The following is a 141,734-nucleotide window of genomic DNA, read 5'->3' on the forward strand; positions in this document are numbered from 1 at the left end:
CAACTTTTTTTTTTCTTTTTTTTTTTTTTAATTTTGAAGATTTTTTTTTAAATATTGTCAAACATTTTGAAATAACTTATAAATGCTTAAACATCATATAATCTCTTTTTAACAGCTTATAATCTTAGTCAACACACTCTAAGGTCGTATTTGCAAAAGTTTTTTAAAAGTGATTATGAGCTTTTTTTTGTCCATAATTTGTTTTCCGGTATTTGCAAAATCAACTTTTGCTTTTGTTTCTCTTAAAATAATCTGCTTTAAGCTATTTTTTTAAAAGCACTCTGATACGACATATTATTTATTATATTATTTAGTTAATTGTTTAGTTAATATTTTATTATTAATTTATTAGATTAGTATATTTATGATAATATATGGCCGTGAGTTTTGTATTTAGGAGATTATTTAGTATTTTATTAGTTTAGGTAATTATGTTTTCTAGTTAGATTAGGATTCTAGGGTTTTATTATCTTTAAATAGTCGTTTTGTGCTAGAGTTTTATTATGCGGAGAGAAATAATAAAGAATAGATCTTACGTTTCGTAGGAAATATTTATGATACACAAGAGATCGCATCATTGGTATCAGAGCGAAGTTGCGATAACACCAACGCTTCGTTAGCAAAGCAGCGATTATATCAAAGCTAAGCTGGAGCAAAGTAGAGATCACATCAAAACTTTGTGAAAATCATGATGTCAGAAACAAGACGGTTGGAGCGATTGCAAAAATCCGTAGAGAAATTACGGATTAATTTTCAGAAATTACTCGAACAATGTCAAGGACGACGTCAACACCATCACAAAAGCCGAAGGGACCGCCGCCCATCACCGCCAGTGCCACCGCCACCACTGCCGCTGCCGAGCCTATCGCCGGAGGAAGAGGAAGAGGACGACGATGAATTTTTCAAAGAGCCACCGCTGCCGAGCCTATCGCCGGAGGAAGAGGAGGAGGATGACGATGACTTTTTCGAAGAACCCCAAATTTTTGTGAGTTCGCCGGAAGAAGAAGCATCAGATTCAACTGAGATGAAGTGGGACGAAGAGCCGAAAGAAGAAGAATCGGAGTCAACTGAGATAAAGTGGGATGAAGACGAGAAATTAATCGGTGATGAAAACGAAGAATTGCATGGAATTTTGAAAGAATTTCATAGCTTTAAGGAAGATCCGATTTTAAGTGTGGAGATTGTGGTACCCGAGAAATCCGACAATATTTCTGTAATTAGTATGAAAAGAGATGAAGGTGAAGATAATGTTGCAATTATCCACGGTATGGGGAATCGTGACATTACAAATGATCTAAATTCAATTGTGTCCCACAGAGGTTGTGAAGTTTTTCCAAAGATCCTTATTGTTAATGGAATTCTGCAAAGTAGTAGTAATTTGCTTGCAAACTTGAAGGTGGAAGAGATGAAAGAGATACTCATTTATAATGTAGTGGTCGAAAAATTATTTTACACTTGTCTTGTCAGCAGTGTTCATATCAAATCAATTCGGAAGAAATTCGATGGCGTCAAGCATAGATGGAAACACAGAAAAAAAGAGACGATTATTGGGCAGAACCTTGAGGACAAGGTTCATTTCAAGAGGGGTGGTTTGATACGACATATTATTTATTATATTATTTAGTTAATTGTTTAGTTAATATTTTATTATTAATTTATTAGATTAGTATATTTATGATAATATATGGCCGTGAGTTTTGTATTTAGGAGATTATTTAGTATTTTATTGGTTTAGGTAATTATGTTTTCTAGTTAGATTAGGATTCTAGGGTTTTATTATCTTTAAATAGTCGTTTTGTGCTAGAGTTTTATTATGCAGAGAGAAATAATAAAGAATAGATCTTACGTTTCGTAGGAAATATTTATGATACACAAGAGATCGCATCACACTCATACCCATGTCTTTTCTATTTAAGTTCATTTTCCGAAATATTTGCTAACACCCTCAACTTTAAAAAATAAGCATTTAAAACTGACTTAACTCACAATCACTAACTTCTACTTTTAAATAATTATTTGCAAACACCACGTAAGAGTGATTAGGATCCCTAATTTTATTTTTTATTTTTTTATTTTTTGTTAATTAACCAAACAAACGCACGGATAAAGTTTGATAAATGGGCCAATGCAATCTACTTTTTTTATGGTATTAGATCTTGTGAATTATTTCACCACATAATTGATATATACTTATATATAGACCCCCCTTTATCAACAAAAAAAAATATATATATAGACCCCCCAAAGCTGATTGCTTTAATCATACCTACATCTACCGCTTTTGAGATCCTACACCGGGTGAAATACACCGGGTAGATCTTTACCATTAATATACACACAAACACACACACACACACCCACATTGGTGTGTGTAGATCAACGGTGAAAAATCACCCGGTGTAACCTTCACCGGGTGTAGGATAGATAAAACCCCTACCTCTATATAGAGTTAACTCACATCAGCCTTTTTATTTATTTATATATTTATTTAAATCAATCCATGAATCTAAATCTCCCTTATAATTTATAAAACAAACACATAAATATACTAATTATTAAAAAAAAAAAAAACTCATATAGAATATTGACCAAATTCGAATAAAAATTGACCCGTAATATTTGTTCCGCTGGATTATCCAATGTACCATGTATACAAAACTTCAAAAAAGTAAGTAATAATTACGAGAGTATAAATTTATACAGTACACTTATGTGGTTAGGTGCACGTTCCTTCGTAATCATGCGTATTTGACAAATCCACGTGATTAAAATAATTGTGTATATTGTATGCAAGATTTATAAATGAATCCAAAGCCATGATAATCAAGAATATTTGAAGTGGTCAACATTAAATTTAATTTGTGCAGAAGAAACAAAAGTTGGTGGTGCATGGTAAGATAGCATGGTCAACAACAACAAGATTGAACCCCTTTTTTTGGGCAGCATTGATAAGCCAATAATGGGGCAAGAGATAAATTAAAGACGATGATTTCTTTCTAGTAAAGAAGTAAGCTTTCAACCGTGGACACCACTTTCTTTATATTTTTGTTTTCTTTTGTTTGAATTGCAATTATTTATTTATTTATTTTAAAAGTTTGAATTGTTTGAACATGGGGTGTTTTTTTGTGTTGAAGAATTCACTTTTCTGTGGGTCTATATTATGTATACATACATGTATTTCAGTATTTGTGTGAAGTTTGTTATCATTTTTTTTTTTAATTTTTAAAGCATTACATTTAATTTATGACAAAATGCACTTCACCCCCTATAAATTTTTCTATTTTGGCACTTTCCCTCCTACAAATACAAAAAAGAGACAATCCTCCTCGAAATATTGTTTTGGTTGCACTTTGCCACAAAAAAATAATTTTCGGTGGGCACCGTGCAACAAAAAATAACATTGTAAAGGGACAGTGTGTAGAAAATAATATTTTTAAGGGACAATGTGCAACAAGTATAACATTTTGAAAAAAACATTCACTTTCTTAAATTTTGAGGGGGTAAAATAAGAAATACAAAATTTATAGAGGGTGACATACAATTTATTCTTTAATTTATCATATCATCATTTACATAAATAATAATATAGCAAAAATATATAGTCGTTTTCATTAAAGTTGGTCGGTTTCAATTGAATAGATTCTGATTGGTTGATTAAACCGCTAATTCATAATAAGATCGATTTGCTCGTTGACCATGATGTGAAAATATTGGTTGCTTAAAAGACCAATTTCAACAAATAGTTACACTTTCAAGTTTTAAACATTTATCATTTTAAAAAAGGGGCCCCTTCAAAATTGATTCAATTAAAGGGGTTAAATTGGAATTAAGTATTAGGTCCTTTTCATGAAAACTCCATATAGCACGAACACATAAACGACGATACATGACCACACGGGGAAATAGACAATGGAAACGGCATTTCCCAAAAGCATGGATACGAGAATTTGGGAACAAAAATTCGTTATTCGAACATATTTCTAACTTTTCAAAAATTACAAAATGACCCGTAAAGTGTCCGACGGGTGTCCTCGAATATCGAGCACGTTACGTTAAGAAAATAAAGTTTTCGTAATACGGAGATGGAGTAACTTTTTTTCTCATTAATCGAATTTGCTGTGGAAATACATTGTAAATTTAATGCAATATCATACCTAAATCTAAAGGTCTACACAAAATTGAAGATTGCTTGATTGCAAGATCTCTAGATTAGATAAATCTTATCTCTCATTAATTACAAAGTGAATTACATTAATTTCTAGCAAATCCACTCCTAACGAGTACTTGTTGCTTTATGCTTATTCAGATAGTGTGGTTTTTAATTGTTGACGCGAATAAATAACAATTCACTAAACATGCATATATAAGAGTTTATGTGTGAATATGTGCAGATCGACGGTTAATAACCACGCAGTGTGTTTTATCGTGTGTAGTATCAAATAAATCGGGTTTTCTTGTAATAAATGCAAGTCATACACTTTTCTTTGACCAATTTTCTAGGTGAAACAAATTCAAATTACATTTTGTCTCCCATAATGAGATTTTCGGACCTACCAAAATAATGACTATTTTATTTCCTTACCTTCAGTATTTTTTCCTTTAAAAGAATATTAAATACCCAATTTTTTTTTTGTAGATATAATAATACTATACACATGAACCGAAACCGAAAATCAAAAATCGAAAATTGAAAACTGAAATCAAACCGTGTACACATACTTTATATTTTGCAAGTAAAGTTAAAGTCTTTATCAAACAAAACAAAATTGAACGTGTTACAAATTTTCATTAGCAAAATTGAATTAAATGAGACATACTTTCCAGTCAAGAATTTAAATTTATTCCCGTTTTCAGCATATTTTGAAATAAAATGTTTTGGTTTTGAATTTTTTTTCACTGCCTGAGTAAATATCCAGCAACAGTGTAAATACCATTTTTGCCCCTGGTTTTATTTTCCTTTTCCTTTTTGTCGCCTCTCAATCAATTACAGAAAATAAAAAAATATTTAAAATAAAATAATCGCCGCAAACAGAATAACACAACTTTCATAGCATATTGAGACGTAGCTTTCCACTGGATCTGGTCTATCTACACCAACACGCTCAATATTCTTTTTAGGGTAAATTACACACACCCCCTGAGGTATGCTTAAATAACTGTAAGGTCCCTGTGGTATCGATAATTACACTCAGCCCCCTGAAACGTAGTCATAAACTCTAATGGGATAATGAATTGGATACGTTATTCCGATAGGGTTCTAAAGGACTATTGGTTTCAGAAAGTGGTGGAGACAACAAAGAGCTATGGGTGATTTAAGAAATGTTCGGGAATGTTCGGGGAGCCATGTCACCCCATAACTCTTTGTTGTCTTAACCACTTTTTGAAACCAATAGTCCGTTAGAACCCTATCGGAATAACGTATCCAATTCATTATCCCATTAGAGTTTCTGACTATGTTTCAGGGGGCTAAGTGTAATTATCGATACCACAGGGACCTTACAGTTATTTAAGCTTACCTCAGGGGGGTGCGTGTAATTTACCCTTCTTTTTAAATAAAAACCGTAAATTCCATAATAAACTTGGGTAAATTACAAACCCCCCCTAAACTTAGATTAAATTACAAAACCACCTCCACCTATTCGTAATTTCCAAAACCCTCGAAAGTTGTTTCCATCTTACACCAACCTCTTACAATATGACTTTTCATTGATTTTTTTGATTATAGGGAATAAACTTTACACAATTTAAGATATTTTCTTTTATTTATCACCTATTTAACATAAGGTATCATAGACTGTACACACTTTCTGTTAAAAAACTCGATCAACAGTTAATAGAGAGAATTTTGGTTACTACAGATAGGTGTGTGTATTTTTCATTATTTAATATAAATTCAAGGGATTTTCATAATTTACCCAATAACATTCATACAAATGTAATTATGAATTTACTTTTTGAAGTATGATTTGATAAATAAAAAAAGAGAAAATTCTCCTATCCACTATTTGTACTTTAGCTTGGTATCACTTTACGTTCTTCTACTCTCGATTGCATCGATTTCCCCCCATGCACTTGAAAAATTATCTCAATGTGGCCCTTGTTGTTAGTTGTCAGACATTTGACATTAACACCGTTTGGTTTAAACTCTAAAATTACAAAAATATGTCACCTCTCCCAATTTAAATAATTATTAAAAAATAAAATAAAAATTAAAAAACAAGATAATGAAAAAGCATAGTCCACGACGGCAACCATAATATATTTTTATTTTTTATAATTTTTTAATAATGGAAGGAGTGGTTTTTTTGTAATTTTCAGACCTTAGACCAAAACGATGTTAATGTCAAATGTCTGAAAACTAACAGAGATTGCCACATTGATACAGTTTTTCAAGTGCATGAGGCAAATCGATGCAATTGAAAGTAGAAAGGGGTAAAGTGATATTGACCCAAATTAAATGGGGTAAAGTGAAATTTACTTAAAAAAATATAAATAAAAAGAGTTGAATATACAAGAGTAAAACCCAATTGGTGAGGAACAGCTAGACCTGCTACACCAGATCAAATCAGTAGCCAGGAGGTGGGTCCCACTCTCCTCCCCATAATAAAACATTTTCATTAAAATAATAATTTTCTCTCACATCACATCACTCCTTTCTCTCTCCTCTTTCTCTCTCTCTATCTCTCTCTCTCTTCTTCTTCGTGTTGTCTGACTGTTGCAGAATTTTTTTTTCTCTGTTCATAAAAAAAAAAAGCATCACCGAACAACAAGGCGGAAAACAAATTAAATAAAAAATAAAAAAAATACAAAAAACAAATAAACAAAAAACCCTAGCTTCCATGGAGTCTCTATCCAGACCTCCGCACAGAAGAAAGCACTCCGCCACCACAGCCGCCTTCTCTTCAACCTTCTCATTTAAGAACCCGTACGACGGCGTTTTGCTGCCCAGCGGAGGCGAGCGGAAGTCGTTGGAGGCTCACGAATACAGTGAGATTTTCTCCGGCTCTTCCGCCATTCCGGTGCTTGATCTTTCGGGTCTGGATGACCGGGTCGGGTCGGGCGATCCTCGGAGCTCCAAAATCGATTACTCCAACATTTTTGGTGGCCTCAGGAATGATGACGTGGCGGTGCCCTATCAGGAGCTGTTTAATGGCTCTTCAAAGAAAAGTAAACCACGGTTAGTTTTTCTTCCTGATTTTTCGCTACTTGGTTCTGGTTGGATTTATTGATTGTTGTTTAGCATATTTTTATTTTTTCAATTGTTTTAATTAATTAATTAATTAATAAGCTTCTTTAAATTTATCTTGTCATTATTTCAATTTTCAACCTTCTTTGAAATTTTTATATTTTTGTAAAGAATTTATGGTTGATTGCATTTCATCTGTGGAAAAAATCAGACTACAATCTGCTAATTATTTTTATTTTTTATTTGGCTTTACCAGTAATGAACTTGATTATAAATGGATTTATGAGTTGACTATAAAAATTTAATCTTGATTGGTTTTTTTTTTTTTGGCTATACACTTAGTTGTTCATTGTTAAACGAGGCCGTTGAAAAATCGCGCGAATCGGTGTATTTAAATTTTTATCGAAGCTCCCTTATTGGCTAGGTTCAAATGTAGTTAATAGCTTTTCAAATATTCTGCTATAATTTGTTCTCTGCTTTTTTCAGTAGTTCCCGGCTGTTTAATCTTCGTTTTCGGTTCAATTTTGAGTTTTAGACGTGCTTGTAATTTGTAATTTGTTCCACATGTAATTTAAATAATATGAACTAGAACAGGAAAGTGTTTTAGTATCTTGATGCCTCTTATCGGAAATGCAAGAATTGGTTAAGCGCATTTTGCCACGTGGCCCAATATTTGAATTCTTGCAGTTGTTTCATGACATGATTTTTTTTTTTTAATCCGTTCTTGTAATTAAACTCATTTAACAATCAAATTATAATAGTTGTACATAATTTGCTCTGTTAGTATTATTTGCATTTGATTTTCTAGCTCGTGTTTCGCTTGTATGTGTCATATGCATTTTCTTCATTCATTAGGGATTTTTGGAGATTGATAATTCTTTTGTGATTCTTGTAATCTCTTGCATCGAAGTTTTGCACATTGTATCGCCCTGTATTAATACCACGTGTATATCTCGAAACAAATACTATCTAGTCATTTAATTTAATGTATATTACTTTCCAGTGTTTGAATATAGATAGTTGGGAGTTGTCAATAAATTCTTTATATATCCGTTACAGGATTCCAGCAGATACGCTGCCACCTTTGCAAGAATCAAGTTCTCGACATTCTTCAGGAAAGACGAAAACGCCCTCCGCTGAGGCGGCATCTGATCAATACGTCGATGGTGGTAAGCAGCAGTTCAACATGTCCTTCAACAGAACTAGCCAAAGAAACATCGATGCACCGAACGGGAAAACACACATCGCAGAGCTCCATGCAGTTCCAGGATTTACTTACTTCGTTAATGGCGGAACTCCTCAGACGCCGAAGACGGAAAATGACAGGCTTGCCCCTCCACTAAAACGTGAAGTTAGTCGAACATGGAGTTTCGCCGCTGAAGTTGAAGCTGTTAAAGGTAAAGGCGGATCAAGTCCCGAGAAATCACGTACACCTGATAAGTCAAAGTCACACAATGCGAATGAAGTTAACTTCAAATCACAAGTAAGTGACAGCAAAAATCCCAGGAAATCGAACGCGTCAATTTTTTCTTCCGAAGAAGACGCTTCTGAAAAAGTCGCCGGTGAATCTTCGCCGCCTTTCTTTGGTGAGGAATTTGACGAGAATTCAGTTGCCGCCGTGTCTGCCGCTGCCTTGAAGAAAGCCATAGACCAGGCTCAGGAAAGTATAAGAGTCGCGAAAATGATAATGGAAAAGAAAAAGGAAGGTTTTCGAGATGGTCTTAAGCAAAGACCAAAGAGCCACGCGAAAGTTATTAAGAAGGAAAAACACGAAGAACTTAACCCCGTATTCACTGGGAACGACGGGAAATCCAATCCATCCCTTCATCGCAACGAAAAAGTTGTTAATGCTGCTGCGAATGTTGATATGGAGAGGGTATGGGAGAATGTCGAAACAGCTAAAGAAAACGGGGAGACACATGCGAGGGGGGGTAAGCTTTTTGCGTCCGATTGCAGTCGGGGTAAGACGCTTTATCTTGATGAAAAGGTTTCGGTGGAAAATGTTTGTGCAGCTGAAATGCATAGAGATGTAAGCGATAGCAGGAGCAATGAAACATTGGAAGATGTAGAAATAACTGTGGATAATATGAAACGATCCGAAGCTGCCGCCGAACAGGTGGAAACGACTCCGATTACTCCTCAAAGGGAGGAGGCTGAACGGTCTGACAGTACATTTGATCGTGCGGAAGGATCTGAAAATAGGGTGGAAAGGGTTCTAGATGCTTCTCATGGAACTCGAGAGCAGGAGGAGGATGTGGATGAAGCTGGTGAAAAGTCGAGGATATGCCTGGAGGATGAAGCGAGCGAGCAGAGAGTCGATAATGATATGGATGATAAGGCGAAGTGTGAGAAGAAATTTGAAGACAATGTGGAAGACTTGACGGTGCTGAGGGCGGAGTTTGATAATTTTATGGATGAATCACGGAATCGGTTCGTGAATCTGGAGCAAGACGATACTGAGAAGAATTCCGTAGAAAGTGTCTTTAAGTCTAAAGAAGATGGGATAATTTACGATGAAGAAGAAAAAGTGACGATGCTGGAAACGGCTCGTGCATGGGTAAAAGAGGCAGCGTTGGATGAAGAAATTAATGAAACGGAGCCACACGACTTTGCAGGAGTAGGAAACGAGGCTTACGAGCAAGAATTTGATAACAAGAAACAGAATCATGTTCATGATGGAGATATGAATACATCTGAATATGAAGCAGCTGAGACAATAGTGATGGAGGCAAACGATTGTGCTGAAATCGAGAAAAGTACTCGTTTCGATTCCGAGGAACTAATGAATAATCTTAGATCTCAGTTTCAGGAGAATGCTTATAAGGTGGATATTGATGAAGCCGTTGATGTGAATACTAGTGACGATGCTCGTACTAGTAATGAAGCCTGCTATTTTGGCTTGAACGACAAAGCAGAACAATACGAGAAAGCTGTTGAAAATTGTGAAGAGAAGGACAACGAGTCAGAAAAATCGTCGTCCCAAATGGAGGATAACGAGATATCTGGAAAGGATGCATTGAATAGAATTGCCTCTGGAGAGATATTTGTTGAAAGTGTGCACGGTGCCTTTGAGGGCCTTTCTGCCGAAGAGAAACTGCCGGAAGGTGATAATGCGTTCGAAACAAGAAGTGAAAGTCACGATGCTGCTCGAGAATGTGATGTTAAAATCAATAGACAGAACTTAGCCGAGGTCCATGCATCTGATACTGGAAAATCAGAATTCGATCTCGAAGATGTTACGAAGGTGCCGGAACAAACTTCAGAGACTAGTGAAGAATCTGTACCAGTTTCCGGTCTTGAAAGTGTAGATGGATCGTCTTCTCATGAATCTGAAGAATGTGCAGAAAATGCAGACGACGAGACCTCGAACAAGGAAGAACTAGAAGATGGAGTTCAAACGGCTTCTAATGAAAGAAGCTCCGACGAGGAAAAAACTGAAGTGTCATACTCTCGCGTACGTACTGAACCCAATGAAACTGAGAAACCCACTGGTCTAAACATGGAAAAGAGTAAGGAGAATCTTGTTGCTAAAGAAAGTTTGCAGAACGATGAGAAAAACGAACACCAGCAAAGAATAGAAGCCATCAAGAAGGGAAGAGAGCGCGAAAAGGACAGGATAGTTGTGGAAAGAGCAATACGGGAAGCTCGTGAGAGAGCTTTTGTGGAAGCTCGGGAAAGGGCGGAGAGAGCCGCTGTGGAGAAAGCAGCTGCCGAAGTTCGACAGAGAGTTCTATCGGAAGCTCGTGAAAAACTCGAGAAATCCTCTGCGAAACAAATGACCGATAAGGATAAGGCCTCCACCGAAGCCAAGCGTAGGGCAGAAAGAGCTGCAGTGGAAAGAGCCACAGCAGAGGCACGCGAACGAGCTTTGGAGAAAGCCATGTCTCATAAAAGTTACACGGAGGCAAGAACGCCTAGCTCTTCGGGCCTGAAGCACAGCTTTTCTTCCTCGGTAAGTATCGATTTTCTGTTTTATTGCCTTGGATAGCAATAATTGAAATTTTTGCTTTTGCGTGCTAGAAAATGACGGTGGAAAACTTTCTTGTAGGATTTGGAGAATGGATCGAATACCGAGTCAGCACAGAGACGTAAAGCAAGATTAGAGAGGCATCAGCGAATAATGGAACGAGCCGTAAGCATTTCTCTGCTGTATGTTTGTAATTATAGCTAGAACTATAAAACTTTTCGTAACTGTTTTTTCTTTTCAGGCGAAAGCACTCGAAGAGAAGAATATGCGCGATCGTCTTGTCCAGAAAGAGCAAGCCGAGAGAGATGTATACTATATACCTCTTACGAGATTTTTTTACAATTATTTCCAAAAATAACCCCAAATTGTTTGTCTTGTTAAAAATCGAATCTTTTTTATTGCAGAGACTGTCTGAATCTCTGAATGCTGATATTAAGAGATGGGCTGCAGGAAAGGAGGGAAACTTACGGGCACTTCTCTCAACTTTGCAATACGTACGTACTTCGAATAAATTGCTAATACGAAATAAGATCTCTACTAAATCAATATTCGGCAACCAAATAATTGGTCATAAATCGTTTTTCAAAAATGCAGATTCTTGGTCCAGACAGTAGTTGGCAGCCGATTTCCCTGACAGAGATCATTACAACTGCTGCTGTGAAGAAAGCGTACAGAAAGGCGACTCTTTACGTACACCCCGATAAATTGCAACAAAGAGGAGCTACGATTCAGCAGAAATACATATGCGAAAAGGTTTTCGATCTTCTCAAGGTAATTTTCTCAGTTTAATCAGCTTTTGTGATTGTTCGATAGTTCTTGCGTTTCTTGATTGATTGGCAAAAATAGATTCTTACGTATTGTTCTCTTGCTCTATCCTCGTCAGGCGGCATGGAACAGGTTCAACTCCGACGAGAGGTGAATAAACGATGTGCGCGTTGCATTGCGCTATGAAGCTCTGTATCTATTTAATTCAATTTATTTATTTTTCTTTGGGAGAGATCTATATATATTTTCCATTTTATCACCAGGTAGATCAAGTTGGAAGAACTGAAACTATGCTATTAATGGATTATTTTATTTTTTAAAACCTAATTGTTTATTCATTATTCCAAATATATATATATATATATATATATATATATATATATATATATATATATATATATATATATATATATATTATTTGACAAACAACTTGCAATTTAATCGGCCAAAGAGTCTTTTTCAAAAATAATAAAAACTTAATTAAACTAGAAAAATACAGAATTTGCAAAAAATGGAAAAACGAGTTAAACCCTAATTATAATAGATCTCGTAATTTTTGGAACACACCCAATTTATGGAATCCTTAATCTTATTTTTCTATGAGGCTCTAGTAAAATTGGTGTCTGGAACAAATCTACGACGAAATTAATCCTATAGAACAAAAAATCGTACGGAATCAACCGATATGAAGAGAAAAAAAATCTAGTCCAAAAGGCTGATATTCATGCATTAGTTTTGTTAAAACTACTTATTTACAAATGAAATAGGGTTCTAATTTTATTTATAGGAGTTAGAAGAACAAAAACAAAAAAAAACAGAATTAACTTTCTTGAGTTCAATCTCAGCATGAAAAATGCAGAGCTTATTAAATGATCGTTCCATCTTTAATGGTCGAATTCTTCAGTATGACTGTGATTCCCGATCTTATGTAGAAGCCTTCATCGGCCCTTTCGGCTTCTTGCACACCCTGAAATATTCAATTAATCGAGAAAAAAAATATTATCAGTAAACAAAGTATGTTTTTTAATTTCGTATTAATAAAAACAGATTCGTACGTTGATCGATGGGAATAAGAAGGAAAAGCTTACGTCTTTATTTGCGATAATCACATCCTTTCCGATCTTTGCATTCTTGTCGATTATGCAATTACTTCAACGCACAAAAAAAAAAAAAAAAAAAGAAAAAAAAAATGTCAAGAAACGAATAATGCATACGAGTGATCTTTACACTTATTCGAAATATTTCAATTTGCATTTCGATTTTACCTGATTTTGGAATTATGTCCGACACCAATAGGAACCTTCCCTTGTGCCAGCAGAGACGCAATTTCGGATTCTGTTTGATAATAGTCGGCTCCCATCATCATAGTATCCTGAAGAAAATGAAACATTTTTTCGTATTATTTTTATTGGAAGAGCCAAATAAAATAAAATAAATAATAAATTAGTTTTAGAGATGAAAATAGGTAATTTACCTTTAGCTCAACGCCATAGTCCAAACGTGATCTTACGCCAACGATAGAGTGCTCGACGCTGCATTCCCGCAAGAAGCAGCCGTGGGAAATTATTGCATCCACTATCTGAAATAATCACATTCATGAGGTCGATACACAAAGAATAAAAATTAAAAAAAATTAAAAAAATAGAAAACAATATATTATTATTATTACTATAAAAGATTTAAGATCATACCCTGCATTGTTCGACTTTTGTAGGAGGCAAGAATCTTGGAGATGTGTAGAAAGGTGTCTTTGGATCGTTAAAATCAAACTTGGAAGGCTGAAATAATATAACATAATCCACATTTAGCTCGCGATTATAAATTAAACAGCAAATTAATTTTGCGTTTTTGTCTCGCATTCTACGAATTAAAAAACAGAAAAATGCGTGGAAGAGAGAGAAAGACCTGCTTGGTGAGGGCCAAATTGGCATCGAAGAACGACTTTATTGTTCCGATGTCTTCCCAATAGTCACTAAATAAGTATGCCTGATAACACAATCAAATCAAGAAAATCGGTATAAAGCACCAAAAAAAAAAAAAAAAAAAAAAAAAAAAAAAAAAAACACTAATCGAGGCTCACCTGAACATTGTGATCCTTCACAGCAGAAGGAATAATTTCGGAGCCAAAGTCGTTGCACGAAGGATAAGAAAATCGCAAAAGCTTTAGCAAAACATCGGTTCTAAACACGTAAACTCCCATCGATGCGATATAAGGAAAGCTCGCAGCTTCTTCGGGAGAAAGTCCCAAAATCGAAGTGTCGACTTGCTAAAATGCATTATTAAAGAACGAGCGAAATAATTAATTTGAAAAAAAAATTATAGCAAAAAAAAATCAAGAAAACTGGACTAGTAAAATGAGAATTATTTTACCATTGATTGTAGAGCAGAGCCCTTTGGTTTCTCGGCGAATTGAACGATTCGACCCTTTTCATCAATTTTCATCAACCCGTAATCCGAGGCTCGGCTAAAAGAATCAGAAAACAAATACACTAATTCATCGTGAAAGCATTTAACGAGTTCTTGATGCATACGGAAGAACTCTATATCTATGAAAATCATTTATAAATCTCTGAAATCGAAACGAATCAGAAAATCGGATATCGGATAAAAACAAATACCTATTATCCATGGGTACACACGAAACGGTAATATCTGCATTTGTATCTATATGCTTCTGCAAGAACATTATATATATAGTTAGATCAAAGTATTATATTAAGATCATATAATAATGAATCACAAAATGTAAAAATTGACGGTCGGTAAGTTGAAAGAGTACCTGAACAAAGTCCATGTAATCCATTCGGTAAAGATGGTCACCCGACAAAATTAAAATGTGCTCAACGTTTTTAGTCTTGGCAGCCTACACACACACAAATATATATATATATATATATATATATATATATATATATATATATATATCCACCAAAATTAGTAATATTCCTAAAAGAAAAAATAATAAAGAAAAAAAAAAAAAAAACTGGACAATAACCTCGAAAACCCATATAAATTGTCGAACAGCATCCGCAGTTCCTTGAAACCATTTCTTCCCTGCTTCACCCGGCGTCTGTGTGGCAGCTAAAACCTATGTCCATTGTAATTAAAACAAAATTAAAAATAAACTGTGGTTTCTTAAAAGAAATCGAAAAACAAGAACTTCTTAATATCAAGTTACAGTAAAAAAAAAAAAAATGGCACCTCGACAAAGCCATCACCAAAATTGACACCATTTCCGAAATTATACGTCCGAGCAAGGTGACGATTCAGAGAGAAAGAATTGAATTGAGTCATAATGAAAATCTTTCTAATCCCACTATTGATACAATTGCTCATCGGTACATCGATAAGCCTGTAACAACCTCCAATCGGGACCTAAGCAAAATACAATAATACAAGTCCGTCACATGAATACGACGCTTTATGAATGTGACATACATCTAAGAATTGCAAAAAAAAGCCATTGTTCTTTTTTCAAGAATCAAGAAACAATAAATAAAAAAACAATCTTTCTCTTACAGCTGGTTTAGCTCTTCTGTTTGTAAGAGGAAAGAGACGAGTGCCGGCGCCGCCACCCAAGATTATCGAAGCAACCGTTCCCGGATCTGCCTTCGGGTTCTCGTCGATAAACGACGAAGATTCAAATGCCTATTAAAAAAAAATCATTAATCTAATAAAAAATTCACACATGATACTACATTTACAGCACATGTAAATAAAAAATTAAAATAAATTAATCATGAATTAATTATGGGAGATAAATAAATAAATTACCGCCATTTCCTTGTTTATATCGCGGGTTAGAACAGAGAAGGCAACTCCAGGGTTGCAATTTCTGCTTCTTTTTCTGTTCAGAATTACGCAAGTTCTTGCTCCAAAGGCATTGCTTTTCAAGCTACCTCTCACTCTCTCTCCTAAAAGTACTTTCTCTCTCCTCATCGAACCGCCATTGATTTCTACAGGATGCACCTTCGCTTTAATGGCGGCACAACACGAATCCATCGCTCGCTACAAGAAATGATTCACCAAAAAAAAATCAAAAAAAAAAAAAGCAAAAGCACTTTCTGCTAAAAGATCACCAGATTCTCAAGAACTCAAAGCAAAAAAAAGGTAGAATCTTGGAGAAAAAAGCTCTCACCTTTACCAACTCAACTTCGAAAAAAGCAAAAGCCCAGATCAGAAAAGTGCTTTTTCTTTCTTCTTTACTCTTCTCCTCCCTTGAAAATAACGAAGATCACAAAATCTTGCAAACCCAAAACCCTCTTGTAGGAAACCAAGAACTGTAAATCTGTAGCACAGTTCTTTCTTTTATTCAGTGCATGTGAAAAAATCTAGAGAGAGAAAGAGGAGAGAGAGAAGGAAAGAATGAGAAAGCAGGGCGTGATGAATGGGACGGTTTAACAAGTGAAGTAAAGACTAGGTTTTTTTTTTTAAGTTCGATTTTGGTGAATCTAAGATCCTAATTTGATGTGATTAAATTGACTAATTCATGCATCAATTTATTATTTTATTAATTAATTTCTATATATTATATATAGTATATGATGAATGTGATCAGTAGGTGCAGACTTTCTATATATTATAATTGATTGCTTGGGAATTAACAGTACTGAAATATCTAGCGGTCACACAATTTTTTATTATATTTTTATTATTGTTTATTATTCACAAGATTTTGTTACTACATTTAGTAACAAGAAGTTTGATTAAATATGAAGTCACGTGTTCAAATTCATAAACTTAGTTTAGAGGACAAAATTTCACACAAAAGCTAAATAAAATATCTTTAATATTTATGGGCCGATAGCTAATTTTACTTGGGCCTTATACTTATTTACGAGCCCAATTCGGTCTATTCACCCAAGTCTATTCGGTTCTCAAAATTATACTGGGTTAACTTATTCAGTGTTAGATCTAAGGTTTCGTTGACGTAATTTTTTTTAAATAAGGTTATTAATTATACTTACAACTAACAGAAACCTATTTTGTATGTGTATTAGAATAACAAACGTGAAAAATTATTTTACGAAGAGAAAATGTAAAGGTTGTTTCTCGTTTTCCAAAACAAAATTGAATTATAACGAATTTTCGGAAATGTCAAAAGATGTTTTTAAGTATTGAAACCGTATAGAAATATATATTATAAATCTTGTTAGTTTAGAATAGATCCGATGCCTTAAGCAGTTGCATGTATTGATTGTCTTCAAAACCGACAAAACCGACTAATGCTATATGTAATGAGTTTGACTTAAACACGAGTTTGTCAGCTGATCTAATCCATGAGAAGAATCGAACCCTCACCCTACAAGTTACCAACACGGGTGACACAACATCGTCAAGTCGTTTTCGTTTACCGTTGAGTAGTAGCCCAGTGAAAAAGGAATTTAAAAAAAAAAGGTAAATTACGAAAACTCCATTGAAATTAGGCTAAACAACTAAAAACACTCCCATCTATTCGTAATTACCAAAAACCCCCATGATGTTTGTTTCCGTCTTACATCAACCCCTTACATTGTGACTTTCACGGATTATTTATTCCATGGAATAGACTTTACACAATTTCAGATATTTTGTTTTATTTCTCACCTATTTAGCAGAAGGTATAATAGATTGTACACATTTTCTGTTAAAAAACTCGATCAACAGTTAATTAGATGGGGATTTTGGTTATTACGTATAGTTGGGGGAGTTTTTCGTTATTTACCCTAAGTTTTAGGGGGGGGGGGGGGGGGGGGGGGGGTTGTTTCGTAATTTATCCAAATAAATTAAAATAAAATAAAGGGTAAATTCCACTTCCCCCTTATACTTTGGCTCGATATCAATTTACCCCCTTCTACTCTCAATTTTATCGATTTGCCCCCTTGTACTTTGGCTCGATATCACTTTACCCAATTCTACTCTCAATTGCATCGATTTGCCCCCTTGTACTTTGGCTCGATATCACTTTACCCCATTCTACTCTCAATTGCATCGATTTGCCCCCTTGTACTTCAAAATTTGTCTCAATGTGGCTCTCGCCGTTAGTTTTCATACATTTGACCTTAACACCGTTTGATCTAAGTTTGAAAATTACTAAAAAGTCACCCGTCATAGTTTAAATAATTATTAAAAAAAAATTAAAAAAAGTTAAGAAAAATCGTAACTGGCATCGTGGACTATGTTTTCTCGTTGTCTTGAATTTTTTATTATTTTTAACTTACAGTTGTTAATTAGATCTAATTACAAGTTGTCATCTGCTTGAGAAAATGAATTACCCATCTTGAAGGTGAATCTAACAAAAATGTAGATAAGACATACAATGGAAGAATTAATCATGAATTAAATTCGATTCATTCACCCCAAACTCATCTTGTTCTCAAAATTATAGCAGGCTAACTATATTTCAACTTCAGATCTAAAATTTCGGAGGCCAAAACATATTTAGTAAGATGACCCTCGGTTACAGACTTTCTATATATTTTGATATATCGGACCTATGAGTTTTACTATATCTACAAATTTGTTTGGATGGTTTACTAATTAAATTATACTACAATATATAGTATTCGACTTTCCTAATTAATAGTTTAACTGATTTAATCCTACGGCTGAAAGTGGTTATATCGAATATTTCCTATTCTAGAAACATTTTAGAATGAAGTATACAAGAGGTTTATAAAGACCTCTTAGAAATCTTTACAATTGTGTAACAAGTTCTTACTTGTAAATGATCTACCTAGGATTTTTATTTTTTATTTTTTTGGCTCATTTACTTATTACTGTGAGAATCTCTTTAGCCAATTAATACCGAAAATGTTTGTGCAAAAGCGATAACATCCGTCGCTTACCTTTAGAACCGGCTATGTTACATGTAATGAGTACGACTTAAAAAGTACTACTAACCAGTTCAAATTATTTACTCCCTCCTTTTTCAAATTCATTATCACTTAGAAATATATATATATATATATATATATATATATATATATATATATATATATATATATATATATATATATATATATCTTCAATTAATTTTTAATTCCAATCATCCCCATTAAATTACTCATTTCTCAGTTTTGCTAAGATCACTTATAAATTATTTCAACTATACTTTCACAATTAAAATAAGTGATTAATGAGAGAATAAACAATACTTAATTCCAAACCGACGGAATATTATTAAATATTAATGATAAAGTTAAGGGATGTGATAAATGTCGTTCGAGCTTTAATAATACCGTTTCGACTTCAAATCTGATTTTAATCATTTTTAATTCTAAATTTTGCAAAACCCAAAAAGTAGAATTTGTAGTATTCTGAGTTAGTTTTCTAATCCGATTTGAATCACCAAAATTGGATGTGGGACGGGAAAGATATACATGAATCAATGGATACTGCCCACAACTTTGATGTATTGTTGAGGCATCTAAAATTCAAAATGTGACTCATTCATGCATAACTTTGTCACACGGCATCCAATCTAGCGGATTTAAGTTGTATTAGAAAGCTAACCCAAATGACTACAATTTTCGTGTTTCGAATTTTGCCAAAATCAAAACAGAAATATGTCAAAATCAAGTTCAAAGTCAAAACAACAATAGTAAAATTAAAACGAGTTTTAACATTTCAGTAAAATTAAAGTATGTATTGTAACCCATTTACCGTTGAGTAATAGGTAGAGAAAAATAAAATAAAATAAAAAAGAAATTAAAAAAAGTAGATAGTGAAGGATAGTTTGGTAATATATCACCACCAATAAAATGCCTATCCACAAATTGTAGCTTAGAAAAACCCAATCTCTCTCATCTTCCACAAAACAAAGAAAGAAGGTAAAATCGAGAAAAAAAAAAAAAAAAAAAAAAAACAATGGCGCTCACTCTATCCAACGTATTCATCCACAAAAATCTCCCCACTCCTTCACTCTCACTCGCCGCCAAGGTACAGCCGTACAATTTCTCTCAACGCTGCTGTTAATTTCATTTTTTGTTTAGTAATTTTTGCTGGGTATTGTTATATATATATATATATGTATGTATAAATTGACGCAGGTGAAGGGAGTGGTGGGGAGCAATCAGATGCGGTGGAGCTGCAGGAAAGGAGACATACACCCCGAATTCCACGAAGATGCTAAGGTGTACTGCAACGGCGAGCTTGTGATGACTACCGGCGGTACGAAGAAGGAGTATGTGGTGGATGTGTGGTCCGGCAACCACCCCTTTTACCTCGGCAGCCGCTCCCAAAACCTAATCGACGCCGATCAGGTTGAGAAATTCCGGAAGAAATACGCTGGCCTCTCCCAAATTATGACGATTCCTGATCTCAAGGGTGAAATCGTCATTCCCCCCAGGAAAAAATCTGGCAAAGGTAAAAAGAAGTAGTTTTTTTTTTTCTTTTAATTAAAGATTGTGTTTTTTTTAAATTGAATTTCTGTTAATCTGACTCAACTGGATAATTTTTTTTTTTTCAATTGGAATTGTTAGAGATGAATTGTTTGATCAATTGCTGTTTTTGGTATTATAATTAGAATTATAATAATTTTAGTAGCGAATTCGAATGGCAATTCCGTGAATTGGATTACTATTAGAATTTATAATTCTGCTAGGATTTTCAAGCTTTTGCAGGAATTTACTACAATTTATCATTGGTTTAAAATAAAAACTGAAATGTTAAATATCGTTTCGAATTTACTAATTCATTTTGGTCTTAAACGTGATTTTGACCATTTTTACGTTAGCTTTATAATCTAACTTAATGTTCATCGATTCATGCATATCCTTCTCACCGAACATCGAATCTTAGCGATTCAAATTGAATTAGAAAGCGAACTCAAAGACCTGAGAATTCCGTTGTTTGAGTTTTGCCGAATTCAGACTCGAAAATGGTCAAAATCTATATAACAAAATTAGGAATCCATGACAGGTAAATTAGAGATATGAACATCCACATTCTGAATTTGAATTCAAAACAGAGACAATTGAAAAGAAAAAAAATTCAAATCTAAATTGACAAAAACAGCAATAAAATATTCTGGTAAAAGAGTCAGAACTCAATCTAATCTAACATAGTCCAAATCAGTTAATTACTCCTTAATATGTTTGGTTTAACTAATCTTGTCGAATTAACGACTCTTCGAACTTAATCCGAATCCTCGAAAAAATCTTCTCCATCATTATCATCGTCGTCTGGCTCGTCAAAGGCTCGAATATCAACCTGGTACCGAAGTATTCCCCCAATTCCACCAAACCCTTTGCAGAACTGCGAACCCTCTTGCGACCGATTAGTCACAAACTCGATCGAGCACCCAAAGTTTCTGTACTCGTTCGCAAACCACTCGACCAACGGCATCTCCTCTTGAACCTCCAATTCCGCATCCTTGTCGTCAAAGTACGTCACCACGATTTTCGTCGGTCGCCCTGTTTTTGAACAAATAACGGTTCACATCCAAATTCTCCCACACAATCAAAACCTCGACCGCTCCCATCTCAAGCGCTTTAATCGTGTCTTCCACTCCGAAAACATACTTGCCGCTATCTTGACTAATCTCGTCGAAGAATTTGCCGATCAACCGCTTTTCTTGCACAAACTTCACGTTCGATAGAATCTCGGCCGACAGTTCGATCGCCTGGTTGAAGCCGGTCTCCCCACCGTACGACACGTCCACCAACTTCACTACCTTTGCACTGAGTCGAGGGTCAAACATATTCGATTGACTCAGCTCGGTCTTGAAATCGGCCGATCCAGCAAGTATTAGCCCCGACACGTTGGCCTGGCTGGTCGCAGGACCGATATACAACTGCGTCGCCAGCTCGGCAACTTTTCTTACGTAGTTGTGCCGCTTCTCCATTCGAAGACGGCCGAACCGAACAGCCGACTGCCCGCCCCTCCCGTGTTTCTTCGGAAGGTCAACCGTAAACTTGTGAAGCACTTGCCCAGAGTTACCGGTCAACGTACCAAACAGAGTCCCATTTCCATCAATGACAATGAACCCGTATTTGTCGTCTGATTCCAACAGCCGAGTCAAGGGCTCGGTGTGGATCGGAACTTATTGTTGCAGAGGTATAGAGACGCGTTTATGGGCCTGAAGGGCGTAAAGTCAAAGTTGACTTTCTTTTCTTTACCGTCGTCGGTCAATATAGTTCCGGTGTAGAGAACTAGCCCATTTGGCGGAACCTTGCTATACAGCTTGAGCCTCGATTGAGCGGAAGTGATTGCTCCCAAGACCGATTGACGATTAACCCTACTTTTAATATTCGAAGCTGTACCGAACTCTTTGGCTAGCATCTTCGTCACTCGGGATATTTGATCGCCCGGTGGAATGATGAGTGATATCATGCTCGTACCGTTTCCTCGAGCAGATTCTAGAGCCTTTATCAGTTTCTACACTTTCCATATCTCGATATTCTTGTCGTTTTCTTCGGGAATTTCCGACGACATAGTGACCTGTATTATTACCGGTTATGCTCGCTCAATAACCTGACAAAGAAATTTCAATCTATTTTTAATTTGTAAGAGTTAAACATGTAAATTAAATGTGACAGACATCATTAATTCTTCTCTAATTTCTTGTACGATTATTATTTTTTTTTTATAACAAACCCTAGTTCCACTTTTACTGCAGGAATTCTCATTCACTTTTTTGTTTTTATTTTATAACAAGTGCTAAATTCATACCATGCATAAAACCACGTAAATACTAACTAGATTTCCATCAGAGTTTAATTTGCATGTTTTCCTTTTAATTTAAATAAAAAATCAAGAAAGCACCATAACGTGCAAATTCGGAACCCACAAAAATAAAAATTATAATAAAAAGAAAAATATTATGCGAATTAAGAAAACACCATAACGCTACACGTAGAAGTTTACCTAGCCTTCTGGCGAAGAACAATACTCTTGAGAAACAACAGAAGATTTTTTTCTGAAAATTAATGGCCGTCTGAGGTTTAATATAAGGGGAGAGAGAGAGAGAGAGAATCAGTGTTCGAATTAAAAAAGGATAGAATCTTATAGAGTTCGTTAATAATAAGGAATCTTAATTAAATTTAGGGGTAAATTACAACCAACCCCCTGAGGTATGGTTAGATTACAAACCCTCCTCTTGTTTGGGTAATTACAACCACCCCTCAACAATAAATCTTCTTACAAGTCCACCCTTGCGGTTTTGAATTTAGTGGAATCTTCGAGATTATATGGAATATTATTACTTTTGTACCCGTTTTATCTCATTCGAACTCCACATTTTGAAGCAAGATGATCATAATATGTGTTTTTTGGCTTGTATATATCAGATTGTGGTGCATCAAAAACTGTATTTTTACACAAAACGAATATAAACTAGAGCACATTCCACAAAATCTAGATGATTATGCTGAATTTGACACCGTAAGGGTGGAGATGTAAGAGAAAATCATAGTTGAGGGGGTAAATGTAATTATCCAAACAAGAAGGGTTTTTTCGTAAATTGACCATACCTCAGGGGTGGTTGTAATTTACCCTTAAATTTAGTAAAGAGTGCTAATTAGTTTCCTTTTCTCCTTTTTATATTTATGTTATTTAAAATAGTACAAAATACATATCTATATAGTAAAAATACAATTAACATGTAGAATTTAATATTTTAAAGTCATTCGAAATATATCTAAGTGTCAACTTTTAAATTCCCGCAAATTGCCCAAAATTAATTATCGTATCGTTTCGCGTTATCACATTGCATCGCGACATCGAAAGATATTTACCGATATTCGAGGACAATCGATACATATGACGAGTCAAATCATTTCAATAAAAAAACGTAGCGTATCGCGATACATATCGTTGTATATCTTGATATTGACTACAAGTTATCCAAAACGCAACGACCTAAATCATCTAATTACGTATGGATCCGACCAAGATCAACCGGATAAATTCGGGTCGAGGCCGAATTACGACCCATCTTTACGGATACAGCCCAATGGGATTAAAAGCATGATAGTTTAAGCAGCATATGTCATAATTTATCAGTTCAATACGAAAGTGACCATCGAATCGAAGAACATCAAAATCGAAGGGCCCGATAGTTGGTACAAAACAGCAAGAAAAAATAGGAAATGTAGCACCATTATTTGAGCTGGAATATTTGAAAAAGCTGTTGCTAAAGAATAATTTTCGACGACTTTTTAGCAAGAAAAAAAAAAAAAAAAAAAAGTGGTCAAAACATTTCCCAATTGAAGGGAAAACGAGTCGCCATTTTTTCAGTTTCTTAGCAGCTACGAAATAAAAAATAAAATATCGTAACCTATGTGCTCGATCGCCTAGTCTCGAATTTAACCTATCAATTCTATATACAATTTATATTACTAAAAATACTAACTTATACAATTACAAAAAAAATAAAAATAATATATTTTTTACGGGTATTTTGCGAACGGGTACAACACATATTTTAATTCGGGTATGCGCAGATGTTAAAGTGTAGTGTAACAAGAGCATGTTCTCAACGAGTGGATTATATGAATTCATTATCATCACTAATTACATCCTAATTACAAAAAGTGTGGTTTTGCTAAATATTTTGGTGATAATTAATTTAAAAGGAAAAAAAAGGGCATCCCCAAGTCAAAAAGGGGGTGTTTAAATATGTATATATATGGTTGCATCAACCAATAAATTGAACTTTAAAATTGATGAGAGGCCAATACTTTATAGCCTTTTCAATTAATATTTTCTGGTTAATGTTTATTAATGTATTCAATATTGTTTGTAAGCATTTGGTTGTTTTGATTGAGAAAGTATCCTATGATATAAATTTCATTTGCATATGCAAAGTCATGTTTATTTATTTATATCTCATTTCACTAAGGGCGAAAATCGAACGGTTTGAATTGAAACCAACACTATTAATAAACTTTTTTTTTCTTGGAAGTGAAAAACTAGTTATTTCGAATTTCGTCCAAAAAGTTTGAAAAAATTGGAATGAAAAATCTTTTTTTTTTCTTAAATCGAAACATTGCGGATCAGAATCACAATTATAATAGAAAATGCATAATAAATCAAGATCAAGTCAAAAATTGAAATCTGATATATTCTATTCCGAATTTTGAAATTTCAGGATTGGAATCGGTAAACATCGAAAATTTCATCCCACTTTAAGCACGGCTATATATATATGTTATTGGGACAATTATTTTATTTGGATTAATCAAAACGAAATCCGTAATTATGTACCAAAATAAATCTCGAATGAAGAGAATTGCACTTTTAGTGGTGCCTAATTTTAATTAGTGAAGTGGTCCATAATCCATATTAGTTAACTTAAGTGGGTAGCAAAATGATTTCAAGAAAGCACGATTATAACTAAACACCCCATTTCCATTTGTTTTTTGTTGAAAAAACGTTAATTCAAATTTTTATTTAATTTTTTTTTTTGGAAAAAGGTAATATATTGTGTATATTGTATGTGGTGGTGGGTTCTCCAAAATAAACCCCAGAGAATAACCACCTGTTTCTTTTTTTACCGAGGGCAATTAAATTTCATCTTCATACATAAAATTTTATTTTACCTTTTTAATTTAGGGTACACTGCGGTCAGTCGGTCACTCCTAAGGTAAAATTAAATTATGAAAAAACTATTCATATTTGGATAATTACAATCACCATCATCAACTATGAATCTTTTTAGACGTACACATTTATGGTTTTAAATTCAACATAATATTCTAGATTCTGCGGAATGTTCTCTAGCTAGTTCGTACTCGTTTTGTTCAAAAAATACAGTTTTTGATGCACTACAATCTGATATTTATAAGTCAAAAGACACATCTTATGATTATCTTGTTTCAAAATGTTGAGCTAAAGTGGGATAAAATGGGTACAAATTGGAGAATATTTCACATAATCTAGATGGTTCCACTAAATTTGACACAGCAAGAGTGAACGTGAAAGAAAATTTATAATTGAGGAAATAATTTTAATTAACGAAACATAAGAAATTTTTTCATAATTTGATTTTTTTTTTAAATTATTAATAGACTTTCTAAAGAAAAAAAGCTTTAACCGTCGCGGAGGAAAAAGCAAAACCCAGCGTGATCCATTTTGAAAAAAAAACTTTTAATTTGTGTAAAACGCGTGTCCAAACGGGTCCCCAAATTCTTTTTTTACAATTTCTCCTAAAAGTAAATAGCGTTTTTAGTGGATAAGTTGGAATAAAATGCCATAAAAAAAAAAAAAAAAAAAAAGGAGAAATTTACTCGTTTTTATTTTTAAACAAACGAACCTGCAACTATATAATTTAAAAAAAAAATTTGAACACGAGAGACACAAATCATGCTAAGCGAGTTCTGAGCCAAAAATTCGATCGAGAAAGCATTAACAAAATTGTCATGTTCAATACAATCCACCAATTATGCTACCCTCGTGCCAAATTTAGCATAATTGATAGTTTTTAACTCAGCATTTATATATATATATATATATATATATATATATATATATATATATTGATATGCCTATTGGGTCAGTTCAATGGACCTACGATTTACTTATTTACTGGACTTTCGGCCCAGTTTAGAAATTATTACTACGAAGGCCCAATCACATTCAAATAATGTTTGGGCCTGGTAAATTGATTTCGACCAAATCAAGAAAGTATAAATAGAACTTAATTCATTTAATCAAGGTACGTTTTATTTACTCAAGCAATCTAATCTACCTATTACAATTCTCTCGACTATTCCACAATCCAAGTATTTGACTTAAGCATCCGAGGCTTCCGCCCAACTTAGTTTACGTTTACTTTTTTACACAGGAATCTCAAAAGTTCATCCAGCACGTGATCAGTGACCCGATTCATTTCTTCGACTACATTTACTGCAAGTGATCAATAAGCATCATCATATTTATATATTTATATATAAACAATTAGTTACATTAAGTAATTAAATATATATTTATGTAGATATAAAAATACTACAAAAATTACAAGCATGGTAACTCAACCAATACAAAATTAGTTACATAGTACCATTTATATGGTCAAGTATTTGTTTTTTGGTACAAAGGAACCACGTGACAGGGAACACCCCCCTTTGACGGAGCAATGTAATAGCTACACGTGACTTGAGCGTGTTCCTTCCAAGTTTTGGCTCAGCCACACGAATTCACGTCTTTTGAATTACCTTTATTTTTCTTTTTCTTTTTCTTTATTTTTAAAAAAGATAATTTTTTTAGGTTAATTCAATTTATCAGCCTTAAAAAAAAAAAAATTCCCTTCCCTTTTCAACAAAAAATCATGACTTTTACATGCAAATAATTGAGGACTCAAGTTCTTGACGTTCACGTCGGGGCAGATTGAAAAGGTCTATGAATTTTAATTTTTGGTAAAAAGCATGCCAATTTCTGCTTTATTATTATTATTATTATTATTATTATTATTATTATTATTATTATTATTATTATTATTATTATTATTATTATTATTATTATGTTTTTCTCTTTGTAATTAGGACCAAGAAAACATAATATCTAAAGATTTGGCATAGCTAAAATAAGAGTTAATTGCATACAACCCCCTGTGAAAAGTCTAATTGCCGAAAAAACCCCTATGTTAAAACAATTAGCATTTACCCCCCTATAATGGATTTTATTTAGCCCACCACCCCCTATTCGAAAAAAAATCGTTGACTATAATGAAATGACTATATTACCCTTATAAAAATATGCTACATTATCCTTTATTTTAGTAATTATTAAAAAAAAAAATATTAAAAAATATTTAAAATAAAAAATATATAAAAAATAACAAAATAATTATTTTTATAAATTTATAAACAAAAGATAATGCAAAATGTATATATACTAAATATAAAATAATAAAAAGAAAAAAAAAATTAAATAAGTCATCTTCTTCAACAGCACCACCGTGCACCCGCCTCCAACAGCAACCACCAACACATCCTGTTCCTCCTCCACAATCCAACATCTTCGTTGCCTCTGACCTATGCTCCGCAACGGTTTGAATCGGTTCCTCTCCGAGCCACATCAATTTCCTCCATTTCTCTCTCCCCGACCAAGAATTGAAGTCTGGAGATGGAAATTAGAGACGATACCTTTGTCGTCGGCGGCTATGGCTTCGTAGATGTCCTCTCGACATCCACCTCAAAACCAATGCTAAAATCAAGCAAAAATCTCCCCAAATCGGCAGCCCATTGTCGGTGTTATGGGCACCATCTCCTCCCCACCCAATCCAACACCTCTTACGGTCGTATAAGGCGGCGGCGGCGGCGCCCCCACCTCGAATGAATGGCCGACGAGAAGAAAACAATCTGACAACCCGGATTCTTGAAACCCGAAGCCCCGATGGGATTCTCCTTCTCAATCTCACGGGCTCGCCGGAAATGGGAAGATAAAGACGACTTGTGGTAACGGATGGTTGATTTGGAGAAGAGGGCTTTTTGAAAATGTCAAGGACTAAATTGAAAGATGGATCTTTTATTGGGTGAATCTGTAATTTAAAAAATAAAACAATGGAAAGGGTATTTTGGTATTTTCCAGTCAAAAAATACGCTCCCAGTTGCATAATCGGCGAGTGTAACACACGATCAGCTCACAGGGGGTTTATTGGCTCTGACTTCTGATCATAGGGGGGTATTTGCTAATTGTTTTAACACGGGGACTTTTCCGGCAATTCGAGATTACACAGGGGTGGTTTTTGCAAAAAACCCCTAAAATAAACTAGCGAAACGGTCGTGAATTAGTAGATTTTAATTAAAATTATATGATTTTATGCGTAGTCATTAGCGAACAATGTAGAAGTTATAATTTTATCCGGTTAAATAAACGTAGCCCTGACTCGAGTATGAACACCGTAATATTCCTCACCTATGCTGCACGGACACTTCTAGAAGTTTAAATGTACCCTATATTTTTATTATTTATAAATATATCCCTATATTTTTTATATTTACGCGTATCCCCGCGTGTCCGTATCCTAGTTTTTTGGAAATGCCGTATCACCGTGTCCGTATCCGCGTATCGCCGTATCCACGTATCCGTGTCCGTGCAGCATAGCTCCTCACTATTTCGCTCGCGTTACAACATAAATCAAGTGCGCAAAATATATATACTATTTGCCCCGATTTTAAAACGAAACATCGAGTAAGAAAAAATAAGTTAATCTAATTAATTAAACAAAATAAGATTCTCTGATTTGATCGCATTTAACTCCATGCATTTGAGCAACTCGAATACGACTTATATCTAAGACAATATTAATTATGTCCCTATCCAATAAGATTCCTTGATTTGATTTTTGATTGCTAATTAAATCCATACTTAGGGGATAAATCATGTGTTTTAGCATCATCAATCATGTCATGATTACTGTTAGGTTCGTTGGATTTTCGAGTCGACCGACAATTCAATCTCGTATCGCTTCTTTTTTCACCGGATGATATTCGGAAATTTTGGGCTCTTTAAAGTTTGCAGTCAATCATAATTTAGCAAATTCAGTTTAAGTACAGTACGGTGTTGTTCGATCTCCGTTATCACCTCCCGATTTTCTGGGTTTTCGTGATGGAATAAAAGGCTAAGGAGGAGTAGAGTTTTGCTTCATTATTCTCAGGAAAAAACACTAATCTCGTGAGTATTAGTTGCAACAATGTTACGTTTATCAGATCAAACAAATCCGACAAATGCTTAGTTGGCATTAATTTTTGGTTACTCAAAGATTGATATTTGAAGTACACAATAAATTACTTACTGATTAAAGAAGTACATAATAAATTTAATTTATTTTTAAACCGGGACAAAATTTAGGACCACATTTAGTTACTATTAATCCGGTTCAAATGTAGATTAGAAGCCTAAAACAAACACATTTATTAAGAAGGGTGTTTGGCTAAACTTATAATCTGTTAAAAATAATTTTATGAAGTGTTTAAGAGGTTATAATGCTATTTCTAAGTATTTGATAAATTTAAAAAAAAAATCTTAAAAATTCAAAAAATAAACTACTGGAAAACAAATGAGATCTTTTTAAAAAAATGCATATACCTCACTTTTTTTTTTTTAAGTTATTATAATAAGTAAAAGTAGTTTATAAGCTCATCATCCAAATATTTTAAAACTAAATTATAAAAATAAGACGAAACAACTTATCAACTCTTACAATAATTTATCAAACGTAAGAACTTGTCAATTGTTTAAAACAAGCTTAAACAAACACAAACGAGTCCTAAGTATCCAAATATCCTCTTCTTCACTCTTTACCTCAATTCAAAATCAAACTATTTATTTACAATCAACATTTTTATTACATTCCTCAAATATAAATTTCAAAAATGTAATTGTCAAAAAAGTCTATTTATAGAGTTTACAAGACTTTAAAATTACCAAGTCATTGTTTGTAGTATTTAAATATATTAAAATTAAAAAAAGAAAAAAGAAAGAAGAAAAATCTTGTTAGGTAATAGTAAAAGCAATGATTCACAGATCCCACCCCCTTGCAATCTATTTAAACGGTACCATTGTACGCACAAACTCCCCCATTCGAAGACCCACTCAACTCTAAATCCGACCAAAATCTCACACTTTCTCTCTCTATCTCACACACACACACACTCTCTCTCACACACATTAAAACGGAAAAAAAAAAAGAAAAAAAAAAAGAGAAAAGAAACCGCCAATTGATCGGTTCAATTTCCCCTTGTTCAGTGTCTATGTATATGATCTGTGCGTATCAAATTCAAAACCCTACATGCCTTTTCATTTCAATTCCCCCCTTTCTTCTTCTCCATTTCTCGCCTGGAATTTCCTCTCCCTCTGATTTTTCCTCCTCCGCCACCGCCGCCGCCTTCGACGCTCTGTTTCATTTCCTACAGCCTCCTCCGCCGTCTGAGCCTTGAGAGAAACAAAATTACGCTTCCTTCAATTGGATCAATTTTGAGAAATTGATGGAATCGGAGATGATCGATGTTGTGAGATTCGAGAAGGAGAACGCTCTCGCCAGTTTCAATCGATTCCGCGGAATCGCGAAATTCCGGCAGATTCTCGAAGTTGTGGTGGTTCTAGGGCTGATTTCCTGGTCCACGCCGCGCGTACCGGCGGCTCTGACGGCGGCGGCCTCCTCCGCCGTCGAGTTCTCCGCCTATCTCCTCAACCACCACGTCGTTTTCCTCATCGGAAACGCCATTATCGTCCTGCTGTTTGCGCTTTGCCGCCAAAACGACGCCGCCGTGAATTCCTCCGGCGACGGCGATTTCTACGATGACTACTTGAAACACAGTGAGGCTGTTCACCACCGGGAACCTAATCCGGCGGAGGCGCCACGCGATGAGGAGAAGCAGATTGTGGTATGCAAAGAGGAGACAGTCGCGGCGGCGCCGCCGCCGCAGTGCGATGACGTGGCGGCGGCGATAGATATGGCCAAGAGGCAGATAAAACGCTTCCAGCGTACACAGTCGGAGAGGCTGAGGAGAGATATCGCGGTGAGGCCGCAGCAGGAGCTCCGACGATCGGAGACACAGAATTACCGGAAAAGCGAGAGCTCCGGCGAGGGGGTGGAGGCGGCGGATATGGAGAGCCTGAGCAGCGAAGAGTTCCGGCAGACGGTTGATGCGTTCATCGATAAACACTGGGTGAGGAAGAAGACGAAACAACATCAGTTTGAAGAACATGAAAAATATCACTTAATGAAAATGGCTTATTAATTACTCCGTAATTACTGCAACTAAAAATGTAAAAAATTCCGTTATGGATTAAATCTATCCTGAGTTTAGTTTAGTTTTTGTGGATAAATTGTTTTTAATCCTCTGTTTCTCTGGAATTAATTCGCCAATTTAATCCATATTTTTTTCTGTTATTAATACCAACTTTATTTTTTTGTTAATGTATATTATGTGTGTTCGTTTATTAATTTAACTCAAAAAATGTAGATGAACATTCAGGTGAAGAATTAAGGTCGCTTTTCCTTTCGGCATTTGAATTAGTGTTGGATTCATTTGTCGTCTATGTAGCATGGACGCGGGAACAACAACACGGGAAAACGGAGAAATAGACACGGAGAAACGGCATGTACAAGAAATAGAGATACGAGAGCTTGTGAGAGACGTGTAAATAGTAAAAGTATAGTATAGGGCTATATTTATAAATAAGTTATATAAACAAATATAGGTTTTTAAATCTTTTCATACAAACAATGTTCAAAATAAATTTTACTATCAATTTTCAGTTTGCATCATTAAACCATGTAAATAATGAGAGAAACAACAAAAATATTTGAAAATTTGCTATTCAAACATGTTTATATCTTTTTGTAGATTACAAATGACTCATAAAGTGTCGGACACGAAACGTATCCGAAACGCGGAAACGTTATGAAGTTAAAGTTTTCGTGCTACAAAGCTTGTGAGTAAAGAAAATTATGAAAACAATAGAATATTAGACTCAAACTTACCTAAAAAAAGAACTATTAAAGTTTAAACACTCTACTAAATTACTTTGTAATTATGCAAATAATAGCATATTAAAGGTTAAACACTTCACTACTTCACTTCGAAATAAATTTCGGATTCTCTCATCAATTAAAAGGAACAAGACAAATCTATAAAATGGATTTATTAATACTTCATTAAAAAAAGTCATAAATTATTTTGACAAACGAATTAATATATATAAAAAAAGTAAAGAATAGTTGATTACAATTTATAACTGAAACCAAAAAAATAAACAAATATTGGATGGGGACCAAAGGGGGAATAAAAACAGTCAGCTTCTACCTATATAAGTATTTTAATTTATTTTTCACAAGAAAGTTTGCGTAAAAAAGAATGGCTAACAAAATTCGGCACAATTGTAACTTTTTATGGACCCATTTGAAATTAAACCATTTTCTTAGTCTACCTTTTTTTAAAGTTTCACTTCTCTCTATTTGGAATGTTGTGTTTAATTTTAATTGGGCATTGTGAATCCAAAAGGAAGGATCCTAGTAAATGTGTAGGAAATAACTTGTTATAATTAGGGTTGAACGTGGCTCGGGTCAAACAATTATCGGTCAATTACTTAACCGATTCGTTTGATTGATTTTGCTGAATATTGATAATTATTATCGCCCTGACTATTATGGGTCGGGTAATGATTGACAACCAAGTCTATCGAGTAGACAATAGGTTAGTTGGTTGTTATTATCACGTCTTCTATTTATTGATTTTTATTTTTACAATAATAAGATGTTTTTTGAAAGTTTTTTTTTAGAAGTTATTCAACATTTTATGACCTTAATTTTAAAAGTAGGAGTTTTTTTTTTTTTTTTTTTTTTTTTTTTTTATTAAACTTCTACCTTAAGTAAATATATAATGAAAAATATGAAATAAGAATTATAAAATAGAAGTAGTAGGTAGAGGTTTATACATTTGTGTTTCGAGTTTTTTGAGTTTTGACTTATTTTATATATATTTTAACGTTAAGAAAGTTGGTTAACCAATATTACTCGGCCAACCGACCTCCTTTCAGTAAGCTGAAAATTACCAGCCCGACTGGCGACTGTATAAGTTGGTTAATTATCAATTATCGGTAAAAAAAAAAAGTGATTGGAAGTGAATAAGTAGGCTGACACAAATCTGACTCATGCCCGACTCTAGTTAATTTGGATGTATATGTGTTTTTATTTGTGAATGAACGATTTTAATGTATACTTCACCCGAATAAAAATAAAATAAACTTTATGATCATTGAACAATATCAAGAATGAACTCCCTATGAAATGAATCATAATCTTGTTATAACTTAGAAGTATAACAAAAAAAAATAATAATAATAATATAGTCTTAATTATCACTTCATAATCCTAAAAGAAAATCTAATCATTAGTCAAATTCCATAATTTTGTACTTATCTTAATGATGTTTTTAACTGCAAACATGACACGATTATGTCGATAATAAAAGGATTGATTGCCCATGGGATAATCCGGGATTAGTGGCTTTCAATACACACATTTTTACCTTTTGCCCCTCTAATTATGAAGCAATAATCCTTGAAAAAAAGCCAACTTTTATTTATTTTATTTATTTTTCATATTGAGTTAATGGGTCACAAAATTCAACTGTTTTGTGTTAACTTTGTCATAATTTTGTCAAAAAAATAAAATATAAAATAATAAATAAATAACTTTGTCATAATTAGCTAGCCTAAAGGGTAGCTTAGTGGGCGTTTGTTAGAATATTCTTTTCCATTTTCTATTTGATAAAAGAGTTTAATATCACTATCAAAAACCAGTTCGTGGGTAATTGAAATGATTGTTCATCCGTTAATTATTTCATTTAATTAACTGGCCCATCGAAATAATTATTACAACTTTGATTAAACATTATTATTATGTTTTTCGTTAGAGAAATTAGGTGAATGTTTTAATTATTTATTTATTGTCAATAAATGTACTTATTTGTTTTTACCCCAATTTGTAGTTTGTTGCGAATTTACATGCATGGGGTTATCCATTGTTGTTCGTTATGATTGCTAAGTATTTCATTTAAGTATTTATTTACTCAAATTCGTTTTTTAATATTTTGCTTGTTTAAAATCGAAAAAAATACAGTTTTCATCCCTTAAGTTTACACTGATTTCATATTCAATCTCTCATATTCACAAAGAACACATTTGGTTCATTATATTTCAAAATTTTCAGTATTTTTAATCATTTCCGTCAATTTTTCTGTTAGTACAAACGGACCCACAACTACCTTAACTGACGGATTAACGAAAAATTGACGGAAATGACAAAAAATATTAAATTATTGAAACACAAGGTCCCAAATGTATTTTTTTATGAATATGTGGGGTCAAATGTGAAATTAGTACAAACTTGTGGGGTGAAAACTGTAATTTCCCTTTAATATCCAAACTCCAAAATAGCAAGTTGAAGGCGAGATTCGATTGCCTATTTTCACAACAGCCATAGAATGTTTTAAATTGTTAATCTTTTTTATTAATTATTATAAAAAAAAATATATAATTGAATCCAATTGTTTTAAGAGAGGAAAAAAGGGCATAATTATTTAAATTTATTTTTCGGCCATAGCACCTAAAAGCCTTTTCATCGTCACTTATCCTCGAAACGAGAGATAAAAGATACTTTGATCAATTTGTTTAAGTTAAATTATCGGTAAAAAAAATGTCAAAGCGATTAATCATATAAAAGAAAAATAATGTCAAAGTGATTAGTGATTAACTATTTCTTAAAATTTTAAAGTGATACATAATGTGAGAAAAAAAAAAAGTTACGACTAAAGAGACATTTAAAAAGAAAAGAAGAGTACGTATAAAATAATGTATAGTTCATAGATATTATATCCAATGATATAGGTTCATCATTTTCTACGAGATGCTACACCTGGTGTACATACCGGGTTGTTTCTGATTGTAAATTTATATAAATAAGTAATAACTACTCACAAAATAAAGAGTATATGTTATTATGTGCATATTAATGTTTTAATTAAATTATTTGTCGTATTTCACTGATCGAGTATAACATCCACAAAATCCTTTTAGCGGATGTAACATAAAAATAAGCTGACTATATTTGGTATTTGTGTGACTTCATCAACCTATTTTGCCCCATAACTTCCAACAATTAGGTAAGCAAGCCGCTGGATTTTTGTTAGCCACTATTAAATATTATTAATTCATGTACTAAAGTGCCCACACCTTCACAACTCTGGAAAATAAAATATAAAAATTATAGTAACATTTTCCAGCTGCTAACAACCATCATATATTTATCAATAATAAAATTAATTAAATTACATGCCATGTGGTCGGAATGGATTTTCATAAGAGTAAGACCTTTCTTGAGTGGCATGGGAAATTATATATTTTAAATTTGATATTTTTTTTTCCTTTTTTATTTATTCACACAATAAAATTGAAGTGCCGAACCCATTAAAAAAAATTAGAGGGTGCCGTTATGGGCTATTGTACATGAATTTTATTTATATTTTTATATATGATTATAGAGATTTGAGAAATATTGAGTAGTCGTAATCCCTCCTGGTCCTATGCTGCCTCCGTCATTAAAGTCTCCAAGCAGTAAATTTCTGCAGTTAAACCGCTAGCTCGCATGCAACAACCTGTTTCATATGATCTAATATCTACCTCAAGTAACTGATATATATATATATATATATAATATAAAATTGAATTAAAAATCGAAGATCTTTTCGAAACCAATCAATGAAAATATATCATTTTCAATGTTTCGTATCACTTTCTCAAACTAGTTCTTTTGGAACCCTAATTTTCCCCCCTATAAATTTAGTAATTTTTAATGAGTGTGATGTGTATTGGCCCTCACATGCTAAATATCTTATAGAGTAGCAAACTGTTTTTATAATATTGCTAATTAAATCCAAGGGAAAATGTAAAAACTATGAACAAAAAAAAAACAACATAACTATTATTGGAACAAGTTGTAGATGTATATATATATATATATATTCATCACCTAATTAAATAAATAGATATTATTTTGTTAGCAAAGTTATGAATGCACCTTAAATCCTGGTGAAGTTTGTTTTGGTACAGTTTCAGCTATATATATATATATATATATATATATATATATATATATATATATATATATATATATATATATATATATATATATAATGATTCTCTAGGCTTCCAACCTGGCAATTGCGGTGAAGCCATTAGGTAAGCTTCAAAATATTAATATTGTTATTAATTATTATTATTATTTTATATATTTATACGAAACAAAAATAATATCAGAACAATCACATTTAATGTATTTTCAAAAATTATTTTTAAAAAAAAATCGTTTAAAATTCTAGTTAAAATACCAAAATCATTACCGTCAATATTGAGTACCTACGATTAACCACTTAATATAAGTTGCATAAACAGAAAATAATTTTTAAAATGTATAGTGCAATTAATTATGTTTTAATAATCAATTAATTGCGATTAGCACGTTCTGCTAAACTTTGTATGGGCTTTCTAGAGATTATGGCCCAAATGAGTGCATGTGGGCACTATTAAAAGCCAAGTCCATATAGTTGGGCCATATCAAAAAAAAAATCTCATAAATTCAACTACTTATAAACTTTGACTTATTAATGTTTTCGCGTTTCAAACAGGTTTTATGTCGGGAGACACTAACACCTTCCGACACTTTATGGGCCATTTTGCAATTTCAAAAAAGTTAGAAACACGTTTTAGTAACATATTAATGTGCTTAGCCACCGTCATGGAGAAGTAATCGTCGATTACTTCTCCATGATTTTATTCAGAATTTTCTCGTGACAGAAACTACCAAATTAATGTGCTTAGCCACAGTCTTGGAGAAGTAATCGTCGACGAGTTCCCCATACCTCTGGAACAACTCATCCATTATATCTTTTCCAAAGTGTGACTCTATCATTGATTCAACCACCGCCCTAATAGTTATAGCCACTCGTTGACCCCTCGATAGTTTTTCATGTTCAAAATCGCATTTGTCGCACACGCTATCACTACACGCACTTGAACCTTCATCCCAATTTACCTCAAATGCCTCTACATGATTGATGGAGAAAGAACCTTCTTCCGCTATTACATTTCTCACTTCTTGAGGAGATGGCGCATAGTAGGGCGCGTTAAACGAGTTGATTCTATCTTCTTCAATGAGACCCTAAATACAGAAAATATATATAATAAATAATGTGAAATTCCAATAAGGGACAACGAAATATCATAATATTCATGATTTTTCAATATCTTTACCTCCGAAGCCAAACTAGTAAGAGTCTGAGCTAGAAGCTCCCACTGATGGGATCCCACTTCAGCGGAAGCTTCCGGTGAGATGCGACCCATGAAAGACAGTAGCATTCGGCCACCGGCCACCATCTCATGGGCCCGCGATCTCAGAAATAGAAAGAAATCTTTCTCGAATTGTGAGACGTATGCTTTCACTACACAAGTTGGGCTTGTCTTTGATATATAAATCTTTCCTTTGTTAATGTCTAGAGAAGGTGGAACCTGCATTAATTGATCATATGATTATTTTAATTTCCACCATTTTCATATGTAAAAAAATCGATAGCAAATGTTGCGGAACATAGTTTTGAGCTCGGACTCGAGTTCACTTTTAATTGTTCAGTTTTTTCTTTTCTTTATTAATTGTCATATACATATATTAATATAAGAGCAACTCCAATAGGTTATCAAACATGGTATTCAAATCATTAACCACTATTTATACACTAAAAAATAGAAATTTTAACTCCAATTGGATTATCAAATTAAGATTCTATTTTGATAATTCTACTTTTGGGATGTAAAAATAGTTGTTGGAAATTGAGTTATCAAAAGTGTAACTATCTAAACATCCAATCAAAAGTGGACATGTGGCAATTACAAATAAAATCACCCATAAGCTTCTAATTGATAATTAATTTGATAACCATGGTTAGAGTAGATGAATTTTAATCAATATTAAAATATTATCTCAAATATCAAATAAATATTTGATAATTCAATTTTGGTATTTAGGATTGGAGTTGCTGGTGTATTATTTTCTCTAATTTAATTTCGTAGTAATAATTTATCAATCTCCCAAAAAAATTATATATATATATATATATATATATATATATATATATATATATATATATAACCTGAGAGAGCCAATGGAGACTGGAAGAAGAGTGAACAAAGTGCATGCTGTTTCGGGCGAACAGCCGCCCGTAGAAAGATCCCGGGACGCCGGAGACGAAGCAACCCTCCGGCCCAATTCCCTTCTCTTTTCGGAGGGTTTCGTAAAACCCCGGTAAAGACATGAAAACCTCGTTAAAATCGTTGCCCGGGAGATCGTTGAGCGAAACCCTAAGCTCCGGCAATGTGGACCCCACTATACCGGAGCTTGTTTTGCAAACTGTATCTATGATTTTGGAGACTGCCATTAGAGTGTTGGGGCCGGAAGAGCAGCCGAGATCTGCTATCCCCATGCTTTGCGGGAGAGTGTTCTGTACTGACTCCGCCACTGCTTCCTCCATTATTGAATTTGCCAGTGTTATTATTTCCCTCTGTAGTTGCTCACACCCACGTACGTACGTACGTCGTATAATTTTTAATATTAATTAAATTCTCAAAACATGCCATAAAAGGAAAAAAAAAAAATAATAATAATAATAATAATAATATATAAATAAATAAATAAATAAAGATGCATGGGATCAGAAGATTTTACAACCTGCACGGTGCAATTCTTGGCGTAGCTGGTTTCACCTTCTCCTTTGTTCATGTGAAGGATTTGCGTCACTTCCATCTCTCTCTCTCTCTCTCTCTCTCTCTCTCTCTCTCTCTCTCTCTCTCTCTCTCTCTCTCTCTCTCTCTCTCTCTCTCTCTCTCTCTCTCTCTAACGAATGTATTGGAACAAATTAAAAGAAAATGGAATTGATATCTAATTAATTTGGGTTGAATTGAAAAATACATTTTAGCCTCTATATATATACATATTTTTAAGTTAACTAAGACCCCGTATGGGATAGGTGCACATCGACACGTTTATAACATGGGATACGGTATTCGAGAAATTTAGAACAATTATTTCGTTTTTAGTACTTTCAAGTATAAAAGTCGTCTGCCTATATTTTTTATATTTTATTAATTTCAGCATTTATTAATTAACATTGAAAACATACTTATACAATGGGTTAGTTCGGAACTACCCCTATATTTTGGTGGCAAAAAAAATAGTAAGAATATTCATCACCCTCGATTTTTCCTTTTTATGGTTATGAAAGAGCCCGCAGTCAACCAGATATGTGCACTGGGTAAACCTACACTCTCATATGATAGCTTCTAAACTATACGAGAGACGTAAACCAATACACTAGATTAACACTACCAAAAAAATGGGCTTTTGTGACGGACAATTTTGACACTGAATTGAGGAAAATTCGTCACAAACATGCTTTTGTGACGGGTTGGTGACAGAATACGTCCGTGAGAAATAGCCTCGTCACTAATTAAAACAGTGACGGTTTTTTTCAATCCGTCACACTTTTGTGACGGACAATTCTGTCACAAATACCTGGTCGAACTCCCCAAAATTAAGTGACGGATTCTGTCATACACAATTATTTTGTGTCATTCATCTGTCACAAGGTTCCGTCATTAATCGGTCATAAATATCGTCACAAAAAATCCGTCACGTGCATCCGTAACAAATGTTCCGTCAAATTTCAGTCACAAGCAATCAGTCACATTGGTTGTCACAAATATCTGTCACGTTTCTCGTCTCAATAGCACCATAATTTTTTTATTTTCTTTATTTTACTACAATAATTATTTTTGACAATAAATCAACATACAATATTTATTTTTGACAAAAAATCACAAAGCATAAATATATTAAAACAAAATCATCTCTTTTCCAATATTTCAGAACATCATGTGGCTAGTAGTATCTAGTGCTAAGAATTTGTTACATATTACAAACCATAAATATCTTATTTACAAAAACCACAATCTCTTATGAGCTCTAAACTCGTTCATATTCCTCCTCTCTTTTGAGTCACTGCCATCACTCGTGTCCTCAATTTTCAGGTCACATTCCTAACACCAACTTTTTCTTTATCGGCCTTCAATATCGGAAAGACATGGCCTTATCATCTATATTTCTCTCCATCATGTCCTCCTCAACCCTGATCAGCAATTTCATCTTGTGTTTGAGAAGCATATGATCCATGCCCAACACTAGTTTCCCCTCCACATAACTCTGCTAATAACTGAAGTTCATCTGACATTCTAACACAAAAAGGAGGAATTATAAATTACAGCAAGACCAACTTATCATGAAATAAATCCGAAAAGGAAATTTGCTTAAAAGGAAAAGTTCAAAACTACAAGTAATTAACTGATCTGTATTGACATAATTTAAACAAACGTACAGAGAAGTTATTAAAGAATCATTTGAGATACCGGATAAGTTCATCATAATTTTCAATGCAGACTTTGGTGGAATTTTGAAATAATGAACTAATGCATGTAAGGATTGGTCATATTGCAGTATTTAGCGAATTACTGTGTACCAGCTTTAGTAAGTGACTATAAATTATAATAGCTTCCGTATTGAATATCATGTCATAAAAAAATGCAAATATCCCCAAACGAAAGCAAAACAAAGATCAGAAACAAATCTACAAATATAGTTAGATTTCTAATTCTAAGATGCATAAAAAATATTTTGATCCACGATGAAAAACCATTCCAAATCGTAAGATAATATTTATAGTCAACAAGAGGACCAACTAGTAGAAAGAACTGCACAACACTAGATAAGGTACACATGTAAAGAGGGAGAAGAATAAAAAGCTGCAGATCTTCTGTGCAGCACCTTAAACATCTTGAACCTCAAGATCCATGTTTTACTTCACATCATCCAACTAGAATTACCAACAAGCATTGTTAGTTGTTTCAAAGAATACAAATACATGCTGATCACACATTTGTTATGCATCAATTCAATAATACACCAATCTCCACATCGACATTCTAATATAAAAACCCACAATTCGATGAAAATTAATTTATTTTTAAATGGTGGGATATTCCTAAAAAGATAGACCCTAGAGGACCACATTCAAACAAAAATTTCAAAAAGAAAATAAATTCACCATCTACCGATAAAGCCCAATCCATCTAATCTCCATGAAAAGGTTGACGATACACGATTTAATTGTGAAACCCTAAAATTTATAGCCTAATTGTATCAATACATCTAGCTAGAAACCACCTAATTCTACTCGATTTTTCACCCATCTATGAATTTGCGATAGAAAATAGAAAAAAAAATCCTAATATGTATTTACAAATCAATTGTGAGATTTACCCGTATGCCCAAGTGGTAGTGTGTCGACCAGAAAAGTTGCCGCCGTCCCTCAATCGCATAAATCATCTGCAGTCCGCCGCCGCCACTATTCAGCTCTTGTCGAACCATAGCAATTTTTTAAGCCCGTGTTCTTCCGTTGTCGCCGATGGGTGATGTTTGGCGATATTGGATTGGAGAAAAACAAAATTAAAGCGAGTGTGGAATTGTATTTCGCAGAGTGCAGATGTGTATTCTTAAATAAAAACCTTACTTTGGGAAGAGTATTCTCGGTAGTGTCGTAGTGGGGGAGTTAATTGCTTTGCTCAACTACTATTATATATATATATATATATATATATATATATATATATATATATATATATATATATATATATATATATATATATATCAACTTTTGGAAAATAAAAGAAATATATAAAAATTAAATAAGGTCGTATTAATATTTGTAAGTTAAGGTTTGCTTCAAAATAATTAATTATATGTTTAAGAACTAACTGTAAATAGAGAATCAAATTAATATTTGAGAACATAAAAAACTTTATTTAACATATAATTGAATTAATCAATTAAGAAGAAAATAAATTTCCTACTAGAAAAAATAGTAAATGTTGAAAAATTAAATCTCCTATTTCGTAGAACTAAAAAAGTAATAAAAACACAAATAAATTGAATTTATATTTTCAATTTATTCATTTTGGTGTATTAAAAAAGTAATAAAAACATAAATAAATTGAATTTATATTTTCAATTTATTCATTTTGGTGTATTAAAATGAATTTACAAAAATTAAAATAACAAGTAACACAACAATTAGCGTAGTCACAGATTAATGACGAAACATAAAATGTGACATATTTGTGTCTGAAATATATGTGACTATTTCTGACCGGACAAACATAGTGACGGATTAATGACGAAACATAAAATGTGACAGATTTGTGACCTAAATGTATGTGACGGATGTGTGACAGGCAGGATATTGTGACGGATTTGTGACCGACATTGATCAAATTGTTTTATTCATATAAAGTTTGTGACTAATTTGTGACTGAATCAGTTTCCGTCAAAAGATTTGTGACCGAAATGTGACTGAGTTTCGATTGTCACAAAATCCGTCCCAAATTCGTCACATATTGGTCATAAAAAAGTTCTGAATTTTAGTAGTACATTCAATCACATATCTGTCACTCATTCGGTCACTAATGGTGACGGGTGTAGGCTGTCACAAAATATCCGTCACAAAAGCCCTATTTTTTGGTAGTGTAAACACTAGTTTCCGAACTAGTGACCGTTGCCAAGGAAAAAAACACTAGTTTCCAAACATTGAGCACCACACATTGAACATGGTCCACACATGAACAACGTTAGACTTATGCTAATTAAGCCATTGGACCACATATAATATAAGGTGAATTGGATTCTTCCAATAATTTTGTCACACTTTATTCTTTGCGATGTCAGGTCAATTGTTCTAATGCATTCTTCTTCGCGTGACAACAAACGTGGTACAACAAATTTTCTTGCATCACTATTATTAATATTAAGGTTAAATTACACCTACACTCCTCAAATATGCTAAAATAACTTTAAGGTCCTTATCATATCGGTAATTACAATCACTCTTATGAAACATCGTTATAAACTGTAACATGATAATGCATTAGGTACATGATTTCGATAGATTTCTAACGAACTAATGTTTCAGGAAGTGGTGGAGACAACGTAGAGCCATGTCACTTCAGGAAGTGGTGGAGACAACATCGAGCTAGGGTAAGAGTGAAAGTCGGATGGATCGGATCGAAATTATCCTTTTAAAAAAAAATTCAATAATTTTTGGAAGTACAAAATCAGTTCCAATTCCAATTCCAAAATTTTCAGAATCTAAAAATTCATTCCAATTCCAAAAGGACCGAAAATTTCGGAATTTCGGAGAAAAAAACGGAAATCAAATAAGTTATAAAATTTTAAACCTTAACGGATTTTTTTTGAAAATTTCATAATTTTTCAAAAATAAGAATATACACGTCGATAAGTCAAACTAATAACTACTAAATTTCAGTTTAAAAAAATAAATAAAAATAAGCCACATCATTATATCCCATAAAACTTTTAACAACAATTCAATATGTCAAAATCCTAAAATAAAACTTAAATCAAATTACTGTTTCAAAAAACTTAAAATAAGTATTATATAGTATAAATTATTTATAGGTTTATTTTTCGGAAATTTTCAGAAATTAAATCAGATTGAAAATCGAAAATTCCATTTTTTTTATATAATTCTAATTCCAATCCAAACAAATCGAAAAAAATTCAATTATCGGAATTTCGGAAGTCGGAATGAAAAAACTTGTTCCAAAATCGGAACTGGCGGAAATCGGAACTTCCATTCCAACTTGCACCCCTAAGCTAGGGGATGACATGGCTCTATGTTGTCTCCGCCACTTTCTGAAATTAATAGTCCGTTAGAACTTTATCGGAATAACGTATCCAATGCATTATCCCCTTAGGGCTTCTAACATTTGTTTAAGGGGATGATTGTAATTATCAATACCGCAAGGACCTTAAAGTTATTTTATCATATCTCGGAGTGTAAGTGTAATTTACCCTAATATTAATGATGGAATATCGGAAATGTTTGGAACCACTAATTAGTCGTCTTTGTGCATGTATTATCATTTTATATATTCCCCCAAACAAATAAATTTGCAATTTTAAAATTCAATTTATTGTTGAGATAATTAGAATGTCCACTTATTTTAGTGTATATGTATAATTAGAGAATATCATATTGAGAATAAAGCTCAATTCAGCACCGCGATTACTCATATCAAACCATAATCGAGTAATACATATCATACACATAACAAATTAAAGCAAATAGAAAACCCTAATTTTGCAAGAATTTCGGCATGAAAAATGAATCTGAAAATAGATTGATTCAGACTTAATTCAACACACAATCAATGGAGGATAAACGGGCTCTTTATTCACTAATAAATAAGAATAAAAGATTTTCAAAATACAATCAATCAGAAAATCAAACAAGTGATATCTTCTTAATTCACACTAGGGTTGTAAATGAGTCGAGCCGGCTCACGAGCTTTCGGAGCTTGCTCGAAAAAAAGCTTGTACTTGAGCTCAAAAAATCGAGTTCGAGCTCTAGCTCACGAGCCCAAACTTTTCGACGAACTCGAGCTTCATTTCAGTTGTTTGACAGCTCGCGAGCTTTACCGTTGTTCTATATTTTTTAATACATATTAATAATATATAATAATGGATATTATTAATAATAATCAAAAGGAATAATATTACTTTTCTAATTGAAAGAAAATTTGGTTATGCCGAGCCCGTTTGGTGTACGAGCTCGAGCTCCTTAGAAACACAACGAGCTCGAGCTCGAGCTGAAAATTATAGGCTCGCTCGAGCTCGAACCTTATATAGTTGTAGCGAGCTCGAGCTCACAAAATAAGGCGAGCTCGGCTCGTTCACCCCCCCCCCCCCCCCCCCCCCCCCCGAACTGAATGCATCTACTTCTCCTTTTACAATCCTCTCAGAAGTTAGCTTCCTCCCCTAAACTTCAGCTCATGTTCGTGTTGATCCCCTCAACCAATCCGCAAGCTCCACCCCAACAAGATTATTAGTTGTTATTCTTCTGTGATCAATTATCCATGACACATACAATTAGTTGCTCGTTTGACACTCATCGTATTTCTTTAACACCAACAATCACTAATCTTGATGATTTAATGATGAATTTCAACATAGAATAAACTTATTTTGAAAGCATTATGATAATTCACAATCATTTCAACTTATAGTTTCTAAATAATCATTTCAACTTGAAGGTGCTTTGTGTTTTGAACGTTACAATTATGAGATCTTAATACACAAAGTAGGGTGACCATACAAGGAAAAAAAAAACTATTTTATCTTTAAAGCTACATTTTAACTTTGTTAAGCAAGAAAATTATAGACGAAACACATATAATACTAAAATTAACAGACTCAGGACTCGTTCGGTTACTACTATTAGACCATATTGACTAGATAGTAGCTAACTAGCTACTAATAACACCTCTGGTTGAAAAAAAATATATGTATTCAAACCCGATTTAAAAGTTAAAGCATGCAATTAAATGATATTATTTCATTAAAATAAAATCACAATTTCTCTCTCAAATTAATTTTGTAAGAGGGTGACTAAACAACAAAAATACTATTTTATCGGTAATCTTAAAACTACATGTTAAATTTGTTAAAGAAAAGATTTTATAAACAAATCACATATAAAATCAGAATGTAGCATATCTAAAAAATCAAACATCTTATTAATTAAATAATTAAATATATCAATAGAAAATTAATATAATCTCATCTAATTGTAAATTGCAAATTTCGTTTTGAATGCTTACTTTGGAAGTTTTCATTGAGTTGGTGTAAATATAATTTTACATTATTTAAACACCCAAACCCTAAAAAAAAAATAAAAAAAAATAAAACCTACCCTAACAAGGTAATGTGATAAATATTATTTTAAGAGTGTTTTTATTTGGAATTAAAAACTAAAAAACTCCTAATCAATTGTCAAATTAAATATTTACTTTTATATTTAAATAAGGCCCCAAACTTTCTATTTTTGCCGAGAGGATTCCCATGTGGGCTTGGGCCGGGCCCTGGTTCTTCTCTCTGGCCCACCCAAAAAATTCTCTCGTCGTCATCATCATTACCTGTTGAAAAAAATAATAAATTATTCTTTTATTCGAAAACTGTGGAGCATTGTATAGAATGTTTTTATGTGGCAGAAAAATATATATATTTTTAATTAATATTTTAATGCAGGGAAATTACATCTGTCGGTTAACACACATGCATACCACCACATGTGAGCTTGAGTATGAACTTTGAAGTATCCATCATACTCTCTCTCTCTCTAAATCCTCAATCTCTCTCTCTCTCTCTAAACCCTAATTCTCCATGTTAAATTCGTTCAGTGCAAACTCACTAGAACCCATTGAATTTCGCGGGGGTTCTTCTCCACATTCGGAACGGATCGCCGGTTCAAACCGTTGCATCCGTCTACACACTGACCGGTGGAGGTCGCCGACGGTGCGGCGGCCGATCAGACTCTGACGGAGGCGCTTTCTCGAATCTCCGTTGAGTAACTTTCCTCTTTTTTTTCTTCAGCATTTCACTGGTTATTTTAGCGTATTCCGTGGGGGATTAATTTATTAGCTGAAGCCTGAATTTAATCTGTTGTGTGAAATTCTGAATTTCTGATCATAGCGAAAATTCCCCAGCCACCACATGTGATAATCATGCTGCGATTTCAGTAAAGGAAGGGTATTTGAAGCGACTAGATGTGAATTATTGCTTATTAGTTCTAATTTTTTTTTTTCCGATTCAAAATTCTTATTCCTCGGAAAACTGTTCATATAATTGGTCCCTTATAAATTACCCCTGCCATAAATCTTTCAGGTCTTTATGTTTTTGGAAATTTTGTAGTGTTTTATATGTTTTTCTTTTTTGATATGGTGAATGATCTAGTTGTATTTGATGAACTTTTTGTATTACAGTATGGTGAATGTCTCTTGGAAATTTATTTAGCCCTAGTGACCTAACCGATGTAGGTCGGTTGTGTAGTATTAGTTCTATAGGTGATTGTTGAACATGTGTTTTGTTTTTGTGAGTTGGGTGCATGTGTGAATTTGTGGAATCGAGGCTATGGCTGGACAGTTTGGTCTGGACAATCAATTTGGTTGTAACACACCAGACGGCAATATGATGAATTTTTTGAGTGGAACGGCCCAAAGGTGCACCAAGGTGTTAAGGTGCCCTGAAGCTACAAAACTACATATATGTTCTGTATATTTAAGTGTTCTTTTGTTCGTGTGCAGTGAATGGCGGAGGTTTTACAGGAAAAAGACGCGGATGAATGGGCTTATAGAGGAGAAGGAGCCGTGAACTTGGTTCTTGCCTATTGTGGAAGCTCTCCTAGTTTTGTAAATTCTCTTTCTGTTTCTTTAATGATTTGTCCTAGACTTTGAAATTATTTTAAGATTGTTTCTTTGAGATAAGATTTCTTTTTGGCTGCAAAGCAGAAATATTCATAACCGACACAACTACACAAAAACAATTATTTTTTGTTTTTCCTTGCTTAGATTTACACAGCTAAGTTTAAGGGTCATTTTGCTGAGATTTTTTTTTTTTACATCACTGTTAGGGATATGGTGATTGAGACTGAAAAATGAATTTTGATAGTATTGTAAATTGGCCATCCATTTGGTTTTTATTGCTTCATTTATTTAGTTAGAAAGAAAATTGACAAAGTCGCTATAAATAATTTTTTGCCATTTTGCATTTCTTCAGAAAATTGGTTCTGAACCTAGGTTGGCATGTGGTTTTATTGGATTTGCCTCTTTGTAGATGACCATCGTGCATCGTTCAATATTTTTTGTGAGAAAAAATAAAGTGAAGATAGTTGATACATGTTTCAAGTGATCAATGTATTAATTTCGAAAGTTGATTGATGAACCAAGTGCGTGAAAAACGGACAACTAAGATTTTTTGGAACTACTTAATCTGTCCAAGAGTGACTATTTTTCAGTGTTGAAAATAGTAAATTTGGTATTTGAAGATTGAAGAGTGCCTTGAATTCGTCCACTAATTGTACAACTAGATAAATATATTTAACGAATTTCTTAAATTTCTCTATTGCATCTAGGTTGGGAAGGTGTTACGGATACAAAAAGTATCAAATAAAGTATCTAAATTTGAGAATCATCATTCAGCTCTAACCAAGGATGAACGACTCTTATGGGGAAAATTTGAAGGCATTGTTGCTGCCCGCACAAGGGAAATTGCAGAGCAAATGTATGTGCAAAAAGTAATGTGCCCATTGTTGGGTTCTGAACATGTTGATGCAGGGGTAAGCTATTATTGCCTATTTATTTATTTATTTATTATTTTTTTTTTTTTTATATTTGAAGTTCTATTGATTCCTTTTGTGTAACCAACCATTTTTTTTGTCTATTTGTAACGTGTGAGCCTCGTGATCATTGATTTTCCTCACTAAAAAAACACTCAAATGATACTGCACCGTTTTGTTCTTGGCTACTACTGTTTCTGTTTGCCAACTTTTTTCTTTGTCTTCTAATCACAAACTGTAACTAGTTTTGTTGATACACTCTTTCATCCTTTAATCGTACCTCCTATGTGGTGTTCTGTTTGTAAAATTATCATCAGTCTCCAGAGCAATTGAGCTATTGGATCTTGTCTAATGACTTTTTACAGATCCGCATTCTTGTTTCAAGAGAGTTTTTAAAGGCAGTTGAACACAAAGTTCTTCTTCAGCGTCCTGCGTGGCGCGTTGATGCTGCCAAAGTCAATCCCCTGTGTGATTCAGTTCTTGTCATTGCTGATCATTCAATATTTCCTTCTGGTATGAGTTACTTACTTACATTGATTTAATCTTGCTTGTGCACTTGTTACTTACCTAATCTATGTTTTAAAATAATTTTAGATGCTTCAGGGTGTTTCCACTTTTCCCTCATTATCTATTTTTTACTAAGAGGGTGCAAGAGTTCTGGTTGTTGAGCTATTTGTTGCCAATGGCAGTGTTACACCCATTCACGCCACCTAATATACGGACACGATTATTGACAACTGTTTCCAAATTGGAGATATTAGTTGTCTGCTTGTGGAGTGACTTAAATATGTCTTGATTGTTCGGTTATTGAATCGTAGATGATTCATCTAGTTCCGGAGATGATCACTCGATTCATTAATTGGACTTCAAGACCTATTTTATTCAGTCCACAAGCAGACAACTAATATCTCCAATTTGAAAACGGTTGTTCAAAAATCATGTCTGTATATTTGGTACGGTGAATGGGTATAACTTTGCCACTGGCAACAACCAGAACTCTTGCACCCCTTTAGTACAAAAGAGAACTGCCATAATGAGGGAAAAGTGGAAACATCTTGAAGCATCTAAAATAATGACAAAACATAAATTTGGTACGTAAGGAGATCAAATATTAGCTATGCATTTCTGTGTATGCTTTCTTATTTTTAGATCTGCTAATTTTGGTCAATTTTACAGTTAGAGGTATTCTGAAAGAGGACTTTTGTCTTTCTGTTGAGATAAAGGTGCATCTCTTAAAATCCACACCACTTGCTTCTCTTCGCGTATATGATATATCGCTAGAGATGTAATCCTTCAATAATTTTCTGGCAGTATATAACATCTTTCATTTTATTCTCGTCTTCTGCAAAAACAGCCCAAAGGTGGATTTCTTCCTACTTCAGACTTTATAGCTGAAGAAAATGCAGTCAAAAAGAGAATTACTCGCTTTAAAATGCACCAAGCTCTGAAATTGCGTGATGGAGTGGTAATACTTAAACCTTATCTAAGCTTTTTCTTGCATGGAAATAAGCATCATAATGGATGTCTGGTTGCAGCATTTCAGCTCTATCAATGAATTGAGATTGGTTGTCTATCATCTTATATCTAAATATTTATGGAATAAAGTTTTAGTTAGCTTGTTACTGATGGAGATTCTCTAAATGCAGATATCACAAATAAGTAAATATGACCCACTGGATTTGTTTTCCGGTTCCAAGGATGGAGTACAAAATGCAATTAAGTCTCTGTTTCTTACACCCCAGAACAACTTCCGAGTTTTCTTAAACGGTTCACTTATATTTGGAGGCATGGATGGTGCTGCAGACTGTGTGAGTTATACGGTTGATCAAGCATTCCAAGATGGTATTAAACGCGTTATAGTGGCAAAAGATGGGATGCACTCGAAATATTTTCTGGAGCTTCTTACTGAAACTGTTATGAAATCTGGTTTATTGAATCTGCTTCTTGAAGTACAGAAGCTTGATGCAATCGATATTGAAGGGGCCATTCATGCCTATTACGACTTTGTTTCTCTCCCTTGTATGGTCTGTCGCCAAAAAGGCGAAAACAAACTGTCAGGAAGATACTCACCAATACATTCCATGTCGAAGCATGAAAAATTAAAAGTTGTGAGGGATTATTTGATATCTGCCACCGGAAAGGACCTAAGTATGATGATTAGTTTTAGGCCGAGAAAAAGTATGGATGTCGAGTCTCCACATAGGTCTGTACTCCTGAAATCAATCAATCAAACTTTTGATTACAAGGTGAAGAACTTATCTATCCTTCCTAGTATTATGATTAACTTCTGCATGTAAAAGATCTCGTTTTTAGCATGAAATCTGAATTAGTATATATTTGGTTTATTAGTAATGAAGGGTCGATTCAGAGAAGATATAAAATTCATTGACATATATTTGTTTTTCCCTACCATTTATTACAGGTAAGATTTTTGTAAGACTCGCACGTATTATTGAAATGCTGCACCATTAGATCCATGTACTCGTTGCAATATTCACTTATGTTTCATCTTCTTGCCTCCTTCTTCTGAAATTATTCTAATCTACAGTAAATGTTTCCCATTGTTCTACACTGTCGTCATTTGTTGTGTTTTGGCATGCTGGTCTAATTTCCTTTTGACAATAGTTCATTATCTGTACAATCTTGTAGGCATCTTTCATTGACCTGGACATGAAACCACTGAAGAAAATGGAGTATTACTACGAGTTAGATCAGAAGATAGTTAGCTGCTATGTCCAGATGGTGAAAGACGATGAAGCAATTCAAAATGGCGTCGGCATCGACGGTTCTTTAAACTCTTACATAGCCAAGTGGAAATAAATTCTTGTAAGTCAGTAGTATTTCTTGGTTCCTTTCATGTTATTTGTAATTTAAAATACGTATAATTCAATTTGGCATTGCATTTCAGTTCATCTTTAGAATGACTGTCTCAAGCTATAGATCAGGAACCGGCTTTGATCATTCCTTGTGGGTTTTATAGCTGTCGAAAGAACTTGTAATGATTTTGAATTGGAACCTTAACTTAGGTGTGTGATTAACAAATCATTTGCCGTCATTTAAACATGTAGTTTTTCATGCTTGTGCAGAAATTGGACGTTAATTGAGGAGCTCAACGAAAAAGACATGCCAGCTTTTTTAATCCTATGAAGACAATGATGTATCTATTACTTTGGTGCCTTTCGTTTCCAGCCCGTATGAGAAGCAATGAATTATAAAGTTAGATTTTGGACTGAGCTTGTTGGAAACGGCATGCTGAGTGATGGGTTACCCTTATCCGTGAAAACTCCAGGACAAAAAGTTAGGTGATTCGGCGACGACTTAGTTGTCTATGGTTTCATGTATTTGTATCAGTATCTATCTTTTCTCAATAAATTAAATGTTTGCTGTTGTAATCCCGTACATTTAGCTATACTGGAAACGAATTCCGTTCATGCATCGAGATGTTTTAAACCACCAACTAATCTGTGACCAGATATCTTGTGATCTATTGACATAAGGACGGCATTTTAGCAGCTGAGTTTACAAGTGTATCTTGTGTTTTCTTCTTCTTTGGATTAGTGCTTTCAATTTGCCGAAAGCCCTTCCACTTTTTGCTGAAACTAATATTTCCTGGAAATTCTCCTCGAATTCTCTACACCTACCCCGCTTCCTCTCTTGCGAACTGATATGTGCTTAGGGAACCTTGTCGGTGAGCCATTTAGTTTGCGAATTCCTTGTTACGGTGTTCTTCTTAGGCGAACTCGTGTATATATGCGACCACTTCTGCCGCGCACTATCTTCTGACGACCACTCCGATCCAACTCTTTTTTTATGTAACCCCATCTTCAGTCTGCCAAAATTGAATATCTAAAAAGTAAAAACATTTTACAGCAGCTATAATTTAGCTGTATCTAATCTAATTTTATATATGAATTTTATAAATAAATAAAAAAATTAATAATAATAATAATAATAATAATAATAAAAATACGACTGGAATTTGAGACCAAAATAAACCATTGATGGATCAAAATGAAGAGCCCAAATTACACAATCAACGAGTCCCAGTAAACACCCTTCTCCAAGAAACCTCTACAGACTACATATATATATATATATATAAAACACGCACTAAACACACAGTGACAGTGACAGAGGAAAACAAATGATGGCGTTCACATTCGAATCTCTCCCCTCTTCCAACAAAGTTCTGACGGCGGCGGCTTCCGTCACCGCCTCCGTAATCCTCTTCAAATCCATCGCCAGCGATCTCATCCCACAACAAATCCACACCTACTTCTCCTCTTCCCTCCTCAAACTCTCCGGCCGCCTCTCCTCCCAACTCACCGTCGTCGTCGAAGAATCCGAGGGCCTTACCTCCAACCAAATGTTCGCCGCCGCCGCCGTCTACCTCGGCACCAAAATCTCCTCCTCCACGCAGAGAATCAAAGTGACCAAACCCGAAAAGGACGAGGAACTCTCCGTCACCGTCGACAAAAACCAGGAAATCGTCGACGTCCACGGCGGGATCAAGTACAAGTGGGTCCTCCAATCCTCCGCCGTCAAACAGGCGGCGCAAGTCGGCAAAAACACCGCCCCCAAAACCGAGCTCCGCTTCTTCGAACTGAGCTTCCACAAAAAACACAGAGACCACGCCCTAAAAACCTACCTCCCCTACATACTCCAAAAATCGAAGGAGATCAAAGACGAAATCAGAACGGTGCGCCTCCACACCGTCGATTACAACGGCACCGATTACTGGAGCTCCGTCGTGCTGAACCACCCCGCAACATTCAAAACGATGGCGATGGATCCTGATACGAAGGACGATTTGATTGGGGATCTGGATAGGTTTTTGAGGAGGAAGGATTATTACAGGAGGGTAGGGAAAGCTTGGAAAAGGGGGTACTTGTTTTACGGGCCGCCGGGGACTGGGAAATCGAGCTTGGTGGCGGCCATGGCTAATTATCTCAAGTTCGATGTTTATGATTTGGATTTGAGAGAGGTTCAGTGCAATTCAGATCTGAGGAGGCTGTTGATTGGTTCGGCGAATCGTTCTATACTGGTGATTGAAGACATTGATTGCAATGTTGGATTGCAGAACAGAGATATTGATACTAGTACACCTGAAGACGACAAGGTTTTGCCTCTCTCTCTCTCTCTCTCTCTCTCTATAGAACACACACACTTTCTCTCTCTAGAACACACACACTTTCTCTCACACACACTATCTCTCTCTCTCTCTCTCTCTATAGAAAAGTAAAAGTTGTTTGTTGATGTGAAACTCAGATAACACTATCGGGACTACTGAACTTCATCGATGGATTGTGGTCGAGCTGTGGAGACGAGAGAATAATAGTGTTCACAACGAATCACAAGAACCGGTTAGACCCGGCCCTGCTCAGACCGGGTCGGATGGACGTACAATTGGAAATGGGTTATTGCAAATTCAGTGGTTTCAAGATACTCGCCTCCACTTACCTCAGGATAGATGGGGAGGAGGAGGAGGGGCATCCGCTTTTTGCGGCGATTGACGAGCTTCTGGCGAAAGTTCAGGCGACTCCGGCGGAGGTCGCCGGAGAACTGATGAAGAGTGAGAATGCTGACGTTGCATTACTAAACCTCGTCAAATTCCTCGAGGCTAAGGAAATCAGGGCCTGATGATGATGATTACTTGAATAATTACGGTTGTTGAATAAAACCACTTCATTTTATTTTATGTGGTGATTTTGGCGTGTACTATTTATTTTTTAGGTAGATTTTTTTTATTCTTTTTTTGGTTTTATTATGATAAGATTTTAGGCATTATAGATTGACTAGTCCAATGGGTACCGTACGTTCTTGGTCTCTTATTACTAATTGCTTCATATCGCATTATTTTTTGAGTAAATTATGAAAAAATCTCTAAACTTATGCTACATTATCCAACTATCAATAATTATCAAAATTCACTCGATGTTTGTTTCTGTCTAATGGTAATATTAAAAAGTTGTTAATGTATTATTAAAGTAGAATAAAGATTCCGTGTAAAGGCCCCATTAGGGTAATTTAGTCTAAGTTTAGGGGAATCCATTTGGACCATTTCATTCCTGTTAAACTAGTAGTAGCTGCCATTTCCTTGTAATCAAAACTCAAATTCAGCCAAAGCAGGATATAAAGATGAACAAACATAAATGTATATAATATAACCATAGCAAAAGAAAATGAAGACAGAAACATCTTCAAGAAAAAACCATACGGGGCTTCGTTCGATGTTAAAAAGCTTCGTTTGTATCCGCTAGTTTCCGACACAACCCAATTGAAGTGCCAATACTTGTGAGTGATTCATTATCTCCAATATGTTATTACAACTTGTCGTCGGACACTTAGAAATATTCAAGTGTTCAAGAAACACCACCCTTGATTTTGTCAGCTTCAGATTCATTCCTCACCGTTCATCTGATGCAAAGATATAAACCAACGCATTAAAATTAGTCCCACCGAAAAGAAAAATTCGGGATAAGCAAATAAAAAATCAGGACTTGATGCCTCACCTAGACAAACTAACAATCCCCGCTATCTAAGATCGTATTTCCCTGGACGGTACTCACCTCTACATCTATACTCGTCTACACATCGAAAAATTTCAACAGTCAAATTTCACAGAGCTATATATATATTGATAAAAAAATAAATACTCAAAACAGTTAAATATAATCAATTCATCACCTTCGATAAATTTTGGTCTTTCCATGGTCCTTTATCGGACCTCAAACAGCCTCCCTCAATTGCACACAAACAGCTACCGCCAAGAAAATCTGGCAACTCACTGCCAACAAAATAATCCCGTAAGTTCTAAAACAACTAAAAAATACCAACTGATCGGTAAGCAAACGTAATAACAATTCACCTTCCGTCAATTGCTTCAAGCAAGTTTTCTTGATATTTGCTGCCAAGTACCTACATAATTTCACAAAAGAAATTAAAAAAATATATATATTATCCCGGTGGCTACGAGCTACATTATTATGTGCCATTTCATGAATCATCAGAAATACATGAATTTTTGAAGTAGTGTCGGGATCAAGTAAAGGCTTGACTGCGTTCCAGATCATTCTGAAGCCAGGACCAGCATTGATGATGAACATCCGGTAAAGTGTCTGTAATGTATTTTAAAAAACGAAGCTTCAATAGAAAGCATTTGGAAACAATCGAGAGAAGTAGTAGAGAAAAAACATACTTCAGGATAATTGTCGTTGTCAATCTTCTGAACCAACTTAATAAATTCTATAACAGGGCCAGTCAAACTCATTAATCCCTAATCATGTAACCAAGAACAAAATTAAAAAAAAAATTAAAAAAGAAAAAGTATAAATATATATATATTAATAATTATTACCAATCCTTGAACATCCAAAATTGTTGTACTAGAATCAATGTGCCTGTTTGCAGCAACAGAACAAGCAGGAAACCTAAACGCGAGACTTCTCTCAAACTCCTGTACTTGGTATTTCACAAATCGGTCCATATTCGTGACCTGGAGTAGCATGTCGGTATCAATCATACCCAATCTTTCGATGTATACCGGCCTTCCATCCTTGTCGACACCATGATAACCTTGCGGGTAATATTGTTGGACCTCGTTCAACTCTTTGAAGTCCAAGTCCTGAGTATAATATGAAGCGCACACACATTAAGATTTGAGAAACAAATGAAACAACGAGAAATTCATCGGAATTGAGAAGACGTCAAGTGAACAGATAACAACCTTCAATTTTCTAAAAGTTGATGAGCAAATTATAAAATAAAACTAGCCTAAAACTTGGGACTTCAGTATGGCTCATTATAACACGTACACGTCAACTATTCTGAGACGGGACTTCAGTATTTTAAATCTTGTAGTAGTCGGAATCTAATGTACAACGCACGAGCTTCAAAAATTCAAAACCCTTCATTTGTGGACGAGTCTAGAGACACTGCATGATTCTAGCTATCATTTTAGATACATAATACATACATATTATCTAAACACCTTTGCAGCAACAGAATGTATTGATCGATCGATCGATAAATACAACATAAAAGATAACCTCCATGATTGTATCAGCACCAAAGTCTTTCCTCCACTGAAGCATGTTTGCCCACATGACCTTTGCCTTTTCAATGTTAAACTTCCTCGCTTTCAGAAATCTGCAAGTTATTGATTAGCTTTTTTCATCCCAAATCATGATCATTGAGGTTTCGGTAAAACAGATGCAACAATGCAAAGAAATAAAAAATAAAATATATGAATTGTTAAGTTCAATTACACTAGTCCTAGCTATTCTCGGAAGCAGTAAGATGAGCACAAGCAACCAGGTATTATTGACTAAGCCGTTAAGCCAAAAGTTTTACTACTGTATTTTCTCACTCATTTTTTTTTGGCAAGCTGGAAATACATTAAGCAATCAGAAGAAAGAACAATTGGTTACGGAAACACTCTGTAGTCAGAAGTAAATACAGACAAAGTCACAAAGGTGTTTCGACATATTAGTCATTTCAACTCACTCCATTTTTTTGAATCACATAATTATTGACGATAATACAAGACATTTAATAAGCATGCGGATGAGATTTTTTTTTTTTACCTTAACATTATATGATAATCATCAAAGCTTGCAGGAAGCAGATTATCCAAGACAAGTGTTTCTCGAAAAGCATCAACAGCCTTTTGCTCCTCGACATGAATATCCTCGATTTTATGAACTCCAGCATCATTTATCCTTTTCACCTTGTTTTTTATAGAGTTCCGAAGTTTACTTGATACACTTTTTGCTTTTTTCAGGATACCAATTTTTTCCTCGGAGTTTTCAGCATCTGATTTATGTTTGTGTTTTTCATTTTTACAGCAACCTGAGCAAGAAAAAATATATTCTTCAATCGAAGTGTTAAATTCATAGCAGTGAGAGGTAAACCCCGTCAAATGGAATAAATGCTTCGATGAAAACTAACACCGCATAAAAACTTGAAACAGTACCAAACACGGGAAGAAAATCCCATTTGGTAAAGGCCACATTACGTACAAAACAACAAAGACGAAAAGGCAGTTCCGTAAATAGTAAACCTAAACCAGAAGAACTGAGTGATCTAAACCATAATTACGAGAAATCTTAATCCTGAAAAAAGTGATACCTATGTTCGAAACCTTAAAAACAGAAAATTAACATCTTTGTTCGACATCAATATTCAATGCAGACTGCGGAAAAAAAATCTCGAAAATACTTAATAAAAATTACTTACTCCACCCCATCCACCCTCTAATAGACACACACACACACACACACACACACACACACACAGGTAAAAATACTCTTCTTAAAAACATCAATATGGTACTTGGTGCACTAAAAAACTAACCCGGTTTACTAAACAATCGAAATAGAGTTCGATCAAAATATAGTAACAACTCTCTCAATTTGTAAACACAAATTTATTACTCTATAACATAGTAAAAACTCTATTGATTGTTGATGTTATGCAGTTACTAACTAACAAAATCTCATAATAAGCATCATGTACCATTAGAGTATATATGCTTGGCAACTAAGTTTCTAGTAAAACTCCATTTCCAAAAAAAATCTAGTTCTATCCCAACATAATCATTCACCCATCAAAATTCAAAACACTTCAAAATTACGCCTATACCAGAAATCATAAAAACTTTATTAAAAAAAAAAACTGAAATTGAAAATCAAAGATCAGCTGCATTTTTTTCACTAATGCATTTTCCTTAATCGCAAAATCATAATTGGAGAAAACCCTAATTTTCGATACTAAATCCAAAAAAAAAAAAAAAAAAAACGACGGCACGAACAATTAGAACAATCAACTGAATTTTGATACAGCAAACAGTATAAATATAAAAAATACGAGCACAAATGATTGTTCCGTTACTCACAAGGGCTGGAAATTCGATCGAGGGTTTTGGACATTTTTTTTGAAATTAAAAAAAAAAAAAGAAAAAAAGAAAAAAGAACAAAAAAAGATACGGAAAAGATCTTTTGCAGTATGGGGGGAGAGAAGAGAAAAGATAGAGAGCGCGTTGAGAGAGCAAATTAAAAGAGTTTGTACAAAGGGCGGTTAAATGTTAGCTGGTGGGTGTGGGCCCTAGCCACGTGGCCACACCTTGTGCTTCCCGTGTTTCTTTTGGCGGGGAATATGCGAATTATGTTAATTAATACCACTAACACTTGTATTTCAATAGTGTGTTTAATACGTAGAATAATAGTATATAATAAAGTGAATATTGATTGACATATAATTTCAATTTTCACATTTATTATATTTTATTGTCATAAATGGATTATGAATTAGTAAGATATCGTAGTTTATAAAAATAAAAAAATCTTGATTGTTTAAATTTTAGATTGGGTTTCTAATAATTAAGAAGCCAAGACTATAATTTGGGAAATTTTGTTATTATACAGTAGAACCTCGATAAATTTATAACTTCGCTTAAATAATAAATTTTCCCGGTCCCGACTTGGGGACAACGTGCTAAATTAATAATTCGTTAAATTTATAAGATAATACACATTCGAAAATTTTAAGAAGCCCCATATAGTATATAAATTAATAATGCATAAAAAATAATTCTTAAATTACATGATACAATACATATTTTATAGATCTATGAAGGCTTAATACAGTATAATTTAATTCTCGTTTGTTTCTTGTTGAAGTTCACATTACCATCAATCTCGTCCCTCACTTTTCTTAACATAGTTAGAATTTTTGGTATGGTTTTCTCATACTTCAACATAAATCGTTATATACCATTGCTGCTTTAAAAGCTTCCGTTCGTAAAAACGGGCTCTACAATGCATTAAATTAATGGTACACTGAATAATATACACGTAATTTTTTTGAAAAAAAATGTATTTATTGAAAATAATAATAGAAGTAATTTCATAAATTAATAAGTTATTAATTAATGTATAAATTAATAATTATTAATTTATTGATAAATTAATATTTCGCTAAATTAATGGAATTTTGATGGTCCCAACTGTTTTAATTTATAGAGATTTAACTGTATATACCTTATACCTTATTGGAGTTGAATTGTGAGGTTTAACTATGTAAATATGTTAATGAAGTACATTTTGTAGATTTAAGAAACTGTATTGGGTCCCACAAAGGTTGATCTAACGGTTGGAATAAGTGAGCATGTGTCAATTGACCCAAGTTTGAATCTCCTTGTCGTCCGTCGCTAGGTCGAGTTCGACACACATGGTTAGCCTAGTATGGTTTACGTCTATTGTATAGTTTGCAAGCTATTGTACAAGAGTGTAGATTTAACCAATATACTTATATGGTTGGCTGCAGATTCTTTCGTTAAAAAAAAATATACAAACAAACCTTATTGGAGTAGTTCTTTAAGAGCCAAAAAATTAAAATTAGGAGAGTGTGTGACTACGTTATTTTTTCTGACATAATTATTGAAGTGCATTTTTTTTATCGGGGGGATCGAATCGTGTTTTGGTTTACTCTTACAAGTTACAAGTAATAGGAGTATTTTCGGCAAAATGATGCGCAAATTTCGACAAAAATCGAAATTGGGTTGAATATATAAAATCGAAATCGAAATGGTTCGATAATGTTAACTTTAGACATCAATCATGCATTATTCGCTTGTAATTTTGGTAAATACCTTTGCTCGAAAAAGAAATATCAAATTTTCTTTTTCTGATAAACATCATACACAGCCAGGCATAATCAATCTGTACACTAGAAGACAATTAGTGTATGCCTAACAAAAAATTGAATAATTGATCATATAATCAAGGATGTGTATATTTACAGTCACATCTACAATATATTAAAAAAAAATTGATCAATTAATTCTTCCTAAAGCTTTGTTACTTAAACACAATTTCTGCAGTTTCACTGAGGTACAATATTACATTGATCCAATTTAAGGTTCTGATCAGCCACACATATGTCTTTCCATGGGCCTTTGTCTGACCTAAGACAACCTCCTTCACACTTACAGCTACACCTTCCACCAAGAAAATCCGGAAGCTCGCTAATAAATGCCAATCGCAAAAATATCAGCAAAATCGAACTTGCACCAAAAAAATAAAAAATAAAAAATAATCTTCGCAAACTCTACTTATTACCTTTCATCAATCATTTCGAGTAATTTGCTTTCGTACTTGCTGCCAATAACCTACGATTTACACATAGAGGAAAAATAAAAATAAAACCCTTCTATTAATGAACTTCGGTTTTTTTTTTTTGGATGCAGTTATTACGACATACCTGAATCTTGGAAACTGTATCAGGGTGAAGAAAACATTTGATAGTATTCCAAAGTAGCCTAAATCCCGGTCCAGCATTTACGATAACCATTTTGCTAAGGGTCTGTTTGGAAAAAGAAAATAGTGTAAGCAAAATTATCACGTACGAAAAAAAAGAGAGGATATGCTAAAATTAAGACATACTTCAGGATAGTTGTCCTCAAAAATCTTGCGAAGCTGCATAATAACTTTTTGGACAGGTCTAGTAAAGCTCTTGAAGTTCTGTCCATGAATTAAAAATCTTACGTAAAATTCTTCGAAATGATAAATTATTAATTCAACGGTGTAGTGATGAATAAAAAGATATTACTTACCACACCTTCGACATCAAGAATTGTTACACTTCGGTTGATGTTTCTTTTTGCAGCGACAGAGCATGCAGGAAACCTGATTGCGAGCGTCTTCTCGTACTCGTATATCTTGTATTTTACGTAACGATCCAATGTCGTGACGTTCAAAAGTTTTTCTACATTGATTTTCCCCAATCGTTCGATGTAAATAGGTCTACCCTCTTTGTCTACTCCGTGGTAGCCTTGCGGGTAGTGTTTCTGAATTTCATTTAACTCCTTGAAATCGAAGTCCTGAAGAATGATATATAATCAAGCATTTCAATGGCAGAAAATCAGAGAAATCGTCTTCCTTTATAATCCTTCGAACATCGAAACTAGTTTATCGCCTTGAACAAAATCAATTGGGAAACCAAGCTATTATTATATACCTCAAAATGTCGATCCCAAATTGCGAAATACTAATCGGTTTCAAAATCGAAAAAATCCCGATAAAGGCATTGTTCCCTTATTTTTAACCTTTTTTCGTAATTTACGCTACAACATATGGTAAAAACCAAAAAAAAAAAAAGTAATTTTTAACCAGGGTAATAAAGGAAAATTCACCTTTATGATAGGGTTAGTGCTCATGTTTTTCTTACATTCAAGCATATCATCAAACACCTTCTGTTCCTCCATTTTTTTTTACCTTTTTTCAGGCTTTCAAGAATCTGCAGAGTGCAGATCACAACCAAAATTTAGAATACAAATGCAGAGTAATTAGAAATAGGATCTCAATTCAAACCAATAACCAATCAAAAATGCTAATTTGCACCCCCAACATTTGAATTAATGTTCCCATTAATCCCATTCTCAATTTCTCAGCAACCCAATTTCACGGAAAATAAATAAATATAATATGAGGAAATAGATTCCATTACAATTTTGCGAATCGGAAACCAAAAAAAAAAAAAAAAAAAAAAACAGAGAGAAGCGAGAGGAAATTTTGAAGAAGAATCAGAATATATTAAATCAACAGAAAGTTTCGGCATTGTACGTACGTGGGAATCAGTGTGTGTAATAATATCGTATTGTTATTGTAGGGTTATGAATTGAAAATTTGAATAAAGGTGGCGGTGGGCCGTGGACGGCTGGGAATTTCCGGGCAGCCTACGGCGGCGGAATTGTGGTGGGTGGGGGAATAAGTTTCAGGCGGGAATATGCTTCGGAATTTGTTTGATTGATTGTTGGGTACGTAACTGCCCACCTGCAACTTTGTATTGCCGAAAGAAGGGCTTTATATATAGCCACTCATTGTTGCTTGCCTCCGCTCTACGCTATCTATGCATGGGGATTCATTTCCTCCAAATATTCCTTTTTTTTTTTTTGGGTAAATTAGGTCAACCCCCGAGGTAGGGTTAAATTACGAAAAAAAACCCGTCATATTTTGGTAATTACAATCATCTCTCAACTATAAATAATCTTACATGTCTATCCTTGCGGTGTCAATTTTAGTGAAATCTTCTAGATTATGTCATTATGTGAAATATTTTTCAGTCTGTACCGTTTTTATCCCATTTGAGATCCATATTTAGATGATACATAATAGATCTGTAAATATCAGATTATAGTGCATTCGAAACTGCATTTTTACTCGTATCTCTTTAGGTAGGGATGAAAATTGGATGGAATTGGTCGGAAATAATTTTTTCGGAAAATCAATTTTTTTGGGAACTACAAAATAGGTTCTAATTTTCGTTCCAAAAGAATTGAAGCGCAAAAATCAATTACAATTTCGAAACGCCTCGGAATTGACGGAATTTTGAAATTTCCAAAAATTATATTAGCTTATAACCTCTTGTTCCAAATTCGAATAAAATAAGAATTTTAACAACATTTTTCTGTCTTTTTCGAATTTTCGCAGGCACACCAACAACAGAGCAACAAAAGCATCTGTTTATTTACAGTGCACTTCCATCCATGTTAAAATTACAACAGTAAAATTACGAAGATTGTAACTGTATATATATATACACACACATATAGGTACACATGGTAGAAGCTTCTACACACTTATTTCCGGGGGCTGGAGGGGTTAATACAATTAATTACTTAAAACAGCCTCATCGATATATATACACAAAGCCATCCCACTTCAGTACCTGAAAACCGCAAAACGCAACACCGTCATTACCATAGCTCCGCCAAGGGTAATATGGGAAATTACATTTACCTAAATCACAAAAATTATCACCTACAATTTAATTAAATATAGAAACATTTGATTGTCGAATGTGTTATGTCCAGTTCCTCTTCGACCGGAGCTGAGTCAGCTTGTCCCGCCACAAAGCTGCAGAAAAACAGTCGTTACAAAACCTAGTATAAATAAATACAGTAGAACTTCGATAAATTAATAACCTCAATTAAACAATAGTTTCTCTCGGTCCCGACTCGGTGAAAACGTGTTAAATTATTAACTCAATAATTTAATAATTCGTTAAATTAATAGAATTTCCCTAGTCCCGACTATATTAATTTATAGAGGTATATATTTTATTTTTATATTTTTATCTTGCCTAGAATAGTAATTCAACGACGAATATAATTAATGAATGTACCGGCATCTGTGTATCGTTCTTCGTCGGCAGCAATTTGCATGTTCCGCACTAGATTGAATTCTTTCGTTTGAAAGCAAGGCTGTCCGGTAGGTCTGCGTCGAAGTTTCAAACAAACTTTAATTAGTTACAAACCATAAAATTCAAAATTTAAGACACGCGTGAAATAATTCTCGACATTAGTTCCGATTATTTATCAAAATAGTACCTGTCGAGTTCAGTGAAAAACGGGCCTTCGGAGACGGAGCTCTGCACCGTAACCTTTGCAGATTCAATAACCTTCATGCCGTCACTGTACGCAAGAAACTTGTTCACTTGTATCGGCACCTTCAGACAAATAAAACAACAAATCTTGTTTTAATAAAAACAATTCCGTCAAAATCGGAATTAATACATCGAAAGAAAGCAACCCCTAAAACTAGAATTACCTTACATCTGACAGCAATATTGATGGCATCCGAGGGTCGAAGATCGAAGCTTACGCTCTCTCCTTCATTATCCGGCTTCAATCAACAACCAACATACATAATTTATTTTTTTAATCAGTGAACAAATATCGAGCAAAAATCTTTCTTTTATATCTATAATTTCATTCGACATAGGAACCACAACTAATGAGTCGACTTTACCTTTGCGAGAAGTAACTCTGCAAAATATGCCTCGTGCACCCTCTTTGTCACACGTACATGTTTCACCTGCCAAAAAAAATAAAAAATTAAAAAGAATTTAAAAACTAAATAAATAAATACATGAGTAACCTTAAACTCGTGCTGCACAAGAGAATAAATATATGTACAAACTTACTGTATATCCCATTTTCTCAATCATATCCTTCACTACTTGATACATGGTCGGCCGAGCCTGAAACATAATAAATCAAATAATTAGCTTTACGAACTATTTTTTTTTTTTAAATTAATCATTTCCCAAGTTCGGTAACTTAAAATAGAATTAGAAATGGGACGACATACAATTTGGACATTACGCACAGCTGCCATGAGAAGCACACTCGGCATCTCCACTATAACAAAAAAAAAAAGCCACAATTAGAAAGAATTAATAAAAAAAAACTCGTAGTAAATAAATAAATAACTAGAAGAGAGTGATAATTTAATTTAATTGCACATACAAACAATAATGGGAAGAAGAAGGCCAGTCCCATCTTCCATCTTCAATACAATAGCAGGATGAGGAGCGTAATCGGGTAGATGAGCGGCCTTCGGGTTATTATGGGCGCATCTCAAATGGCCGCCGTCTCTCATCTTTATCATGAAACCCTCGGGCCCACTTCGAACCTCGACTAATTCAAATAATTGCATAAACACATAATGAGTTGCATAAATCGAATGATTTTATCCAAGAGAAAAAAAAAAGGAGAATAATAATTTACCAGCTTCAAGAACAGTTGAATTGACGTAATCGGCATCATTCTCGTTGGAATTCCCGGCCATGCTACCGTTACCATTCGACGAGGAACTGAAACTGCCTCGGATAGTTCTGCATTTCCTCGAACGGTGTTGATTACCCAAACTACCCCGGCTAATCTTGATCCCTCTAACACCATTTCTAATGAATCTACCTTTCATCAGAGGTGAATCGACGGGGACAAAGTACGATCCGGTTTTTTCCGCACGAATCACAGGGCAAACGACAGGGCCTTGTAATGAAGCCATCTAAAAAAATTCCTACAAAATTCGATCATCGAAAAATCGAAAAAAATTTCAATCCCAATGCACATATACAGATTATAGATGAAGCTCAAACCATTCACAAATGAATAATTAATTTCTTTTGACAAATTAAAATTTGTTAGCCGATCATTTAATTAATACCTAATTTTTATTTTTTTATTTTTTCTAAATGAAGAAATAATTTCGTCATAAAAACCAGATATTTAAAAACCCAGATACCACTAATCAAATATACGCTCACAGATTATACAAGAGAGAACTGATCAGCTAATTAGTCAACTATGAAAGTGGGACTCGATTTCAGACAACAGAAGAAATCTCTGATCGGAAACATGGGTTCGATTTATTGTTAAATTGTTGTCCAAGAAACGACTGATCGGTGTTCTAAAAGACCATAAATCGCAATAAAAAATTGTTCTTTTGTGTATATAAAAGGATCAAACCTGGTAAGAAGAGAACGTTGATCTCCGTAAAAAATCTTCAAGAACCGATTTTGATGAAGAGGATCGGAATTAAGAAAATAAATTATCTGGGGGGTTCGAAAAGAGGAAAGACAGAGGAATTGGGGGGAGTAATAACAGATGTTTAATGACCGACAAGAGGAGAATGGATAAAGGAAAGACGAATTGGTGTGATAGAGAGAGAGAGAGAGAGAGAGGAACAAGATAAGAGATTCTTGTTTTTAGAGAGAGAGAGAGGAAGAGAGAGATTAGTGTTGGCGTGCTGTAAGAGATAGATTAGAAAGAAGTAGTTTTGTTTGTTCAGATTGAGTTTTCAGAGCATGTGATTATGACCTTCACAAATCACACCATAGCCAATATAGGCTCTGCCTTAAATTCAATTTCTTTTTCTTTTCTTTTTCTTTTTTTTAATAAAAAGACGTATGTACCCCTGAAAGAATGCCCCTTTTGCATAAAGAGTCAACATTTTTTTGTCAATTTCTCATTTTGGATAAAGTATCATTGGTAGGAATAGGATCAGGATGCAAGAACTTGGTAAATATCGGTTCTTTTTTTTTTTTTTTTTTTTTTTTTGGTTTTTTTTAAAAGAAGATGAAAGATTCCAAGTACAGATAAAAAAATCGTTGACTAAAAGGGCATTTAAGACATTACACACGACATTAGAAAGAGATCAGGACATGCAAGAGCACCGGACACTAAACCGCACCGGCGGCGATCAACCATATCAAGACTCACGTATGATTGCCACGTGTGTAGCTATTACCAAGAAAAATATGGATAAGGAGGGCTTCCCTTGCAAATACAAGAAAGTTGAAGTCCTCTTCCATCAAATTCCACATTCCCACTCTAGAAATGCAAATATGGAAAAGAATATCTATCTTGATTCTTGATAGAACCTACAATGATTCCAAGGATATGTCCACATCTGCTGTCTGAATTATTTAATTTGGCCCTTCTCTTATCTACAATGTTCCTTAGAATTTTTTAATTCTCTAAACTGATGAGCTGTAAATCTAGGAACAATTCAACTGGTTAAATGAGTCGAGTTCGAACTGAACACGCTCGAGCTCAAATTATATACGAGCTCAAGCTCGGCTAAGGGGGTGACAAAAATTTTAGGGGGGCCAAAACTCATATTTACAAAACTTGGGATGTAACCAAAACCCATATTTATAAAAACTTTATCAGAAATTTACTTTTTTTTTTTGTTTAATCTTGGGGGGGTTTATCGGCTAGTCGGAAAGCTCTAGCTCATGAGCTCGAGCTTAAGTTTTTCGAACTTTTATCGACTGGCTCAACTAACCTCTATTCAATTCGTAAAAGCGTAGCGAAAGAGAAAATTTCGACATGCCAGTGGCACAAACAATCAGAACTTTTCTTCGAAAGAGAACAGAAATTTCGATTAAAAAAGCAGAGAGTCCAACTACGATATAAATCTAATAGTTTGTCCAAAGAATACAATTAGTAACTTCAACTAACAACAAACACATCCCCATAAGTACATTTTGGAGAATCGAATCGGGCACGAACAACTATTCATTGCCAAGTTTCTTAAAGAACACTTTTTTTTTTTTTTTATGAATAGAATTTTGAACCACAGAGATGAAATGCATTCACTATATGCAGGTATATATATATCCAGGAGGGACTTTGCCTTCACCGGATTAACTCCCGCCTTCATCTAGTCGAAACGGTGCGATTCAGTTGCTCGGGAGAAAAATTACCAGATTATCATTCACTTAGTTTGCAGTTGCGTATATAAGGGTGGTCGTATTTTATGTACTTTGTCCAATACGGTTTGTACTTTGTCATTGCCAACTCTAGCCAGGGCTTCATGTTCCCGTTGTAGTGTACAACAGCTGCATTCTCGATGTCTGACCGGTCAACGCTCGGATTGTAACCCAAACCAAGCACGTGCCATGTCTTTTCAAGCGGATGTGTAAGCCCGTAAAAGGTTATCAAACCTGGAGGTAGTGTTCCAAGCTTCCACAGCACCCTATCTTCATTCTAATACCAATAGCAAAACGAAAAATAAATTAAAATCTTCGTATATTTCCCAGTTATGCTTCTTCTATAAGCTAATAATAGCTGTATTTTTCAGGGAAAAAAAAAAAGAGAATACGAGCAAAGAAAAAAGATGCATATGTGGAATCCATAACCAGTTCTTTCATTTTCCTATTTATTTTCTCCCCCTTTGTTATAAAATTTGACATTTTCACCAAAAATAACAGAAAAAAAGAATATAATGCTAGGGAAAAAGAAAAGGAATACCATATTCTGCCATTTGTGGTATATGCCAGTTATATCCTGCTTCTTCCACTCCACGAGATCGAACATGTTCATGCCATATGCCCACCCACAGGCATTTGGATCGAAGTTTTTAGCAATATGAGGATTGGAGAAATTTAGGTACTTATCGAACCGATGAAAGCTCTCACCACAGGTTTCAACTGCACCGTTTACTTTTCCATGGAGATCAACTGACCATAGCCCAGTCAAGTCCTTCTGAACAACAATGTCGTCATCGAGGAAAAGAATTTTATCCAATTTGGGATAAACCTGTGGGAGATAAAACCTTAGATGGTTAAGCATCGAAAGATACTTTGGGTTTCTGTACTTGAGGTTGGAGGAGCCAGCAGAAAGTGTGGTGGGATGAGCCGCCTTGAAATAATATTCTTTCATTGCGGCAGATTCCAACTGGCGTAGAACAGGGCAATAGGATGAGTTGAGCCACTTGAATTCGTCGACATTTTCGACGTGGATTGTAGCTTTACCGGGAGGGTTCAAGAGAAACCACATATTCATTGCACCAAAGTTCAACTTATCGGTAACAAGATGGAACACGTGCTTCTCAGGCTCCTACAACATAACAAGCATTTGTATTAAGTAAGAAAAGCGTCACATTGGAAAATCATTTGTATTATATACACGTCAGGATGCAATGTAACAAGTATGTGCGTGTGTGTGTGAGCCTATACCTATGCATTTAGGTACAGTAATCCTATCCTAGATGAAATATGTATGTCCACGATGCATGTAATATGTATGTCCACGATGCATATATACATAAAACACCATATGTTATGTATTTCCTCATAAGATGAAGATTTGGAACTCATGGCCTAACTAGGCACTCACACCAAATAGGCAAAATATCACATAAATTGTTCAGCCACAAAAAAAATATGGGAAGTATAATATCTGAGATTTCACTTCACTTTAAAATGCATTTTATACAGTTTTGCCATTTCGTATGGCAAAGGACCCCACACTAATACTAATACAGCAGCAAAGAGCAAATTGAAATCCATAACAGAAAAATAAAAAGCAGAGAAAAAATTCCACACCTTGGCATTCATAACGGTTGAGTTAACCACGACTGAAGCAGCAAGAACGTTATCAGAGAAGAGGGCGTAATGATATAGCTTAGGATTTTCAAAGTTTTCACTCCGAGGGAACTTCCTTTTCTCTAATGGAAGGAGGTAATAATCAATTGTTAAGCGCATGGCTAAACAGTGAACCCCATTCGGAATTGTCTTTGCAGCCAATTGACTTAAGAACGTGCTCTGCTTTTTCAGACTCCTGACCTGCTCATCTGCAGATTGCAGCATAGCTCTAAGCTTTCCTGTGACCAGGTTGCAGTCATACAATTGCTCTTTCGCTTTAGACAGCACTTGGCCCATCAGCTTAATTTTTTCGGGTGCGCTGTTACAAGTATAATATGCCAACGTAAAATAATCTACTTAAGTAACAAGTTAGATTTTCAGCTGATTAAAACGGATAATGTTATGCACCCAATACCTGTGATTTAAATCAGAATCAGCGGTTGCCTCCCCTAAAGAACGCTGACTTTCTTTGAGCCGGTTTTGTAACTCAGTGGCCAAATCATGCTTGTTTTTCATCCTTGCAAGACTTGTATATACCCTTGCCATTATCATTTGATCCCGTATCAAGCGCACAGTTGAATCGGAGTTTTCATTGTCATTTTCTCTCCTCCAGATACTGTACTTCCCCAAAACTGCAGAATCAACTGATTTAGAACGTTCAATGGCTGCAGTTTCAAGCTTGACAGTGACTTCATCATCTTGCTTTACCAAATCTGCAGCACGCTTTTCACGTCTTTTTTCTCTCAGTTGCTGCAGAGTAATGCATAGATTAAATCCAGAAGTGGTACAAGATATATTTACAGATAGAAAATCAAGTTTAAAAGATTGCCGTTCTTTCGAATTTTTAGTAAATGGATCAGGCGAGGATCAAAAAAGGTTTCATACAACAACATTATCTGCGGAATTGTATTGGATTAATCGTGGCACTTACCCTTCTGACAAGTTTAGCTGGTGTCTCAAGAAATACAGAATGATCCTCTGCACAAAATATATATGCTAGTCAAACATTCATATTCAGAATCAAGGATTGTATCCAAAGGATTTCATAAAGGTATTACCATTTGAAGAATGTTCCTTCTTGCCTTTAGATGTTTCTTGCTTCGTATCTGATGCCACTCCACCGATCTTAAAATTTCCAAAAAGAGAGAAAAGATTCAGGTTACTTTAAATAATAATGCAGTTTTTCCACTGGCGAAAAAGTAACATTAGACACATCATTATAATCATGCTGACCTCAGCAGAAGTTGCATTATCAGAAGCAGTTTTGTCTCGAATTCTCCAGGATGCAGACAAATTATTGTTCCGGAAAAAATCGACACTTAAAGGTCCCAAATCATCTGTACTGGCTTTAATGACATCAATTACCTAGAGAATATTCAAATTTGTAAGGAACTATAAATTGCAGCAAATAAAAGTGTATTTCCAAACAGCTCAGCTGGTGCATCAATTGAAAAATACCTCTTTAGAGAATAAAGATTTAAGATGCTGCAATGCTAGCTTCTCTCGCCAATTTAGATCCTGTATAAATCAGTACTCTCTTATTATGATATACATCTTCTCCGAAATCAAAGTCCAAATGAAGAATATCTAAAAAAGGATACCTGTCTGCTAGAGTCAATTGATGGTTCATTTATATCTGCAGAAATATAAGTTTACATTTATGTAGTCAAATAAAAGAAAATTAATGTCAAAGCAATAAGTGAATATAACCATACATGCACACCAGTAATTCAAAACACGTACATAAACCTGTCTATGTCCTAGTACAAGAAAAGCAACGTAAAATAAATAATTGGCCATCGAAGTGCTTGTTTACATTTATTTGGAACCACAAGGTTCAGAGATGTACACAGTCAACCCAAGGAGCATTTTTCCCAGGTAAATACTTTCGTACCCCCCTTGCCCCAGTATTCAAATACGAGAGATGGATTAACTAGACTGAGAAATATGGAAAAAATAAATCAATACCAAATATCACAACATAAGAAATAGTGGGGCAGCACACCCTCTTGACACCCCTATCCTAGCTCCATTATAACACCTTTCGCAGAACTGCCAACGACCCCTGTTCTACGTCTTCCAATACCATCCGAATGGTATTTGTCTAACTTAAACAATGCAGATAACAAGTGCCCATAATATCCTTGATTATGGGTAGCTTTGTTTTTACTTCAAGAACTAAACTCAGCACAAATACAAGTACGATGCACCTGCCTTGGAAGTGGCCTGACAAGTGTTAGGTAGGTTCAAATACCATTTTCATTTGTTTTTCAAAACTTCGAGAACAGCTAACAATTTCAAATATCTAATCTGATCTGGTATGTCTTCAAATATTTTTCATCCTAATCCTCCAATAACTCACCTTTAGAACATCGAAAAAATATATATTTGCAGTTAGATGCAATTGAAGAAAATTTTACCACTCACACACTCAAATCAATTTTTTTACAGCACCAATCAACAAAAACAACAAATTGGAGACTTTCCAACTGATTGGGTGATATGGTTTCAGATGTAATTTCGGAAAACCATTTTCAGTTTCATATTAAGGATACATGAAACGAAACACAACGGACATAGACAGTATCATTATTTACATCACTCATTCAAATCTAAAAAAGGATCAACTCACAGATAATGTAAGCTCCATTTTCCACAATGTATAATCGTTTACAGAGGAACAGATTTCAGGTATAAACACTTTTTTTTAACAGAACTTCCGCCGATCTGCTCGCCCTAATTTCCACCTAAATCTATAAAATTCAAATTAAATCCCAACTCCAGACACTTCAATAACTAATTTCACGCACCCACACTCATAATGCAATAAAAGAAACCCAAAATTAAATTAAAAAAAAAAAGTCAATTTCACGGGAAACTGACCGGAGGAAGCAGCGGTGTAGAGTCCCCGGCCGAGGAAGAAAAAGGAGAAAGCGAGAAATGTGAGAAAGCAGAGAAGAACGTTAATGCAGAAGCGAGATCCAATGCCTTTGTTGTTGCGGACGCCGGCGCCAGATGATAATCCCCTCTTAATCGCCATAGGCCGTCATAGACCTTCAACAAAATTCACAGGCTGAATCGATGTATAACTGCATATACATACACACACATATATATATATCGATTAAAATCGGTGCCGGAGAAGAGGAAAACGGCGAAATGGTGACCTACGAAGGAGAGATATAATGAAGGAGATCTTGGGTTATCTATCAGTCAGGCTGGGTGGTGGTTCTTAATTATTAAAAGTTCTTAAATTAAAGTGCGAAATCAATAAAGTTCTGATTTATATATATATATATATATGTACACACACACACATATAAGAGCGTGTATCTATTGTTAGATTAGTGGTTACCGTGTGTGTGTGTGTGAGGGTAGGCCGTAGGGAAGAGATCTGGAAATTCGGATTTAGGTTTTTAATCTCCTATTTCTTTAATTTAATGCGAACGACGTCGTTTCGGTATCAGATTGAGAAATCAATTTCTTATCTTAATAATATAAAATAAACATTTACTTTGACAGCTGATTCTAGCATCTTTTTAAATGTGACAAATTATAGAATTCAAGACAAATAACCTTTAATATACAATTTAGGTGGAGCTGGTGCACCAGCCTCACCCTCACACATCATATATATATATATATATATATATATATATATAAAAAGAAAAAAGAAGAAATTACGGACACCAAATATCGATACGAAGCATTCGTGTTTAAACAGAATCCACATTATCCAAACGAACTAGTCTCGGACAATCATTAGCATACACGAAGATGTTTTTGTAGATCTTTCCCCTTGACTAATTAAAGATCATAGTACGGACGATATTACATGGTTAAAAACTCACTACATTCACGCCATGAAGCGAACAGAAGGTAACTAGCAATGAATTACTGGTTTAGAATTGCCACATCTAAGTAATCGCCTATCTGCAAACAGAAGGAACAAGTCAAATCCAATTTACTCGATATTATTTATGTAAAAAAGAAAGGGGAAAAAAAAGAGCAGGGTTTACCTGGAAGCTAAGATCACCCAAGGCTTTGCTTCCACTATCAGCTCGCCTCCCGTTCGGGTAAGAAAGAGTTCTCCCCACCTTCGATAAAAAATCGAGTCTATACAATTAGAACGTCATATAATTTTTTCCTTTGCATGTTAAAAAAATGTAGAGTAATTACTTCCATACTTCGTTGCCTACATACGAGTCTAAAACAGTGAACTGCTATTCTAATCATGCCTGATATGAGATATTTTACAGAAATCGAGGACACAAAATGCATATGCAGAGATGCATTCAGCTGCAGAACTGACCTCTCTAACCACAAAACGACCACGTTTGTCAGGGTACACAAAAGCAAATGATAGCATAGCATCTCTTCTTCTCGCTTCTGGAGCGACCTCTTTAACCTAAGAAAACAAACAAAAACACACAGTCAGTAGAATATACGAGTGAGAATTAATCATATGAGAATATTCCCACAAAGAACAAAACATATACGCCAACGTTGAAGCTAAAAAGTTTCAGCATGATGCATCCAACTGATGGTTAATGAAAAGGGCTCATTGATAAATTACCAGATTGGTGATGACAATAAATTAGGATCTAAAGTTGCTAACCCTAAAGAAACTAGATTCTTGATCATCCATCATTCCTTTTCATTGCCCCGTAAAAAGGGATTACAAAAACCATGCAACGTAAATTGTGAAAAATGGAAAGAAAGAAAGATATTTGGAGCAAGTTCCCGTACCAGATCAGTTAATTCGCGCAAAGTCGCATCCAGCCATGTATAAATTTGGACCTCATCCTTTGGTTCCTTGCCTCTCACTGCAAAATCTTCATCGGTATGATGACCTCCCACCTGTCAAAAGTTTAGAAGAAATTCAATGCATAGGCAAATTTGTTCCATGGAAGTCAATAAAGCTCGTTTTCAAATTGGAAGACACACATACCTTGGTGAAAACACGGAGCAACAATGGACAAGTCTGCACAACAACGAAAAATCAAACATAAAAATAAGTACACAATGAAAAAGAGCAATACGTAAGCCCAAAAATGATTTCAAAATAAAAAAAGTTTGATTCTCAAATGAATGTATTTTTATTCTTAAACACCATACAGAAACATTAAGGAACAGACAAAATCTATGTTTCCATATTGCATTCAAAAAGGCGACAAACTCAAAAGTTAGTTTCGAACAGACAACTATACCATTGTACCAGAGGATGTCTACCATCTAAATTATTTTCGAGACCGTTAATTTTTACAGTATTTTTCATTCTTAATTCACGAAGTTCGTGTAATAAAGCACAGATAGATCTCCTCTTGGAGGCCTTGTGCAAGACTATATAGTACTTCTTTCTTAGCTGCATTCATGTTGTCATGGGCAAGACGCAACACTAACATGTTTGCCCATTATTTTCTCGCTTTAAAAAAAGACATAATAACGAGATCAATTTGTCTGTCTTTAAGATGTAAGTGCTAGAATTTCTACTTCAAAAATTCACCTATACACACAAATACAAAGGACTAAAAAATTTCACAGAACCCAAAGAATCATAGTTCAAAAATGGCATCCACTTGTATATACTACTCAATACGGCAACTGATTTAAAACAATTACTCTACGAATTCATAAAATTTTAAACCCCGAGTTTCTCACAGTGCTGATATCACAACTCTGAGAGCAAAATTCCCCCAAGTTTAGAAATCTGTGAGTAGCAATTTGAGCAACTTCAATTAATTCGATATCTCAATCAGGCAATGTCCGACATACTGCGTTCCGTTATTCACGAAGAAATCGCAAACAAAAGTTCAGGTGCATTTTCAGATAAATTAAACATATTCTCTAAACCCTAAACCCTTGCTCACAAAAGCCTGAATGCTCTCAAACATGAATTTCTGACAAATTACCAATTTATGCTCAAAAGGAATAACTAATAATCAATTAAACTTTCACTTGAACACCCTAAATAGACGCAAAGTTAACACAAACCACGTTCTTATCATAATATTATACACATATATATATAGAGAGAGAGAAAGAGAGAGAAACGGTAGAAACCTTCTCGCGATCGACAGGTTCAGGACGATTCATCCCAGGCCTGGCGGCGGGAGGCGGTGGTGGGCCCCTCCCCGGCGGAGGCATCGGTCTTCCCGGTCTTCTCTGCATTTCCGCCATCGCTCGCTCACTCTCTTTCTTTCTCTCTACTGTGCGAGTTTTAATTTTTGGTTGCTGATTTGTTTCGTTAATTCATTTTAATTTATTTCCGCCCATATATATATATATATAGAGAGAGAGAGAGAGAGAGAGAGAGGTCTATTTGATATGGGCCGAATTATGACTCAGCAATGTTGGACTAACCCATTTTCAGTAATGGGTCTATTTTGGACCAAAGATTAAATGCAATTATTGCTAAATGAAAATAATTAATTTAAAATTTAATTTATTGATTTAAAATATTATAAACTGTGCTTTTATATTAGAAAAACTGATGTACATATGCTTTAGATGTTATAATTTTATATACAATATATTTAATTCAGTTGAAGATTTCACTCAAACAGTGATCAATCCGACGAGCTATAACAATGTACAAAAAACCCTAAAATTGCGAGATAAATGCATGAAATAAGAAGACAGAGTTTAGCAGTGGTTCAGTCTTGAAGAAGTGCCCTACATACACGGGAGAAAGCAACTATTTATTTTAAAAAGTGGGACTAGGTTAATATCTATTTAACTTATTGAGTGAAGACACGATTAATCCTTTTCTTTTTCTTTTTGATGTTTCTTAAAATTCTAATTAATAAAATTCTACATATTTCCAATTAAATTTCTAAAACTTGTTGCAATTGTTTACTTTTCGATTTTTTGAAATTTCGATAATCGGAATAAATTTTTGAATTCCAAACATTTCGAAATTGGAATCAGAGCCGTTATTTGATTCCCGATTTTTTTTTATCAATTTCTCGAAAGGTTGTCTTCCTGTCCAATCCATCCGACGACATTCAGCACTAGTTGCAAAACAACAAGCAATATTAATTATTTTCCAATTTTCGAGTTTGTTAGGAGAATTAAAACATTAGAAAGTATAATTAAAATACAAAATTAAATTAGCTTAACCGCAACATAAAGTACTAATTAACATGAAACTAGGGAAAAAAAATCACACTCGAGTCAAATATCACTTAAAATAAAATAAAAAAATGGATCAAACTTGGTCCATCCCAAAATTCATTTTACCCTTCTCCTTTTTTTAGGATGACCAAGTTTGCTCCACTCAAATAAATTAAAAAGCTTATAGAGAGAGAAACAAATTCTCAAGGCTAAGTTAAAAATTTAATGTCATTGATCAAATAGATATATATATATAACTAGGTGGCGCCGCCACCAAAGTGAGGCGGCGGCCATACAGCTGCGCCACCATCGCCATCAGTCATGTACGACAAGCACGACAACGGAACCAAACATAGTCCTCGGCTTTTCAAATCGCGCCTTTGCTCTTCGTTCTCGTTCTCCATTGGTACACCCTATGATCAATCAGTATTATATATTCTCATCAACTTATATATATCCAATATTCGATGGCGCGCACAAAAATAATACGTTATAAATAAAAATACTAAGGGTTTAATTTGTCGTATAATCATTGGTTTCTTACCACTTTCAATACTCGACTGGACTTGTTACGTGACGATTTCATGTAAGGGACGCTTAGAGTCTGCAAAGAAAACGTACACACTATAAGAATCATATATCTACATTCGATCGTACGTAAAATGCTGGAGTTATTATAAATGTTAAGCATTGCATTAAATATTATTCAATTAGGGTTTATTTTACGCTACACGGATAAATTCTCATCGGGTTATTCTATTATACACTTGTATAAACTCGTAAATATTTTTATATGAACAAGGGATGATGGAACAAATACCAAGAAGAATGTTTTTTTTCAAGTGTAAGTATATATATATATATATATATATATATATATATATATATATATATATATCTATACCTCTACTTGGCTTTGAAGGAATTTGATGTATCCAATGGCCTCCATAAGTACGGACGCTGTATCTGTCTGCAATATTCTCCACACCCACATGTAATATTAATTAATTTAAATTTTACACATTAATTAATTAATTAGCAATTCCTCAAAAAAAAAAAAAAAAGTAATTTTTTTTTTTTACTGATGCAGAAAAGAGAATATGTTCCCTTTACATTGAGATTCTAAGCATGAAACTTTTGACCACTCATTAATTCTGTAGCTGTTGTGTTTCCAAGTTTTATGTTCTAACTTTAAGAATCCAAAATATCAAACACAACTTTCTTGTTATAAGTACTATATATCGAACCTCGAATTATTTCCTATGTTTCTATAGTTTATTATATGTCGTCGTCTCGTATTTTCAACTTATACGGACATGAAAATCAAGAAACGAATACGGTTCATGCCTAGTCACATTAGTTCGCACTTATGTATTCGCATGCTTATAATCAACTCGATCGTATATTAATTTATAAGTTTACTTCGATTAAGGTTAAAATGTGGGATTAGTTATAGTTAGATGATCGACGAATTAAGAACATACGAAAAGTTGTTAGGGTTGTGAGATATATACTAATATATAATTAATTACGTACCTTTCCGAAAGGTGCTACTAACTGTTGAAGTGCAGCAATTCTATCTCCCAATTTCTCTTTTCTCACCTGATTAATTAATTCACAAAATTAGTTAATCAAATTAAATAATTTTCTGAAAAAAATTGCATGCTCAATTGTGAAATATCTTATAAATGTACCTTAAAAGGTGGGCAAGAAGCGCGTGCTTCTAAACGCGACTTTTTCGGTGCGTTTGGTGCCTTAGGCTCTATTCTGCTACCGCTTCGTTTCGCTTCCACCGCTCCATTACTCGAACCTGATGATACCTTTTCAAAATTCAAAAAAACAAAATTTAGAAATTAGAAATTAAAAAAAGGGAATAAAGTTGAGCAAAGAATTATTATAATGCATGGCCCTCTTGTCAAAATCCATCAGTAATAAATAAAGAGATGACTCAATTTTTCTGAAAAAATATAAAGGTGCTTAAATGTATAATGCAGAAAAGCTGAAGAAACCCCTTTGAATTGAGTAAAGAGAACACCCCTTTCTTGTAAAAGCAAAGAGAAAGATCAAAAATTAAGCATATATATACATATATATATATATATATATATATATATATATATATACAGTATACACACACACATCATGTAAAGGGTAAAAAAGGAAAAGAAAAGAAAAAGAGGCATAGCTTTATCCTAGTAATTTACTCATACTTCATCAAGTGAATTTTTTTTTCCAAATAAAATAGAAACATATAATTTAAGGTGAAAAAATAAAATAAAATGAAATAAATAAACAAGATATAAACACATGCAATAAACTGCATTTTTAAGGTATTTTTGGAGTAACAAATTAAAATTAATGAATTACCTTACTAGTGGAATAAAACGGCGTCGTCGTTTGATGAACTTGCTGCTGCATATGATGATGATCAAATCCATAAGAAAATCCTCCATTCTGATTTTGATTCTGTGAAGACGCGCCGCCGAATTCGCCGCTAAATCTCGAAGAAGTGAGAAGATCCAAGGCCTCTAAATTCATATCCAAAGAGGTCGGATTCGTAAAGTTTTGATTACTACTCAAACTCGAGACGTTCACGCTCGGAAAAATCTGGCTGCTGCAGAACAACCCTCTTCCGTTTATGCTCGCACCACCACCACCACCGTTGTTGTTATAATAAAAATCGGGAGGCGAAATCGGATTCTTGGTCATGAGATTACCGGACGAGAAAGATTTGAGCAAGAGCTTAGTGCCGAGATAGTCATTCGACTGCTCGTCGGTTGCGGTGTTGTTATTATTCCTCGAAGAATTATTGTTAGGTGAAGCGGTGCTGCTCAAAATGTCGACGTAGTTACGGTAGTAATGTTCCGACGAGAGGTGATCTTCTTCCTTGATATTATTATTCCTCGGATTTTGCAAATTGTTGTTACCTTGTACGAAAGTATGTTCGTTATTCGACCAACTGTAGAAGCTCAAATCTGGAGGCATGGGAGAGCTGTATTGTGGGTACGATGAAATGAAGCCGTTGTTGTTGTTCCTGTGATTAATTAAATTAATTAGTTAATTAGCAGGGTAATAAGTGAGTTAGTAAGCATGTTTCTTGAAATTTGAAACCCTAATCTTGATGGAGAATGAGTAAGTTAAAAACCCTTGTAGGAGTTAGGTAAAAATGAAAAATAAATTTGGAAGCATGAATGTTTCACTCAAGAATATGAGAGAGAGAGAGAGAGAGAGAGAGAGAGAGAGAGAGAGAGAGAGAGAGAGAGAGAGAGAGAGAGAGAGAGAGAGAGAGAGAGAGAGAGAGAGAGAGAGAGAGAGAGAGAGAGAGAGAGAGAGAGAGACTTACAAGAGGGAGGAGAAAGGAGGAGTACTCCAAGCAGGAGGAGTGGTACCAAGTTCAAAGCAAGAAGAAGAGGAAGGAGAAGAAGAAGAAGAAGAAGAGCCAACAAGTTGATCTTGGAGCTGATTATGATGGTGATGGTGATGATGGCTGTTTGCAGATTCCATAATGAGGTGATAATTTTCTTTTCTTTTTATTTTAAAACAACTTGAAAATCCCAAGATTAATATTTTTTTAAGGATTTGATTTGATTACAGCCAACAAAGCTTAAAGAGAGAGAATCTCTCTCTCTCTCTCTTTTCTCTCTCTCTTTCTTCTCTCTCTCAAAAAAAAAATACAGTAGCTCAGGTGACAGCCATATTAATTAGCTCCTCCAATTTGCTTTTGAGCCAACCTTTTGATATAAGTATATATATATATATATATATATATATATATATATATATATATATATATATATATATATATATATATATAGTCCTCTCTTTACTCTTTCAATGTCTCATCGATAAAGCAGCCTTGAAGAGAAAGAAAGAAAGACAGCATGAGTGAATCAATGAATGAATTTTAATGACTATATATATATATATATATATGAAAACCCTTCTTCTTCAGACCTCTCTCTCTCTCTCTCTCTCTCTCTCTCTCTCTCTCTATACTTATTTTATTTTTTCTTTTCTGTCCAAAACTTTCTGCAATCTTTACCAATAAAAACAAATAAATACTACTCTCTCTCTAGTTTCTCTCTCCTAGTTTGAATAACAGGTGGAGAGGAGATGAATAAATAATACATATATGGTTACTCGAATTAATATGCCATGATTAAGCTAGCTAATATAATTAAGCTTCCTCGCCTTCAATCCCAAGGTTTTTTTTCAACAAAAGTCTGTGCAAAGAAATGATACCTCTCTCTCTCTCTCTCTCTCTCTCTGATCTCTCTGATCACTCTTTCTCTCTCTAAAATAGGCACATGTATGTTGGCAGTGTTTAATAAATATTTAAATTAAGTATTGGGAAATCATATCAAGTGGCAGCAGAAGAGAACGCTTCGGCTGTCTGGTTAATTATCCAACCTAGCTATATATATTCTCCCTCTTCCTCAATTACTACTTATTCTCTCTTGTGGTCCACTACTATTTTACTTCTCTATCATTATTACACCTTTTCCTATTTATATACTAAAGTTTTTTTTTTTTTTTTTTTTAATTTATCTGATTTTCTTAAATTCAATTACATACATACATACATACATATATGCTTACAAACAAAGCAAAATGGATGAGAATGAAGGTTTGGATTGAGGGTCCCCATACGAATTAATTAAAAAAAAAAATCAACTTAAATTAATTACTAAACCTGATCAAATTTCTAAAAACATGCTCTACTAGTTTAAATAAACTTCGAAACTAACACGGTTTTTGTTCGAGTTGTTTTTCATTTTTCATCCAATTTTACAAAAAAATAAAAATAAAAAAAGAGACACTATTGTATTTGATTGTTAATTGAATTGAATTAATTTTAACGAGCACAAAGGTTATTTCTCACTACAAGAAAATGTTGCATTAACGACACCCCAATTGTGACAAATGCAAAAATTGTCACTTAATGCACACATAAAGTGACAACATCTTTTTTTATTGTTAGTAATAGCTTTTTTTGTTGTCACTTAATCCTTATTTATCGTCACTATAGAGCATTAGCAACACACCGTTAGTGACAAGCATAGCGATAACACTTTTTGTCTAACTATGTGAAAAATATTGTCACTCAAAAGATTTTTTTTTGTGGTGTCTATACAATACCCGTGAAGATTATATCAGTCGAAATTTTACAGTTGATCTACACACACCAATGTAGACGTGTGTGTTTGTTTTTGTGTTTATAAGGAATGGTAAAACCATATTTATGTATGCTCTATATGTGAGTAATTCTACTTAAGTTTTTACTCTACCTGAATTTTCGGTTGCTGAATTCATTCACTATCAGGACAACCCTAGCGAATCACCTAGTGTTTGTTAGGCGCATGAATTTCTACTAATCATTCTACTCTATGTTAATATCGGGCACCAACCCATGCACTCCCAATCTACATAACAAGAATGGAATCGGCGATACATATTCGTGACACTATCAAAAGTTGTCACTAAATACATATATTAAGTGATGTTGTCACTAACAATTCTTTTTGTTGCCACTTAATCCATTTTTATCGTCACTTTTGATATCTATATAAAAATTGAGAATATGTTTATAATTTTGATTAATTTTTTTTTTAAATTAAAAAAGAAAAGAAATATGTCTTTAGAAGGAATTGGGGGGCCTAGTGACAATATAAAAGAAGTGAAGAGTGCGTATAAAATACAATAGTGCGATACTTGAGGGACCTAGTGATAAATATAAAAGACATTTCTAAATTCTGATGGACCATGATGTCAGTAATCCTATTTAATAAAACATGATATTTGATATAAGACACATAGCATGGGCCATGCCTGCTGCTTTCACCTTTGATTTTATTATAATTTATATGTTAAGTACTATGCAAAATCTGAGGCAATAAATTTTACCCTAAATTTGTTAAATTACAACCATCCGCTTAGGTATTGTATATTTACAAAAGAAAACCCCTCAATTTCCTATAATTACATCAATCTCTCATAAATTTGTATATTTCTTACATTAATGCTCTTTTATAGAGGATGTATGTAAGAAATTTACAAACTACGAAGCTGCATGCAATTTCTCAAAAATAAGAGATTCTTTTGTTATTACATTTTACTGTAGAGGTGGTTGTAATTCACCCTAAATTATAACTAGTCTTTGAGATAAATTATTCAAGAGTACTATTATATGGTAAATTAGTTAATTAAACTTGTATATGCCAATTTGGATAATGAAATTCACTAATTTTTTAGCAAAAAATAATCATTTAACTAATGTATATGTGACAATTTCATCAACGCAAACGAGCTCTAGTTAATTGCATGAAGCAGTAGCATTTAATTGCAGACTTTTACTCTGTAGTATGAACTTGAACAATATTGAATTTGACAATTTAAATATCTTAGTAACTCCTATTATTTAGTCAATCTAACCTAACAGTAACAAACAAACGAGGTCTTCAGATATTCTTAATAATGAATTTTGATCACGAGGGTGAGATCTGAAATACACTATATAATATAATATAATATAATATATAAATAAAAAAAAATGAAAAAGGATCTGAATAAATAAATTATCCAGCGGATATATAAAAAAAAAGGAAAAAAAATCACATGTGTGAAAGTAAGTAGTGTGTCATAATAATTATTATTGAGTTCCCTTGTGATCGAGGTCAAGCGTGCGAAAAATTTGTTCTGTATTTCTGACATTTTTGTGGAATTTTATGAAAACACTGTAACAGGATAATTCTCAGAAGACATAATAAATACAAACACAAAATGTACAAAACACAACAACACTGCTGTATTAATGTATATATATTTGTGTGAATATATATATATTTCAGAGGGACCAGTGACGTGGCATTTAGCATAGATACATACATAGATGCATACATAGAGCATGGCCATACACATTATGATTGAATTTGAATCTATCGAGAGAACAATCAAGACTGCCCATGCCACATAACGACACCCATTTAATATATTTAATTGGATTTATTTATTTATTTTCATATAGCTAGATTCATAATGATGTCAAATTGACCTCTCCATGACATCATCATCATTTGTTTTTTCTTTTTTTTTTTTTTTTGTTTTTACAAAGATACCTGGATTTAATTTTCGTCCGTCCCATGATTCGATATGATGTTCAGTTGGCTTGGTTCGAGTCAAAATTAGTCTTGGTCGTGTTTACAAAAAACAGATTCCGTTTCGCAGTTTTACACTCGTACACATTTTGCCCGAGTTTTATTTATGTTCGTAAAAAAACGAAAAAATCAGAAGTTAATTAAACCCCACATTTTGGAATTTTGAAAAATCGAAAAAGAATTTTTTTTTTTTTTTTAGTAAATTCAAATCCATTACAAAGGGAAGTAGGGGAGGGGGGAATTTTGAAAAATCGAAAAAAACTTCTGATACTCCCAAAACATCATAATTGGAACATTTTTTTTAAATAAGTGAAAATATTCGAACTTTAATTGGATTTTTCAAAACAATTCCAAATAAATTGTTTCTTTGTTTAATGAGTTAAATAAAAAATAATTCAATCACACATATTAAAATGTGTAATATATATTTATACATATAATATAAAATAAGTATTTAACAAAAAGATTTGGAAAAATCTGAAATTTCAACAAAAAAAAATACCAATTCCAATTCAAATAATTTTGGGGAAAAATATTAGAAATCGGAATATCAAATATCAACATGAAGATATTTATTTCAAAGGAGTCGGTTGAATTCGAAAAAATTTCGTTCCTACTTGCACCTCGTATCTATATTGATGATAATATTTCATTATTTTGTAATAAAAGAGTCCAATTAAAAATTCTTATACATCGTTCGCTTTTAAGAAGAAACCCCAAATAGTTACATATTGTTTATGTCGGCAATTTGATTCTCTATCAGGAAAATCAAATTAAATTAATATAATTTTCTATAAATATTATTAATAAAATCATACAAGATTTTCTTTATGTTATATATATTAATTAATCATTTTTTTCAGTATCAATCTCAAGTTAATTAAATTACCTCCTGTAATAAATAACCCCCCCAAGATTTATATATTAAACCTAGAATTAATAAAAATAATTCAGTACACCATGGATCAAATAAATAATTACACAGTGATAGTGGCAAGCAAGAAAAGCTAACCATAGCCCACGCAGCCATTTCCTGTACATTGTGACATACACCTGTATTCACTTTTTTAATATTTTATAAATTAATAAATTAATTAATTAATACATACATTATTTATATATCACTCCCCCAACTAATAATATTTTTTTTTAAATGTCAATCAGGGTTTTATAATTTCACATAAATTAACTGCCATAATTGATGAAATAAATTATCAGCATATAAAATCTTTTATTCCATGGTACATTTTAACACATAAAGCAGCAGTTATCATAATTAACTAAGATTAATTAAGCTGTCATTTGATCTAATTACAACAGAATAATACACCTTTAATTTATCATCCCCACAAGATTTCAAATCACACGAAAAAGGTGAGATATGAGAGAGAGAGAGAGAGAGAGAGAGAGAGAGAGAGAGAGAGAGAGAGAGAGTATGGGCAAGCTTATAATAGCCTTTGCTTTTTGCCCTTTTTCTCTTTTTCACCATTGATGGGGCATGCTACACATTCTATACCTTATATTTTATAATTATTATTAAAAACAAATTAAACTAGTAATATTTATTTGTTTATTTATTTTATTCTTTATTGTTTTTTTTCCAGCTTTTTTATTGTACTTGTTAATCTCACTGTCTATTTACCAGGATTGATTGCACAAAAAGGCTGGTTCTTGCTTCAGGGATTTTGCTGCATGGAAAAAAAAAAGATTCGTTTTTTGAAGTTAGGGTTTGAATGTTACGGCTGTAGCATATTCTAATCATGGATCAAGAATATAATTATTAATTCATTAATTAAATCAGATTAGAATTAGATATTTCATTGGTATTAATTCATTAATTAATGTAGAATTTTAAAACCTTAATTCCCTGTATTATTTTGGCTTTCTTTTCTAGGGTCCTTCAACCTATGAGATATTGGTTTGGTGAAAAAATCGGAAAATTTACAATTTTCACCCCTCAAGTTTGTACATATTTAGCACTTGGTCCCTCATATTCACAAAAAATACACTCGGTCTCTCATGTTTCAATAATTTAACACTTTTGGTTGTTTCCGTCAATTTACCGCTAGTCCGTCAGTTAAGGGATTGATGTGCACACGCTTGATTCCGTTAGTTTTAACAAAAAACGACAAAATGGACTAAAAATGTTGAATTTATGAAACATGAGAGACCAAATGTGTTTTTTTGTGAAAATAGGGGACCAAATGTTAAATTTATGCAAACTTGAGGGATGGAAACCGTATTTTTGCTGTGAAAAATTAGTGAGAATAGGGTTTTATCTATCCTACACCCGGTGAAGGTTACACCGGGTGATTTTTAACCGTTGATCTACACACACCAATGTGGGTGTGGGTGTGTTTGTGTGTATATGAATGGTAAAGATTTACCCGGTGTATTTCACCCGGTGTAGGATCTCAAAAGCCTGAGAATAGATAGAAAAAAAACTTATATAGGGCACGTGTAAGAAGACCTAAATGTATATATATATATATATATATATATCCTCAAATAATGGCTTTGATTAAATAAACCTAAAAATTTCCACTGCTTTTAATACACTTTTTTACTAATAAAAAGCAATTAATCATAGAAGAATCATAGACCCACGGGTGAATATAAATTGCTTAATCGCCTAATTAAGACGAAAAGGTTATGATTACCGATATAACCATTGTTTTTATAACTAAAAAGGGCCTGCAACTTTAGCCTGAAATACAGTTTAACAAAAGGGATGCATATATATATATATATATATTGGAATGATAAATCTCACAATAATTTTACTAAATCATGCACATAACTAAAAATATTTATTTCTCTAAAATATTCTCTTCTCCCTCCCAACCCTTCTTTTTTTTCCCTAACTTTTTCACAAAATCACACACTAAAAACGTCCTTAGGATTCCAAGTTCAAATTTGACAAAAAAAATTGCATGTTCAAACTAAAATAAAGTTAGAATTTGAGGAAAAAAAATCGAATTGATATTAATTTGAATAATTAAAAAGGCTTTATGAAATCGAATGAATATTAAATAAAAACGGAACTCAAGTTTTATGATTATTCACGTAAAAAATTATGAATTTTGAGTAACTTATGATAAAATCAGTTTAGAGAGAATATGAGAAGAGAAATAATTTTTTTTTTTTTTTTATGTGTGGGATTTAGTAAATTTTAGTGTGGGATTTAGCGTGCCCCACACATATATATATATATATATATATATATATATATATATGGGGAAATATGCAATACACCCCTTGAATGAAAAATATTTTGAACTAAGCCCAATTGATTTTTAAAGACTTTTCCTACACCCAAATTTCATTCTTAATTAGTGAGACCCCCTCTCTACTAGTGTGAGAAGACAAATATACCCTCAACTACTATAACCCTAATTATTTGCCCACATCTATCACTTTCATCTTCTCCACCTCTCCACCTCCTTCAATTCAATCCGGAAATTCCAACCTTCATCCTCCGGCGTTGCAACCGCCGCTGCCGCCGCGCCACCGCCGCACCGTCGCCGCCGAGCCACCGCCACTCATTGCCGTCGTCGCTTCCCCCTTCATCTCCACATAAATATTTTTCTCTCTCGTTCTTTATCACTCCCGGTTTCTCTCTCTCTTTACACCACCATCGTCTTCACATAGATCTTTACACCACCACCATTGCCGCCCGTTGCCACCGCCGCGTCCTTCGTCTCTTGGTAAGGTTTTTTTATCTCTCTTTTGTTACTTCTCTCGATTTCTCAAAAAAAAAAAAAAAAATTTCAGATATGTCCACCACCAACATTGTAGCTGCCTTCTCCACTCTCTCTTTCATTCACCGTCGTTGTTGCCGCCTCCCCTTTCCTTCCTTTCGTTATTTTCTGACTTTTTTTCTTTTTTTTTTTCTCCCAGATGTGAAGCAGCAGAATTAACGTGACTATGGTCTGGTTCGAATATGACTATTGCTAATTCACTCGATTAGTGATTTATTAACCTCTCTTACTCTCGCTTTCGTTCACCGTCGCCCCCGCCGTTGTCGTGAACTCCCCTCCTTCTCTTTTGTTATATTTCTCTCTCTATTTGTGTATTTTTTCGATTTTTTTTCCTTCAGATCTAAACTATGAGCAGTAACATGACTATAGTCATATTCGACATGACTATAGTCATATTTGATTTTTTTTTTCTCCAGATCTGAAGCAGCAGAATTAACGTGACTATAGTCTGGTTCGAATATGACTATTGCTAATTCACTCGATTAGTGATTTATTAACCTCTCTTACTCTCGCTTTCGTTCACCGCCGCCACCGCCGTTGTCGTACTCTCGCTTTCGTTCACCGCCGCCACCGTCGTTGTCGTGAACTCCCCTCTTTCTCTTTTGTTATATTTCTCTCTCTATTTGTGAATTTTTTTTCGATTTTTTCCTTCAGATCTAAACTATGAGCAGTAACATGACTATAGTCATATTCGAATATTTTTTTTTTCTCTAGATCTGAACTAGCAGTAGTAATATGACTATAGTCATATTTGAATATGACTACAGTTTGAATTTGACTGTAGTCATATTCAAATATGTTCCATATTTTCGTTTCAAGTTGACTTGTAATAACAACATTCAAATTGTGATTTTTTTGTGTGGATTTTTTTCGTAAACAATAGGCAATTTTTGTTTTTTTTTTTATATAATTTGGTAAACATGACTCTGACATTATATAATCGGAATTTATAAATTGAAAATATAAAAAGCAGCTATATAAAAAATAAATATGACTACAGTCGATATAGTCATATTCACCTATAGTCATATTCGGCAAAATAAACAAGTTGAGAAAAAAAATCATTTTTTTGTTAAAAAAAATTAAAAAAATATTTTAATTAAAAAAAATATTAAAAAATAAAAAATAAAAAATATTTAAAACATAAAAATAATGCGAAATAAATCTGAAATAATAAGAAAAAAAGAAATAAAAAAAAAGCGAATAAATCCGAAATAATAAAAAATATAAAATATAATATTCAATTTATTTATTTATTTTTGATTTGGTAGCATATTTTTAGGAATTTGGAAGCAATTTTTTAGGGAATTAAATTGTTATTATGGAAAGAGAGAGAAAAGGAATAATTGAGACAAATTATGCTAATTGACTCAAGGGTATTATTGGGAATACAATTTATAGGGGGTTATCACAAAGAAAAATTTAAGGGGTGGACATATCACCATTTATTAGCTATATGAGGGGCTTATTGCTAATGACCCCTATATATACTTAATTACTTTTATGCATATAAAATTCATTTAATAACTAATAAAAGTAGCTGTCGGAAGAGCATATTCTTTGAACCTTTGGGGAAAGACCAATTAATTTATTTCTAAAAAAAAAAAAAAACCTATCAATCTCTACTAAAGCAATTTCATATCATAACTAAATTAGGAAGCGATTTCATAGTTGGTGGAGCAAGAAAACACATTAAATAACTCAAAATTAAATCATCTGGCCATCTTTTTAGGTCGAATTTGTGTGCTTATTTCTAGTGTGATTTATAACTCTCGAGTGGTTTACAAATTGTTGCACGAGAGTAGAAGTTTACCTAATGTTACAACACGACTGAGTGCGACTTCATTCCTTACCAAAAAGAAAAAGAAAAGAAAAGAAAAAAGAATTAGGGACCATTTTATATCGCTAATTAACCTCCTTTATTGGTAAGACGACATAATCAGTCAACTTCGAAGTCAAACCCCCCACGGCACTTGCCACTTTACAGCATTGTCCTTTTTATTGATAGATGGATTAATTTTAAATTCAATTTTGAGCCACTTATTGTACACTTCTAAATCATTCAGTATCTTCACAAAGCTGAGTCTTTCGAAATTTCACCACCTTTAATTTATAAGTTATGCATTGAAATTGTAACTCTGATATAAAGAAAGACTGTTTACTATGTTAAATCTGGTGAAATACACTGATTAGAAGCGGTCAAGGTCAATGTTGTGGGGGCGGTTACATAGATTTCGAAACGTGACGCTAACAAATATAGATACAGAAACATGGCTTTATAAGGTCTCTATTTTGTGGTTGTGTAGATAAATATAAAGCTACAATCTTTAAAACATTATATTTCATTTTCATTTAGGTAAAAAGCAAATATTCTTTTATTCAGGTGAAAAGAATTTTTCCAGGCTAGCTATCATCCCCAATTTCTGTTCGTTCTCTGTCACTTAAATCAAAGGGGAACACAACCCACTCACTAAAACCAAAAAAAAAAAAAAAAAAAAAAAATAAAAAATATATAGATACATATATAATATAATTAAGAGGGTACTGAAGCAGTATTATTTGGTGGGATGAATATATATTAAAAAAAAAAAAAAAAAAAAAGAGGATTAAATTAAAGTAGCACACATATGGCAAAACCCTTAAAAGGAGGTCTTAAAGTATGAAGGATTTAAAAAGGTGTTTGAGAAGAAGACAAGAAGCCATTGGAGTATGAGATTTATAATAATATGCTTTCTTCAATCCATAACCCTAACAAATCCAACACTTGGCCCATATCTCCCGACGTTCCACTCATCTCGACAATTTCGTAAATTGTGTAATATATAATACTCGTTTTGAACTTTTATCGAGCTTTCAAAGTTGTGTTTGAGCCTGGTTTGATAAGTATTCGAATCGATCTCTCTAATAGCTTGACTTGTACATATTTCATCGAGCATAAATATGGGTTCGAGATCAAACGAGTTTTTATTAAAAAAAAAATTGAAGTCGGGCGACGATTGTTCTAAATAAAACCCCACAATGCAATAATGTAAGCTAAATATGATCAAGAAAAGTAGACAATGAAATAACTTTAATATGTATGGGGGGATTGTTCTAAATGCACCCTTGCTATTTATTACAAGTTTTTTGCCCAACAAAAAGTGATTCTATTAAGCTTGTATATATATATATGTATATAGATTATAGATTTATGGCAAAAACAAATTAAATGACAAATAAAATGATTTATTGCCTAACAAGAACATACTTTCTTTCCATAAAACATCACGTATACACACTCCCAAAGGAAAGCACGTATTTACGGTGGTGCAGGAAAGAAAAAAAGTATATCTGCATATCATGTTTTAGAAATAAACGACGGACCATTTTGTTAAAGCGGAAAACGAAAAAGTAGATAGTATCGGTTCCGATAGAGATACTTGTCGTTAGATGGCTTTAGAAACCTATAGAGGTTGTCGAATTTCATACGTAAAATCTTTAAATGCAACATTTCGTTGAATCTGCAAACATTGTATGTATGTATGTATGTATGTATATGTACAACATACATTCTGCAGCAGCCATGTGTGGGAGTTAACCTATGTATAAAAAGCAAGGGGCAAAAGAGGAAAAAGAAATGTTTGAATCGGAAAAGAGCGATTCTCTCGTAAAAGTGAAGATAAGCTTATGTGCCCTTACAAAAGATAAATATATTAGGCATGCACTCTAATCCCTAGAAGCCCCAACTTTAAACATTAAAAAGCTTTCCCTAAAATTTGGCTCTTTTTGCCTTGTTCTTCTATTACAAGTTTTCGCATGAATGCACAACATGTTTTCTTTTCTAAAATAATAATAAAACAAGGCAAATTTTCCGGGACTTTGTTCTATGACAACTGGTAGCGCCTGGAATTCTAGATTTTCTTGATTTTTCTAATAGTTGTTTCTTTAACTTGAGTTGATTTAAGTATCGGAGGATTTTACTTCGTACCCACTTCAGTAAGTTTAATGTGTTACGTACTATTTGATGATAGGACTTAATATTCATATATTCATGTCAATAATTCGGGTTCAATGAAAGGTCAGAATTCGAGTTCTTCTTGGCCGATTTTTTAAAGGACAAAATATAAAAAATACTATAAAATAATTTTCAAACTTACGTGAGAAATACGAACACATGATTCCAACACTGACGAGAATAAACGACGATCGTCGCCGCCATTGACATTGGCATTGGAACCTACAAGAAATATGTGCATGAATTAATTAGTTGCATAATTATATGAAAAAAAAAAAATTAATTAGTTGCCAATGTAATAATTGTGACAAATGTCATTTTAGTAGATTTTAAAGTCTGAACAAAAAGAGCTTGGGCATTCATCAATAAAAGGAAAAATAAAAACATGGCGTCAGACTGAATTTTATATTTGACTGCAATTTTGACCCACTTGGCCTCTGGAATAAAAAATAAAAGATAAAAAATTATTTATGAATTTATTTATGGGCTTTTCCACGTGGCCATATGCATCGGGCAATACCATGAATTTAGGCCCAACTTATTAAATATTTTGACTGTGCTACGCTGTAATATTTAGTGTGCATCATTATTCCAGCCCGGTAAATTACAACTGTCCCCCTGAAAGAAGATTTATTTACGAAAACCCCCCTCATTTTTTTATAATTACATCTACCCCTTGAAACTTGTAAATTTCTTACATTAACAACCTTTTGTAGGGGTGGATGTAAGAAATTTACAAACTGCAGGGGTCTGTATGTAATTTCTACAAAATGAAGGTTTTTTTTGTAAATTGACTTTACCTCAAGGAGGTGGTTGTAATTTACCCTATTCCAGAAACTACAAAATATATTAAAAAAAGAAAATAACTGCAGTATATTAAAAATAATAAAGAAAAAATTCAGATATTGTACTCACAACAAAACGAATGAAGTAGATCATATTTATCAATCATCAGCTCAAGGTTTCTCAAGCTGTGCAGTCACACGAGCCACGATTAATCCATGTTAATTCCGATTTCTTTTTCGAATTCCGATAAAATTAACAGATGCCGTTTTCTATCTCTCTTTCGATCCAAGCATCGCCGTTTATTTCATCAACTTTCGAGCTATCCCCTAATTCCAAATTTTCGACTCTATTCAATTTCCTCCTCTTCAATCTCTCTTTAATACTGCTAATATCAATTTTGTGACGTTTTTCTGTAACGGATATAATCTTGCAGCCCGATTTCTGATCCAAGTCCCCGTTTATCGGCTCAGCATCACAGTCCTCCACTCCACTATTTGCACTACACGATTCACTCGCGCAATTCTCGGTTGTTTGTGCGGTGTCGTTAGCATCGTATTTCGGTTGATTTTTGCTGCATTTGACAATAACTGCGGATTTCGAAGCGGTCTCCGTCGAACAATTGCTTGAATTTAGCACGGCCGTTGATCCACTGGAATTGCTAAATCCAGAGCCAATGGATTTTCTCTTTACAGGCACGGGTTTCGCTCTGCTATTCGCACTACCCTGTTCTAATACCCCAAGCATTTGTTGAATGACCACTGCACAAAGTTTCGAACAAGTGCCGATTTCAATGAGATTTTCTCCTTTTATATCAATTTGATTAGGATATTATAAATCTAATCAAGAAAACATGTAATTTATGAGCCAAGCAAGTCAAATATGGAAAGAAAAAAATGCAAATTGATCATATAAAAAACGAACCTTCTAATTGTTTCGGCGAAACATCAAACTGCATCCACCACGCTTTCCCATTTGAAGAAGGCAACTTTATTTTATTAAATTTGGCAGCAAGAAAAACGGAGCCAGCTGCTATATAATGCGGTTTGTATTGCAAGCACAGTGTTGTGCGGAGCCTAAATATTAAGAAAGAAATCGACATAAGAGATATTATACTTATAATTATAAGAGTAATTATGATAATTTAGATAAGAAAATACAACTTACCAGTCATTCACGAAATTCCACGCAACCTTCGAGACTTCCTTTTGCGTAATTTCCAATGCCTTTAATGCGGCGACAAGTGGCTTGTAAGGGTGTTCGATATTGAGATCAAATGCAACGGTAACTAAAATCAGCTGCTCCCCCAGCAAAATCAATTCTTTCTGCCTATCGTAAATTTCCTATAGACATAGTAAGTAGTAAATAAGAAGCGATGAACAATACCAAATTAGTAAAAAGCCAAAATAATAAAAAGAAACCAAGTTTCTCGTACCCGTTGTTTGATCTTTTGCGGAGCTAACGGGTCCCAGCTGTACATTAATTCATAAGCGACAACAATTATGTCTCTGTCTTTTAGCCAACGTGGCGTATCTTCTGCTTTGCACGCCAAAAACATGCTAGCATTTGCAATTGTCTGCAATTTAACCGTCACAGTCAATATTTCATCACGTGCATGAAAAAAAAATAAAAAAAAAATAGAAATTCAAACTCTCTAGGGTTTTCGAACATAAGGGAGCCAACAATTTTATCGTCATTTATATAGTTCAATTCAAAAGAAAGCTCGTACAATTAGTGATATGACTTTATAAAATTTCGCATACACGACGAGACAAGAAACCCTACAGCCGAATAAAACATATGAAAGAAGCTATATTTTGTGAAACTGAAACATCAAAAAGAAACGAGTAAAGGATAATTATTTATACCTGCCAATGATTCTTTGCATGGGACTGGTGCATATAAAATCGATGGCACAGCATCATTGCAGTAGCTATTGTAACTTGAGGTCTGAAAATCAAAATCGCAAGCATTAATAAAAAGATTGATTTTTTTTTTTTTAAATATAAGGGGAAACGAGTATATGCAATCATTTAAGATTTTTTTTTCTCAGAAAGGACATTATTTTCATTTTTCGAAGACAAATACGAGAGTAGGAATAAAGATACGAAACCCGATATGTTTACAATAAACAAATAAGTGAGAGAAACTATTGAAGCTTACACTTTAAGCTGCATGCCAAGTTCTTGTAAATGGGAACAGTATAAGTGCCTCAACTTCGATTCAGATTCACGATCGATCCCGTCTTTTCTCGACGGCGAATGTTCGTCTATTTCTTCTTTAGTGAAGTACCATTTAGGTTTGAAAGAAATAGGTATGGTAGTTGCTTCTTCTAGAACTTCACGACGAGAAGGAATATTCCCAGGAATATGCCTCGCCATGGTTAATGACGCTAAACACAACTCCGCTGCGATTCTTTGCAATCTGAAGGGTTTTCGACAAGTAAATCAACAATCAGATTCACATAACTCTTTCATAGTGGGACTCAACAGCAATAATAAAAGCTAATGTCACAAGTACAGGAAATTTAAAAAAAATAAAAAAAATAAAAATAAATTTGAAACCTAAATTCAGCAAAAACCCAACAGATTATCGATCAATTGGGGAAGATGCATAACCAATCAATACCCAAAAAAAAATCGAATCTTTCAATCTTAATTCATCCATATCACATCGAATATCCTTTTCATTCCGAAAATCAAATACAATTCAATCAGATAATTGCCCCCAAAAAAACAAAAATTCGCAGAAACAACACAAGATCTTCGACAAATACAAAAAAAGAAAAAACAAAAACAAACCTGGAAATTGATGAGCTCGAAATTGATAATTCCGCTTCAATTGATCCGAAATTACACCGAGGGATCGAAGAGAACGAAGTAGACGAAAGAAGTAGGACTATGTTCACAAATTAGGGTTCGGGAATTTGACGCGCTGTTCCTTGTTAATGAAGACTGTGTTCACAGATTGGGGTTTGGGGAATTTAACGTTAATGAAGGAACCTTCGCCTTCGTACAACAGGGAAACCTAATCAGACTTGAACTTATGTCATATGTGGCGTTGCTTTTTGAAAATATATATTATTAAGGGTAAATTACAAACACCCCCTGAGGTATGGTCAAATTACAAAAAACCCCCTCTTTTTGGATAATTACATATACCACCCTCAACTATGATTTTTTCTTACACCTCCATCCTTATGGTTCCAAATTCAACATAATTATCTTGCTAAAAATCACATATTATGATCATCTTGCTTCGTAATGTAGAGTTTGAATGGGATAAAACGGGTACAAAAGTGATAATATTCCATATATTCTCGAAAATTCCACTAAATTTGAGGAGTTGAGGGGGTGGTTGTAATTATCCAAACAAGAGGGGTGTTTTTGTAATTTGACCATACCTCAGGGGGGTATTTGTAATTTACCCTATTATTAATGAATTAGCTGTTCGTTATAATATAAAAATGGGTAAATTACAAACACCCCCCTAAGGTATGGTCAAATTACAAAAATACCCCTTTTCTTTGGATAATTACAACCATCCCCTCAACTCCTCAAATTTAGTGGAATCTTCGAGATTATATGGAATATTATCACTTTTGTACCTGTTTTATCCCATTCAAACTCTACATTATCAAGCAAGATGATCATAATATGTGATTTTTAGTAAGGTGCATCGGAAACTTTATTTTTACACAAAATGAGTACAAACTAGAGCACATTCCACAGAATCTAGATGATTATGTTGAATTTGGCACCATAAGGGTGAAGGTGTAAAAAAAATCATAGTTGAGGAGTAGATGTAATTATCCAAACAAGAGGGAGGTTTTGTAATTTGACCATATCTCAGGGGTGTTTGTAACTTACCTATAAAAATATATAAAATAAATAAACACAAATATTTTATAATTAAGATTCTTTTATTATAGAGTCATATTTTAGATTACAAATTTTAATGAAATTGTAACTAGACTAATATTTTAGATTACAAGTTCGTTGAGTTTTTTTTTTTTTTTTTTCTCAAGTCAAGCCCAAGCCTAAGCTCATTTTGATTTTTTTTTAGTATTATTATTATTTTTTAATTATTAAAAATATTTAGATTATAATAAACTATTTACAAAATTAACTGTAATTATATATATTTTTTAACATTTATGTTCTTTTTATATTGTTTCCATAATATTCTATATTATTTGAATAAAAAAACAATATATAAAAATTAAAAAATAATCGCGAATCGGCCCGTGAGCTCACAAACAACTAAAAATAAGTTCGAGCTCGTCAGAAAGCTCGAGCCTACGAGCTCGAAAACTCGGGTTGAAGTTCGAGCTTTTTTCGAGTTGGATCATCGAGCTCATGAGTCAGCTCGGCTCGTTTACCGCCCCTAAATAGTCCTATGTGTAGTTTAAACAAAAGCTGATGCAATATCTAATTTCATTTAATCTCACTAAGTGCCACAAGAAAATAGATTACTAAGCCCCTAATATGTGAAACTTGAACCACAAGAACAAATGAAAACGACGTTCACATTCTTTCCGGTTGTAAAAGAAACTTTTGCAGGCATAATTTGATGCACCGAACAGGGACGAATGTTGATTAATGCAAACGGAAACTGCAGTTTTTGCCACTACTCCGGCTCATACCGAGCCCCAAAACGTCAACTCGGTTGTGGCCAATCGAACAATGGTGAAAAAAGAAAGAAAAACACACCCACACCCTCTTCAAGCGAATAAAAATCATTACAAAATCGAAGGTTTTTTTTAGGAACATGACGTACGATGTTCCTAGTGTTAAGGAAATAAATTAATATTATTTAAATATTAATTATTCCATAATTACAATTGATTGACAGCCATGATATCTCTCCCATAATTCTAGAGATATTGGCAACGGCTAATTGACAGCAATTGTCAATGCCATAATTCTTGATCCTTTCTATATAGATAGTATAATCCTCTGTATATATATACATTGTATCTTTAACATTTATTCATCAATAAAAAATGGCTGAACAACAATACACCTTGAGTTTTCTAAATCTTCTCATGGTATCATCGAGCCAGACCGCAAGCCTTGATATCATGCCTTTCGCAATAAAAAACAATGAACCTCAGCTTACCATTCAATCTTTCCACCAATATTCTAGTCTTATTTCAATAAAGTTAAGCACCACAAATTTTCTAATGTGGCGTTCTCAAATCATCCCTTTGGTTCGCAGTTTAGGTGTATTTCATCACCTCGAGAGTGATGAAATTCCAACTGAAGAAATCAAAGACAACGAAGAAAAAAAGAGCCCAAATCTAGCTTATGCAGCGTGGATCCTCAATGATGGTCTGCTTCTTTCATGGTTGTGTGGAACCATGAATGAAGAAATGCTATCATCAATCTTTGACGCAGAAACGGCTCGTCAACTCTGGAAATCGCTTGAAGAGCAACTTCTTCCGATTACAATCGATAAAGAAGGAAACATGAAAAACATGTTCATGACTATCAAAAAGGGGTCAAGATCGTTGAACGAGTATCTAAAAGAATTCAAATGGATCTGTGACAATCTCACTGCAATAAAAAAACCGGTGAGCCACTTTGATAAAATTTTCAGTTTGCAAATGGCCTTGGGCCAAAATACAAAAACTTTCGGCTTGCTATGTTAACAAAGCCTCCATATCCGACATTCAGTATCGTATTAGCACTTCAAGGATACGGACAATCTTTTGGTACACTACGTGATGAAGAAAATGTATTAATGGAACACGAACAAGCCTTCTACAGCCAATGTACGCGAGGTCGAGGAAGTCGTGGAGGATGATTTAATTCAAGGGGACGAGGATTCACTTCTGCTGGACGCTACAACACCCAATTGGAGAGGCAAAATTCCCACACCGGTCGAATACAATCGAATAACAATGACCAACGAAAAGAAAGAGATGTGGATCTAACACATCATGAATCTCGGGCTCCCAATAAAAATGACAAAAACATTTGTCAAATCTAACAAAAACCAAACCACGAAGCTATTGATTGTTGGCATAGGTTCGACTACTCATATCAAGCTGCCGAAATTCCTCAAGCTCTTGCATCAATGACCATCAACGATGTCAATGACCAATCATTTTACGCTGACTCAGGGGCTACGTCTCATATGACAAATAATCCAGGTAAACTCTCCGTTATAAAACCTTATTTTGGTGAAGACACGATTTACTTTGGTAATGGTGAGTCTTTACTTATATCTCATACTGGTGATGCATACATCACTACGGAAAAAGGTAAATTAAATTTAAAAGACGTGCTTGTAGTTCCCAATTTGAAAAGAATTTATTATTTGTGGGAAAGCTTACTTCTGATAATACTTGCACTGTTGAATTCACTGATAATGATTTTGTTGTTAAGGATCAGCATCAACGAATAATAGCAAGGGGACCTAAGAGATGACGACTTTATGCTCTTGATGATTTTCCTCATGGGGCATTAAGTGCAATAAGAAAAGGTGGCTCTTCTTCAATATTGCACCTACGGCCTGGACATCCAAATTCAAAGATCCTTTCTTTTTTGAACGAAAAGAAAATTATTAATATTACAAATTGGGAGACTAAATCATCTATATGTGTTAGTTGTCAAATTGGGTGACTAAACCATCTACCTTTTCAATTATCAAATGAAATTTCAAAATATTGCCTTGAAAAAATACATTGTGATCTTTGGGGTCCTCTACCTTTATTTTCAAGTCAAGGATGTCAGTTTTACGTTATTTTTGTCGATGATTATTCTAGATTTACATGGATTTACCCTGTGAAAAGAAAATCGGATTTTTTCAATTATTTCGTGCAATTCCAAAAATTGGTGGAAAATCAACTTGATAGAAAAATTAAGATTAAGTGTGACGGTGGAGGAGAATTTAATTCAAATAATTTTCTTAATCATGTTAAAACCTGTGGAATTCAGTAACATGTATCATGCCCAGGGACTCCCGAACAAAATGGAGTGGCTGAAAGAAAACATCGTCATATAGTAAAAACGGAACTAACTATGTTTTTTCATGCTAATTTATCATTGTCTCTTTGGGTTGAGTGTTTTCTTAGTGCAGTGTATCTCATCAATCGATTGCCTTCTTCAGTACTGCAAAATGAGAGTTCATATTACAAGCTCTACAAAAGACATCCAGATTATAATGGCTTGCGGGTTTTAGGATGTCAATGTTTTCCATCATTGCGCCATCGTGGAGGTTCTAAATTCACGAAGAAAACTTATCCTTGTGTTTTCATTGGGTATAGTCCCATTCACAAAGGATATCACTATCTTGAACCAAAGACGAAACAAGTCTATATTTCTCACCATGTTGTCTTTGATGAAGAAGTGTTTCCATACAAACACATACGTGAACTTCCTATGTCAAATTCTAACTTAACATTGACTGAGTTTCCTTCTTTAGATGAATGGATCGCACCAAAAGAAGTAAAATCGTCAAACATACATCAAAGTACGAAAATATCAAATGATACAGGTATGGAAAATTACATTTCTGCCCAAAATATAGATGATTGTATTTCCTCTCTTAGTGCAGGTCTGGATAATGCTACACATCTTCAACAATCCAGTGATGACCAAACCCCTTCTTCAAGCAACCAGACTACATGTATCGAAAATGCAAACCACCAAGAATTCAATATACCTGAACTTGATATTGTAGATGTCCTTGATGGCACTCCTGCACAATCTGTGGCAGCGGATGTGGAGTTACCGGCACCTATATTGCAAGAAGAGAATATGAATGATGGCACTCTGTAGATAAATAAATTTTATCCAAAAGAAAGGGACCATTGTGCAATTACGAAACAAGGAATTCTATTTAAATTCTATGGCCCATGGCAATTCCGTAATTAAATATTTAAATTCAAATCAAATCAAGATTATGTGCCGTATATTGGTATCTATATTTAAATATCAATTACATATTTTCTATTTTAAATCTAGGGATTTAATTAAATTAATTCCTAAATTAAATAGATAATTGATTTTAAATATATATTTACCAGTAGAATTATTTATTCTCTTCCAAATTATAAGGGATAAATATCAATTAATTATTGGCCAATAGAATTGTTTCTTCTCTTCCAAGTTACAAGAGATAAATATCAATTTAAATCGGGCCAATCAAATCGCGCCACATCATCAGTAAGGCCCATCAAGGACTCTTATTCTACCACTATAAATAGGAATCCTCCCTCCACAATTAAAAACACAACTGAAGGAGCAGAAATCGTAGGAGCAAAATTCTCTCTACAATTCAAGAAGCAAGGAAGAAGAATTCGTAGGAGGTAAGATTCTCTCTCTACATTCAAAGTGTTCTTCGTCATATTCGAGGTGTTCTTGAGCAAATTCAAGGCGTTCTTCGTCAAATCTAGCGTTCGATCCGAGATAACGGTGCCAAACCTTCAGATTAACGTTAATCAATTCAAGTCAAGATCACTGGAAGATTGAAGGGCCAAATCCATCAAGAATTTCAAGATCTTCAAGTCAACGCCCGTCAAAGTTCAACAAATCAAGATCGAAGGAAGATTGAGGGGCCAAATCCATCAAGAACTTCAAAATCTTCAAGTCAAATCAAGTCAAAGTTCAACGTTCGATCCGAGATTCAAGTCGCAAGACCCTCGGAAGACGTTATTCAAATCCAAATCAAATCCGGAGAAGATCAAATCAACGACTCGTCTCCGAAATTCAAAGTCAATCATATATTTTTCTTGAGAGAATAATCAGAGGATTAAAATAGAGATTGTAACCCGCAATTTATTTATTTTAATTCAATAAAAATCATCTTTGTTCAATTTTTCTTGTTTGTTTATATCGCAGATAAGAATTTGTTGTTACAAATTTTGGCACGCCCGGTGGGACATCTCTACCTCTCATCTCTTCTCTCTCTCGAAGATCCTAGTAGCTGTTCTACGTTCACGATGAAGGCTGCTACTTCAAATTCATCAAGCATGGGAGTAGTTACAAGGAGTATGGCTAAGAAGCTGCAGACATCCTCCGAGACTAGCTCAACGCCCCAAATCATCGAAAAGGGCTCGTCACCTCTCGTCAACATAGGTGGAGGCGTGGAAGGATCTAGAGGAGAAGCTTCATCATCCACGTCCCTTTCAGCATCAAACTACTCTGAGGTGGCTCCCGTCATGACGACACATGCTACGACCATGGAGGAGCAGATGGCGATCTTGACTAAGGCCATTGAAGGGCTAACAAAGCACATTCAAGAACAAGACTCCCAAATCGCGATATTGAGGAACAAGGTTGACAGTAGTCACGACATGGGAAAACAAGGTGAAAATCACGCCGAAGCTGAAACTTCTGCAAGGCGACATCCAATCGAAAGGGAGAAGAGCCCGGCTGAAGAATTCCAGATTTCATCAGAGGGGTTGATTCCTATAGACCAATTGAAGGAGTTCATCATGGGGACTATCAAGGACAAATTCAATGAGGGTTCCAAATCGTCGTCAACATACACCAAGCCATACACTCTAAGAGTAGACGACTTGAAGATGCCAATCGGTTACCAACCTCCGAAATTTCAGCAATTTGATGGCAAGGGCAACCCAAAACAGCATGTGGCACATTTTGTTGAAACTTGTAACAATGCCGGGACTTTCGGAGACTATCTCGTTAAACAATTCGTCCGATCGTTGAAGGGGAATGCTTTCGATTGGTATACGGACCTAGAACCAAACTCAATTGACAGTTGGAGTCAGATGGAACAAGAATTTTTGAATCGCTTCTACAGCACCCGAAGAACAGTGAGCATGATCGAGCTCACAAACTCTCGCCAGTGGAAAGAAGAGGCCGTCATTGACTATATTAACCGTTGGAGGAATTTAAGCCTGAATTGCAAGGACCGATTGTCAGAGGCTTCGGCTATCGAGATGTGCATTCAAGGAATGCAATGGGGACTCCGATATATCCTGCAAGGGATTCAACCTAAGAGTTTTGAAGAGTTGGCCACTAGAGCGCACGACATGGAGTTGAGCATTATGGCTAGTGGAGTTGAGGGACCACCAGTTCAAGAGCCTCGACAGTCGAAAGAAAAACAGGACTTTCGGAAAGGGGGTAGAGTTTTCTCTAAGACCTCAAGCAAAGAATCTTTGGCAGTGAATGCGACCCCTATCAAAATTCAAGGAAAAGTGAACGGAAACAATGAGGAAAAACAAGATTTTTCACAAGAAAGAAGAAGACTTACTCTAAAAGAAATGCAAGCAAGGGAATATCCGTTCCTCGACACTGATGTGGCTGGAATATTTGATGATTTGCTAGGTTTAAAACTTATCGAGTTGCCTGAAATGAAGCGCCCCGAAGAAGCTAACAAAACCGATGACCCAAAATACTGCAAGTATCATCGGTTGGTCGGGCACCCAATTCATGATTGCTTCGTATTCAAAGATAAAATTATGCAGCTAGCTCGCCAAGGAAAGATATCACTTGAAGAGATCAGCGCCAATACAAATTTTATCGTCAGCAGTTTTGAGTCCCTTGACATGACGACAACAAACGTACACGAAGGAGATGATGATCATGTTAACATCTCATGCAACACGATAATTGAAAAGGAGATCGCTGCTAGTGGAACAACTCCGTCTTCAAATGAGGTTTGTACCGTGATTGGTAAATGCATGTCAACAATGACTTTCGCTGATGAAGATTTACTTCTTGGTTCCAAACTACACAATAGGCCATTGTTTGTTGCCGGCTACGCTCGTGAGCAGAAGGTGAATAGAATTTTAATCGACGGAGGTTCTGCAGTCAATATTTTGCCGTTGCACACTTTAAAGGAATTGGGGATCTCCACAGAGGAGCTCAAAACTAGTCGATTGATGATCCAAGGATTTAATCAAGAAGGACAAAGGGCCCTTGGTATCATAAGGATAGAGTTGTTAATGGATGATATGTTGTCCACTCCACTGTTCCATGTCATTGACGCAAGAACCTCATATCGCATGCTTCTCGGGCGACCTTGGATACATGAGAATAATGTGGTTCCTTCTTCTTGGCACCAATGTTTCAAGTATTGTCGAGACGGAGTAGTTAAAATGATACTCGCCGATGATAAACCGTTCACCGAGGCAGAAGCCCACTTTGCCGATGCTAAATACTATCTTGATGATGAGAAGACGGTAAAGGCCAAAGAAATTCTACCAGTTGAAGAACCAAAGCGAAGAAATAATCAAGACAATGCTCCTTTAGCGTGTGAGGATTTGAAAGATTTGATGTTTCCCCTAACACCAATTGACGAGAAGCGAACAACTTCTCAACCACCTAAAGGATTTGTTCATCCCACAGAAGGAACCCAAGAGGAATGCGAAGAATTCTCCGAGTCTCAAATGACAAAATGTTTTGGCCCAAATGCTTATAAACTCTTAGTGAGAGCTGGTTTCAACCCACGTGAAGATTCTACGCTTGGAAGGCTTCCTGCCGAAGTTGTTGGCGAAAAGGTGCATGGCCTCAATACTACTCAGATAATGCTGAAAGAAAAGGGACATGCTATTCAAAGTCCTAGAGTTGGTCTTGGATTTGTTCCACAAAAGCCAATTCGTATTGCTATCAATAGAGCCACCAGTAATTACATAATCGAAGATGAATTCTCATCAACAGGCGATTTTCTTGAAAGTAGAACAAAAGTGAGAAGGACATCCGTCTTTGATAGGCTTACACCATCTGTCTTCGACAGACTTACGCCATCCGTCTTTGATAGGCTTGGACCACTTAGAGAGTGGGGGCATGAAAAATGCGACAAACGAGGGTTTGATAGACTTACGCCATCCGTCTTTGATAGGCTTGGACCACTTAGAAAGTGGGGGCATAACAGAAAGAACAAGAAAGATGTGGGTGTCTCTAATACTAAAATCACCAAAACACGAAGGATTCGAAGTTCAATTCCATCTCGCATGAAACGGCGTACTTATTTGACCATATCATGTGGTGAAGAGTTGAAGGCTAAAATGCGAACTGTCGTCTTTACAAAAATCCAAGACGAAGAGGAAGATGACAGAGAAAGTGTGGCATCATCGTATCATATCACTTTAAGTGAAATAGACGTGATTGAGGAGGAAGACGCTGAAATTGCTCCACCCGAGCTTGAAGAAGGAGTCAAAGCCACCATCGATGAGTTAAAGGAAATTAATTTAGGAGATGCGGAGAATCCTCGACCAATCTACATTAGCGCTTTACTGGCTGTCAACGAAGAGGAGACTTATGTTGAATTGTTGCACGAGTTCAAGGATGTGTTCGCATGGTCTTATAAAGAAATGCCTGGATTGGACCCAAAAGTGGCAATACATCATCTCTCCGTGAAGAAAGAAGCTCGCCCTGTGAAGCAAGGCCAACGTAGATTTAGACCTGAATTAGTACCTGCAATTGAGGCTGAAGTGAACAAACTTATTGAGGTTGGTTTCATTCGAGAAGTCAAATACCCAACATGGATTTCAAGTATCGTCCCTGTTAGAAAGAAGAATGGACAAATTCGTGTGTGTGTTGACTTTAGAGATTTGAACGAAGCATGCCCTAAGGACGACTTTCCAATGCCAATAGCCGAACTAATGATTGATGCTACTACGGGCCACGAAGCATTATCATTTATGGATGGATCGTCCGGATACAATCAAATACGAATGGCGCCGAGAGATGAAGAATTAACAGCCTTTCGCACTCCTAAGGGCATCTATTGCTATAAAGTGATGCCATTTGGCTTGAAAAATGCCGGTGCTACATACCAAAGAGCCATGCAGAAGATATTTGATGACATGCTCCATAGAGATGTTGAATGTTATGTGGATGACTTGGTGGTTAAATCCAAAAGAAGGGAAGATCATCTCCAAAATTTGAGAAAAGTCTTCGAGCGCTTGAGAAGGTACCAATTGAAGATGAATCCATTGAAATGTGCATTTGGTGTTACTTCGGGGAAGTTTCTTGGATTCGTAGTTCGTCACCGAGGCATAGAAATCGAACAAGCCAAGATTGATGCAATTTTAAAGATTCGCGAGCCTAGGAACATTCATGAACTCAAAAGTTTGCAAGGAAAGTTGGCATACCTAAGAAGGTTCATTTCAAACTTAGCCGGTCGATGTCAACCATTCAGCCGACTCATGAAGAAAAATGTTCCCTTTGAATGGGATGAAGCTTGCACTAGTGCCTTTGAAAGTATAAAATCATATTTAACGAAGCCTCCTGTGTTGATTGCACCAGTGCCCGGACGATCGTTAATACTCTATATTGCTGCTCAAGAACGATCTGTCGGAGCTTTACTAGCCCAGGAGAATGATGATGGAAAAGAGAGTGCCTTATACTACTTGAGTAGAACAATGACACCAAATGAATTGAACTACTCGCCAATCGAAAAGACATGCTTAGCGCTCATTTTTGCAATTCAAAAGTTGAAGCATTATTTTCAAGCACATGTTGTCCGTCTGATCTCAAGGATGAATCCTCTAAAGTATGTCATGTCAAAACCCGTCCTATCTGACAGACTCGCAAGGTGGTACCTACAATTGCAGCAATTTGACATAACATATATTCCACAAAAGGCTGTGAAAGGACAAGTTCTAGCCGATTTCTTGGCAGATCACCCTATCCCTGCAGAGTGGGAGTTATCCGATGATCTACCCGATGAAGATGTTCTTGTGATTGAAGCTAGTCCTCCTTGGAAGATGTATTTTGATGGAGCTTCTCACAGAGAAGGAGCGGGCGCCGGAGTAGTATTCGTCACATCCAACGGCGAAGTGTTGCCTCACTCTTTTACCTTAACACAAAATTGCTCTAACAATGTTGCTGAATATCAAGCTCTTATCCTTGGGCTAGAAATGGCAGTTGATATAAAGCGACTAAATTTGGAGGTATATGGAGACTCCAAGTTGGTGATCAATCAGATACTCGGATCGTACGAAGTAAAGAAGCTCGATTTACTCCCTTATGTGGATTATGCTAAAAGACTTATCGGATACCTTGGTGATGTGACGATAGAGCATGTGCCAAGAAAGGATAACAAACAAGCAGATGCATTGGCAAAACTTGCTTCTACTTTAGCCATGCCCGAAGACGGAGCTCGTATATCAATTTTCAAGAGGTGGGTCGTACCACCAATTTTTGAACACGAAGAAATTGAAGAAGACGAAACTCGAGTGGTTTACGTGTTTGAAATCGAGAAAGAAGATTGGCGTCAATCGTTTGTGGATTACTTGAAGTACGAAAAGTTGCCTAATGATCCACGTCAAAGGGTTGATATTCGACGTCGTGCGGCTCGTTTCATCTACTATAAAGATACACTTTATAGACGTTCATTTGATGGAGTCTTCTTGAGATGTTTAGGTGATGACGAAGCCATTCAAGCCATAGAAGAAGCTCATTCCGGAGTTTGCGGCGCCCATCAGTCAGGACCCAAGCTACATTTCCGAATAAAAAGAATGGGCTATTATTGGCCATCTATGGTGAAGGACTGCATGGAGTATGCCCAAAAATGCCAACCTTGTCAATTTCATGCAAACTTTATTCATCAACCGCCGGAGCCATTGCACCCTACTGTTGCCTCATGGCCCTTTGATGCTTGGGGTTTGGATGTGGTTGGACCTATGACAAAGTCTTCAGCTGGACATCTCTATATCTTGGCAGCAACAGACTACTTTTCCAAATGGGCTGAAGCAGTGCCTCTTCGAGAAGTAAAGAAGGAGAACGTTGCCGATTTCATCCGCATCAATATCATCTACCGCTACGGAGTTCCTCGATATGTGATCACAGACAACGGAAAGCCATTCTGCAATGGTGTGATAGATAAACTTTGTGAAAAGTTTGGCTTCAAGCAAAGAAAGTCTTCAATGTACAACGCAGCCGCCAATGGACTCGCCGAGGCCTTCAACAAGACTTTATGTAATTTGCTGAAGAAAGTGATCGCCAAGTCAAAACGTGATTGGCACGAGAAGATGGGAGAAGCTTTATGGGCTTATAGAACAACGTATAGAACACCTACTCAAGCCACTCCATATGCTTTGGTGTACGGTGTGGAAGCAGTCTTGCCTCTTGAAAAACAAATTCCATCATTGAGGATAGCTATACAAGAAGAACTCACTCAAGAAGAAAATGCCCGTTTGCGTCTTGCAGAATTGGAAGCTCTTGACGAGAAAAGATTAGAGGCACAACAAAGTATTGAATGCTACCAAGCTCGTCTTTCTAGGGCGTTTAATAAGAAGGTGCGGCCAAGATCGTTTCAAGTTGGAGATTTGGTACTTGCCGTAAGGAGGCCCATCATCGTCACTCACAAAACTAGGAATAAATTTACTTCAAAGTGGGATGGTCCTTATGTCGTCAAAGAAGCATACACAAATGGAGCGTACAAGTTGGTTGCCGAAGATGGTTTAAGAATTGGTCCGATAAATGGAAAGTTCTTGAAGCGGTACTATGCATGAAGCGGAGGAGAAGGCTCCTGGCCCGCATGAGTTGAAACTGTGCACGGCTAAAAAAAAAAAAAAAAAAAAAAAAAAAAAAAAAAAAATCTATCTTTTTTCTTTGAACTACGTTATGACTTGATCCCACTCGGGGTACGTAGGCAGCTTAGATATTCTCTAAGTTCAGTCCTTTCCTAAAAAAAAAAAAAAAAAAAAAAAAAAAAAAAAAAAATCTATTTTTGTTTTCTTTGAACTACGTTATGACTTGATCCCACTCGGGGTACGTAGGCAGCTTAGATATTCTCTAAGTTCAGTCCTTTCCTAAAAAAAAAAAAATCTATCTTTTTTCCTTTGAACTACGTTATGACTTGATCCCATTCGGGGTACGTAGGCAGCTTAGATATTCTCTAAGTTCAGTCCTTTCCTAAAAAAAAAAAAAAAAAAAAAAAAAAAAAAGAATCGTTGAAGAATATAAGGGGAGCACGATGGAAAAGGAGAATTTTTTTATTTCATGAATCATAAAAGTGAAATAAACAATAAAAAAAACAAAAAATAAAAAAATAAAAAAAAAAAAATCATCTAAATCTAGCTCAAGCAAAAGGGTCTAAATCGTTCAACTTTTCTTTGGCATCTTCTAGAAGCTCGGCAGAAGCGCGCAATTCGTCTACCAAATCATCACTTAAAGGGGATGTATTTTCAATGGCAGCAATCTCTTCATTAATCTCACGAATTTCTATTTTAACAGTATCAAGGAGTTCTCGTTGTCGTTTTAATGATGATCTCAACTGTCCCACCCTCAGCTTCAAAGTAGCACGCTCTTTCTTAACACTCTCCAAATCATTATTGGTGGCTTGAAATTGATGAGTCTCTTTGTGTTCTCTAGCTTGAGTATTATGCAAACGATCTTTAGCCCCATCTAATTGTCGTGCTAGAATCTCTTTAGATGCCTTCTCAGTGTTCGACGACCTCACCTTATCATAAGCCGTCGCCTGGGAAAATAATGACTTCAATAATTCTTCTATGCAAGATATGTCGAAATCACCAAGATCCCGCATGGTTCCAAGAACTAATTGGACATCTTCTTGAATAGACGAAATGGAATCAATTGAAGTCCGTACTATCCTCGCACGAAGATCTTGCCATAATTGGCGAAGAAAAACCCGCTTGTGATTTTTCAGGAAATTCTCACCCACAAAAACTGAACAAGCACCATTGTACGACCCTTTCGCGGTCTCTTTCATCTTGGATGTTCTGGCAGGCATCAAAGTAGTCGGCGGCGAAGCTGCACCCGTTGAGCAAGCATTGGCAGTGGAGTGATGACTAGCTTGAGATTCCTCGCGATCGTCAACGTCAATTATCTCCTTTTCCAACTTAAAAAAAAAAAAAAAAATCATTATAAAAAAAAAAAAAAAAAAAAAAAGGGAAAAGTATGAAGTGCAACCTTCTCAGCAAAAGTGTCATTTGTTCGAGAATGACTGTCCACGTTGTTATCAATATGAAGAAGATCTTGTGGTTTTGAAGATTGCGGGTCCCTCTTCGGCCTTTTCCAATGACGCTCTATATGGCTATTGTCACTCTCATCCGAAGGAGGCAAAACATTCTTCTTCTTTATATCTCTAGGAGGATTTTTGGTTTGGAGAACATTTTCGCGAGAAAGATTGTCGAGACTACCTCTTGCCTCATCTTCTTTGTCTTCAAGTGGAATCTTACTTGACTCCAAGTTCATCAGACTCGCAGCTTTATTTTCAAGATAAGTTCCGTAAGCTTTAGTCCACCATCTCTTATAGTCGTCCGTGTGAAACTTTCTCGGATTTTGAGGAACGATGGAAAACATCACTTTAGACATGGACTCGAGCAAAACACATAGACGCCAATAACGGAGTCCATCTATTAAAGAAGCCTCGCGAACGTCTTCATCAAGTACTCCCGGAACATCTTGGTAAAACCCAAATTGACGGCTAAACCGATGAGGACTATATGGCTCAATAACGAAACGATTACCACGCCGCAAGGAGAGATAGCTCGAGCGAATGGCGATGAAATAATTTCTTTCGAACCCTTTAGTTGTTCCATCATCAACATATAAAGAAGACTCGCTCCTAGGGATCGTGGTGCAAGTCCAAGACATAAGATCTCCTTTGTGAATCCGTTTGCGTGCATCCGCGGGAGTGTAGTATCTAGCGCTTCTTTCTCCGGAATAAGATACCATCTTTGGGCCATCGACGGCTACGCCTTGCGGAACTTGACAATGGGTCTTGAAATAAAACGCCAACCAACTATAGACGAAGTGAATAGGAAACGGAGAATTCTCTTGATGGGGTCTCAAGGATCTCGAAATCCTATTTATGCCATTGAAGATGCTTGCCAAGACAGGAACTGCAAGAGAGACTTCTTCGCCACTCGCCATTATGCTAGCCATCTTGAATGTTGAAGGACGTATCATGCCCACATCATCAATAGGGAGGACGAAGGTGCAAAGCCAACAAGCCAAATGGGCCGCCAAGTACGTCTCGGACCTCAGTTCGACATCAACGCTAATGCTCGAAAACACAGCTTCTTCAATGTTGATCCATTTCGCATGTGCTTCAATATTGCCGGAAGGATTGTGAGTTGACTTGGGGCGAACACCTTTCTTTTCTTTGCGCGGAGGAGGTTGAGTGTACTTCTTCTGCTTCTTCGACCAAAACTGAATCCAGCTTTCGACAGAGACATTGGAGGACGGATCTTTAGAGCGCTTCCGAAGTAAGTGGTAGGCATGGAATAGATGTCGGCAGGAACGGTGAGAATATCGAACACCCTTTGCATCGGAACCGACGAGTTCTTGAGAGGCAGGGACAACTTCATCGTAAAGCAGCCCGGTTAACGATAGCCCGGAGAGGATGTGCAAATCCCATAAAGAGATAGACATTTCTCCGGGAGACGTCAAGAGGGTATTTGTAGTCGGACACCATGCCTCGAAGAACGCCTTCATAATTTCGGAATTGTAATCGTACGTGAAGAGGGAAGCATATACAGGATCATAGATCTTCGCGGACTTCAGCTTGTGCTGGCAACGACTGAGAACGTCTTCGGTCCACTCCCAGTACCCTTTGAAGAATTGAAAGCCGCCGGAAAGCTCGAGAGTATCTCCCCACTTGACTCTTCCATTCACGATGTTGTCACCCAAAGTCGGCAGAAGGCTCGGACCGCTTGACTCTTCCGGAAGCAAGGATCTGTCGGGTTTATGATTTGATGCTCGCAAGCTATACACGTACTCGTACTTATTATGAGGATGCTCGTGGGACCAAACGGACATGCGATTCGGAGTCGTGAGGCGTGGCCATTGCTTTGCGTAAGAACCAATAAGGGGGGCATAAATCGTCAAGACGGTTCCTTTGTCATTCGGTTGGTAGCGATCGTCAAGAATTACCAATTGCTCGTCGCCGGAAGAGGAGAAAGCTTGCTTGAAACAAACCATCGCAAAACCTGTCAAAACAATTTCAAAACAAAGAGCAATTAGTTTGACAAAAAAAAAGGAGGAAGAAAAAAGAACGGGGGCAAGGAACTGCGCTAAAATCAAATACCAAATCTGTCGAGTTGCGAAACCTGGACAAGGAAAACAGTATTTTGTTTTGATAAGCAATCGAGCAAAATAAACGGGCAAAACTCGAATTTAAAAATTAAAAAAAAAAAAAAAAAAAAAAAAAACAAAAAAAAAAAAAGGGGAGAAAGCAGTTCTTAGTGTCATATTATCAAACACCTGGCGGACGTGTTCAAAGAGTCTGATTATGCGTATATTTTATATGCAAAACTGACCTGGAATCGATTACAAGTAGCAGACAGAAGCAAATAATTGGCAGGTCGTTGGATTTGTGAATGAAAAAAAAACGAAGAGGGCATCCCCCTTTTATAAGGGATAGATGAAGCTAATCCCACAAACCTTAGGTTTCTAATCAACCAATCAAAAGAAAGCATAATCTCAATAGAAGAAGGAGTGTTCAACTTGTCCGTGAAACCAAATTGCAATGGGAAAAGGAGTGTTTATTTTGCAGAGAAGAGTCACTGCCCATTAAACTTCGATTTGAATTGGAAGAGAACTGCCCATATAGAATTAAAATTCTCTCATCGTACGATCCTCATGTTTCACTCGAAGTAAATTAAAATTCCCAACTTATGATGCAGAGAAACCCGTTGAAGTTAGAAGTTCAAAATTACGGTGTTGCTGCGCGAGTGTTTCAAAAAAAAAAAAAAAAAAAAAAAAAAAAAAAAAAAAAAAAAAAAAAGAGATCGAAGAATGGGAGAAGTTCTAAGCATGAGGAAGTCTGATGCTTCTAGCCGTCCGCACTTGTGATTTGGGTGGGCCCATTCAATTTTATTATTAAGTATGGGTTACGATTTCAATGATCTCACAAAAGGTGCTCAATTTTGAAAGTGTTGAGCTTGGGAGATGTTTGTTACAAAACAAAAAAATAAATAAATAAAAGTGATTATCGTGACTTATTCACTTCAAGACGCATCGTCCGTGAACAAGTCTCGTGGGGGCATTTGTAGATAAATAAATTTTATCCAAAAGAAAGGGACCATTGTGCAATTACGAAACAAGGAATTCTATTTAAATTCTATGGCCCATGGCAATTCCGTAATTAAATATTTAAATTCAAATCAAATCAAGATTATGTGCCGTATATTGGTATCTATATTTAAATATCAATTACATATTTTCTATTTTAAATCTAGGGATTTAATTAAATTAATTCCTAAATTAAATAGATAATTGATTTTAAATATATATTTACCAGTAGAATTATTTATTCTCTTCCAAATTATAAGGGATAAATATCAATTAATTATTGGCCAATAGAATTGTTTCTTCTCTTCCAAGTTACAAGAGATAAATATCAATTTAAATCGGGCCAATCAAATCGCGCCACATCATCAGTAAGGCCCATCAAGGACTCTTATTCTACCACTATAAATAGGAATCCTCCCTCCACAATTAAAAACACAACTGAAGGAGCAGAAATCGTAGGAGCAAAATTCTCTCTACAATTCAAGAAGCAAGGAAGAAGAATTCGTAGGAGGTAAGATTCTCTCTCTACATTCAAAGTGTTCTTCGTCATATTCGAGGTGTTCTTGAGCAAATTCAAGGCGTTCTTCGTCAAATCTAGCGTTCGATCCGAGATAACGGTGCCAAACCTTCGGATTAACGTTAATCAATTCAAGTCAAGATCACTGGAAGATTGAAGGGCCAAATCCATCAAGAATTTCAAGATCTTCAAGTCAACGCCCGTCAAAGTTCAACAAATCAAGATCGAAGGAAGATTGAGGGGCCAAATCCATCAAGAACTTCAAAATCTTCAAGTCAAATCAAGTCAAAGTTCAACGTTCGATCCGAGATTCAAGTCGCAAGACCCTCGGAAGACGTTATTCAAATCCAAATCAAATCCGGAGAAGATCAAATCAACGACTCGTCTCCGAAATTCAAAGTCAATCATATATTTTTCTTGAGAGAATAATCAGAGGATTAAAATAGAGATTGTAACCCGCAATTTATTTATTTTAATTCAATAAAAATCATCTTTGTTCAATTTTTCTTGTTTGTTTATATCGCAGATAAGAATTTGTTGTTACACACTCATGTTCCAACACATGGGGAATCAAGCTCGAATTTATCTCAAATTTCAGAAACTATTGCAGCAGCATCACTTTTGCAAAAAGATGATTCAAATATGGCGAGACCCACTCGAGAACGCCGTTTACCAACTCGTCTTATGGATTATTGTCTCATTGCTTCAGATGACCCAAAAACAATAAAATCGGCTCTCAAAGATGCACGATGGCTCGCCGCCATGAAAGAGGAACTACAAGCTCTACATGATAATAATACATGGGAATTGGTGCCACCTCGTATATGTTGTTGGCTCTAAATGGGTTTTTCGAACTAAATACCGCGAAGATGGAACAATTGATCGATTTAAAGCTCGTTTGGTCGCCAAAGGATTTACCCAAATTTCCAGAATTGATTACGAAGAAACCTTTAGTCCAGTAATCAAGCTAAGCCAACGACAATCCGATTGGTCATTGCTCTATCTGTTTCTCTTGAATGGAATATGCACCAGCTTGATGTCAAGAACGCATTCTTACATGGGAACCTCAAAGAAACCGTGTATATGGAACAACCTCCGGGATTCATTGACGAGGCCTTACAGAATCATGTGTGCTTGCTTAAAAGATCACTGTATGGTTTAAAACAAGCACCACGTTCTTGGTTTAACCGCCTCTCACAATATTTGCTTCACCTTGGACGATTTTATTGCAGCAAAGCCGACTCCTCCTTGTTCATATATCGTGAAGGTGAGTTAACAATTATTCTTCTTATTTATATCGATGATGTTCTTATTGCAGGTAATAATAACATATTCATTAAAACTCTCATCGCAAAGTTGGGTGAAGAATTTTCCATTAAAGATCTTGGACCCTTACATTATTTTCTTGGCGTGGAGATAAAACCATTCCGTGGTGGAGTTCTTCTCTCTCAAGCAAAATATACATCAGACATTCTTTCGAGGACAAAGATGCTTGAAAGCTCACCTATATCGACCCGAACAATTCTCAAGGAGAAATTAATGGCTGATGAAGACCCTATTGATGAGTCGGTATATCGAAGTATTGTAGGAGCCTTACAACATTTGACGTTCACCAGACCGGATATTTCTCATGCAATTAATCGTGCTTTTCAGCATCTAAATAATCGTACTACTGTCCATTTGAAGGCTGTGAAACGCATCTTACGGTACCTAAAGGGCACTCAAGCATTTGGACTCCGTTACCTCAAACAAAGTCCGACATCACTCTATGGATTTAGCGATGCCGACTGGGCAGGTTGCCCAATAACAAGGCGTAGCACTACCGGTTTTTGCATCTATCTTGGGGCAAATTGTATTTCCTGGTGTTCCAAGAAACAACCAACAGTATCCCGCTCAAGCACCGAAGCCGAATCTCGATCAATGGCATCATCTACAACAGAAATAACATGGATTATCTTTTGGTTACGTGACATTGGTATACCTCTCTTTTCGGCACCTCAGCTCTTTTGTGATAATGTCAGTGCGCTTCATATGACAGTCAATCCAATGTTTCATGCTCGTTCCAAACACTTAGAGTTAGATTACCATTTTGTACGAGAAAAAGTTGCCATGGGAACACTTACCACGCATTATATTCCTTCATCTTCTCAACCAGCTGATATTTTTACGAAACGACTGTCCAAGAATCCATTCTTCAATTTTCGCAGCAAGTTGGGTGTTCATCGTCACGACCACTCCAACTTGAGGGGGCATGTTAAGGAAATAAATTAATATTATTTAAATATTAATTATTCCATAATTACAATTGATTGACAGCCATGATATATCTCCCATAATTCTAGAGATATTGGCAACGGCTAATTGACAACAATTGTCAATGCCATAATTCTTGATCCTTTCCATATAGATAGTATAATCCTATATATATATATATATACATTGTATCTTTAACATTTATTCATCAATAAAAAGGGCTGAACAACAATGCACCTTGAGTTTTCTAAATTTTCTCACCTAGGTCTTGATTGCAGCCCACATAAATTCTAAGTTCAATTTTCCAATAACTAGGTAAGACATGCAATAAATAGGTAAGATATCGAAATAACTACACTACACTGTACAAAAGAAAACTTGAGATAGTGAAAGTTAAATAACTCAAATCAATTCAATACATATAAGATATCGAAAGTTGGATAAATAAAAACTCGGACCCTGGTGAATAAATAAATTAATTAATTACTAATTGAACATATAATAATTACTTTTTTTTATTGTTATAAAAAAGGAAAAAGAAAATATATCCACCAATTTGTAGAAATGTTCAAGAATTCCCTAGAACTTTTTGTTATAAATATCTACTAGATTATGTATTGAATATTTATGAACTATGACAAAGTTACTCTTCAGTTGTATTTATAGTTACATTTTAGAGACTAGTTAAAATCCTCTCACTTGTACACATTTTGCATGAATACTTTGAAAATTTTAGAAAAACTCTTCCAGACGTTAATCAAAATTATCACCATCGCTCATTAAAAAGAGAAATAATATATATGTTAATATTATTTCTCAGTATTTGTATTATGTCATAATACTCTGAACTAAAAAGTAACATGCTAAAGCTCTTCTATAAAATTTAAAGAAAACAAAAAGATGTGTATTAAGAATCATACTAAAACCACCTAGTGCGCAATTCATTTTCTCCATTGGTCTTTGATGTCGCTTTGAGCGAGTCCCCAAATCATACAACAAATAGACCATAAATGAGGTCCAGGTTCACCAACCATCCCCATTTTCTCTTCTTTTCAGCCCAAGTCTTAACCTTTCTTTCAACGCAAGAATAAGGGGAAAGTAAAGGGACTCGAGAAAGACGTTGGCCACAGAGAGAAGAGAGGAAAGACACTCTTTCTGAGAAAAACACACACCAAAACACCAAGAACACACAATACATTTCTATGGTGGGGCAACAAACTCCCATCAAATGGCGCCGTCTGTGGGAAGAAGCAATTAAGGGTTTATGAGTAGATTTATTATTATCGAGATGTGAAAGAAGATTGAATAAGACATGTATGTGAGAGAAACAACAAAAGTTTATCCGTCAAGAAGAAGCATCGACCAATTTAATTTATTTATAACAAAAAGGAATTAGTTGTGGAGAGGTTGATGGGATTTTTATTTTCTTTCCTCTTCTTGATTTTTAGTTTAAGAGAGTAAATTTTTTCAACACCCCTTCAAACATGGAAGGTCTAAATGTCTGGGCGAACTAATCGCATGAAATGCTCGTTACTTGAATATTTAGATCTTTTTTGTCTTTGTTTCGCTCGAGGCCAATACTGGCTTTTGTTTGTTGCGAGGTCATCTCAGACGAAGGTCTGTGTTTGGTTCGGTGTCGATTCCGACCCCTACTTTTAATCAATGCGGCCGATACCGGCCGCGGTCTTTGTTTCCATCATTTCGGTAATGCGGCCGATCCCGACCGCGGTCTTTGTTTCCATCTTTTCAGTAACGCGGCCGATTCCGGCCGCGGTCTTCGCTTCCAGTGAGAAACGAGATATCGAAATCTTGCCTACAATGTCAGAAAATGGAAAACTCCACAACTCTGATAATAAGTGTAGTGGAGACGAAAAGATTGTAATCTGGAAGTAAATTCAATGCATTGCATGTATCGGACAATAATAATAATAGCGAGATAGACATAAAATCTATTTTGAAAATGGCGAATGGTAACTTAAATGGTCCTACAATTGAAGCAAATCATAAGGAGTCTTCTTGGAAGACACATATCCCTGGTTTGGATGCTCGAGATATTTTACCTCGGGTTTGGTCAACTCTGGGAATTTGTGCTGCAACATTTCAGGTTCTTTTATCCCGTTCCCCGTTTGTTCAACTCTTATAAAGATTAAAAGCCAGTAACATTTCGAAGGTTGGTTATCTAATATTAGCTACATTTGGTGAGTTTGTCGGCGGGCCGCCCAACCTAAAGCAGAAAGATACCATTGAAGTTGATACTGAAGTTGATACTGGTAGACCATTAGTTACTTTCGCACCACGCGCAACGAACTCGGGAAGTAGGTGAATGAAGTCTTGATGATGAATGTAGACGAAACTACTACTTCTCAAGACGTAGACGGGTTTAGGGCTGTTCGAGAAGCACTTGAGAGGTGTCGTGTGTCGAAACTGATGAACAAAATGGGCTATAGAGGACTTGAGCTCGGGAAAATGGAGCATCGTCTTGTGTTTTTTGCTTCTTCTTCCCAAACTGCATTGGTAACTCGTCGCCGCTATTCGTTTTCTTGGATTAGAAATACACGTGTTTTCTTGGAGAAGAAGCTCATGGGAAAGAAATGTTTTCTTGATTAAGCTCCGAGTAGTTCTTGACGACAAGAGAAAGTAATGAGTTTGTATGGTGGGGTATATGTAAGTGGTAATCTGTAAAACAATTTTAATTAAAGAAATATAAAAAAGTGATAAGAATTTAAGAGATACATGAGTGGTGAGCTAAAAAAGAAGCTACTCATTCCTCATATATGAAAACATGTATAGCTTCACTAAAATTAATATCAACTAGTGTGATAATTTGTATGATTATTATTTGCTCAAATACTCAAACTATCATCACGAAGTATGATTTATCTTTCCTTCTTATTATATCTGAGTGGAGTAAAGGGCACTAACCTGAAAAAATATATTATCTATATTGGTGCTAATGATAAGTTTTCCCAATTTGGTTTTGTTATATTGCACATTATGATTATATAAAAGAATATTAATTATTTTAAATAGAGTATATAAATTAATTATTCTTTTATGGTGGTTATACTAAATAAATTATTATTAATTCATGCACCTCCATTCTTTGGTTTTATCCAAACATATCGTTATGTAATATAGCTGATAATTTTATATATAAAAGAAAGAAATACTGGACAATCCTAAAATACTAATAGTATTTATGTAATTATATATTTTAATATTTTTTTTTCTCTAATAATTCCTAACTATAACTTTTAACCGTTATCAATCTCCGATTTTAATTTTCATCAATATATCTCAGATCTTAAGAAATATATCTCAGATCTTAAGAGATAAAGATAAAAATATAATTTTTTAAATCTTAATCTATATATTTGGATTATAAATCTTCATATGTAAGATTTAAAAAAACCAATGTTATATAAAATATGAATAATACTATATTATTAAATTTTACTAATTATTTCTTTCACTTTGGAAATAATCACATGCATCGCACGGGGATAAAATTCTAGTTTTTTTTTATTAATTAAAAAAACAACACTAATTATCTATGCATGTCACATTTGGCATATCAACTAGGGATGAAAATTGAAATGAAAATTTCAAAATCCGACGATTTTAATCAGAATTTTCGTTTTCGTGATTTTTTTTCCTGAACGCCGAAGTTTTGATTCCCAATTTTTTCGTACGGAATTTGAGTACATTATATTTTGGTGTCCGATTCGAAAATACTTTTTAAAAACTACACTTATAATATCAATTTTATTATTTAATTTGTATTATAGATGACAAAAAATGTAAATTTTTTAAACCCAATAATTCAATATAAAGAGTTTTAAGTTTGGAAGAACTTGTTCGTTTCGATATTCAAAAATTGAAACTTTTTTTCTAGAATTAGTTTTTTTTTTTTTTAAAGAGAGACAATCTTAATTAACTGTTTATCAGCACAAATAATATTTTTCAAAAATCACAAATAAATAAATAAAGCACAAATACTCAAATTAAACAGAAATAATTTTCAAATTATCCACCCCATAATGATTCTTCGCATCGCCGGCATTCTCAACAACTCCAGAAAACTCCGTCATGTAGAACTCAAATTTTCCGACGACGCTCTCCGGCATCGACACCAGCACCTTCACACCGTCGGAATCTCCGACCACCGGCAAGAACAAGCAATACACGTCGCTGGTCAACGGCCCCATATGAAGTGGCTTCCCTCCCCCAAAATCCAATTCCTCAAGCCCTAATTTCGACCACTGCGAAATCACCAAACTCGCCGAGAGATCGGTCCTCACGTTCTCATCCTCCAACAAATCAACGACGGACTGCACATAATCGTCGATCGCCACCGTCGATTTCGCGCGCTGCACTAATCTCACGCCGTGGTGGAGGTTATGCGGCGGCGGCGCCACCAGTTCCTTAACCTTCGCCTCGGCGCACGCTAGCACGAACCCGTTCCCGTAGTAACCCTGCGGCAACGGATTTGACGGCCGGTTTCTGAAACTGACGGAGAAGAGGAGTTTAACGGTGACGGAGAGCGGGAGGCCGAGGGACTTAACCCAGCAGCGCCACGTGTGGGAGGCCAGCGCCTCGAAGGTGGTGCATTTTAGCGAGGGGCCGCATTGTCTTTTCAGGTGGAGGATCTGGGAGGGCGAAAATGTTATCGACGAAGGGATTAGGGGCTGAGACTGCAAATAGCTGTAAATATTGGGGCCGGTTTGTGAATTACTATTTTCCGTCGTGGTGAATTCTGGGTGTGGGAAAGTCACTTGTGGTGGGGTGCGGGGTCCCAACACGTGGCGGGAGTGGAATGGCTGGATTGGAATATTAGTGGAATTTGATTGGCATAGGTGGGCCCAAGCATGTAAAAATTGCGACGAGCCAATCCCGTCGCAAACACAGTGATTGATTGCGGTGCAGAGAATCATTCCTCCACATCGGAGATTTGTGACCTGTGAGTCAACAGTAAAAAGGGAGGGGGGGTCAATATTCGTGATTGATAATAGCTTTTAATTAAAATAATAAATAATAAATAATAAATAAATAAATAAAAGGTAGTGAAAAAGAAAAAGGTATGTTTGGGGAATATATAATTGTGGGTGGGAGGAGTAGATGCCAACGGTCAGAGGCCGGGGGAACCAACACATGTTGTCTATGTAATGTCACCACCCGGAATATGATTGAAAGAGAAAGCTCATTTTTCAATTTCTGCAAATTCATATTTATTGGATTATTGTTTTTATTTTGATGATTAAATATATAAATTTCGTTTCTCTTGATATAGATTTATAACTACGTTGGGCGAGATTAATTTTAATAAGAGGAAATCGTTACGTTGCACTCTTTGCCAACTAGACTAACTAGGTGTTGTATTCTAGTACTTTAAGATTTAAATGAAGTTTTGACCATTGATCAATTGTATTATGGCAAGAAACATCTTGATTTTTATTTGCATAAATTACAACCACCTTTGAGGTATGATCAAATTATGGAAAAACCTCTATTGTTTGGATAATTACAACTACTCCTCTGAACTATAAGTTTTTTTACACGTTCGATCCACCCAGTGTCAAATTTAGTGGAATCTTCTAAATGATATGGAATATTCTCAAATGTGTACCCGTTTTATCCCATTCGAGCTCCACATTTTGAAGCAAGATGATCATAAGATGTGTTTTTTGCTTGTATCGGATTGTGGTGCATCAGAAACTCCATTTTTGCACAAAATGAATACAAACTAGAAAACTTTCCATAGGTTCTAAAAGACCATGTTGAATTTCACATCATAAGGGTAGACGTGTAAGAAGATTCATAGTCGAACGAGGTAGTTGTGATTACTCAAACATGATGGGTTTTTTTCTTAATTTGACCACACCTCATGGGTGGTTGTAATTTACCATTTTTAGTAAATGTAAATGAAAGGGTATACTTGCAATTTCTAGAAGAAAAAAAATATTCAATTTAAAGCATGAAATAAGTCTTTTTCCATAACCTCTCTTAAACAAAACATGAAACAAGCCTCACATTTAATTTTAACACCATCGAAATCACAAAATTAACTTTATTATCTTAATTTGTTGGTGATATTTTATATTTTATTTTTCATGAATTTAAAAAACAATACAATTATTTAAACTTCAAAAAAAAAATAGTTAAATTAAAAAAAGCTGACCTGAATAACGAGAGGTGGAATATCCAAGAAACCAGGGGCGTCAACTCTGTACATGAGCTTCCTCAAGGACCTGTTTGGCTTCTTCACAAACTCAACAAACTCCTCCGCGCTCAAATCCACGTCAGCTTCCGCGAAAACAGCGCCCTCGCCGTTGCAGTCGATTTCGAGCTTCCGGTCGCCGCTCGCGGCGGCGCGTGCCCTCACTCTCCCGGCGAAAGGGTAGTAGTGAACCAGAACCCTCGACAGCGCGTCCTTGAGTGTTTCCGCGGCGACGGATTTTTCGAAAATGTAGAGATATTTGATGGAGAATCTGAGGAACTTCTGATCGTCGAGGTTTGAGAGATGGACGGTGTGATTCGGAGTCGGGCAGCTCGGGCAGACGAACACGGGCAGGTTCTTGTAGACGCAGTCTGGGAGTTCTGGAGATTTGAACATGGTTGTGTTGTTCTTACACGATGATGATGAAGATGGGGGCCGATTTCGCGGGGGTGAAAGAAATCAGAGAATTATTTAATTTTTTTTTTCTTTTTTTTTTTAATATTTTTTTTAGGGAGAAGAAAGAATATAGCTCTGTAAAAGATCTATGGCTGGATGTAGGGATGTTGTACTATCAGATTCCACCACCTCCAAAGACGAAATATTAGTGTAATATATTTATATATATATTATATATCTGAAATGTTAAATGTCGTTTTAATTCTACTAATGTCGTTTTGACTTCGAACCTGATCTTGACATATTTCTATTTTGATTTTGGCAAAATTCGTAACACGAAAACTGTAGTACTTTGGGTTAACATTCTAATCTAACTTAAATCCGCTAGATTGGATGTCGTGTGACAAAGTTATGCATGAATGAGTCACATTTTGAATTTTAGATACCTCAATACATCAAAGTTGTGGGCAGTATCCATTGATTCATGTATATCTTTCTCGTCCGACATCCAATTTTGGTGATTCAAGTTGGATTAGAAAACTAACTTAGAATATTACAAATTCTATTTTTCGAGTTTTGCAAAATTTGGAATTAAAAATGATCAAAACCATGTTTGAAGTCGTAACGGTATTATTAAAGCTCGAATTATGTATGGTAATTCTTATCAAAAAGAAAAATTATGTATGGTAACAAACTAGTGTAAAACTAAGGGGTATTTTGGGGATTTCACAAACAATCTAATACGTTCGTATCCCAAATAATAGCGCTAGATTATAGGGGTGAGCAAAAAAACCGAGAAACCAAAAAACCGAACTGAAAACCGAAAAAACCGAGCCGATATGTACCGTCCTGACTTAAAACCGCATATACAGTAATTATTTTTTGAAAAACCGAAAATATCGGTTTGTGTATGGAGAATAAAAAAATTACCGAACCGATTTCCCGAACCGAACCGATTTATACAAAATGTATGATGTCTTTTTGATATATAGTATAAATACTTACCCTAGCGTACCTCTATCTTTCGAGCGGCTCCATGTGACATGTTTTTCTATTAATTAATTTCGGGTTGTGATGTGTTTTTTATTAGTTAATTTTCGGTTGTTATTTGTTAATTTTCTCAAATAAATATAATGAAAGTCCAAATATATCGGTTTTATATTGAACCTATTCGAACAAATAGACGAAATCGAAACCGAAAATAAACCAAAACCGTTAACCAAAAAGCGAAAAACCGATTAACACCTAACCGAAAAAAAACGACATATTCGATTTTTAAAATATGAAAAATCGATATTATCTGTAGTGTTTGGTTTATTGGAAAAATCGAGCCGTACTGACCCGTGCACACCCCTACTAAATTACGGATATAGTATTAAGAGAATCACATATTACATTATCATGATCAATTTTATCAACCTTAATCAACGTTCCCACAAGGCGTAACAATATTTACCGGGTGTATTTCATAACTGCCTCTTGTGACTATTTTGGAAAAAGAAAAAGGAAAAAATGAAAAGGGTTACCGATTATGTAAAAGAAAATTTACTTTCTTTTTCCTCCTTTTCATTTCCGTCTGCACGAATATACTGTTCACCCGGTTCGAGTCATTATCATATTACCTTGCAATCACAATTGCAATCACAACGTACTTGATTTATATGCTCAACTTATTTCAGACCGCAAATATTAATCTACTAGTATACCGATAAAATTATCAACGGAGTTTTATTTGAATATTCCGAGGAGCATTTTTGTATTGAAATTTGGTGAAAGACTAAAGCATGATTGTTCGAATTCCTCTGGGTGCGTGTTGTAAAATCGGGTATAAGGCCATTTTTTTTAATAACTAAAGTCCTAGTAAATTACTTACTCCACACATTTTGTTTTGGTTCATGTATTGATTGATGCTTGAGGTTGAGTTGGTAATTTATTAGGTATATGTTTGATCATCTTATCTTACTTGAGTCTTATACTCTTGTTTGTGGATTCCACCTATTTTGACTTAAATTACGGGAAAGTTTTTTGACCCCTCGCCACCGCCCACAGAGAATTTAAAAATAACATATAATTGAAAAAGAAAGTAAAACATTAAAAAGGTATTTGGCTACAATTATAATATGTTAAAAAAAACTTATAAGTTATTCTAAAGTGTTTAATAATAAAAAAAAAATAAGCCGTTAAAGAGCAAATAAACTCATTATCGAAACACTTTAAAAATTAGTTCTCAAACTCAGAAGTAATAAAAAAAAAAAAAAAAAATCAATTCGAAGAAAAAGAATAGAGCATAACTAAATAGACACGGCCATGGGCCGGTTTTTGGCCCGGAACCAGCCTGTTGACGAACCGGAGCGGTTCGTTGACCGGTGAACCGGTACCGGTACCGTGAACTGGCCCATGTTCCTCGGGACGGGCCCGGTTCTGGAATTATGTGAACTGCCCGGCGGTTTACCGGGATTTCAAGAAAAAAAAAAGCTGAACCGGCCGTTATTTGCTCTTTTTTGAATTCCCCCCCCCCCCCCCCCCCCACATTTTTTTCCTATAAATACCCTCACACCCTATTTTTTCCTATAAAATTAAGTTAAAGTCCTTTCATTTATTTTCTTTTGTTTTTTTCCTATTTAAAAGTAATTTTTTTTAATTTATTTATCCATCAAGTATTTTCAAAACAAAAAGTTATATATATTAATAAATTTTCGGACCGGCCCGGAACCGGAGGGAAGCGTGAACCAGAGTGAACCGTGAACCAGAGTGAACCGTGAACCGGAGTGAACCGGCCCGAACCAGCCCATGCCCATGTCTATAACTAATATGAATGGGATTGATGCATGTCCTCCGACATGTTTGCCTCCATTATTTTTGTACACGCCTGATATACCTAAATGGGCCGGCCCAATGGGCCCTCAAATATATCTACTAATTAGGCCCACTATACGAAAGCCCAAAAACCTTCAAAGTAAGGCTTGGGCCCAACAAAGTAAGCCCAATCCAATCACCGAGATATAAATAGGTGTTTTACTCATTTGTAAAGGTACGTTCTAATTATTCACAATCAATCTCGAGTTTATTCTCTCTACTCTCTCTACGATCCACACATCTGACTTGAGCGTCGGAGGGGTTTCCGCCGGATCAACCCCCGGCTTAGTTCACGTGTGCTCATTTTGTAGGGACCTCAGGAACATCGAGTTGACTAGCTACTGATCAGCTTTGCTCTCCCAGCTCGTTTTCTATACTATCCTAGGTGAGCTATACTCTAGCATCATCATTTTGGCGCCGTCTGTGGGAACGATGCAAACCAGATCACGTAGCCAACAAGATCCTCCTGAGGCATCAGCTCGGAGAGAAAACGACACAGCTAATAACCTCCCCGCCCGTGGAGGATCTGGCATCCCACCTCCTCCACGCGCCGCGGAGCAACTTCCTCCACGTGCCGCGGAGCCAGCTCCCCCACGTACTGCAGATCCACCTCGCGAGGTTCAGGTGATCCCCCCTCGGGACCCACCACTCGCCGATCCACCACTCCCTGCTCCTCGAACGGTTCAGATAACCGAGGACGCACTCCAACGTATGATAGCGGAAGCTTCTACTCGCGCCGCCACGGAGGCCGTAACTCAATATATCGCCACGATGGGAGCAAACGCTCCCAATGCGATACCAGCACAAGCTCCACCCATAGTACCACCAGTGGCCCCACCGCCAATCCAGAATCAAATAAGTGTTTCCTCCTCTACGTCGGACCCACGGTCCCGAGTTCAGCTATCTACTAATCACAGAGGAGCACAGCCCAGACAACAACGTCGGCGCTCACCCCTACGGGGGAATGCATCACCACCGAGAATCCCTCTCTTTAATGAGGGAGAAGGCGAGGTAAACAGCCGAATGTCTCGCCAAAACCTTTTCTCTCAACCAAATAATCAAATGGGTGAGAGAATGCCTCTCCCAACAAGACGCAGTCCCTTCACCATAGATATTCTCAACGAGGTATGGCCCAACAGACGCTGCGATGTGCAAGATGTTCCGCACCACTCTCTCCAAGAGGGCAATGAATTGGTTCAACTCCCTACCCATAGGGTCCATTGACACATTTGCTCGGTTGTCGACCCGGTTCACCAACCAATTCGCCATCAACAAACAATATGCCAAGACCCCAGCTCATCTTTTCTCTGTAGTACAAAGAGATAACGAAACGCTCCGCAACTACATTAAGCGTTTCGTAGAGGCTGTCCACGAAGTCCCCAGTGTGGGGCAAGACATGCTCTCCGGGATTATGCAGCAGAACTTGAAACCTGGTAGATTCAAAGAATCTATCGCCGGAAGACCCCCAGGCAACTTAGAGGAGTTACTGAATCGAGCCGAAAAATACGTCCGGATAGAGGAAGCCTCTACCCATGCTCCTCCTAAAAGAAAAAGAGAAGATGACCGTCAGGACAATAGGAGGAGCGATGATCGACGTCCACCACTTCCACCTCAAAGCCAAACCTCTTCCTCCTACAATAGGTTCACTCCTCTAAACGCTCGCCTCACGGAAATCCTTCATGTGATAGAACAGAAAGGCTTAGCAGAACCTCCACGTCCTATGCAACCAAACGCGAAGCGAGAAAAATCGGATCGTTATTGTCGATTCCATAAGGACAGAGGGCATACTACGGAGGAATGTGCACAACTCAAACTGGCGATCGAGAGGCTTATCAAACAGGGCCATTTAGGCGAATACATTGATAAGCCGCGAAATAAGCGCCGTGATGACCCTCCACGCCGAGATAACAATCGAGATCAACAACAAAGGCGAGAAGATGGAGGTCATCGACGTGACCCAGATAACAACGATAATCAGCCTACCCGAGGAATCATCTCCTTTATCTCCGGAGGACCGGCGGGGGGCGACTCACAAAATGCAAGACGCACCCTCGCTCGATCAGCACGCATGAATCAAGAACATGCCGCTCCGTCCGCACGCATATATCAAATACGAAGACCTGATCACAGCATAGTTTTCAACTCCTCCGACCTCGAAGGTCCAGATGAAGACCATGTCGATGCATTGGTAGTAACAACAACGGTGGCCAACTTCTTGGTCAAGAAGATATTAGTGGACGGTGGAAGCTCAGCTGACATCATGTACCTCCACGCTTTTAAGCAACTGGGCATAGATAATGCCCGGTTCAATCCCGTCTCCACACCCCTGAAAGGATTCACAGGAGAAGGCATTTTGTCCATGGGAGAAGTGGAGCTGCCTGTTTCTTTAGGGGAAGACCCCTGTCGAATCACGAAACTAATCAAGTTCCTCGTCGTCGACAGGCCATCACCATACAACATCATTCTGGGGAGGCCAGCCATCCACACATTCAAGTCAGTACCTTCCTCCTACCATCAGAAGTGGAAGTTCCCTACTCCCTATGGAATGGGAGAAGTGCTTGGAGATAGACGTCTCGCTCGAGAATGCTATGCAAGGGCCCTACGAGAACCCTCAAAGAAGCCTAAACCGCCCGGAAAGGGAGACGATACCCAAAAATCCGACAAACGGAAGTGGGTCAATGCGATCATTGAGGACAATAAAGAAATCCTCATCAGTGTACCAGACGATAGCATCAAGCTAGCGGCTGTCGAAGAGCTTAAGCTCATAGAGCTCACACCTGGAGATGATTCCAAACTCCTACGCATCGGATCCGATTTAGATCCTGAGACGGAGCAGCAGCTAATCAACTTCCTGCGACACAATGGAGATGTGTTCGCATGGAAAGCCCAAGATTTGTCGGGCATTCCCCCTCAGGTAGCCCTACATCGGCTTAACGTCGACAAGAGGATGAAGCCAGTCAAACAGAGGAAACGAACGTTTGGACCCGAACGCAACAAGCATATCAAGGCAGAAGTGGCTAAACTTCTAGAGGCGGGTCATATACGACCAGTTCAGTATCCTGAATGGTTGTCGAACGTAGTGCTCATTTCCAAACCCGGTGGCAAGTGGAGATTATGCGTAGATTTCACTGACCTCAACAAAGCCTGTCCTAAGGACCCATTTCCTCTACCCAGAATCGATCAGCTCATCGATTCGACCTCGGGGTGCGAACTCCTCAGCTTCCTCGATGCATACCAAGGATATAACCAGATCTTACTTGCACCAGAAGATCAAGAGAGGGCTAGTTTCATCACTGACCAAGGCATCTACTGCTATCAAGTCATGCCCTTCGGGTTAAAAAACGCAGGAGCCACCTACCAGCGTCTAGTGAACAAAATGTTCACAGATCAGATCGGTAAAAATATGGAGGTGTACATCGACGACATGCTCGTCAAAAGTGTCAAGGTCGCGGACCACCTAACTGATCTGGATCAGTGTTTCGCCACCCTGCGAAAATATAAGATGAAGCTCAACCCCCTCAAATGTTCATTCGGAGTTAGGGGAGGCAAATTTTTGGGTTATATGATTTCGCAGCGAGGAATCGAAGCTAATCCCGCGAAAATCGAAGCAATCACCTCCATGGCTCCGCCAACATCGATCAAGAAAGTTCAACAACTCAACGGCTGTTTGGCATCCCTGAATAGATTCATTTCAAGGTCAGCGGACAAGGCTCTCCCCTTTTTCAAGATTTTAAGGGGAGGAAAAAAGTTCGAGTGGGATGAGGCGTGTCAAAAAGCCTTCACTGAGCTAAAGTCATACCTCGCATCACCACCTTTGCTTACAAAACCTCAGCCCGGAGACACCCTCCTACTATACTTAGCTACCTCAGCTAATGCCGTCAGCGCAGTCCTCATCCGAGATGGAGGAAAAGGCCACCAACCCATATACTACATAAGTCGCGCCCTCCAAGGAGCCGAACAACGCTACACCAATATGGAGAAACTCGCTCTCGCCCTCATCAACGCAGCTCGGAAGCTTCGACCTTACTTCCAATCACATCAAGTGGTGGTTCTCACCAATTATCCTCTGAAGCAAATACTAAGGAGTCCTGAGACATCCAGGCGATTAGCGAAATGGGCGATAGAACTAAGCGAATATGGGGTCGAATTCAAACCCCGCCCTGCTATCAAAGCGCAAGTATTGGCGGATTTTCTAGTCGAAATGACTTCAGTAGAAGAAAGCACTTCTATACCTACTTGGTCTGTCAACGTCGACGGATCTTCCACTACCACAGGAGGGGGAGCGGGTATCGTACTAACGAACCCTGATGGAGATGAGTTTGAATACGCTCAACGATTCGAATTCATAGCCTCAAACAACGTTGCTGAATACGAAGCATTGATAGCGGGAATCCGCCTCGCCCTAGCAGCCGGAGCGCGCAAGCTCCTAATCCAAAGCGACTCTCAGCTCGTCGTTAACCAAGTACTCGGAGTGTACGAGGCCAAAGACGACACCATGGACAAATACTTAGCTCTCGCGCACACTCTCTTATCTAAATTCGAGAGCTACGAGATAAGACAAGTACCTCGCTCCAATAACGTCCATGCTGACAAATTAGCTAGGCTTGGAAGCTCCATGGCTAGCATCGGAAGTCGGAAGGTGACGCTCCTCACCTCACCTCAGCCAGAGATAACTTCACCCACTGAAGTACAGTACACCGAGGAGGATGAACCATGCTGGTTCACTCCAATCCTGAAGTATCTCAAGAAGGGAGAACTTCCAGCGGATTCCACCAAAGCACGAAAGTTAAAAACGAGAGCCGCTCGCTTCGTCATAGTGGGAGAAGAGTTATACAAACGAGGGTTCTCATTCCCTTACCTCAAGTGCCTCGACCCGACCACAGCGGATTACGTACTTAGAGAAGTACACGAAGGCATCTGCGGAAATCATTTAAGCGGGAGAACTTTAGCTCTCAAACTACTGAGGCAGGGCAACTATTGGCCAACGATGAATGAAGATGCGAAAAGATTAGTCCGGAGGTGTAAGCCCTGCCAAGAGCATGCCAATATCACTCACATGCCAGCAGCGTTAATGCAACCAATTGACAGCCCCATCCCTTTCGCCCAATGGGGAATGGATTTAGTTGGACCATTCCCGCCCGCCACGGGAGGACGCAAATACCTCATTGTAGCAGTGGACTACTTCACCAAATGGGTGGAGGCTGAACCCTTAGCACGTATCCGAGAAGAAGAAGTCATCCAATTCCTATGGAAGAACATCGTCTGTCGCTTTGGAATCCCACGTTCCATTATCTCAGATAATGAAACCCAATTTTGCGGTGACAAAGTGAAGAATTGGTGCCTCGGCTTAGACATCAAACAATTCTTCACATCCGTAGCAAATCCACAGGCTAATGGCCAGACGGAGGTCACGAATCGCACCATACTCCAACACCTTAAGACAAGGCTTGGAAATGCCAAAGGGAAGTGGGTGGACGAATTGCCTAACGCACTATGGGCTTATCGCACAACCCCACGAGCAGCAACCGGAGAGTCGCCCTTCAATCTAGCTTTCGGAACAGAGGCTATCGCCCCTGTCGAAATAGGAGAACCATCTTGGCGAATCACTAACTATGACCCAACAGCTAATGAAGAGGCTATGCGGGGAAGCCTAGATCTCGTAGATGAGTTACGTGAGATTGCATACATCCGACAACAGATGTATAAATCACGCATGGCCAAGGCATATAACTCAAAGGTCCGCCCTCGCTCCTTTCAAGTCGGAGATTTAGTCCTCCGAAAAGCTGAAGCCTCTCACCCCATCGGTAAGCTCGACCCAAAGTGGGAAGGACCGTATAAAATCACAAAGGTGGTCAATATTGGAGCATATCGCCTCGAGAACATTGATGGACGCCCTATACCCAGAACATGGAATATAGGAAACCTCAAGCGGTTCTACGCTTAAGGTATACATCTACCTTACTTCAGATCAGTTAAGGTTACCATCCATACCCCTTCTATATGAAACTTACTTACAAATTGTCGCATCTGCAGGCTCCACAACCTTCCACGTAACTCGTCTTGTAAGCTGTTCCTAGATGGTTAGAAATTTTTCTACTACATAACCAGGTGCGTTAACATCCCACCTAAACTGGGGGGCTAGTAAATTTATTTTCACCAGCAATTCATCATCACATCCCACCATCTTATTACAGATTGAGATCCATTACGAGAGGATGCATATTACTCAAGCAACGGCCCAAAGAGCGAGAACACTCCATACCACATCGCCAAGGGTAACTATACTTCCACTAGCATTCAACACACGGATGATTTTATTTACTCCTACTAACGTGAAAAAATAATTCCACTAGCAGGCATGGTCGCAGAGTAACTCGCAGCAACTCACGAGTTGATTTCATATCTCGAAATGCGAGGAAGAAAAAACATCCCCATAGCATGGTACGTAGATCGGCAATGCGCATCCCCTCAGCTTCAATTACTAAATGTTCAATACAAATGCTTAGACAAAATTCTTTTTTCTCAATTATATCTGACAGGCATAGAAACGCCAAAGAAATTCATTTTACCATCAGCACAGCAAAACGAACGAGTACAAGCAAGACGTGGAAGAAGAAGAACAAGTGTAGTACAATCACTTAGAACAATTTTTATCAAGTCAAATTTTTTTTTTCTCGCTCCACCAGTAGTTATTTACCTTCGCCTCATGAAGGCCTATCGCATTAGTCCTTTACTTACATTCGCCTCACGTAGGCATGTAACAATTCTCCTTTGCTATCGTTGAATAAATAATACTTTTCACTTTACTATCTACCCATGTACGTCTATACAAATTACCTCTTACCATGAGTTCAAGTCAATACCACCCTACAAACACTTAGAGAGATTTAGATAATCCGTATAGCCTGGCCAGCTGGATTAGCTAAGTCCCTTTATTTGTTTCACGAGGTGTTAATTTTAAAACGTGGCCACGGACAAATATATTTAAGACCTACGCGGTCCGTACAAAGGGCACGACCCTTAACAAAAACCTTGGGAGACTGATCCCCTCCCCAAGTACATCGCGTATAATGCTAATGTAGTTACATATAAGCAACGCATTAATTCTTGACAATGTCAGAATAAATAAATTAGAATATTAAACTTCAAAGTCAAACAAGGAAGAAAGTCAAACGAAATAGTAGTGGACATACCCATCTACATCAGTAAAAAAAAAAAAAAAAAAAAACAAGAAGGGAAAGATAACTATCCTAGCAAAAATATCTAAACTCTACCACCACGGGCAGAAGACGCCCTGACAGTGGAGTCATCAACAACCATGTCATCCACGAGCTCTGTGCCCGTTTCGTTGCCATCGACCTCATCCTCACCTTCATCGGATATACCAGCCTCCATCCCACGAATCACTTCCTCGCTGATCCCACCCGCATCGCGCAGATATTTGCGACAAGAACGCACTAATGGCTTATAAACAACAGCCAATGCATGCTCCTCAATCATAGCAGCACACTCATCACTACCTCGGAAATTAGCCTTGGTCTCCTCCACAATGGACTCCTTATAAGCCACACCACCTGATGTCGTGAGGAACCTCTTCCCCGTCGCCTTCTCGACTTCGTATTTCTCCTTGAGCTGGTCGTAGCATGCGTTCAACTTCTGAACATCATCCTTATACGCCTTCGCATCACCTCGGATAACCTCGAGCTCCTCTGTCTTCTGCGCAAGCTCCTCTGTCCTCCGACCAAGCTCTTCCGAGCGTTGAGCAAGATCGGACCGCGCTACTTCCAACTGGCTTAAGAGATCATCCTCACGCGCGTGAATTCGAGCCCGATCCTCTTCCTTCCTAGCCTCCACGTTCCTACCGTGCTCCATGAGATATCTCCAAGTCGCCACCAACTATGTAAAAAAAAAAAAAAATTATTTTTAAATACAAATATATAGCAATATTTTTCGCAAGTCAAGAGGGAATAAAACATAAAAAATTGTTTTAAGTAGACAAGTACTCACCCGACATATGTCCCCACCAGCTAACTCTAGCATGTGAGAAGGACCCTTACCAGACATCCGAGCACGGTCATACTCCCGAACGAATCCCTCGGTACTCAACATCGGCAAATCATAGTCCGACACATCCCAATACGACTCCTTACCATCGCGGTTGACGCCATAAGTAAACAGCTGCTTCCCTCCTCCACCATGAAAAGCATAAGTCTCCTCTGGGTCTACCCGGGGACGCTTAGGCACAGCCACATACTCGGTATCCACCCTCTTTCCCTTGCCACGATCCCTCGTCGGGGGACGCCCCTCCACTTCACCAGCACTGCTACGGTCATCTGTGACTACTCGAGAACCTCCCACATGGACCTCCTCACGAGGCAAACCACTTGAAGAACCTCCCAACGTAGAGGGTACCTTCTTCGATACCTTCTTCGACGTCCCATTCGCCTTAGCTTGAAGTGCCGCAAAGGTGATTCCCCCATCTACAAAAATAACAAACACATAAGAAACATGAGGTGTACACTACCAAAAAAAAAAAAAAAAAAAAAAAAAAAAAAAAAACACAAGTCAAGGCAACAAAAGGATATACAGCGCTGACCCTTCGGCTTTGGTATTAAAACCCTCGGGTCAAATTCCACATCACACAATCCCGACTCTTCAATCCTTTTCGCCATATTCGCAGTTATCGTGAAACTCTCGCACGAAGGATTCCAAACAACAGGAACTTCAAAAGTGGGAGCCCTCACATAAAAAAAATGGGTCTTCCATTTCCCCAAAGATAACTTCACACTCTTCACGAATCGATAAGGAACGCGAGGATGAAAACAAAAGAAAGGCGTCATATTGGGACGATGTAACGTAAATAACGCCTTGAACAAACTCACGGTCATAGGCAAACCAACTAAAGACAACCTATGGTGAAACGCCTCGAACGTAAGAACTGCAGTCGGCGTTAACTGACTGTACCCTATCTTAAATTCCTCGCAAACCTTCAACAAGGTCGGATGCGGTGTAATCTGAGATGTACACGTCAAGTAACCTAAAAACACCGTATGAAATCCATCGGGTGGTGAATACAAACGGTCACCCTTCTGAGGCAACAACAACTCAACATTACTTGGCGCTCCAGATAAACGACGAATAGAGTGCAGATGCTCTTCCGTCAACACACTATCAAAATCAACTAAGTCCAAATTAATTAGCTTCTTTTTCTTTTGCCTTCTACTATCAACCTCAACATCACCCGGCGGAATATCATCTTCCTCCTCCTCCTCGACCATCGGCTCAACTTCACTACTCGCCACCGCATGTTCACTCGGCGAAGGCGATTGGTTAGAATCATCGCTATCACTCCCAAAATCCACGACTTGACGCCTATAATGACGTCTACTAGAACCCACTTCATCAACGGTAGGGGGAATAGTAATATCCTTATGCACTTCTACATCGTCACTCCAAGATTCGATGATTTCTCGTCGTCCAAAACCCCTCCTACTCACACCATCTTCGACATTGATGCGCTCCCCGCTTCGCCCGACCCCATCACGTGAATCGCGTCGAAAAACAAGCCCGGACGCGCTCCCACGCGCGCCAGACACTCCGGACGACGCGCTGCCACGCGCGCCGTTTCTCCCCACTAACGCGCGTTCACGCGCAGGACCCCCAACCACTCCGCACGCGCGCGCGTCGTCCTCGGCCTCCGCGCCAGACGCGCGCGCGCGTCGTCCCAGCAACTCTCCACTACCGAGCTCCTCTGATCTGCCAAGTGGACAAATGGGGCGCGCGCGTGCAGCCACGCCATCATCCGACGCGCGCGCTCCTCTCTCTTCTCCCTCCTTTGACGCGCGCGCGCGTACCTCGTAAAACGTACCCGACGCGCGCATCATCTCAGCATCAGCACCCTCTTTCCTCTCCTCGGAAACCGTGCACGGCTCCAACTCAGTGGCTCGGCTCGGCTTCGCTGCACGCTCTCCCATAACAATAGATGGAAGTGCACGGCTCGAGCCATCCGCCTCGACCAAGCCACGATTAACACTATTTCTCCCCTCAATTCGTGCTCCTCCTACCGCAGATCCGATTTTTGCACGCGGTATTACAACCTTCTCGCGTTCCATACCCACTGTACCAAAAGTTTTCTTGCCCCCTTCAACCGGATCTCGAAGTTTAATTCGCAAAGATTTCGAATTACCCGAGTTCGACATGAAATAAATTTTTCCCCGAAGAAATAATCAAGAAATAAAAAATTTCTACTCTACCACAAAAAAAAAAAAAAAAAAAAAAAATTCAAGAGAAGAATAGCACAGAAGAAGACCTAGAGTTCAAAGTACATACCCATATATATTACGCAGGAGAGGAAGTTTATCTCTTTCCACCGCACAAGAAGTCTATTTATTTGGCCCTGGTATATTATTTAAAACCCTTAAATATAACCACGCTGCCAAATAAATACAATTATCCCTTATTTAAATTAAGGAATTAATTCACCGCCAACGGAAACAATTTAATCCCCGACGCAATTAACTCTCGACACGACCCGGATTCCTCTACACAAGTCCCCATCTCGAATCGAGAGTTGGGGGGCTTAATGATATACCTAAATGGGCCGGCCCAATGGGCCCTCAAATATATCTACTAATTAGGCCCACTATACGAAAGCCCAAAAACCTTCAAAGTAAGGCTTGGGCCCAACAAAGTAAGCCCAATCCAATCACCGAGATATAAATAGGTGTTTTACTCATTTGTAAAGGTACGTTCTAATTATTCACAATCAATCTCGAGTTTATTCTCTCTACTCTCTCTACGATCCACACATCTGACTTGAGCGTCGGAGGGGTTTCCGCCGGATCAACCCCCGGCTTAGTTCACGTGTGCTCATTTTGTAGGGACCTCAGGAACATCGAGTTGACTAGCTACTGATCAGCTTTGCTCTCCCAGCTCGTTTTCTATACTATCCTAGGTGAGCTATACTCTAGCATCATCAACGCCCTATGACATTTAGAAAATTATTAAAAAAAATGATAATCCAAAAATAATTATTAATAGAAAAATGTTTATATGTCTTATATCTCCTTTGAAGACTGAAAAAGAGGCATACACATCTATATACACGCCCTGTGACATTTTAGAAAATTATTAAAAAAAATGATAATCCAAAAAAAAGTATTAATAAAAAAATGTTTATTTGACTTACATCTCCTTTGAAGACTCAAAAAGAGGCATACACATCTATATAACCAACTAACTATGGGGTGACCCGCCCGCATGAGTGTAGCTCAACTGGTTCCGGAGGTGGTAAGTTGGTGCAACTATGGGGTGACCGCTAAAAAGAATCCTTTTGGCGTGATCCAAACCATTAACATAGCCAATATTTGTAACTTTTATTTTGTCACCCTATAATAAAAAATAATAATTAATTATTACAAGAACTAATTTTATTAGATCGAAAATAAAAAATGAACACTTACAAATGAAAATGGCGGGCGCCTTTGGATTGTTCCGACGTACGGATAGTTGGTATTCAGTGGGATACATTTCTCTAGCACGTAGTGTAGCGCCGTTGTACCGGTGCACTCGTAATACTCCATATCTTTATCATGAACTCTGCAAGGATGAAACTTGTATGGAAACCGAGTACAAGCTTTATAGTAATTTTTTTTTAATTTATTTATTCATCAAGTATTTTCAAAACAAAAAGTTATATATATTAATAAATTTTCGGACCGGCCCGGAACCGGAGTGAAGCGTGAACCAGAGTGAACCGTTAACCGGAGTGAACCGGCCCGAACCAGCCCATGCCCATGTCTATAACTAATATGAATGAGATTGATGCATGTCCTCCGACATGTTTGCCTCCATTATTTTTGTACACGCCCTGTGACATTTAGAAAATTATTAAAAAAAATGATAATCCAAAAATAATTATTCATAGAAAAATGTTTATATGCCTTACATCTCCTTTGAAGACAGAAAAAGAGGCATACACATCTATATACACGCCCTATGACATTTTAGAAAATTATTAAAAAAAATGATAATCTAAAAAAAAAAGTATTAATAAAAAAATGTTTATTTGACTTGCATCTCCTTTGAAGACTCAAAAAGAGGCATACACATCTATATAACCAAGTAACTATGGGGTGACCCGCCCGCATGGGTGTAGCTCAACTGGTTCCGGAGGTGGTAAGTTGGTGCAACTATGGGGTGACCGCTAAAAAGATTCCTTTTGGCGTGATCCAAACCATTAACATAGCCAATATTTGTAACTTTTATTTTGTCACCCTATAATAAAAAATAATAATTAATTATTACAAAAACTAATTTTATTAGATCGAAAATAAAAAATGAACACTTACAAATGAAAATGGCGGGCGCCTTTGGATTGTTCCGACGTACGGATAGTTGGTATTCAGTGGGATACCTTTCTCTAGCACGTAGTGTAGCGCCGTTGTACCGGTGCACTCGTAATACTCCATATATTTATCATGAACTCTGCAAGGATGAAACTTGTATGGAAACCGAGTACAAGCTTTATAGCATCTAACCGCATTGGATATATATATATATATATATATATATATATATATGTGTGTGTGTGTGTGTGTTAGTTTTATTTTATTTAATAGCCCATTAATCTTTGTATTTAATTAATTAATTGTGGGTAATTTAATTATGGAATTAATGTTGATTTTATGGTAATTGATTTGTAACGTTGATGGCAATAAACGACCATGATGGGTGGGATTTGTCTACAAATCAACCGTGACCCTCTTCCACAACTCTTCTCCTCAACCATTAGACGCAATTTGAGAATTCCATCAATTACAGAACACTAGTGAGTTGTGATGTTAGAGAGATAAAGAAAAGAAGGTGTGCCTACGAGTAAGGTTCTCACAAGTAGATTCAGAGAAGGTTACGATATTATATCAATGCATTTGGTTTGTATATGCTTATTGTATGAATTGTATATGGACATTGAACTGCACACACACACTTGATATAAAAAAATAATAATAATAAAAAAAAAAAGAAACTGATTGACGTAAATGTCATATAATTTTCAGAATTTATGCTGTTTGTGTGTGCCTATTTGAAATCAAAGGTCATATATATATATATATATATATATATATATATATATATATATATATATATATATATATATATATATATATATATATATATATATATATATATATATATATATATATATTATTTTTTAGATCAAATCCCATACCTGATATGTGATTAGAATAATGTATGATATAGTGCATGCAATTTTGTGTATTAAATATATATGAAATATGTCAATAGTATTGTATGTATTAAATCAATTGATATGTATTTTTCAAATTTGAATATTATATATTGTATCATGATTATTTTGCATTATTCAAATAAAATAACGAAAATATTATTAGTTTTACATTTATAAAATTTACTAATTTTGTAGTTGCTAAAGTGATTTAGATTAGTAAAATCTTATAAATATAAGAACTATACGATGGTTTAATCATTTAGATGATATTAAAGATTATAATATTCTCAAATTGCAGTTATAATTAAGAAATTGAGACTAGCTCAAAGGATAGTCGTTTTTAATTAATTATGAACTGGGTAGGGTATCATAATTTTGTATTACTTAGCAATTAGAATTAATTACCTAAAAGTAACATGACTAATTGACGAGTGAGATAAATTATGTTAGACCCTACTTAGGTGTTATAAAAGATTATTTACACTAACATAGAGTGAACAATATGTATACTATATTTCACTCAAATGAGAACTTCTAGTGATATCGATAGCTCATCTTATTTGACTCAAGGTCTTATGTGAGCATCCTGTTATCTTTACCTTATTATATTTGCTATATTTTTTTAAGTTGCTATTCCTACTTCATTGTACTCGCATGCTTCTGGTATTAAGACACTCAATGGGTCAAATTTCTCCGAATGGTATGAACAAATTCAATTAAACTTGGGTGTTATGGATTTGGACCTAGCATTGCTCACAGAAAAACCTGGGGAAATAACGGATGCTAACAGTGAGGAAGAAGTTAGCCTAATTGAAGCCTAGACCAAGTCCAATAGGCTTAGTCATATGCTTATTAGAATGACTATTGCTAATAATATTAAGACTTTTCTTTCCAAGGTTGACAATGCTATGGAACTGTTAACGGCTATTAAAGAACGCTTTAAATCAGCGGACAAGTCGTTAGCAGGGACACTTATGGCTGAATTGGCTACCATGAAATATGGTGGTGATAAGGGAATTCATGAACACATCCTGAATATGACTGATAAGGCTGCCAAACTTGGAGCTCTTGGCATGTGGAAGAGTCATTCCTTGTGCAATTTATCCTTAACTCACTTCCATCAAAGTTCGGCCCATTCAAAATCCACTATAATACTCAAAAAGACAAGTGGAATTTGAATGAGCTGACTATTATGTATATTCAAGAGGAAGTGAGATTAAAGTAGGAAGGAAATCACTTTGCATTGGCTGTAACTCATGGAAGTATGAAGAAGAAAGGGAAATTTGTGAAGAGCGGAAAGAAATTCGCACCAAACAAAAGATATGAACCTGGTGAAAGTAGTCAGGGTTATGGAAAGGCTTTTGTTGTCACATGTTACTTTTGTAACAAAAAGTGACACGTAAAGAAGGACTGTGAGAAACGTAAGGTTTGGTTCGAAAAGAAAGGTTTTCTTTTGTATGTTATGAATCAAATCTTATTGAAGTTCCTTCTTACACTTGGTGGCTTGATTCTAGTGCTACAACTTATATCACAAATTTATTACAGGGATTCCTTACAACTCGGAAACCGGAGGAAAGTGAAAAGTACATCTATATGGGGAACCGTCTCAAATCTAAAGTGGCGTTTGTTGGCAGTTATCGCCTCATATTAGAGACGGGTCATAAGATGGATCTTGAAAACACTTTTTATGTACCTTCATTTTCTAGGAATTTGGTTTCTTTGTCAAAAGTGGATGTTTATGGTTATTCAGCTTTAATTGGTTGTGGAAAACTCAGTTTTATGTTTAATTCAATAATAATTGGTTCCGGTATTTTATGTGATAGTTTATATAAACTATCTTTGAATCATGAGTTTGAACAATCATTATTAACCACTCATTCGGAAGTTGGCGTAAGGCAAAGTCTAAATAACGAAAATTCTTCTATCTTGTGGCATAAACGATTGGGGCATATCTCCAAGGAAAGAATCGAAAGATTGGTAAAAATTGGAATTTTGAAAAATCTATACTTTACTGATTTTCAAGTGTGTGTGGATTGCATTAAGGGTAAGCAAACCAAACACAATAAAATGGGTGCCACAAGAAGTAAAGAGCTTCTTGAGTTAATCCATACATATATCTGCTCATTACCTATTCCATGTTTTAGTGGAGAAAAATATTTTATCACCTTCATTGATGATCTATCTCGTTATGGTTATCTCTATATAATTCATGAAAAATCTCAAGCCGTTGACATGCTTGAGGTGTTTGTTACAGAAGTCGAGAGACAACTGGATAGAAAAATTAAAGTTATACGATCAGATCAGGGTTGGGAATACTATGGTAGATATGATGAGATGGGACAAAATCCTGACCCATTCGCTAAATTCTTAGAAAAACGTGCTATTTGTGATCAATACACAATGCCTGGAACACCACAGCTGAATGAAGTTGTTGAACGTCGTAATCGTACTCTTATGGATATGGTTAGGAGTATGTTAAGTAATTCGATTGTACCCATTTCACTTTGGAATGAAGCTTTGAAAACTGCTATGTATATCTTAAACCGGGTTCCCAGTAAGGCAGTCCCCACAACTCCCTACGAGGTGTGGACTGGTAGGAAACCTAGTTTAAGACATTTACATGTTTGAGGTTGTCCAGCAGAGGCTAGAATATAAAATCCAAATGAAAAGAAATTGGACCCTAGAACAATTTCTGAATATTTTATTGGTTATCCACTAAAGTCAAAAGGGTACAGATTTTACTGTCCTAACCATAGTACGAGGATAGTTGAAACTGGAAACGCCAAATTCTTAGAGAATGGTGAAGTTAGTGGGAGTGTTGAATCAAGAAAGGTAAAACTTGAGGAAATTAGGGTGGATATTTTACCATCTTATTTCCCTCAAGATAAAGTTACTATTCAACCTATACATCAGGGTGAAACAAATGATTCGCCACTCCATTCACCACTTCATGAAGATGTTATCATTAGCAATACTTTAGAACCACCACAACCAGTAGCTTTGAAGAAATCTCAAAGGGAAAGAAAATCTGCCATATCCGATGATTATGTGGTGCATCTACAAGAATCTGATTTTGATATTGGTATTCAAAATGATCCAGTTTCATATTCACAAGCCATGAAAAGTAAAGATTCTAGTAAATGGATTGATGCTATGAATGAAGAGCTGAAATCAATGGACTATAACGATGTATGGGATCTTGTCGAATTGCCTAAGAACAGTAAGAAAGTCGGTTGTAGATGGGTCTTCAAGACCAAACGTGACTCTAAAGGCAATATCGAAAGATTTAAAGCTAGACTAGTGGCCAAAGGTTTCACTCAAAAAGAAGACATTGATTATAGAGAAACTTTCTCTCCAGTATCTAAGAAAGACTCACTTAGAATCATTATGGCTCTTGTAGCTCATTATGATTTGGAGTTGCACCAAATGGACGTGAAAACCGCTTTCTGAATGGGGATTTAGATGAAGATATCTATATGGACCAGCCTGAAGAATTTGCAAAACAAGGAAATGAACACTTGTCTTGTAAATTAAAGAAATCCATATATGGACTTAAACAAGCTTCTAGACAATGGTATATAAAATTATAAAATTCAATGATACCATTACTTCCTTTGGATTTAAGGAAATCACTGTTGACTAGTGTATATATCTAAAGGTCAGTGGGAGCAAGTTTATCTTTTTAATCTTATATGTGGATGGTATTTTACTGGCAAGTAGTGCTTTTGGTTTTTCACGAAACCAAAAATTATCTTTCCAAGAATTTTAAGATGGTTGACATGGGTGAGGCAAATTATGTTATTAGGATAGAGATCTTTAGAGATCGATCTCGAGGATTGTTAGGCTTGTCTCAGAAAGGATATATCAATCGAGTTCTTGAAAGATTTAATATGCAGTTTTGTTCAGCCATTAATGCTCATATCACGAAAGGTGATAAATTAAATGAAAAGCAATGTTCAAAGAATGATTTGGAAAATGAGAAAATGAAATTGATTCCATATGCATCAGCAGTTGGAAGTTTGATGTATGCACATACTTGTACTAGACCAGATATTA

General features: G+C 35.7%; 16 protein-coding genes and 2 pseudogenes across 28 annotated transcripts; 6 read left to right on the forward strand and 12 right to left on the reverse strand.

Moving 5' to 3' along the window:
* The first annotated feature begins 6,627 nt into the window (after positions 1–6,627).
* Positions 6,628–12,240, forward strand: AUL1 (auxin-like 1 protein). Its single transcript, XM_088815640.1, has 7 exons — positions 6,628–7,177; positions 8,246–11,138; positions 11,235–11,318; positions 11,395–11,460; positions 11,558–11,647; positions 11,748–11,924; positions 12,037–12,240. Exons 1-7 carry the CDS (start codon positions 6,840–6,842, stop codon positions 12,070–12,072), a joined length of 3,684 nt encoding a protein of 1,227 aa, XP_088671766.1. The 5' UTR covers positions 6,628–6,839; the 3' UTR covers positions 12,073–12,240.
* Positions 12,241–12,621: 381 nt separating this feature from the next.
* LOC105966121 (glucose-1-phosphate adenylyltransferase large subunit 2, chloroplastic/amyloplastic) lies at positions 12,622–16,585 on the reverse strand. Its single transcript, XM_012990674.2, has 15 exons — positions 16,057–16,585; positions 15,693–15,926; positions 15,438–15,566; positions 15,120–15,293; positions 14,914–15,006; positions 14,698–14,781; positions 14,537–14,592; positions 14,289–14,382; positions 13,999–14,184; positions 13,824–13,904; positions 13,610–13,696; positions 13,393–13,497; positions 13,184–13,290; positions 13,007–13,067; positions 12,622–12,885 (listed from the first exon to the last, which is right to left on the reverse strand). Exons 2-15 carry the CDS (start codon positions 15,918–15,920, stop codon positions 12,784–12,786), a joined length of 1,587 nt encoding a protein of 528 aa, XP_012846128.2. The 5' UTR covers positions 15,921–15,926; positions 16,057–16,585; the 3' UTR covers positions 12,622–12,783.
* Positions 16,586–19,663: 3,078 nt separating this feature from the next.
* Positions 19,664–20,399, forward strand: EMB2184 (Ribosomal protein L31). 2 transcript variants are annotated; one of them, XM_088815641.1, is made up of 3 exons: positions 19,664–19,726; positions 19,757–19,838; positions 19,949–20,399. In XM_088815641.1, exons 2-3 carry the CDS (start codon positions 19,767–19,769, stop codon positions 20,276–20,278), a joined length of 402 nt encoding a protein of 133 aa, XP_088671767.1. In that variant the 5' UTR covers positions 19,664–19,726; positions 19,757–19,766; the 3' UTR covers positions 20,279–20,399. The 2 variants fall into 2 exon arrangements, with proteins under 2 accessions (XP_088671767.1, XP_012846429.2); XM_012990975.2 differs by having other exon boundaries at positions 19,683–19,713; positions 19,761–19,838.
* A 636-nt stretch (positions 20,400–21,035) lies between these two features.
* LOC105966671 (eukaryotic peptide chain release factor subunit 1-3 pseudogene) lies at positions 21,036–22,334 on the reverse strand (annotated as a pseudogene).
* An 8,495-nt stretch (positions 22,335–30,829) lies between these two features.
* On the forward strand, positions 30,830–31,585 carry LOC105963008 (hypothetical protein). Its single transcript, XM_012987361.2, has one exon. It carries the CDS (start codon positions 30,830–30,832, stop codon positions 31,583–31,585), a length of 756 nt encoding a protein of 251 aa, XP_012842815.2.
* Positions 31,586–37,068: 5,483 nt separating this feature from the next.
* Positions 37,069–39,300, reverse strand: JMT (jasmonic acid carboxyl methyltransferase). The gene is made up of 4 exons (XM_088815642.1): positions 39,127–39,300; positions 38,552–38,959; positions 37,659–37,913; positions 37,069–37,566 (listed from the first exon to the last, which is right to left on the reverse strand). The coding sequence occupies exons 1-4, from the start codon at positions 39,199–39,201 to the stop codon at positions 37,183–37,185; spliced, it is 1,122 nt and encodes a 373-aa protein (XP_088671768.1). The 5' UTR covers positions 39,202–39,300; the 3' UTR covers positions 37,069–37,182.
* Positions 39,301–46,529: 7,229 nt separating this feature from the next.
* Positions 46,530–52,132, forward strand: LOC105962998 (inositol-pentakisphosphate 2-kinase). 7 transcript variants are annotated; one of them, XM_088815643.1, is made up of 10 exons: positions 46,530–46,678; positions 46,764–46,925; positions 47,667–47,771; positions 48,494–48,697; positions 49,063–49,210; positions 49,874–49,920; positions 50,052–50,162; positions 50,344–50,943; positions 51,347–51,523; positions 51,784–52,132. In XM_088815643.1, exons 3-9 carry the CDS (start codon positions 47,670–47,672, stop codon positions 51,515–51,517), a joined length of 1,383 nt encoding a protein of 460 aa, XP_088671769.1. In that variant the 5' UTR covers positions 46,530–46,678; positions 46,764–46,925; positions 47,667–47,669; the 3' UTR covers positions 51,518–51,523; positions 51,784–52,132. The 7 variants fall into 7 exon arrangements, with proteins under 7 accessions (XP_088671769.1, XP_088671772.1, XP_012842803.2 ...); XM_088815646.1 differs by having other exon boundaries at positions 46,548–46,678; positions 46,764–47,600; XM_088815644.1 differs by having other exon boundaries at positions 46,553–46,678; positions 46,764–47,592.
* Positions 52,133–52,779: 647 nt separating this feature from the next.
* LOC105962997 (AAA-ATPase At3g50940) lies at positions 52,780–54,531 on the forward strand. Its single transcript, XM_012987347.2, has 2 exons — positions 52,780–53,816; positions 53,966–54,531. Exons 1-2 carry the CDS (start codon positions 52,842–52,844, stop codon positions 54,335–54,337), a joined length of 1,347 nt encoding a protein of 448 aa, XP_012842801.2. The 5' UTR covers positions 52,780–52,841; the 3' UTR covers positions 54,338–54,531.
* Positions 54,532–54,830: 299 nt separating this feature from the next.
* On the reverse strand, positions 54,831–58,762 carry LOC105962996 (phosphatidylinositol/phosphatidylcholine transfer protein SFH12). Of its 2 annotated transcripts, none has more exons than XM_012987346.2 (10): positions 58,593–58,762; positions 57,283–57,547; positions 56,746–56,845; positions 56,055–56,321; positions 55,896–55,973; positions 55,714–55,815; positions 55,566–55,615; positions 55,385–55,484; positions 55,210–55,284; positions 54,831–55,114 (listed from the first exon to the last, which is right to left on the reverse strand). In XM_012987346.2, the coding sequence occupies exons 1-9, from the start codon at positions 58,624–58,626 to the stop codon at positions 55,219–55,221; spliced, it is 1,062 nt and encodes a 353-aa protein (XP_012842800.1). In that variant the 5' UTR covers positions 58,627–58,762; the 3' UTR covers positions 54,831–55,114; positions 55,210–55,218. The 2 variants fall into 2 exon arrangements, with proteins under 2 accessions (XP_012842800.1, XP_088671773.1); XM_088815647.1 differs by having other exon boundaries at positions 57,283–58,151; positions 58,239–58,762.
* A 1,677-nt stretch (positions 58,763–60,439) lies between these two features.
* On the reverse strand, positions 60,440–62,628 carry LOC105963013 (phosphatidylinositol/phosphatidylcholine transfer protein SFH1). The gene is made up of 7 exons (XM_012987365.2): positions 62,324–62,628; positions 61,890–61,993; positions 61,311–61,577; positions 61,141–61,218; positions 60,959–61,060; positions 60,817–60,866; positions 60,440–60,722 (listed from the first exon to the last, which is right to left on the reverse strand). The coding sequence occupies exons 2-7, from the start codon at positions 61,959–61,961 to the stop codon at positions 60,581–60,583; spliced, it is 711 nt and encodes a 236-aa protein (XP_012842819.2). The 5' UTR covers positions 61,962–61,993; positions 62,324–62,628; the 3' UTR covers positions 60,440–60,580.
* A 519-nt stretch (positions 62,629–63,147) lies between these two features.
* LOC105962995 (bifunctional nuclease 1) lies at positions 63,148–66,396 on the reverse strand. 3 transcript variants are annotated; one of them, XM_012987345.2, is made up of 11 exons: positions 66,012–66,396; positions 65,268–65,562; positions 65,007–65,177; positions 64,849–64,898; positions 64,682–64,738; positions 64,507–64,572; positions 64,306–64,380; positions 64,086–64,204; positions 63,881–63,972; positions 63,521–63,612; positions 63,148–63,424 (listed from the first exon to the last, which is right to left on the reverse strand). In XM_012987345.2, exons 2-10 carry the CDS (start codon positions 65,548–65,550, stop codon positions 63,560–63,562), a joined length of 966 nt encoding a protein of 321 aa, XP_012842799.1. In that variant the 5' UTR covers positions 65,551–65,562; positions 66,012–66,396; the 3' UTR covers positions 63,148–63,424; positions 63,521–63,559. The 3 variants fall into 3 exon arrangements, with proteins under 3 accessions (XP_012842799.1, XP_088671777.1, XP_088671776.1); XM_088815651.1 differs by having other exon boundaries at positions 63,517–63,612; positions 66,012–66,394; XM_088815650.1 differs by having other exon boundaries at positions 65,268–65,550; positions 66,012–66,295.
* A 1,006-nt stretch (positions 66,397–67,402) lies between these two features.
* Positions 67,403–72,927, reverse strand: GAUT1 (galacturonosyltransferase 1). The gene is made up of 10 exons (XM_088815648.1): positions 72,299–72,927; positions 71,017–71,051; positions 70,874–70,933; positions 70,649–70,780; positions 70,474–70,540; positions 70,347–70,393; positions 69,831–70,165; positions 69,377–69,734; positions 68,301–68,888; positions 67,403–68,036 (listed from the first exon to the last, which is right to left on the reverse strand). Exons 1-10 carry the CDS (start codon positions 72,453–72,455, stop codon positions 67,761–67,763), a joined length of 2,055 nt encoding a protein of 684 aa, XP_088671774.1. The 5' UTR covers positions 72,456–72,927; the 3' UTR covers positions 67,403–67,760.
* A 168-nt stretch (positions 72,928–73,095) lies between these two features.
* SAP18 (SIN3 associated polypeptide P18) lies at positions 73,096–75,686 on the reverse strand. Its single transcript, XM_012987343.2, has 6 exons — positions 75,479–75,686; positions 74,367–74,399; positions 74,165–74,275; positions 73,728–73,823; positions 73,435–73,512; positions 73,096–73,348 (listed from the first exon to the last, which is right to left on the reverse strand). Exons 1-6 carry the CDS (start codon positions 75,593–75,595, stop codon positions 73,310–73,312), a joined length of 474 nt encoding a protein of 157 aa, XP_012842797.1. The 5' UTR covers positions 75,596–75,686; the 3' UTR covers positions 73,096–73,309.
* An 802-nt stretch (positions 75,687–76,488) lies between these two features.
* LOC105962992 (basic helix-loop-helix (bHLH) DNA-binding superfamily protein) lies at positions 76,489–80,282 on the reverse strand. Its single transcript, XM_088815649.1, has 7 exons — positions 79,875–80,282; positions 78,899–79,565; positions 78,226–78,351; positions 78,068–78,133; positions 77,436–77,501; positions 77,076–77,135; positions 76,489–76,944 (listed from the first exon to the last, which is right to left on the reverse strand). Exons 1-7 carry the CDS (start codon positions 80,033–80,035, stop codon positions 76,789–76,791), a joined length of 1,302 nt encoding a protein of 433 aa, XP_088671775.1. The 5' UTR covers positions 80,036–80,282; the 3' UTR covers positions 76,489–76,788.
* A 10,765-nt stretch (positions 80,283–91,047) lies between these two features.
* Positions 91,048–95,296, reverse strand: CYCT1;3 (cyclin T 1;3). 3 transcript variants are annotated; one of them, XR_016030362.1, is made up of 8 exons: positions 95,025–95,279; positions 94,387–94,647; positions 94,092–94,173; positions 93,659–93,799; positions 93,391–93,566; positions 93,148–93,299; positions 92,356–92,984; positions 91,048–91,662 (listed from the first exon to the last, which is right to left on the reverse strand). XR_016030362.1 is itself a non-coding variant. In XM_012987340.2 (7 exons), the coding sequence occupies exons 2-7, from the start codon at positions 94,602–94,604 to the stop codon at positions 92,479–92,481; spliced, it is 1,275 nt and encodes a 424-aa protein (XP_012842794.2). In that variant the 5' UTR covers positions 94,605–94,647; positions 95,025–95,296; the 3' UTR covers positions 92,292–92,478. The 3 variants fall into 3 exon arrangements, 1 of the variants encoding a protein (XP_012842794.2); XR_016030363.1 differs by lacking the exon at positions 95,025–95,279 and having other exon boundaries at positions 91,472–91,662; positions 94,387–94,667; XM_012987340.2 differs by lacking the exon at positions 91,048–91,662 and having other exon boundaries at positions 92,292–92,984; positions 95,025–95,296.
* A 2,325-nt stretch (positions 95,297–97,621) lies between these two features.
* Positions 97,622–100,010, forward strand: LOC148771917 (uncharacterized; annotated as a pseudogene).
* Positions 100,011–108,228: 8,218 nt separating this feature from the next.
* LOC148771918 (uncharacterized) lies at positions 108,229–111,145 on the reverse strand. The gene is made up of 2 exons (XM_088815285.1): positions 109,080–111,145; positions 108,229–109,008 (listed from the first exon to the last, which is right to left on the reverse strand). Exons 1-2 carry the CDS (start codon positions 111,093–111,095, stop codon positions 108,229–108,231), a joined length of 2,796 nt encoding a protein of 931 aa, XP_088671411.1. The 5' UTR covers positions 111,096–111,145.
* Positions 111,146–118,886: 7,741 nt separating this feature from the next.
* Positions 118,887–121,785, reverse strand: LOC105962989 (HXXXD-type acyl-transferase family protein). Its single transcript, XM_012987339.2, has 2 exons — positions 121,136–121,785; positions 118,887–119,915 (listed from the first exon to the last, which is right to left on the reverse strand). Exons 1-2 carry the CDS (start codon positions 121,568–121,570, stop codon positions 118,962–118,964), a joined length of 1,389 nt encoding a protein of 462 aa, XP_012842793.2. The 5' UTR covers positions 121,571–121,785; the 3' UTR covers positions 118,887–118,961.
* Between the last annotated feature and the right edge of the window lie 19,949 nt (positions 121,786–141,734).

Source organism: Erythranthe guttata, chromosome 3, assembly GCF_056151865.1.
Source record: "Erythranthe guttata isolate IM_541 chromosome 3, IM_541, whole genome shotgun sequence".
Taxonomy (NCBI): Eukaryota; Viridiplantae; Streptophyta; class Magnoliopsida; order Lamiales; family Phrymaceae; genus Erythranthe; species Erythranthe guttata.

Bases quoted from the DNA above. Each gene is read 5' to 3' on its own strand.
- LOC105962998 (XM_088815643.1), top strand. From the start codon at position 47,670: ATGGCGGAGGTTTTACAGGAAAAAGACGCGGATGAATGGGCTTATAGA. The intron at 49,921-50,051 runs GTGCATCTCTTA...CTGCAAAAACAG, and splicing joins GTCTTTCTGTTGAGATAAAG to CCCAAAGGTGGATTTCTTCC. The intron at 50,163-50,343 runs GTAATACTTAAA...CTCTAAATGCAG, and splicing joins TGAAATTGCGTGATGGAGTG to ATATCACAAATAAGTAAATA.
- LOC105962996 (XM_012987346.2), bottom strand. From the start codon at position 58,626: ATGTCCAAAACCCTCGATCGAATTTCCAGCCCTT. The intron at 57,548-58,592 runs GTGAGTAACGGA...TTTCTTGCTCAG, and splicing joins CGATCGAATTTCCAGCCCTT to GTTGCTGTAAAAATGAAAAA. The intron at 55,616-55,713 runs GTATTTCTGATG...GAAATTATGTAG, and splicing joins ACACTACTTCAAAAATTCAT to GTACTTGGCAGCAAATATCA.
- GAUT1 (XM_088815648.1), bottom strand. From the start codon at position 72,455: ATGGCGATTAAGAGGGGATTATCATCTGGCGCCGGCGTCCGCAACAAC. The intron at 70,781-70,873 runs GTATTTTTCAAT...AATATTCTCTAG, and splicing joins AATCTTTATTCTCTAAAGAG to GTAATTGATGTCATTAAAGC. The intron at 70,394-70,473 runs GTAATACCTTTA...TATTTTGTGCAG, and splicing joins GAAGGAACATTCTTCAAATG to AGGATCATTCTGTATTTCTT.
- LOC105962989 (XM_012987339.2), bottom strand. From the start codon at position 121,570: ATGTTCAAATCTCCAGAACTCCCAGACTGCGTCTACAAGAACCTGCCC. The intron at 119,916-121,135 runs GTCAGCTTTTTT...GTTGACTCACAG, and splicing joins TTCCACCTCTCGTTATTCAG to GTCACAAATCTCCGATGTGG.
- LOC105962995 (XM_012987345.2), bottom strand. From the start codon at position 65,550: ATGGCTTCATTACAAGGCCCTGTCGTTTGCCCTGTGATTCGTGCGGAA. The intron at 64,739-64,848 runs GTATGTCGTCCC...ATTATGTTTCAG, and splicing joins CTGTGCGTAATGTCCAAATT to GCTCGGCCGACCATGTATCA. The intron at 63,613-63,880 runs GTACATTCATTA...GTTTTTCTGCAG, and splicing joins AGAACGATACACAGATGCCG to CTTTGTGGCGGGACAAGCTG.
- EMB2184 (XM_088815641.1), top strand. From the start codon at position 19,767: ATGGCGCTCACTCTATCCAACGTATTCATCCACAAAAATCTCCCCACT. The intron at 19,839-19,948 runs GTACAGCCGTAC...AAATTGACGCAG, and splicing joins CACTCTCACTCGCCGCCAAG to GTGAAGGGAGTGGTGGGGAG.
- LOC105962997 (XM_012987347.2), top strand. From the start codon at position 52,842: ATGATGGCGTTCACATTCGAATCTCTCCCCTCTTCCAACAAAGTTCTG. The intron at 53,817-53,965 runs GTTTTGCCTCTC...TGTGAAACTCAG, and splicing joins GTACACCTGAAGACGACAAG to ATAACACTATCGGGACTACT.
- AUL1 (XM_088815640.1), top strand. From the start codon at position 6,840: ATGGAGTCTCTATCCAGACCTCCGCACAGAAGAAAGCACTCCGCCACC. The intron at 11,648-11,747 runs GTACGTACTTCG...TCAAAAATGCAG, and splicing joins TTCTCTCAACTTTGCAATAC to ATTCTTGGTCCAGACAGTAG. The intron at 11,925-12,036 runs GTAATTTTCTCA...TATCCTCGTCAG, and splicing joins AGGTTTTCGATCTTCTCAAG to GCGGCATGGAACAGGTTCAA.
- LOC148771918 (XM_088815285.1), bottom strand. From the start codon at position 111,095: ATGGTTTGTTTCAAGCAAGCTTTCTCCTCTTCCGGCGACGAGCAATTG. The intron at 109,009-109,079 runs GTTGCACTTCAT...TTTTTTTTTAAG, and splicing joins ATGACACTTTTGCTGAGAAG to TTGGAAAAGGAGATAATTGA.
- LOC105963008 (XM_012987361.2), top strand. From the start codon at position 30,830: ATGGAATCGGAGATGATCGATGTTGTGAGATTCGAGAAGGAGAACGCT.
- LOC105962992 (XM_088815649.1), bottom strand. From the start codon at position 80,035: ATGGAATCTGCAAACAGCCATCATCACCATCACCATCATAATCAGCTC. The intron at 79,566-79,874 runs GTAAGTCTCTCT...AATTAATCACAG, and splicing joins CCTCCTTTCTCCTCCCTCTT to GAACAACAACAACGGCTTCA. The intron at 77,502-78,067 runs GTACGTAATTAA...AGAATATTGCAG, and splicing joins TAGTAGCACCTTTCGGAAAG to ACAGATACAGCGTCCGTACT.
- SAP18 (XM_012987343.2), bottom strand. From the start codon at position 75,595: ATGGCGGAAATGCAGAGAAGACCGGGAAGACCGATGCCTCCGCCGGGG. The intron at 73,513-73,727 runs GTCAGTTCTGCA...TTTTTATCGAAG, and splicing joins GTCGTTTTGTGGTTAGAGAG to GTGGGGAGAACTCTTTCTTA. The intron at 73,349-73,434 runs GTAAACCCTGCT...TTCTGTTTGCAG, and splicing joins TGGGTGATCTTAGCTTCCAG to ATAGGCGATTACTTAGATGT.
- LOC105963013 (XM_012987365.2), bottom strand. From the start codon at position 61,961: ATGGAGGAACAGAAGGTGTTTGATGATATGCTTGAATGTAAGAAAAAC. The intron at 61,578-61,889 runs GTGAATTTTCCT...ATCATTCTTCAG, and splicing joins GCACTAACCCTATCATAAAG to GACTTCGATTTCAAGGAGTT. The intron at 61,061-61,140 runs GTATGTCTTAAT...TTTTCCAAACAG, and splicing joins TTGAGGACAACTATCCTGAA to ACCCTTAGCAAAATGGTTAT.
- JMT (XM_088815642.1), bottom strand. From the start codon at position 39,201: ATGGAAGTGACGCAAATCCTTCACATGAACAAAGGAGAAGGTGAAACC. The intron at 37,914-38,551 runs GTTATATATATA...CAATTAATGCAG, and splicing joins GTCTCCATTGGCTCTCTCAG to GTTCCACCTTCTCTAGACAT. The intron at 37,567-37,658 runs GTAAAGATATTG...TTCTGTATTTAG, and splicing joins TTACTAGTTTGGCTTCGGAG to GGTCTCATTGAAGAAGATAG.
- LOC105966121 (XM_012990674.2), bottom strand. From the start codon at position 15,920: ATGGATTCGTGTTGTGCCGCCATTAAAGCGAAGGTGCATCCTGTAGAA. The intron at 15,567-15,692 runs GTAATTTATTTA...TTTTTTTAATAG, and splicing joins ATATAAACAAGGAAATGGCG to GCATTTGAATCTTCGTCGTT. The intron at 13,905-13,998 runs GTGAGCCTCGAT...TTGTGTTATCAG, and splicing joins TGAAGGATCACAATGTTCAG to GCATACTTATTTAGTGACTA.